A 129474-nucleotide genomic window follows, 5' to 3' on the forward strand; every position below is an offset into this window, starting at 1 on the left:
TAGATGACAAAAGGGACAATTTACAGAAGAATCCATCTTTTTTTTCTTCTTTAATTATATTCTCTCCATTCTGCATTGCATGATATGATTATGGTGTACCAGGCAGCAATTACTGTGAAACTTTGAAGCAACCAAAGAAGAATAGGATATATCATCAGCACAGCAGTGCAGAAAGAGAAGACTAACAGGCAAAGCGGTAGAAGAAAACTTCAGTAGAAGACGAGAAAACCCTAGTTAATCCCAGTCCCAGTCCCAGTCCCCATCGGACCAATGCCTGTCTACTGCCCACTGCTCGCCTTCCACTTCACTCCGTGTTGGCGTTTACTAATTTAGTTTCTGTCTTAATTAATAATCCTAATAATGTTTAAAACGATAATGAATAGTGCTTTAATTTATTTATGTATTCTGTTCCCAAAAAATCAAAAAGCGCAAAATATGAAGTAATAAAATTATTTGTTTGGTAGATAAGTGATGAATTTAATTTACAATTTCATTTATATTGATATCTCTCACTTGAGTTATCATAAAAAATTATTTGTAGAGTTCTTAAATATATTTTTTTAACAAAGTATTTAATTGAATTCAATTTAAAATTTTTAATAAAGTCTTATATTTAAAACTAATTTAAATGTAAAAAATTTAATTTAATATCTAAAAATAGTATAAAAATAAATAAGAAGTAGCTCCTCTGATTTATTAATATTAAAATTATTTTTTAAAAATATTTCATAAAAATGAGGAAATGAGGATAATATAAAAAATAAAACAAAATAAATTTTAAATAGCGTGTACAGTTACAAGACTTAGATTTTAATAAAAAAAATTATATTTTAATAAAAAAATTTATATTTCTAAAGCTCATCGCATATTAACTCAACAAATCAATTTATTAATTTTTTTTAATGAAATATTGTTTTGAAAAAGAAAAAATAAAAAGAATACTAAATCATTTGGGTTTTATAAAGTCTAACTCCTAGACGATTTAAAAGCAAACCTGGTCTATCCCACTAATCCAAACTGGTTTTGATAACTATAGCTCAACCATTCCCTTAGAACTTGTCTTCTTAGGGTTTCCAAAGCTCTCCCAACTTTTTGACAGTTCACAATGGAGACCTTCCTCGCATTCCCTAAACAATTTATTATGTATGCAGGCGCATGGTGGTGAAAGGGATAGGGTACAAGGCAGCATCCACTAAATCCGGTAATTGACTTGATCAACATTACAAATTTCTATCATGAATTGATATGTACATAATATATTAATCTCTCTCCACAAAATGATCTGTTATGTTATAAATGTAAGATTAACAGCGTTATGTTGGAGCTTCTGCTGTTTATTATTTTGATTAGAACAATTCCCTCGTGTACCTTTCCCTTAACAAATCAAAGTCTCTCTAAGACAATGAACCTGCCAGAACCAGCTGCAATTATGCTTCTTCTTTGCTGACCACCCGAGTTCCACTCTTAGAGAGCAAGAGGTCTTTCATTTCTCTGTAACTCCGGAGCTCTTCCAGCGCATCTGCTGTCTTTCTCGGCAAAAAAAACCCAGAAGCTGTGCTCATCCCTTCCTCTACATTAGTCCTCAAGGAGTGGGATGAGTAACAGCTTGGATCTTGACGCAGCGGAGGTGCTGTCCTCAGCATGTGAACAAGGATACCAACGGCTGCATCTTGAGATTTTTTCCCTATTGATGCAGTGTGGGAACTGGACTCCAAGTTTTTCTTCCCATAAAGGTTCTGACTGTATACTCAAAAGAAAATACAAAAATAAGATTATGGTGGTGATGAAAAAAACATAGAGCAGTCTAGAAGCAAAAACATTAAGCCTCGGTCTCAGGATTGAAAAGAAAAGCGTCATAAACAGATGAACTTGAGCAAATGCACAAACAAAATGATGAATCCCCCGTTGTCTTTTATCTCAACTTCATCAAGGGAAGAAATCATGGAGCAAGTTGTGCCAAACTGCCAACAAGTCATGCTAGCTTTCTTTGATCCACATATATGAGGTGGTGGGGCCATCAAGGACAAGGATCACAAAGCAACCAAGATGATAAAGGAAAGGTAACTACACTACCAAGATCCTCAAACTATTTTTTGGTTAAAAATAGGTCTTTCCATTAATTTTAACTACTGATAATAGTTTAGAAACACAACATATGCAGGGGCCAATTTTTCACCAAAAAATAGTTCATAGCACTCAAATCAAAAAAATGAAAGTTCATGGGCGCAGTTCAGGGTAATTTCGGGTAATTTAGCCTCTTCTATGAAACTTGCAATCTCGATTCATTGAAAACTATTTTTTTAATGAAATCCACACATCAGGGACCATTTGCTTGAATTTAAACAATTTGTGCTCGTGAAACCTGTAAGCCCTCTTGCGTGACATGCAATTGTGATCTAAAACCATGAGAACATATTGAGCAAGAAAGGGATGATAGATATTTTTCAAGCTTCTTATAATCAATTTAGCCTTAAATAAGAAGCAGCATTGACATTTAAGCAGATGAGAAATTCCATATACTGAGCTAATGGGTGTTTCTCCGGTAGGACAGCAAGTAAAACCGAGGAATCACAATAGTTACACACTAGAAAACTTAAGGCAAGCTTCTCCAACTAGAGGAAAATGACTCAGCACTAAATTTTTCATGTTGGAGAAGCACATAGCGCTAGATGTCAAGGAGAAACTGATATCAGATTTAGTTTAATTAATTAGTTATCAAGAATTATTCAGTAACAGAGTGAACCTTGACAAAGGTAGATGCAATTTCAAATTGAGCATTCCACATCATCATCAAATTAAACAAGGAAACAACAATATAGATGGACTTTATAACAAAACTACTCTGAGAAAACTGCAACAAACTGCAACCATGGAACTATCTTCCAGAAGAAGAATTCCATGCAATCTAGAGACCACTCGCAAGGCTTTGCAGTAGATTACAAACTAAACACGCAGCCAACATAGAAGAGATGATCATACTGAAAATATGCACATGTGCATAAAATATGGAATAGAAACCAACCCTATGGATTCGTATAGTTAAGCACTCCATATACAGTTAGGTAAACACTACTTATGCCTGCAATTTCAAAGTACCTGGCATGAGAATCTGATGTATCAACATCATCAACATCAAAAGGACACGAGAAATCATCATCATCATCTAAGTCATCTTGGAAAGATAATCTACTTGAACTTCTGGAAAAACCAACGCGTGGAGAGCCACTGGAAGATAACAACCCTGAGAACCGCCCTGAATCATCTTTGCTATCTTTTAACAACTAAAAAGAATAGAAATTAGAGACACCAGTTAAAATATAATTTGATGGCTGAAGTTTTCAAGCAGGAAAAAAAACCACTTAAAAACAGATTGGTGAGAGCAGAGACTACCTTCTGACCAGAATAATGATTTACATTGCCAGAGTTTAACTCTGCAAACCTTATAGCTTCTAATTTCTTGATTGATCGAATTCCAGAAGGAGACTCCTGTGATGATGAATCATGCCTTGTGCTTCTGGGAGATAAAGGTGGAAGAGAATGCCTACTTGAATCAGAAAAGTTAGGAGAAAGGTATCTCGAACTTCTGCCGCCTGATATAGGAAGTGGAATAGAAACGGGTGCAGTTTCTGAAGTATCACGAGCTAGGACAGGACTACCGTTGTAGAAGTGCGTTGGCGTAGAAGGGGACATAGATGATGAGAATGGAGGAGAAAGCTGGTACTCATCATGATAATTGGCCTTTTGAGGAGTTGATGGTCTGTAGTTTTGGACTCTATGACCGTAAATATCATTAGAGGGGGACGGAAAATCACATGGCATGCGAGATGTGCGATAAGCTGGCGGAGATCCACCAACTGGTTGGTTCACCATATGAGCTGCTCTATGGAAGCCGCTTGTCCAGCTATGCGGGCGTGGAAAAGGAGAAGAAACATGTGGTTGCATTCCTCTCAATAGAAAGGACGTAGCACCCACGCCCTTCTCTGAAGAGGGTAAAGACCTAAGAGGATCTGTGGTAGGGCTACCGACATAGTCCATTATAATCTTTGGTGTCATCGGTGTCACGGGCTCAAGCTTGAAATCAGATAGTGTCGAACGATAGGTCACAGATACACAAAGGCGGCCAGGAAGGGCCTCAACGGGGACAAAACTGAGCTCCTTCATTACTTCCTCATCAGCCCTGGAGAACGGTTCGCAAAATGAAGAAACTTTGTAAATGATATGGAAATTGTAAGTTTGAGTAGATGAGCTTAGCTGGCGAAAGACCCTGTATGCGGGGAGAAGCCTCATATGAGAGTAAAGAGAGCGTAAAAGTATGATGGACTTCTTATATGTCTTCTTGTAAGAGGCAGAATTTTCACCGGTCTGGGGAGGCATAACCCGCAGGGACTCATACTGAACAACCCACCTCTCTATAACTGTCTCCACAGATGTCCCAGCATACAAATTGTCCATGGATGTAGACGGAGTAGACGGTTGGCGAACAAGTAGTACATCAATTATCATGGGATCCGTGAGATTTCTGTGCCAAAAATTCAAGTTATCGAGAGCAGCAGGGCGGTCTCCGAGAACTAAATTGAACCATTTGTCGCTCTTTTTGACACGAGAAGTGGAAGAAAGTTCCCTGCTGCGATCATGGGGATGAAGAGAAGGGATTCTTGAGTCCAAGATGATGTGCAAGCTCTTCAATAGAAACTGGGAAATAATTTGTTCTAGTTTTCCAGAATCAGGGTGAGAATTACCATGCATATCCATGGTGCTAATCCAACTTTGAGATCCCGGTGGGTGGCGTATATGACCCTAAATCAAGACGATAAAACCGCAATTCCCTTCCCTACTCTTCTCTTTTTTTGGGGTTAGAGGTAAACAAGAGGATTAACTTTGATAAAAGAAGGAAAAAAACAAAGAACGGAAATGTGGGTGTGGTGGAGGAGCAAGAACAAATGATGGTAGGAATAGATTTGTAGCTCTGCTCGTCAAATTAACATACAAGAGAATCGTGTGAGAATTGAAAAAAAATTAAAAAAAAAAGAGAGGAGAGAAAAAGAAATATAAGAGAATGGGGAAGGAAGGATTAATGAGTCATCAGAAGCATAGTAAAGCTAACAGATCATAGCAAGCTGATGGTGATAGATCGATGGATAAATGAAATGTTGATCGAACGTGCCGTGTTAGTATGAAGGACAGATTCAGAACTGGGGAGGGGATCTTGATGCGATAAGGCAAGCCGAGCAAAAGAGGGCAATCTCTCCCATGTAATGATTGCCGTATATAAATAAAGAAAGAAATAAATGTTTAAAAAGAAGGAAGGAATTGAAAACTTACCCGCAACGTTAAAATAAGACGTGAAAGAGAAGAGTTTAATTTAATTTCCTTTGCCGGAGGAGAGACGTAAAACAATCCAAATAATAATAATAATAATAATAATAATAATAATAAAAGGAGAATCCCAGAATTCCTTCCGGCAGTAGTACTGTTGTTAAAGAAAGAAAGAAATGGGTATGGAAAATTAGTTCACAATTATAATCAAAACAAATCACGTAATGATGGAACGCCTCTTCCTAATCACTACTCATCCATCTCTTTTCATTTCAAAATCCCCTCCCCCTCTCTCTCTCGAATTATTGTGTCAGCGTTTATTTTCAAAGTTTCTTTATTTTAGAAATATAATAAAATAATATCTTTGTTATTTTTAATACTAATATATTAAAATAATTAAAAAAATATCAAATAATTAATTTAAAACAAAAAAAATTAAAAATCACGATCAGCCGCGCAGTCCCCTCGGCGCACTACCCCTCCGACACCATCATTATCCTTTAATCTTTATTAAAATATTATATTATATGCCTCCCCCCCTTCCAGTCATCAATTATTAAGATTATTAAAGTGAGGGCAAATCATGTTGTTGTGTCAAGTTCTTATAAATCTTAAATTAATTAAAATAAATCAATCAATAAAGAGTGGTCATGACGCTACTCTGTCCAAACAACAAATGAATTCAACAATGGGCCACGGCCCACAGGAGGGCTAAAAAGTCCAAGTTCCTTACTGGTGCTCTTCGCATTTGGGTTTAGCTTTCTAAGGAGTGGGTTGTTCGTAACTGAAACGGGCCTCCGCGACTTTGGTGCTCGCTGAAACCGCACATGTAGACTTGGGATATCTTCCGCCCAGCAAAGCAACTGAACATTTGCCTCCTTCTAAGTTGAGGTTTCTGTTAAGGAAATTCAAAGTCAAAATCTCTCATCTATTATAGATCTTCACGCACAATTTGGTGCTCCATCTTCTCCTGGATCTTCATAATAATCGTGTAGAACTATAAATTAAGTTAGCTCCTCATTTGCCTCATTCTTTTGTTACATTAGGATATACTGTAATATATAAATACAAATCAATATCCAATGTTTTTGGTCAGTGGACCAAAAACACATTACAAAGTCCAAACAATCTTCTTATTGTTTTTCTAACTTGATATCAAAGCTTTCTAACTCATGTTATTCTTCTTTCCTGAATTCGCTTTTGCCTATTATCTTCCTTTTCATCTTGAAATGATTTCAACATCAACAACTCTCTACACCTCACCACCAACATCTTTTCAACTCAATGGATCAAATTATCTAGATCAGCAGTCTCAATTCCAACCATTTCTTAATAGTAATGATCTTTTAAGGTTTGTGGAAGGCTATGATCCTATCCCTTAATAGACTAATGTTGATAATTCACACAATCCTTCTTATATAACCTAGTATAAGAAAGATCAAGCTCTACTTGGTATTATCTTATCCCCAATCTGTTCAAACATCGTTGTATCAGTATATGGTTTAAACACATCCAAACAGGTTTGGACTACTCTTAAAACTAGATTTTCCAACCAGTCATGAACTCGTATTTCACATCTAAAATTTCAATTGTAGACTATCACACAAGGTTCACGATCACGTTCCACATATTTAAAAGGCTTTAAATTTATGACAAATCAATTTGCTGCAGCAGAAAAGTTTATTGATGATCAAGATTTAATTTCATTCATCACTTAAGGTCTTAACTAAGAGTTCAACTATTTTATAACTTCTTTTAATTTTGCTTATAGAGATAAAGACTTTACATTTAAAGATTTTAGTGTCGAATCACTTAGAAGTAAAGCACTTCTAGATACTAATGTTAGGTAGTGGTGTCTAATACTACTTTTGATTTTGCTACCAATAAGAAGTCTTTATTTTCAACACATAAAAAATCATCAGTTTCTGCTGCTTGTCCAAGCAATTCTTAGTAAGTTCATTCCTCATGTCAATCCATTGTGCATCAAAATTTAATTGGTACATGCTCCATATACCAAATCTATGATATAACAAGTGATATTTTTATCATAAATTTGATCTTGTATATCAAGGGTGTCATCCTTCCTTTAAACTTGCAATAATAGTAACCAAGTCAAGTGCTCAACATGAACATCAAATATGGTATGCAGACAATGGAGCTAATACTCATATATCATTTGATGATCAGAATCTCTTTTAAAAATTATCTTTCAATGGAGGAGAAACTATTAATGTAGGGAATGCTACATACTTGTTAATTAAAAGCATTGAATCTATATTATTACAAATAGACAACATTAAGTTTTATTTATCAAAATCCTTTAATGTCCACATGCATTCATTGATCTTCTGCCATTAATAAGTTTTGTTTATAAAATATTCGTTACTTTATACTTATTAGATCTGACTTTGTTATGAAGAAGAATCATATAGGTTAAACTTTATTCCATGGATATAATGAAAATGGTTTTTATCCTATTATTGGAAACGTAAGTCTCCCTCACAAAATTCATAGACTAGCAACAATTATTGAAGAGCAAACTTTTGTTGAGTAGAAGCATTATTGACGTACAGGTCCCTTACTTGCAGTTCTTCAATCCATTTTGTATTCCAATAACATTTCTCTTTCATTAACAATAAATAAATCATCCTTTTGTTTTGTGTTATAACCCAATTTTGACCCATTTGCTTTTAATTTAAGTTTAAGGGGATTAAAATTTGAAATTAAAAGATTATAGATTGATTCTGGTTAAAGGTGTGATTTGTCAACTTGTGAAAAAACTCGGGACTATAATGTGTTTTTATCATTCTCTTCTAATCTTCGGTTTAAAAAGATCATCAAGATAATGATAGTTATCCATTTTAAAATTTCATTTTAAATTCTAATCAAATTTAAATTTAAAAAAAAGAATGAGTTTGATCGAGACTTTGTTTCTCATATGCTATCAGACTCTTGTATTATGAATACAGATCCCAGTGCATACATCAAAAGGGAAACCATTATAAAAAAACAAACCTAAATGAACCAACTATGTCGTCATCCCCCTATCTTCAGAGTCTGGCCATACATATTTTTTTGCCCTTTATTGCAAAAAAAAAAACACTATTTGTTCTTATCCTTCTAACAAAACCATAGCTGACATCCAACAAGAATACAACCAAGGTTGCTCAGTCACTCACCACAGGCGCAGCCATCACCGATAGTCACAGTTGATTAACCACTGTGAGCATGCACCAGTCATAACAACAGTGCCATCTTCAGCTTCAGTAACCGTGAGCAAGCTCAAGCCAGCAGCAACAGAGGGGTTCCTCTATTTCAGCCATAGGTCATACCTCTTCTCCTTCTCACTAAAAGCACCAACCATCTGCACTAGCTACACCCCTACATCTCCAGCAGCAACCTTCTCTTCTCAGTAGTGGTTACAGTTAGCCCCCCTCATCATTAACAACAACGGTGAGTCCCTCTCAGACCTTGACCAACAGCTTCATTTCCTTTTCCATGACAGCGATGAGCAACAGAAACTAATAGAGAGAGAGGGGGGATAAGAAGACATAGAAACAGCTAGAGAGGGAAAGGGAGAGAATAGAGAAAAAAAGAGACCAAAGATAAAGAAGAAACACAAAAGAACGAAAGAAAGGTTAAGACGATTGCCCAGTCACTAATCTCCAGCATCACTCGACCGTCTCCCTCAACTTTGCCTCCAACAATAGCCATGTTAGGCAAGTCTTTCTTTTTCTCTTGTTTGCTAATTTAATTACTTTATTACTGTTGTATGGCCAGCTTGGTCACTGGTTAAGGCTAGTGACCTGGCCGAGCCGGCTGGATCAAGCTCAGCCCGTACAATTGGGCTAGATTCAATCCATAAAAAAAAGAAAAAAACAGGAACTGTTGAGTCGGGCTGGACTTAGGCCTCAAGTTTAGCCGACCTAATTTTCTTTGGGCTAAAGATGTGTTTGGTAAAACACACTTTTATACCCTTTCCCTTTAATCTCACTTTTCTTTATTTTGATATCTAGTCAAATAAACTCTTTTAGATATTAGAAAATTCTAAAACAAATTCAAAGATCCTTTTTGTATTTATTTGTGGGTCCCTCGCATCTTTTTTTTTTTTGTTAACTATACTGTGTATTTAGGTTGTAGACTTACTGTGAAATGTGAATCTAATATGCGATACATATCTATTTTTTTTCTTGTAAAAAAAATTAATAAAAAGATATGTTTTGCTTTCAATCCAAATTTTACCGATTTATTTACTGGCACCAGAGTCAAGAATACCTTTTTTTTTATTACGTAATTTTTACTAATGTTAGAGTTTGAAGTATTCGTAGTCGAATATTCACTGATACCAGAGTTAAGAATATTATAAGCAGACCTTTAAAAACAGAATAAAACAACTTTTAGTAATTTTAGACAAAACCAGTAATGCAGTTTACCTAAGGTAGGACATTTTAGGGCTGATAGTATCTTTCTTTTTACGTAACTAGTCTCATACCACAGAATCTCTATTTACCATTTAGGGTTTCTAGTAACCATAATACTAGGTGATTACTCTTTAAACCAAACGTTTTCCCATATAAGAATAAGATGCTAGATATCTGTTCTTTTTCCCTAGAAATTTTAAAGGTCGTTGCGATGTTAGGTGTGATATTTTGTATGCCCTCTTGGAAAAAACAAGCAAATGCCTTTTTTCATGTTCCACTTTGCAACTTGTTAATCCATTGGTTCTCATATGTTATGATGTTTAAAAATCACCAATAGAATTTATTAGTGGTTGTCCTTATTATTTTTTGTTTATGGATGATTTTTTAAGGTTTTTTTAGGCTTATCCCTTGCATAATAAATCAGGAGCATTTGACGCCTTTCTCAAATTTAAATGCTATGTTGAAAATTTATTCTTTTGCACGGTTAGAAAATTTCATACTGATAGTAGAGAAAAATACTTATCTAAATAATTTACTAAGTTTTTATCAAAGTCAAGGATATATCATAGGTTAACATATTCGCATACCTCTGAGCAAAATAGAATAGCTGAGAGGAAACATAATCACATTCAAGAACCTGGTTTAACATTGTTAGCACAATCACATCTTAAGCAAAAAATTTAGGTTGGTTCTTTTTAAACATCAATATACTTAATTAATAGGTTACCTACTAAAATCCTACAACATTGCAACCCTTTTGAAGTTTAAAATGGTTGCTCATATTATCCTTTATTAAGGCCTTATCAACCTTATAAACTTGCATATTACAATAGATGTTGTGTTTATTTGGGTTATTCCAATAATTAAAAAGGTTATCGATGTCTAGATTTGGAGTCTAATAGAGTTTATATCTCTATAAGTGTACTATTTGATGAAACAACATTTCCACTAAAGGATAAAGATCAAGATTCCTTCAGTTCAAGCACAACTCTATCACCTTGTAACTTTAAAAATTTGGTAGATACAATATTTTCTAGTAATTTGTTGATTAATGTTCTTAATATAGAGACCAACACAATCTCTACTTCTTTCCAACTTCAAACCCTACAACATTTTAGATTTATTTTTTTATCTACTAAACTTCATGTATCTCTCATGCATATACCTTTCACCTTAATAGACCAATCTACTATTGACTCTCTCACGTACGAAGTTTCTTCCTTAGACATCCAATAAGACATTCAAATATACCAACCACCAAATAGTCCAAAACCTCTATCTACATCTCATATAATCACAAGGTCAAGAATTGGTCATTCCAAACCAAAACAGTTTCAAAACTATAAGGTTTTATAATCCACTCTTCATCCATTAAAAGTATTCTCTAGTGTTTTTAATGAGTAGGAACTTACTCTCTACAGTAAAGCAATTTCAAATCCAAATTGGAGAGCGATAATAAGCAAAGAATTTGATGCATTGATAGCTAATGAGATTTTGTCTCTTTGTTCTCGCCAATCTCAATATCATATTGTCAAAAATAAATGGGTTTATAAGATCAAAAGAAAATCTGTGGCAGAATTGATAGGTACAAGATAAGATTGATGGCTAAAATCTTTGATTAGTGGAATGACATACATTGCCATGAAGTTTTTTTCTCGGTTATCAAGTTTTCCACCATTCATTTGGTTTTTTTTGTTGGTTGTCACCTTTAATTATCTTATTAAATAAGTGTTGTCTCTAATGCATTTTTGCATGGTTTTTTAGGAGCAACCATAGGGATTTATTGATAACTTTAAAGAGTCTAAACCATATTTCATTTGCAGTTTGCATAAATCACTATATAAACTTAAATAGGCCACTCGAGCTTGATTTATAAGACTCTTTTAGCATCCGATTGACATTGGTTTTATATAGTATGAATTCGACTATAGCTTGTTCATTTACAAACAGATAACTTTAAATTATTTATCATAACCTACACATATAACATTATTGTCACTGTTTCTAACCATTTAGAAATTAAAAGTTTTACACTGGTTTGCAATCTTGCTTTCATGTTCAACATCTTAGCAATCTCTTTTACTTTTTAAAAATCAAAACTGCTTGTAATCAAGAAGGCTTACATCTTAGGTAATCAAAATATATTTCCAATCTGCTTGAGAAAACTCATATTGTTGATAGTCGACTTTTTGAATCGCCTACTGTTTTAGGTGCAAAACTTTATGCTCATGATGATAAACTGTTATCTGACCCTACTGAGTATAGGAAGGTTATTGGTGCACTTCAGTATTATACTCTTACTAGACCTGACATCAATTATGAAATCAATTAATTATGCCAATTTATGCATAATCCAGGAGAGTCTTATTGGGGTAGGGTGCTATAAAACTAGTTCAAAAGGTTATGTTAATTATGGCATGCATTATACACTTTTTTTCAATTGCCTTAAATGTCTTTTATGATTCTAACTGCCAGACAATTACAAATCTAATATCAATAGCTATGGTGTTTTTTTTTTTTGCCAAAATCTTATATCTTAGAGTGCAAAAAAAAAATAGAATGTTGTGTCTAAATCTAGCATGGAGGTAAAATATTGATTTATAGTCCTTGCTACAACTGAGTTATATTGGCTCAGAATGTAATTTTGTGATCTTGCTATTTCTCTACAATCACCTCCAAAATATTATGGTGTGGTAAGATTATCTAACAATTGCTCTTGTTTCTAACCCAGTATTTTATGCATGCGCCAACAATATTTGTGGTGATTTTGTACAACTATAAATTAAGTTAACTCATCATATATGTCATTCTTTTGTTTGATTCTGATATTTGTACTGTAATCTATAAACACAATCAATATATGTATGGTGATTTTGATAAAACAATCTTCTTGTTGCTTTTCTAGCTTCCTGCTACGTCCTATGTGAAATTAAAAGGCACACAAAAATCAACTCGCTACATCACAGTCCAAGGTGACATTAAAATGAATCAAACTCAAACTAATTAGCACAATTTCTTTTATCAACCACTTGAAGCTCGACCGGTTTGGGCTCAGCACTCTGAGACCAACTTCAAAAGCCTTCCCCGACGAACCAATAAAGGCTGGAGGAGCACTATACATTGACCTGAGTTTGAAGTTAGCTCACCTTTGGTTTGGCGTTAGCTCATCAATACTGATGTTACGTCAACAGTGGTGTGAATAATTAGATTTTTGTGCGTTAGGAGGGTGGGAGCCTGGGAGGTTGCCATCAAATTGATGGGAATGCGTCCTGGTTAGGATGACGTAAGTAAAAGAAAGAAAACTTGGACAAATGCATCGTTGTCTTTCTGGAGATTCTCGCCAGTCGCCACCTCCACCTCCACCTCCTATTTGCCTACCCTACAGTAGGTCAACTGTCGCAATACATGTATATATGAATTCGTTACCCATCGTCTCCGATTACTTTCTTAAAAGTCTTAAAATCGAGATCATGTCGCCATCCAGGAAAGGGTCATTGGTTCTTTCTGCATCGCTAATAACGTGGATCTCACATTAAAAGTGTTCTTCTCTTTTCTGTTTTCAAGTTTTTTATTTTTATTATTATTCTCTAGTCTCCATTTTCTAATATAAAATTAAAAAAATATATTTCTTTGTTAAAATTAAAGACAAATCTTGTCACAGAAAAAAAATAAAAAATATATCAAGATCACAATTATTTCTCATAAAAATCAAAACCATAATTTACAATAATCATTTTGATTATATTTTAATCAAAACCATAAAAGTTGCTAAGTGGATACAAAGATACCTCGAAGATCCGCATACGGCCCAACAATAACATGACCAAAGATAGCACGGGGCTATTTCTCGGATAAAAAATTAATATGGGACGAACACTTCTCTTTTTTCTTAAAAATAAAATAAAGTGGATCCGGAGCCCGCAGAAGAGAGGAAACGGCCCTTGGTTTTTTGAAACGACAGGACAAGCAATGTTTTTTTTTTTTTTCCTCGCAAAAAAGGAAACTCAATCCCTATAAAAGAATAAATCATTGTTTAGTCCTTGTATCTCTAGAAAATAATTAGTTAGTCTCTTTGATTTAAATTACTTCACATTACATCCCTATATTTAATTTATATATATATACAGCTTAAGTGATGTTTATTGTGTCTTTTCTAAATTGAATTAAATTACTTTTAAATTTTGATTCAAAACAAAGTGTTGATTTTTTTAGTTATAAATAATTTTTTGCTCCAAATTTTTTTTATTACAATTTCGAGTCAAAATCTTGCGGAAGTTAAAAAATGTTAAATTTTAATTTATAAATTCTAACAAAAATTGTTTGAAACATGCATTTAAATTAAATTATTTTATTTCAAACATATTTTTAAGTTAACTCGTTTTAAATCATAATTTAAAATTTAAAATTATTTTTTTATAAGCCATGACAAATGAACTCTCGCTCTATTAAGTGTAAGCTAATAAGATGTTGAATTGTCATTCACTTAATCATTTTTTTATTTTCAAAATATTTTGTGTATGTTAATTGAAAGAAACCTGGGATATTCTAACCATTTCTCGGGACTCCTTAATGAATGAACATTCATATTCGATAAATGGACTAAGTTATTTTATATTTAAAATTATAGGGACTAGATAATTTTATTCATGAAAAGATAAAGTAAAATCGAAGCACATAGGCAAGCAAGCACACCTTATTAATTAACAAAAACTAAAAGCTGTGCTACTTTAACATTAATTTATTAGATATTAGGTTTTGTAATTTACTGGGATTTGTGTTTTTATATGGTTATTGTGATTTTATAATTTGTGTTATGAATTTAATGGATTAACTTGTTGATTTAATTTTTTATAAAAAAATTTGTCTTCAACATGAGATTGATTAGAGATCAGGTTTTATGCTTATTTCAGTTTATTTTCTAAAAGGCTATCTCGGTCTTATTATTTGAATATCAGGTTTTGCTAGTTAACTTAAGTTGGCTTGTGTTGTTTTACTATATCTTTATTTTTTATTAAAATATTTTTTCAATTTTATTATTCAATAATGAGCTAAATGAGAATTAAACTTCATAATTTATTTCGATTTACTTTCTACTATGTTATCTTAGTCTTGTGATCTAAGTTACAAGTTTTATAAATTAATCCAGGTTAACTTGAGTTATTTTTTTATTTGCTTTCCATATGGTCATTTCAATCTCATGTTTTAAGTTATAAGTCTGACAACTTAACCCTTGTTAACTATTTTTTTTGAATCTCATCCTTTAATATTGGGTTGATTGGAAACTGAGCTGCATATTTTTTTATTTACTTTTTACGAGGTTATTTGGTCTCATGACTCAGGTTGTGGATTTAGCAAGTTAATTTGAGTTGACTCGAATTGTTTTTCTTAATTATTTTTTTAATTTCATCATTCAACACTGGTTTGATTAGAAATTAGACTTCATAATTTATTTTGATACACTTTATATGAAGTTATTATGATCTCATAATTTAAACTAACTCAAATCAATTCAATATGTTGCCATTTTAATATTTTTTAAAAATAATATTATCTTGATTTTTTTTTAATTAAATTATATTTTTACTCGTCATTTGAATTATTTTTAAACTCTTAAAATTGATCAAATCACTTTAAATCAACTTCAACACAATTTATTTATTTTTACTTAAAAAAATTATCAATGACCGATTTTTTTTTTTTTACTTAAAAAATTATTTCATACCACGGGCTAATTATAGTATTATACAGTGGAAACAAAATGGTAAACTACAAGGACTAATCTTTTGAAGATGGGAAATAAGATACAGTGAACCTGGACACAACTGATTCAGTCTATAAAAACAGAAAGAGGAGAATGCTACCCATAAATAAAGGGTGTTAAAATTTGAGTGGATGTTCTTGTAGCCAGGAAAAAGAATTCTTGCAGCTACGAAGAAAGAGAATAATCAATAGTAAATAGTGGTAATGGCCCTAATGGGGACGGTCAAGGATGGAGAGGAGATGATGCTAAAGAAGAGAAATGAGGAGCTGGAGAAAGCGCTCAAAGAAAGCAAGCAGAGGGAGGAAAAGATGAAATCAGAGCTACAAAGGGCATGGGAGAGGCTCCAAGTGGCAGAGGAGGCCGAGGAGAGGCTATGCTCCCAGCTGGGTGAGCTGGAGGCTGAGGCTGTCAGTCATGCCCGTGACTGCCATGCCCGCATTCTCTCTCTCATGAACGAACTCTCTCAAGCCCACAACCTTCTCCATCTTCATCCAGTCACCAATTAGCATCATCATCATCAACCCTTTTAATTTCCTGTCTTTTTTGGGTCTTTTTTGGCTCTCTCTGCCAGCATATGTATTTGGGAGCAGGTAGAGATGTTGCTTTCACCTTCGTGGGTGATTGATCTGTTGATAATTAGGTCTCTCTCTTTAGTTATGATGATTCTCTCCCTCTCCCTTTTTTTCTCTAGGAGAGTCAAGAATTCTGTACAATATTTCTATTTTCTTCTCTTCATTTCATTTCATTGTTCTACTGGATGTGAATTTTCTCTACCCCTATTATTATGAATTTTTTTTTGGGTGGTTAGTCAATGGATCATACATAAGCTTTTCTTTGGCATAATTAATTAATGTAATCTGAGATGTCACCTTTTTAGGAAATATGTAAAAGGATTAACTAACCTGTCTAATGTTAGCGACAAAAACTGACAGATTTCACAGAGACAGAGGACGCTGCACAAGTTAGTTTACTGTCTAAACCTAGGAAGCCAGAGTTTTAACTGTCCGCGTACATTTTACAAGAGGATTTTTATCAGTACGATCCAGAGGGTACACCTTCAGCTGCTTCTGACATTTTTATTTATTTTTTTTCTTTGTCGATAACGAGGTTTAACAAGAGCAGAGTCGTCAGATGATGAAGATTGAAATTAAATTAATTGGCCATTGTTTAACACTCCCGAGGAGATGATATAAAAGGATTAAAAAACCCCATCCGATTTTTTGTTTTTCAAACGAAAAATTGAAAAGAGTGTTAGCACTGCTTGAAACAAGGATTCGAAGAACAAGGTTAGGCAGGATGCATCATGAGATGCCGACGTGCATTTCCAAGAGTTTGAATACGACCTTGGTCATGACAACTTCCCAAAACTCAAAAAGCAAACCATGGTGCCCTTGCTACCAGACAATTGCTCCAACCATATATCACACCAGATGAGACACCACTACCGCATTCACTATACAAGCTGTGCGCGATATCATTCAATTCAAGGCTCCGCAGCAATCCAAACCAATCTACCAAAATTTAAAAAGCTTTAGCATGATATCGAAGTTCCTTACAGAATAGAATAGCAATTGACATTGAAGAATAGTTCACAACAGAGAGCTTATCTTATTAAAGACTCAAAAACTACTCCCCCTAACCTCTGCTGTATCAAAAACAAAGTGATCTCTCATGGCTAAATCTTTTTTTTTAAAAAAAAAAAAAACATTATTGATCATGGCTTGCATGTCTTCTCTCTCAGCTCCGGGTCCCTAGACACAACATATTCAGAAATCAGATAAAATTCAACGACCAAAAGTAATAGTGTGTCATGCTTAGAGTACAAACCAGAACCAGACCTTCGAAGGTGATCAAGAATGAGAAGTCTTGGTCCAGGAGGGATTCTTACATCTCTAAGAGCACTGGAAAACCAAACACATAATGATCACCAAAGATCCTCTTTAAGGAAATAATGATATATACATTGATAAATATTGATAAAACACAAACGCTAACTAATCATACATAAGGTGAATGAAAACTAGATCATCTAAAAACTTGCCTGTCGGTCAGCAAAGGCAAAGTGTTATCTGTCAACAACCCTTTCTTGAAATTCTTTTCATAATTCTGGAGACCAAGATTATTTAGCATGGATCTTGTTCTGGCATAGCACAAATCTTCAACTGGTGGTTTAGATAACTTCTCCCCCAACTAAAAAACCACATGAAAGTTCATCTCAGCATTGGCAAGAATCAGACCAAAGGAACAATATGAGAATGATCTCATACTAGAAACGAGACTGCAAAACTGGTTGCCTCTGTATATGAATGCAAGGAATGTTTTTGGTAGGACTAATATGAAATTGCCTCCAAATAGAAATGATTTATTGATCCATACTCACCGCTTGCATGGGCAAAAATATAAACCTACTGTAGCATGTGAGTCTGTAGAAAAAAAAAAGACGTATCTTGCCTTAAAACTTTACCTTGAAAAGACCACCCTGAACTAATGCAAAGAAAAGTCCAGAAGTGATTGCATTAGTAGCAAGATTTGGGCCACCCATGCCACTCACCAACGAAAACATGGCACCGGAACCAAAAGCTGCAACCATGCTGCAATGATAAATTAATAAGATTTAATATGTGCATGGAAACTATGGCTAAAGTACTCAAAATTACCCTGAACTTTGGGTCAAGCTACACTTAGCTCCTGAACTTTTTTTTTTAAGAGCAGTGAATTATTATTTGATAAAATCTCCAGCCATACACGGCATCCTTCCACAAAATTATCCCATTTCTTATGACTGATTTTGAAATTCTATGAATTTGTTTACCATTTAAACCTAATTTTCCTCAGTAAGATCTATACTGACCGTGGAATGGGAGGACGAGTTTAGTCTATGACAGATAATGATAGAGCATCAATGGAAAGGTTAAATCAGGCCTTTCTAATTCATCTATACTACTCCTACATCTTTTCTTTTGATACAATGATAGGACTCAAGCCCCAAACTCTTCCCTTTTAAAATAGATTCCATTACAAGCATATGATAAATAGATGAAAATCATTGGCAACTAATATCTATGACCACTTAGTTCATACATTTGTAGCACTTGGGATTCAATTATCTAGAGAAAGACACCATAACATGCTAAATGAAATTCCAGCAAAACAACATTTTATGAGGTCAATCATCCCATTAAGGGGAACACAAAGGAGTGAACAAAGATTATTGCTTGCAAAGGAAGAGCATATGCACAGGAAAAGGGATGTAGTAAAAGTTACCTAGATTGGACATCCTCCTTGCCGCGCAATCTCTTCATGATACAAGCTATGCCGGCATTGGTTCCAGTCATTACAGCAAAATTGCGTGCTTGTATTAAGGGTCCACCAGCTAAAGCCTGTACATGAAGCATATCGTTTGTTAAACATTAGCAAAATCTCTTAATGGATCCAGCAGCCACAATTAATTCAGGCCATTGTGTAGGGTTCAGAATCAATCTAGTTCTGTACATTGACTCCAAACACAAATCCAATGATAAACCAATTCTGAAGGATTTTTTTTCCCTCTCCACTACATTCTCCCCTGGAATACTTAACCGCGTTTCAAGAAAAAGGCGTGTGAGACATAGAACTCAATTTAAGTCTGATACAGCTAGGAGTAAAACTCTATTTTATATAACTCATAAACTTTCATAGTAATCTCCTTGTAACTAGATGATGAAACTAGCTAGTTCTATGTTATCTGAGGAAAAAAGATTATCAGTTAGGCAAATCAAAATCTCTTTACGTTATTCATTTCGGGTAATTGATCTTCTCCAATTTCAAAGCAGAGCCATTCAAATGAAAAAAAAAAAAAAGTTGAACCCTTTTTGGAGTAATACTGACAGAAAGAGATTACTTGGGCTTGCTTGAGAGAGGCCATGGCTTGAGGGTTGAGAGAGGCCTGAGGAGGGGGAGTTGGCATAGAGGAAGAGATGTCAGGGGTGAGGGTACCCATGATGGCTCCGATGGCAGCGCCCTGAACACCGCCGGTGGCAGTGACAACGGCGGCCTCGACAGGCAAAGATTGCTTGGACAACCAAGACTTGAAGCCATCCTCCAATTCCTTGAACTTAAACTGAACGAACTTAATTGGGTCTTGATTGGGAAACAGTTTGGCCACCGTCACTCCTTGTTTACCCTGCTGCTGCTCCATTTCTTTTCTTTTCCGTTTCGCTTTCCCCTGTTTGCTGCCGCCCCGCCGTTGCTGCTGCTGCTTCGAGCTACTATGTGGATAGAGAGATATGTAGGAGAGGAGAGATCCTTCTTTTTTCTTCCTTTTGTTTTTATTCCCTTCATTTGAATTCTATTTTGAGGGTTTTTTTTTCAATTATTTTTTTGTATTACCGCTTAGATATTATCGATTTCCTCTCCTTTTTCTTTTGATAGTAACTTAATAAAATAAATTAAAGAATTAATTGCTTGTAATTTTTTTTCATTTTAACATACTTTTCTGTTTTAGGTATTTCTATGAAAATAAACAAATTCTTTCTATAAAAAAGTCACAAGTTATATTTTAATGAGGCGAACCTCAACTAATTCTTTTCATATCAAAACACCCCGAAATGTCAAAATGGCTGCTTAAATTGTTTGAATATCCCAAATCACTCTTCAAAGGTAAGTTTGTTTGGAGAGACAGGATTGGAAGTAGAAATGATGTGTTCTCTTTGTTTGATGTAGAACTAAGTCCTGTTTGTAAAAGTGTTTTAAAAAATTTTATTTTTTTATTTTAAATTATTTTTTTGAGTGTTTGCATATTATTTTAATATGTTGATATTTAAAATAATTTTTTAAAATTAAATTAAAATATTATTTTAATAAATTTTTGAATAAAAAATATTTTGAAAATCAACAATTAGAACACTTTTAAATACTATATAAAAAACAAGAAGTGAAATATCTCTAAGTATCTTTTATCGTTTTTGATTCATGATCTTTCCTGATTTCATTGTTTTTTAACTAAATAATTTAATTGTTGGATTAAATTCTCCAATCATGGATGCATAATTTCAATTGAGTTGATGAATAAATATTGTAATAATCTCCTCTACTCTTACCAGTTAAAATATCTTCTAATTAACATGTCTTTAATTTAACATCTCAAATTTTAAATTTTAAGATATTCACTGGGGCTAATTAAGGATGTAAGTCTTAATTCTATGCGAAAATAGATATAATAGATTTAGATTATATATATATATAATCTTTATTACCATTAACTTAATATATTTGAAATATTATTTTAGATATTTTTTATTTAATTAATATTGTGTATTGGGATTTTATGTTAACTAATTTAAAATATTAACTTCTTAACTTGTGTGTGTGTCAATCCAATAAAATATTAACTTCTTAAATTAGTTAACATAAAATCCCAATACACAATATTAATTAAATAAAAAATATCTAAAATAATATTTCAAATATATTAAGTTAATGGTAATAAAGATTATATATATATATATATATATATATATATATATATATATATATATATATATATATATATTTGAGAAGAAGAACAGAAAATGGTGGGATAAAATGACTGTTTTTATATTTTATTGGATTGCTAGTAAATAGAATATAATAAATTACTCACCTTAATCTTTATTACCATTAACTTAATATATTTGAAATATTATTTTAGATATTTTTTATTTAATTAATATTGTGTATTGGGATTTTATGTTAACTAATTTAAAATATTAACTTCTTAACTTGTGTGTGTATATATATATATATATTTTAAAAAAATAGATAGAGACTTTTTATGATATCAATTATTCATCTCCTCCACACGGAAGACCTAATGTTTTAGCTCCTGGCCGCACAAAAGCCTCTGCTTTTGGTAGTGTTATCTTTATCAAAACAAACACGAATGGACATGCATCTTCTTTTGGAATGTAAGTAGCTCCTTGATAAACTAGCATCATAGTTTATTTTGACTTATAAGTAGGTGTTTATTGTGGTTACTTCCTATAGTTCCTCATGCTACCATGGTTGAATAATAAGAAAGCTTGATGCTCTAGGTGTCTCGTTGAAGATTGTTCAAAGCACTTTCTATTGGAGGGGTAAATGCCTTGAAGTTGTATTTTAAAGTGAGAAATTGTTTCATTTGTTTTCATTCCTTTTAATCCCATGTCACCTTTGCAAATATAATCAAGTGACAAATTTGCCACGGTACATGGAAAATAACACAAAGGTTAGTAGTAATGATGTACAAGAATATATCTTTAAAGTCACTTGCAGAATAAGAATATCTTATACTCATTTCTCTGATAAGTTTCTTGCTGAACGAGGATGTTCTATCCTTGATCAAGAGGGTAAAAATAACTATAAGAAGAGAGTTATCTTAGTATTGGAATCCTTTTTTAGCGAGCTTTAAAATGGTATTTATATGCTCCAGATCATGTAAAACGTGTTTTTAAGCTTGCATCATATAACTTTGGAAAGAGCTTTTTGATGACCAGTGGTAATAGAAGAGAGGTAGATGGGTTATCTCATGCCTACAAATCTATGAATTTGTAACTATTCTTTTGTTATGGTTGTAATATATGATTTTGTTTTTTAAAATAATGGTATAACCTAACACTAAATGAATGATTAAAATTGGGTATGGTTCACACTTTAAGTAAGGTGATTTAGTCTATCAAGGTGTCATGGACTCTGAATGAACTTTTCTTTTCAAGAGATGCACAACCTTTGTTATTTTAAAGGAAAATAGCTTTTAGGATGACCGATGGATGATGGCTTTTGAATTGATTGATTGATAGATGATCTTTTAGGCCAACTGAAAGTTTGGTCATGATCAAACTTAGGTGTTCTCCACTCTCAAGTATAGAAGAAAGGCCAAACCCCTTTGTAATCGCTCTTTTCTTGTGTTTGGCTTATGGGTTTGATTAAAGATAGATGATATCTAAGATTAATAATTAATAGCAGGCAAAATATTTTTTCCAACAAAAAAAAATTGAACATGTAGGCTTTTTTAACATGTATTTTTACATAAAAAATATTAAGTGTAAATCAAAAAATTATACATGCATCTTTTATATATATATATATATATATATATATATATATATATATAATTGAAATAAAAAGGAGAAACTAAAACCTAAAATAGGATATACCCATCATATCAGTTTGGAGCAAATTCTCCATCTCAGAAATGGACTCTTTCAAATCTAAAAACGCTTCTCTCCCTTAGTAGCTAGTTTAGCTAAGTAATTTGCATATGAGTTATCTTCTTTTAAAGTATGTTGGATACTTGTCTCTCAAAATTTTGACAAAAAGCCTTTGATCTCTGTAACGATAGCACTAAATTTATGGAAGCCTATGGAATCCTCCTGTATAAGTCTGAGAGAGTCCATAGAATCCAAATCACAAAATGACCGTAGTCAAACCCCTATCCCAAGCAAGCAACAATCCAAACTTAATAGCTAGTAGCTTAAAAAAGAGATTAGATTCACACCAGTATAACCAAATAAACTAACTAGCTAAGAACCATTATTATTTCTAATCAGGCCACCAAAATTTATACATCCTGGGTTGCCAAAAGAGCTCTTATTAATAGTAAGTTTGATGAAGCCCTCATTAGGTTGCTACCAAGATACCATCCTTGGAGCTCTATGACCCTTGTCATTACAAAAAAAACTTATTACAATCCACCTTAAGATCACAGATCTTCCTTATAAGTCAAACTTCTCCCAAGTAGTGATCATTATAAGCTACACTGTTGTAATGGCCTCATAGTCACTAGATAATAGCTAAGAATAATGAAGATCTCCTAGTTGTGGCAAAGAAAGTGTAATAGCTTGGCCCAACACGACATATATTGTCCACTTTAGGCCTTACCGTCGTCATGGTTTTGTTCTTGGTGACACGAGCCCACTTCTAAGCCTGACGCCCCAAAACACGTACGGCATGTCAATAACCAGCACTACTAATAAGGTCATGACTTTGGACACTCGCTTCCGATGTGGGATATCATAGAAAGTCAACCAATATTTTGCATCACTAACCCAAAAACCATTTACAAGATTAAAACCAGGTTTAATCCAGACCCCCTGGTAACACAACAATCATAAAGGTAATGTAGTATGTCCTTCACATCATGATTGCAGCGGCAACATTTTATAGTATTAAAAAATTTCCCGTGAAATCTAGAAAGATTAATAGGGAGAGAATCATGAAGAATGAGCCAAATATAAAATTTTACTTTCTTATGGAAAAGTAGCTTCCACACCCATTGTCAACCCTGACCATTTACGAACCCCCTGAAATGTTAAAGCAACCATAAATAGGCTAATTTAAAACTATAACATCTCATGGGACTAGTATCCCATGTTACATAGTCATCAGAAGGAGAAATAATAGAGAAGGGAACAATTATAATCATAGATTTTAAAACATCAAAAATCACATAGCCATTCTAGAAAAATTATAGTCACCATTTATCCACAAGTCTCTAACCTGTAAGTCCATATCAATAATATTAATAACATCCACGAGAGAGTATAAAGGCCCCCTCCACCAACCAAATGTCAAACTATAAAGACATGTCTCATTTCCAAAGTCTAAATATGAACCCTTTATTCAATGAAAGAACAGTTTTAACGATGGCACACCAAGTTGATGAAGCTGACACTGGAGCCCTAGTCACACTAAACATATCTTTATTAAAAGATATTTGTTCTTTAAGAGACCAACCTAAAACTTATTTGGACTGTTAAACATGTGTCATGCCTAATTACCCAAAAGATCTACATTAGAGAATCTCATCTCCTTAACCCCAAACTCTTAGGGCAAGTAATAAAGTCCCATTTTACCAGGTGAAAGCCATGATTAAGACTTTTATTCTACTAGATAAGGCCCCTTAACAATCTATCAACATTTGAGCAAATATATTTTGGAAGCCAGAAACATTGCATGGGATAAATAAGTATAACAAACATCACTGAGTTGGCTAGAGTTAATCTCCCCACCTTGTTCAAGAGCCTATCCTTCTAAGAAAAAAAACTCTTGCTAATTTTCTCCCAAACAAAATTAAAGTGGTCATTCTTAACTCTTCTTTTAATTAAAGGGAAACTTGAGTATTGACCCAAGTCACTCACAAAACAAATAATAGATAATTGACTAAATATGTTCTTCCTTGTTCTGCATAAAGATTTAGAATACATAATCCTAGACTTCTCAAAGTTCACCTTTAGTCTAAATGCTTTGCAAAAAATAGATAAGATATTAGATATGAGACTAATCTAAGAATTCTTTATCTTTATGAAAAAAAAATTATTGTCAGCAAAGAAAAGATATAAGATACCTAGGCCACCATGAAATAGTTGCACTGGCTTCTATGTTTTATCTGCAACTTTATGAAAAATTAAACTGGAGAGCTTCTTCATGTACAAAACAAAAGAGATAAAGAGAGAGAATGCCTCCTTGTCACAGGTCCCTGTTAGGTATAAAAAGGAGGAATATACATAAAACAATATGAGTTAGATAGTCTTGTCAGGGAAGCCAAAATTTTCCAAAGTAGCCTACAAGAAATCCTAACTGACTATATCATAAGCCTTCTCAAGGTCTATTTTAGTTACTAAGAACCCTTGTTTACTCTTAGACTTATGCATATGTTACATAACTTCTTAGGCCACTATAACATTGTTTGTGGTGCATCTATTTGGGACAAATTGCTTTGAAGAGGACTCATTAACTCATATAGAAAGGGGCATAATCTGTTAACCAAAGTCTTTGTAATGAATTTGTACACTACATTGTAGAGACTTGTAGGGCATCACTGTTTTTAAATATAAAGGTCTATCTTCCTTCATAATCAAAATTAAAAGAGTCTCTTCCTATCTTTGGTTAAAATAACATTTTGTGTAGGCATTACTAAAAAGGTTATAAATATCATCTTTAACAATAGCTCAATATCTTTTAAAAAAGAAAGGTTGGAAGCCATCCACACCTGGCAATTTAAAAGAATTCATAGCAATTAATGTTGTAAACACCTTATCCTTCGTGACATGTTTTAATAAGCTAGTCACACTTGTTTGAGACACCCTATAAGTGTTTTGAAGAATAAGTGATTTAGGTTCTACTTATTCTTTCGAGTAAAATAGAGACTTATAGAAAATGAAGGCCTTCTCCTAAAGCACCTTATCATCAATACACCAATTATCACTAGAGATAAATAATTCATTAATGGAGTTGCGCGTCCTTCTAATCATAGTTTGAGTGTGGAAGAAATTGGTATTGCAGTTTCTGAATTTTACCCATCTCTCCCTGATTTTCTAGAACCAGAAAAGCTCTTCTAGATAAAGAATGTCATTTTATTCCCTTTTTAAGTCTATTTTTAGAATAATTAGGGAGTGTGAAACACCCAATTCAAGTCTTTGCTAAACACCATCTAACTTAGCTTCAATACATTTTTTCTTTCTAAATTATTTACAAAATGTATTCTTGTCAAACCTAAAAGCATCGTTCTAAATATATTGTAAGCCCTCTCCACATTGTGATCACCATCTTTTTATACCTTAGATACAACCGTGCGGAAATCTAAATGCTTAACCCATATAGTTTTAAATTTTTCTAATATTTAAAGGAAGACCCTCACGCCGCAAAGGATAGGATTATGGTTTGAGTACAGCCTATGTAAATTCTCAACTACTACTTTCTTGAAAAATAAATGCCAGATAGGAGTTGCTAGCGCTTTGTTTAGTCCTTTTTCTAAGCATCCAATTTTATTTATTTAGTTATGTTAGGAGAAGAAATGTCAAACAGATCCCGAATTAAAGAGGTTATAATCAACTATCATATTAGTAAAGGTAGAGGCTCTATAAACATGGAATAAACCTCTTATGTTCTCCGAAGGAAGAGCAATCTTGTTAAAGTTCCCACTAAGAAGCCAAGCCTCTTTTAATCTTGTACTCATTGAGACCAGGTGACCCTAAAGCAAAGAATGAAAGGTAGGGATTAGGGAGGCATAAACATTAGAGAAAAACCAGGATTAATTATTGGAATGTAGTTTTAGTGTAACACATTGAGTCATGATGTCTATAATTAAAACCCTAAAATTACCACTTAAAGATAAAACCCATATCCCTCTTGAATGTCTCTAAGCTTTAAATATAGCTACAAGCGAATAACCAAGATGTGCCCAGGACTTGATCGATTTGGGAAATTGGGAATGGGTTTCTAGGAGTACAAACAAGATTTGTCAAAATTTTTGGACAAGTTATTTGCAATGGCACCTACCCATAATATTGGTAGCACCCCTCACATTCTAGAATAAAATTAGCATATCTTAGAAAAAAAATCATTAAAATAAGTGATGATTTGAAAAGTTATTAGGGTCTCATGACTTAGATTGAAGATTTGAAAGATTAACTTGAGTTGATACGAATAAATCTAAGTAGATCTAATATGTTATTATCTCAACATTTTAAAAAATATCATTTTAAATTTTTTAGTCAAATTATATTTTTATCGGTCATTCGAGTTATCTTTGAACTTATAAAGTTAACCATGTCATATCAAATTAACCTTCATATAATTTATTTATTTTTTTTACTAGAAAGCATGCTAACAATACTTGGATATTTTTTTACATTCAATAAAAATTCAATCTGACTCCTAGATAATATAATACATATTTTTTTAATATGGGGCTGGGCCTTAGTAGCAGTTGGATGTGCTGGTTAAGTAGTGTCTCAGGGCTTTTAGGCCCTCTCTTGTCATTGCATTGCAAAGTGCAGATAAACCTTGGCTCACCCGCCCACGAAGACATGCTTGTGATTTCTGAGTAGCCCACGTCTTGACTCTTGAATACTGTAGCGTGCACAGTCGCAGAGAGAGGGAGGGGAGAAAGAGGGAGAGCTCCGCTTATTGGTGCCTGAACCTGGACGCCATTGAATATTTTGCTTTTTACAGCTCTGGTAAGTATTCTCTCTCCATGTCTATATGCACTGGCCAGGCATTTTCTTTTAAGATTCACGCACCAATTTCCACTTTCCGATTTTAGGGCTTGTTCTTCTTTTATCAAATGATTTAGAAATTCGAAGGAGAGAGAATTCATCCCTTAACTGCATAATAAAAGTTTCCATTTCTGCATTTCTATCAAATCTAACTAATACTAAGCAAAGAGGAATGAATTTTGTTTTACAGATTATTAATAATATTGCATGTATGTTGAAATTTGATTGCTGCTAATTCAACCAAAATGAGCAATAGCTCTCGGGAGGATTCTCCAGACTGGCTCCGTTCTTTCCAGGTCTGTTATTTCCCTTTTTTCTTTTATTTTAATGTTTCCTACCCTGGGTACTGGCTAATTAAAGCATTGCTTGGCAGGCCCCAGCTCTGACATTGTCCTCTGACTCAGCCTCATCGCCCAAGGCCAGTCCTTATAGGGATGATACGGTTCATTCTCAATCGTCAAAGGAAGGCAACGATCTTGTTGGTCCAACTACTGCTGATGCTCCATCCAATAAGATTTCCAAACCAATAGGGGGAGCTAAGAAGAAGAAAAGAAAAGGTAAAACAAGAATTTTTTCTTTGCTATTTGTACTGGTCAAATGGTATTGGTTTGTGCTTGTATGGTAGCTACATTACCACTATTTGCAAGCCTTGTCTATGGTGGTTTTTTACCTTTTTTTTTGAAAAAAATAAGATTCATTTAGTCTTGGTTTTCAATACTTTGCTTTTCTGAAAATGATTCAGGGGATGGGGATGATGGACAAGATGTTAAGGATGGCACATTTGTGAATCACACAAAAGAACCTAATGTAAGAACATTTATACCAACACTTCTTTTGTGTTCAGATGAGTTTAGTGCCAATAGTTCATGATTGATTGGTACAGTAAGGTATGAAGTATAAACCATAGTCTGTTTTGGGAGTTGATGGAGTTTGTGGGAGAATTTTGTCCAAGGCTGAATATCAAAATAGACATGTTGCTTCTTGGTATCATAGGTGAAGGAATACTATTGTTTAATAGGTTATATGCTAATGAAGACTTTTGTGTATTGTCAAAAGTTGATGTTTGATAATGCTGTGGCTGATTTCAAAGAGCAAACCGAGGGAAGTTTATCTTTAATCCTCTGCTAAAAACTTTAAGTGTTTCTAAGAGTGACATCCTTCTTGGTATCATAGGTGAAGGAATCCGATTGTTGGCATGCCACCTCCCCTGCACTTAATTGTCCTCTTCTGTGCACATTCTGGTGTAGCGAACTTAGATGTTAATATCTAATTTCTAACCATTCATTGCTCTAACAAGATATTGTATACTGTCAACTAGTTTTAAATTTTCTTTCTTCAACTATTGGCGTGGAATGTTTCTTTACCAGGAAGGTCTAGCATGGTTACTGGTTTTGAATGTTTAGTTCTGAGATGTCTAGCTTGCTATTTATATGGTTGATGTTGATGACAATTACAATGATGCTAACAGGCATCAAACCATTCAGTTTGGGCATTATCATCGGACTCCGAGTCTTGTCCTGATAATAGCCCTGCAAGGGATCCCAGAAAAAATAAAATTGAAGAGAGCAGAAACAATGAGGATTTAATTCTTATGCACAGCAGAGAAGTGTCTCCTGTAAAGAAGGCCTCAAAAAGTAAATCTCCGAAGAAACTTTCAAAAGGAGAGGGTCACGCTCCAAAGAATGGGAAGAATGGAAATGATAACTTGCAAAGTAAAGGTACAAGGAGAAGATGGAAATTGTGGTGAATTTTATATCTTTCCAAATTTCACACAAAGAACTCTCTCTCATATTCTTAAAATGTTCTTAATTGAAGTCACAGGAAACCATGGGGATGCGGAAATTACTGAGGAAGACACATCTGAGAAGCATATAAATGCTCATGTAAGAATTATGTGCAGCAACTATTCTTTTTTCCACTTTCCCATGCTTCACCCAATTCACATAGCAAGATAAGCATGCAGGTGTCTACATCAAGGTTACCATTGGTACTCTCTGAGAAAGTCCAGCGCTCCAAGGTAGGAATCCTATTGGTCTTAAAAAAACCACTTGTTTCCTCTGCTTTAACTATAAATATCATTTAACTTTCCAACTCCATGGTGCTGTCTTGGATGCTATAAATAGACATAGTTCTCTTATATTGCTAGGTTTTTTTTCTCAATATTTTATAGAAGTTCAAATAATAATTGTACAGGGAAGAGAAAGGCCAGTTCTGGGAAGAAGCAAACTAACCACTGCTGGCTGCTTATGTTTGTATTGCTTAGTTGTTTGGTCCCTTGATGACTTCTTTAGAGATTGTTTTCTGCACCATGTACCCCCCTGCTCGATAATGGGTTTGCTTCTGATTTGATGGTTCTTTGGCTCTTGCCACATAATATGTAAATCCATGTATATAAAGAAATGATAGATAACTTTATGCATGCATCCACATGCACATCAGTTATTAACTAAAAGCTTTATGATGCAGGCGCTTGTTGAGTGTGAAGGTGAATCCATAGATCTAAGCGGCGATATGGGGGCTGTTGGGCGGGTAGTGATTCCGGATACCCCATCTGGAAATTCTGAAACGTACCTAGACTTAAAAGGTATCTTTTGTTTTGTTATGATAATTTATGTGGTTACTACGTTCTTCATTTGGTATAATTTCAAATACTCCCCATCTAATATAGCCAGAAGAAAGCTCAACCATTTCTTGTGGCAGATAAAAATTTATGCATTAATTTTTCAGTAATGAAAGGTCCTTTTTCCTTCAGAATCATCATGGATGATTTTACAGATTTTGTGCATACAACACAATTCACAGCAATCATGTTAATGTTACTTTAGCTAAACTTTATTAGAAATTAGCTCGAGCAATCTGTGGAAAGTGTCCCAACAAAAAGTTTGCTGTTTTACTTCCCCAACATTTTACTTTACCATGACCTAGTGCCTCATGTGTTTTTCTCTTCAATGGTGGCTCATTTTTGATATCCACCTCGAAAACTTTGCCCTTATCTGTTTTGTTATGCATGCCTCCATGGAGAGCTTGCTTCTGATTTACTTAACTTTGTTGTTTCAGGCACAATATACAGAACAACAATAGTTCCTTCCAGAACCTTTTGCGTTGTATGTGATGGATCTCTGCTTGAAATTTTTGATTCACATATTTAACACCCCCTGTAGTTTCCCTTTCTCACCCCAACTGTCAGTCTCATGATTTCCATGGGTTCCGCTGTACATTTTTACTTTTGAAAGGCATGATAATGTTTCTCTTTTGGTTCAGGTTAGCTTTGGTCAATCAGAGGCAAAGGTGTGCCCAATTCCCTCTTCCTTTTACTCATTCTATGCAGCTCAGATAATGTTTTATTATTTTTGATCTTGTGCTTGATCAGATAGAGGCTATTATGAATGACTTCATTCAGCTAAAAACACAGTCTAATGTTTACGAAGCTGAAACTATGGTTGAAGGTTAGGGTTTTTTTCCAATGGTTTCTTTATTGTAAATACTTTATCGAGAAATATCCCTTTGAATTAAAGAACTCACCTTTGTAGTTCGCTAAAAATGACCTGTATGAGTAGGAACGCTTGAGGGTTTTTCTTTCGATTCTGAAGATGAGAGTGACAAGATAACAAAGGCTACTGCACATCAAACTGATCAGAATGAGGGTGTTGAAGAACCAGCCAATGGAAAAACTAAGAGAAAACCTGTGAAATCATCTGTATGTTTTAAATCTTCAAGTACTTCGAAGTCTTTACTCTTTCGTGAACTGCTAGAAACCATGCTTTTGCTTAGCTTTACAATATATTCCACTTATGCTTATTTATGCAAGTTTGGATGCAGGGAGTGGCTCGAAAGAAAGGTAAAACTGCAGTAGGAAAGCCGCAGCCAGTAAAGAAAGTAAGAAAGAAGACCCAAGTATCGAAGAAAGCCAAGAATAAAAAATAAGAGACTTGCTTGCAATATTTTTATCATATATATTGCATAAACCATGAACAATGACCATATATAACCTAGCTGATTAAGGTTGGTATAGAAATCACGATTAGATTAGGTTGTTTTTACTTGCTGGAATTTAATCGATGTAGCTTATGAATCTTATTTTGGAAGAAGGTTATTTTACATTTGTTTATGTTTTTCATACCAAGACAGGGTCCGATTTGCTGTTTCTACAATAGAAACACTAATAAACTAATTCAACTTCATTCTGGCAAAAGGATTCATTTCCAGGATAATTGATATAGCAGTTGGTGCTCTTCTACAATAGTCCAACTTGTCGTGCAGGATTTGTGAGGTTCTTCACCATTCCGAACGATGCAAGGTGTTCTGTGGAATTGCTTTATTCTAGCAAGGCAGATAAGATTCCATCTATGTTCATTAGGTTAAATAGAGGATGAAGAGAAGGAACAGCAATGGAAGAGGTCGGAGAAAGTTTGAGGAGGAAACCAGCTTCATTGTCTCCCCATTACCAGGCTTGGGAATCACAGAAGCTGTGTCTGCCCCATCAGGCGTCTCGATCCTGTGCCAGAGATTCATTCTTTATTTTAATACTACTAACGGTTATCTGAAGCGAAATAGAAAAAACAGGCTTTTTTTTGTTTTTTTTTTTTAACCCAAGCAGAAAAAATCAATAACGAGGGAAAGGAAGCATACCGGTTGGCAGTGGGGCAGAAAATGATGGCGTAATCGGAAGCCTTGCATGTGAAAGTGCTGGTGCCATCATCAAAAGCGTAGCTATAAGCCCTTGGACATGCTCGTTTGAAAATGGTTGAATAAAAGGATGGTCGGCATGTGGTTGGGTTGGCAAACTCCCCGCCGCAACAGTACTGGTCCAGTCCAAAGGCCTCACAAGCACTTTTACAAGCAACCACACCTCCTCCTCCACCATCATCGCCTACCACCTGAAGTTCCTTTGGGCAACCTATTTGAAATTATAGATACGAAAAGTTGAAGCGATTAGGTCATTGTCTCACCGAAGAGCCCAAAATGTTAAAGGAAAATTAGTTGGAAGGTGGAAAGCCTTACCCATGTTGACATCTGAAACGCAGCCAGTGACATTACATGCACCGTGGATTCCAACGGGTGCGGCAACAAGAGGCAAATTGTAGCCGTCTACGAGGCTGACGTCATAGTAATCTTTGACATTGCCTGTGCCAAGGGTTATCTCAAAGAGCGACGCTGGTGGAGTAGCACCATTGCCTACGCATTCCAGCCTTCCCCCGCAATCGCCAGTTTGACAGGAGCCATTTCCAGAGCCGTCAAATGTGCATCCTGTCCTTGCCCATATCCGACCCGACCACCCTGGGACACTTGAAATGCTCACACTTTGACCAGAATCCAAGCGGAATCCAGTACTTGCAAGTTGTGGGTTGCCTGCACCTGCTAGAGTACCGGGCCATATGGTGTAGGGGCAGTCGTTTGTTATTGTAAAAGTGCATGAGTAGGAAAGAGGGATTAGGAAAGAAGTGAGAATTAGACGGAAAAGTTGTATCGTAAAGGGCATCATGAGAAGTCTGGTGGATGCTTCTTGTAGCTTTGTAAATTTAGCCTCAGGAGAGACGGATAGCAGTGGTAGGGTGGCATTTTGCTTGCTAGGGCCAACTCCTAGATAATGTAGGGGAAGAATCTAGGTTGGAGATGACTGCGCGCTATGGAAAACCCAAACCTGAAAGGTTACGTTGCTTTGCTGAACACTGAGCCGCAATATCACTTTTCTGGGTTTAGTATTTCTTTCATCCTAATGGCCACATGTTGAAGCGATTCCTTCCTTCCTTTTGCATTTGCACAGCATTTATTACAGACAGATGATGAAAGAAAAGGTTCCGAGCTGCTTCTCTCTTCAAATGAAAGAAACATTAAAAAATTAACAGGTTGAAATGACATCAATATCATAAAAGTGAGGGATTTGCCTTCAAATCATCGCAATCACAGTCTATATTGACAGATATATCTATAGGATCTGATATGATCCTTCTTCCTTTTCTATCATGATTGATATGATCCTTCTTCCTTTTTCTGTCATGATTCTTCTTCCATGTATGAGTTGATTCCAGCATTATTCTTAGGAGAAATATCAGGGATGTAGCTATAATCATTCCTGTAATCAATGCACTTCGTGTATATATATGTGATGGAATGTAATACAGATACACAATAAAAATATAATACAATCTTTCTCTGTTATTCTTTCTAAGTCTTCGTTTCTTCATGGTATCAGAGCTGGTTCTTACTTACCAGTCTCATATAGTAATTGTTTAGATGGCCTCACGTGGAATGGAGAATATGGAAAGTTCTATTGCTCCTTCTTCATTCAACCAACGTTTGTATTCTGATTTGAATCCTCTTGATATGAATTCAAATCAACGTCTGTGTTCTGTTCAATTGAATGAGTTCAATTATCTTCCTTGGTCAAGGGCTGTGTCATTAGCGCTTGGTGGAAGATCAAGAATCGAATTTATTGACAAAAGTAATGCTGCTCCTGATGTCAACTCTCCCCAGTATAAACCATGGTTTGCTAACGATCAAATGGTTCAGTCATGGCTACTCAACATTATGGAACCACACATCGCTGAAATCTTCAGCTATTCTGAATCTGCTGCAGATTTATGGGATGCAGTCAAAGAGATGTATGGAAATCAGAATAATGCTGCCCGTGTGTTTCAGCTCAAGAAAGATATTTCATGCTTGCACCAGGAAGGAAAAACATGTGGAATGAATTGGCAATCTATCGACCTCACACCATAGATGCTGCAACCTTACTGAAACGAGCTGAAGAAGATAAAATCTTTCAACTTTTGGCTAATTTATCTCATGACTATGAAGATCTTCGTAGCCGTATACTCATGAACTCTGAATTACCATCTTTTGCAAATGTGTGCGCGACTATTCAACGAGAGGAAACTAGAAGAAAGGTTATGAACTTGAGCAGCAAATCAGATTTCTCTGAAGCCCGAGCTTTTGTATCCCATCAGAGACGTTATGAAGAGAAAGGGTACAAGAGTAGAAGATCTGATTTGAAATGTAACCATTGCAACAATCTTGGACACTCAGTTGAACGATGTTGGGATCTTCATCCTGAACTAAAACCAAAGTTTTCAAGAGACAGCAAGGGAGGACATAAGCCTTTTCAACCATCAAGGTATAAAGCCAACTCTGTGAACTCTGTGACCAACCAGTCTGCAAATGGATTATCAACATTTACTTCTAGTCCAGTTGACCTCATCAACGAATTTGCATCCTATCTTCATACAAAGCAGAGTGAAAAACAGAGTGGAGGTGATTTAGAGGAGAACAAAGATTCATCAGCACTGATTGGTCAGTTTGCAGGATTTCTAGCTGGAAATAAAAACGTCTCAGCTTCGGATATTCCAGGTATTTTGAATGCCTTTTCTTCTGCCCTTATTGTAAGTAATGTGCATGATTTTTGGATCATAGATTCAGGTGCCACTGATCATATAACCAACAAATGTAATCAATTGCTTGACTTTAACAATTTTTCTCCACCATCTCAAATATCTGTTGCCAATGGTAAATATGCACCAGTTTTTGGGGAAGGGAAGATTAAATTACTTTCTCAAACAATTGCATCTCCAGTCTTGTATGTTCCCTCCTTCCCGTTTAAACTACTATCTGTTGGAAAAATTACAACATCACTTAATTGTCGTGTTGTCTTCTCTCCTTACAATGTTGTCTTTCAGGATCTAGTCACCAGGAAGACGATTGGTGAAGGATTCCTCTTTCAAGGTCTCTATTACTTTTCTAAAGATTTTTGCATACCCAAGAGTTTTCAAGTCACTGGTTGTTTAGCTTCAGAGCCACAGTTATGGCATCAGCGTTTGGCACATCCTTCAGAGCCTATTTTGGCAAAACTGTTTCCAAATTTGAACAACAAATCAATAAACTGTGATGTTTGCCCTTTGTCAAAATCTACTCGCTTACCATTTCCTTCTTCCACATCTTATTCAGTTAAACCATTTGATTTAGTTCATTCCGATGTTTGGGGACCTGTCATTGAGTCTTTTGATGGTTATAAATACTTCGTTACATTTGTTGATGATTTCTCTCGTTTTACTTGGCTATATTTGTTAAAAGCAAAAAGTGAAGTTGCCACTGTATTTCAAGATTTTCATCATTTGGTTCATACTCAATTCTCATCCAAGATCAAAATTCTACGATCAGATAATGGCTCTGAATATATGTCTAATATCATGATACAATACTTGAGCATGCATGGCATTATTCACCAAACTAGTTGTGTCCATACTCCACAACAAAACGGGATAGCAGAGCGAAAGAACCGAGACTTACTAGAGAAAACGAGATCATTGATGTTTCAAATGCATGTTCCCAAAATATTTTGGTCTCAAGGGGTACTCACAGCTGCCTACCTTGTAAACAGATTGCCTAGTAAAAATCTAACGTTTAATTCTCCAGCTGAGTTATTGACAGGGAAGAAGCCATCTCTATCGCATCTTAAAGTCTTTGGTTGTTCTTGTTATGTGCATATTCCATCCTCTCAGCGTGACAAATTGGATCACAGAGCAGTCAAATGTATGTTCTTGGGCTATTCTCCAACACAGAAGGGATATAAGTGTTACAATCACACCACTCATAAGCTTGTTGTTACCAGGGATGTTCGGTTTGATGAACACACATCTTATTATTCCTTTTCCAGTGAGATCATCAATCAGGGGAAGTCTTCATCATCTTTATTTCCATTGCCAACTCCAGTAGTCGAGGCATATTGCCCAGAACAATCTTACTGTAATGCAGGAATGGACATCCATACTGATTCTGTTCCAGCCACAACAGAGGGGGCTGATCTGCAGATTGCACATCAGGAGCACCTTCGTTCCTCCTCCAGGCGTAATCCTATTCGTAACCGTAGACCATCATCCAGGCTTCATGATTATGTAACGTATACAGTGAAGCATCCTGTAACTAATGCTCTAGCATATCATAGATTGTCTTCATCTTATGGAGCTTATCTCAGCACTATCGCCAAAGCAACAGAACCATGCAGTTTTCATGAAGCCTGTCATCAAACAGTTTGGCAGAAGGCTATGCACGAGGAGCTTCAAGCTTTGGATGCCAATCACACTTGGAGTATTGTATCACTTCCAAAGAATAAAAAGGCTGTTGGAAGTCGTTGGGTATACAAGATCAAATTCAAGACAGATGGTTCCATTGAAAGACATAAAGCAAGATTAGTCGCTCAAGGCTTCACTCAAACATATGGCATAGACTACAAGGAAACTTTCGCACCAGTTGCAAAAATGAACACCATTCGCACTTTGCTCTCAGTTGCTATAAATCATGGCTGGTTTTTATCTCAAATGGACGTCAAGAATGCCTTTTTACACGGCGACCTCCAAGAAGAAGTGTATATGAAGTTACCACCCGGCCATCCTCAGAGTAACAATCCACAGCTGGTCTGCAAATTACATAAATCTATCTATGGCTTGAAACAATCCCCCCGTGCTTGGTATGCTAAGTTGAGCACTGTACTTACTGAACTTGGGTTCACTAGAAGCAATGCTGACCACTCACTATTTGTTCGTACTAAGCCTGATGAAAGGTTGGTGGTTTTGATTTATGTTGATGATCTTATTGTTACCGGTAATAACCATGCAGCTATTACCACTCTTAAGAGTATTCTTCATCAGCGATTTGCTATTAAAGACCTTGGCGTTCTTAAATATTTTCTTGGCATAGAGATGGCTACTTCTCACAAAGGATTGTTTTTGAATCAACGCAAATATGTGCTGGACTTGTTACGTGAAGCTGATATGCTTGATTGCAAACCTGCAAAAACACCTCTGGATAGCAAACTTCAGCTGACTTTGGATGGGGACTCTTTTGATCAACCTCAGCTTTATCAAAAATTGGTGGGCAAGCTTATCTATCTTACCATCACACGGCCTGATCTAAGTCATTCGGTTAGTATTGTCAGTCAATTCATGCACTCACCTACTGCAGCCCATATGATGATCGTCAAACGGATTCTTCGATATCTCAAGGGCACTATTGGACGTGGAATTCTTATGCAAAACCATGGTCACACACAGATACTCGGTTACACTGACGCAGATTGGGCAGGAAATACTCTTGATCGCAAATCTACTACGGGGTATTGTATATTTGTTGGAGGAAATCTAGTTTCATGGAAAAGTAAAAAACAATTAGTCGTTGCTCGTTCCAGCGCTGAAGCTGAATATCGCGCCATGGCTTCCACTGCTTCTGAACTTGTATGGCTGAAAGCATTGTTAACTGATTTAGGTGTCTTTCACCCTCAACCTATGTCCCTTTGCTGCGATAATCAAGCCGCAATGCATATTGCTTCCAATCCAGTATTTCATGAGCGAACCAAACTGTGATGTTTTGAATAAATAAGTAGGAAAATACAATAAAGCCCTTGAAGTCTTAAGATGTAGGAATAATTAAATGAAGGGTATTGTAGTAATTGTATAAATACATAATATATATAAATAGAAAAAAAAAAACAAGAGATCTGAAAATTTAGAGTAAAAAAACTGACGGGAGAGAGAAGGGAGAAAGAGGAAGAAGAAGAAGAAGAGAAAAGAGGGGAAAATAAGGGAAAAAGGAAAGGAGTTGGAGGAAATAAATAAAAAGGGGTAAGATTATGCTTTAATGTATATAATATGTTTTCTTTAGCTTTAATTTCGGTTTTGATAAATGTTAGGGTTATGAAATTTGTGTTTTGAGTTTAATTGATGAATTAAATTGAATGTTAGGGGTTGATTGTTGTGGTTAATTGATGATTTAGTTGATTATGGAAGATTGTGATAATTTTGAGTTATAGTTTTGTTTGAATGGTGAATGTTGAGTTAAAAATCAGTGGAGAACAGTAGGTTTCTGTGAAAATTCTGGGTTGGAGGTTGAAGATGACGAAAATTCAATTTGGTCCCTCAATTTTGGAAAATTACAGTTTAGTCCCCAAACTTTGGAAAATTTGCAGAATGGTCCCTGGAGCCTATTCCAAGATTCTGAACAGAATAACATATGAATTATGTACAGAATTACTGTATAGATAAGAGAATTTAACACTTTCAATTTGGTCCTCCAATTTGACAAAAATTACAATTTGATCCTAAAAATTTGGTAAAATTCCAGAATGGTCCCTGGAGTATAATGAGATGATCTGGACAGAAATGAGGATGAATTATGGACATAATTTCAGTATATTCATGGATTTATGATAAATTTTAGTTTGGTCCTCCAATTTGACAAAAGTTGCAATTTGACCCTTAAAAATATGATAAATTCCAGATTAGTCCCTAGCTGTACTATTATCTTTTTCAGATTGGTTTGATGAATAATTGAGGATTATTTAGTGAATTATTACTAATTTTATTAATTGCTTTATTATGGATTAGATTTCGGGAAAACCGTTAAATGTTAGGTTTTTAGGAAAGATAACTAGTTAGTTCAAAAATATATAGGGTTATGGAATACACCCTTAGATAAGTGTATTAAATAGGTTATATATATTCTTTTGAGTCATTCTTAAATATGTCTCCTTTATATTCAGATAATCCTGATATTCTACCGGCGGGACGTCAGTAGGATTTTCTTCGATATCAGCTTTGAGTTTTGTTGCTTTTGAGTCAGGTGAGTGGATAATTTTCCATATGCATGAGAAATATTATAAATATTTGATTTGCTAATATGAATTGGATCATGCTTCTTGATAATATATATGTTAATTATTATCCTTGTTTTGATAAAGCATGATCAATTATTGAATCTGAATTCTTGATATGAACCAACATATATTTTGAATTGACTTCTGAATTGATAGCTCCTCATTTGATTGATGTCATGAGTTGAGTTTTGAGATATGAATATGTTTGTTAGATTATGATTATGAACCTATGGTATGTCAGTCAGAATACCCATGCTAACAGGGTAGTGTTAGTCTTTGTGCACATCGTATCTGAACCCTAGTTGGTCGGGGGAGTCACCAACCTGTGTGGACTGATCATCCCACAGTACGGAGCCTCATGCTCATTGCATTTTGATTTTCTGACGAGTTTTACCATATGATTTTCTTGTTATGGCCAATTTGAGAACACTTCCATAAGAACCTAAATCCATACTTGTATATATATTTCTCATTGCTGTATTACTTCGTGTGTGTATATTGAACGTTATCTACTCACTGAGTTGTTGAACTCACCATCTCATTATTTATCCTTTTCAGGCTTATAGCTTGATAGCAGGTCATTTTGTTGGACCTTCAGAACCTGCTCTTTTGGTAGTAATTTGTACCTTTCCTTTATGTCTAGTTAGTGCTCCAAAACTCTGAACTTTTATAAACTTTTGTATTAAGACAATTCAATTATATTATGAAGTTGATTTTGTTGTTAATGCTGCGTTGAACTCTGATTGAGTTAGGATAAGTTTGTGTGTAAGTTTGGGTTCGCATAGGTATGGAACCTTGGAGGGGAACCTTGCCTATGTGCCGGTCATGGATCCGGGGATCGGGTCGTGACAAACGTGGTATCAGAGCTTTAGGTTAAAGAAACAATAATATAATTAAATTCATAATGAGTGGAGCATTAGGATCCGTATTGTCTTGTTTGTTGCCTTTGAAATTTTAAACTCTTATCAAGCATGTCTTCTTCTTTGTGATAGATATGCTTTCCTATAATTTTGTGATAATTATCATGCTATTGTTCTAGCATGACTGGAGTACTCTTTTTTTTTTTATTTTAGGAAATGCCGAGGAATAGACGAATAGCTGATACTGTTAGAGTAGAGGATGATCAGGATGATGTCCCTATTGTGCGGTTGAGAACTGCAAGGCAAAGAAGGAGGCGCGGTGCACCCGTGCCTCAACATGTTGAGGAGGTACCTCCACCAGTGGAGGAAGAGCCTCAGGAGATAGAAGAGGAAGATATGGTTGATGAAACAGGTGTGGGGGTAGCTGACCCTGAACCTGTTACAGAGCTTCAGCAACTTAGTCAGGTTGTGCGGACCTGGATAGAGTTTTCTATGGAGAGAGATAGAAGGAGGGATAGAGCTGTACCCTCGACATCCCACACTGTTCAGGGAGTTAATGTGCCGTTGAATGACTTCATGAAGTTGGCACCTCCTATTTTTACTGGGATGGACAGTTCAGAGGATCCTCAGAGGTTCCTAGATGATATTTGGCGACGGTGTGAAGCTTTGGGATGTACAGACCACCGAGCTGTGAGTTTGGCATCGTTCAGGTTGGAAGGAGATGTGGCAATCTCTTGGTTTGAGTCTAGAAAAAAAGCAAGACCAGTAGAGGCTCAGTGGACATGGAAGGAGTTTAGCTCCATGTTCTTAGACAGGTTTCTCCCTCAGAGCGTCAGGGATGCTCGACTTTATGAGTTTGAGAGGCTATCTCAGGGGAGCATGATAGTGGATGAGTATGATCTGAAGTTTACTCAACTGTCTAGGTATGCAGAGCATCTTCTACCCACTGAGGAGTGGAGGGTGAAGAGGTTTATTAGAGGACTCAAATCCTCTATGTATTTGGTGATGGTGTCACAGGTGTTTCCATCATACTCCTCAGCTGTTGACAGCGCCAGATTGATAGAGGCGCGAGAATTAGAGGACATGATTGCAGGCCAGTCTAAGAGCCCTAGAGAAGAGGGTCAGTCTTTTAGGCAACAGGGATTAAGTGCAGGTCCGTCTAGGGGACGAAGTGGCCGTCAGGGCTCATGGGTTCAGAGGAGGTTTAGACAGAGACCGTCAGTTAGTGGCTCAGGCGGTCAGAGTGGCAGTAGTGGTACTCAGAGTTTAGTTCAGACTGCACCTCGTAGTCCATTTGTTTCACCTAGTGATAGTTCTTCATGTCAGCATTGTGGAGGAAGTCATACTAGTGCAGAGTGCTACAGAAGGACTGGGGCTTGTTTTAGTTGTGGCCAGATAGGTCATAAGATCAGAGAGTGCCCGAGGAGACAGTTGTCAGCTTCGGGGTTATCTGCTTCAGTCCAGCATTCTATTCAGGCACCATCGACGAGCCAGTCTGTGGCTCATGGGGGTAGAGGTTTTGGTGGCCGTGGTCAGAGAGGTCGGGGTGCAGGTGATAGAGGTCAGATACAGCAGGGTCAGGGGCATGCCAGAGTTTTTGCCTTGACTCAGCAGGATGCTCAGGCATCCAACACAGTTGTTTCAGGTATTCTTCCTGTTTGCTCTTTTGAAGCAAAAGTTTTGTTTGATACGGGTGCAACCCATTCATTTGTGTCTCCATATTTTGCCATGAGGTTAGATAAACAACCAACCTTGTTAAAATCCCCGATTACAGTCTCCACTCCCTTAGATGAATTAATATTAGTGAAGTATGTGTATCTGGATTGTGAAATAGAGATTGGAGATAAGATCTTTATGGGAGACTTAAATGTCTTAGATATGGTTGATTTTGATGTGATTTTGGGAATGGATTGGTTGGCAAAGCATAGGGCTTCAGTAAATTGTTGGGGTAAGAAAATAATATTTGATCTAGATGAAGAAGTTGGGTTGGTATTTCAAGGAGATAAGATTGGGTCTCCATCAATTATGTTGTCAGCTATCTCGAGGAAAATGGCTAGAAAAGGGATACAGTGCTACCTAGCATATATAGTGGATGTAGAGAAAGAAGTTCCCCAATTAGACCAAGTCCCTATAGTTAGGGAGTTTATTGATGTCTTTCCCGATGACTTACCTGGATTGCCTCCGTATAGGGAAATTGAGTTTTGTATTGAATTGGTTCCGGGTACTGAACCAATATCAATGGCACCATATAGGATGGCACCAGCAGAATTGAGGGAGCTAAAGGAGCAACTGCAGGATTTGTTGGATAAAAAGTTTATTCGACCAAGTGTGTCCCCTTGGGGAGCCCCAGTGTTGTTTGTGAAGAAGAAAGATGGGTCATTGAGGTTGTGTATAGATTATAGGCAACTGAATCGGGTGACAGTTCGAAATAGATACCCACTCCCTCGCATAGATGATTTGTTTGACCAATTGCAGGGAGCTCAATTCTTTTCTAAGATCGATCTTCGATCTGGGTATCATCAGTTGAGGATAAGAGATGAGGACATTTCAAAAACAGCTTTCAGAACTCGGTATGGTCATTATGAGTTCTTAGTGATGTCTTTTGGGTTGACGAATGCACCAGCAGCTTTTATGGATTTGATGAATAGAGTGTTTGGCCAGTTTATTGATCGATTTGTAATAGTTTTTATTGATGATATTTTGGTGTATTCGAGGTCTAGGGAGGAGCATGAGCAGCACTTGAGAATGGTGCTTCAAACTTTGCGAGATCATCAGTTGTATGGCAAGTTCTCAAAGAGTGAGTTTTGGTTGGAGAGTGTAGCATTTCTTGGGCATGTAGTGTCAAGGAATGGGATTGAGGTTGATCCTCAAAAGATTGAGGCAGTTAAGCAGTGGCTTAGGCCTACTTCGGCGACAGAGATAAGAAGTTTCTTAGGGTTGGCCGGCTATTATCGGAGGTTTGTGGAGAACTTTTCTCGGATTTCTGCACCATTGACTAAGTTAACGCAGAAAAATGTTAAGTTTCAGTGGTCTGAAGCTTGTGAGAAAAGTTTCTTAGAGTTGAAAGAGAGATTGACTACAGCGCCTATTCTGGCAGTACCATCAGGTTCTGGTGGTTACACAGTGTATTGTGATGCTTCGAGAGTGGGGTTAGGATGTGTTCTAATGCAGCATGGCAAGGTTATTGCCTATGCTTCACGGCAGCTGAAGAAGCATGAACAAAACTATCCTACACATGATTTAGAGATGGCGGCTGTAATTTTTGCCTTGAAGATTTGGAGGCACTACTTGTATGGTGAAACTTGTGAGATCTTCACAGATCACAAGAGTTTGAAATATATCTTTCAGCAGAAAGATCTAAACCTGAGGCAGAGGAGATGGATGGAACTGCTGAAGGATTATGATTGTACCATACATTACCACCCAGGTAAGGCAAATGTAGTTGCCGATGCTTTGAGTAGAAAATCATCAGGGAGCTTAGCTCATATTCAGGAGGTACGAAGACCTCTGATTAGGGAGCTGCATGAGTTGGTGGATGAAGGAGTCAGATTTGATCTTAGTGAAGCTGGAGCAATGATTGGTCATTTTCAGGTTAAGTCAGATTTGTTTGATAAGATAAAAGCAGCTCAGAAGAAAGATGATTCACTACTCAGGATTAGAAATGAAGTTGAGCAGGGTAAAGCTGCAGGTTTTGTGATAGGTGATGATGATGTGCTGAGATATAGGGATAGACTTTGTGTACCTGATGTAGATGATCTGAGGAGAGAATTGATGGTAGAGGCACATCAGACAGTTTACACAATGCATCCAGGTTCCACCAAGATGTATAAAGACCTTAAGGTGTGTTATTGGTGGAATAGGATGAAGGCTGATGTAGCAGATTTTGTTTCTAGGTGTTTGACCTGTCAGAGGGTAAAGGGTGAACACCAGAAACCTCCTGGATTGTTGCAACCATTGTTGATTCCAGAATGGAAGTGGGAAAGGATCACAATGGACTTTGTGACAGGATTGCCTAGGAGTCAGGAGGGTTATGATTCAGTATGGGTGATTGTTGACAGGTTGACAAAATCAGCCCATTTTCTGCCAGTTAAGATTACTTATGGATATGCAAAGTTGGCGGAATTGTTTATTAGTGAGATTGTACGGTTACATGGAGTGCCAATCTCAATAGTGTCTGATAGAGGTCCACAGTTTACATCGCGGTTTTGGGTGAAATTCCAAGAAGCTATGGGTACTAAAGTGCAGTTGAGTACAGCTTTTCACCCTCAGACAGATGGTCAATCTGAGAGGACTATTCAGATCTTGGAGGATATGCTGAGGGCTTGTATCATGGATTTTGGAGTTGGTTGGAGTAAGTTCCTACCATTAGTGGAATTTGCTTACAACAACAGTTATCAGGCTAGCATAGAGATGGCACCTTATGAGGCTTTGTATGGTCGGAAGTGTAGATCACCGGTTTGTTGGTTTGAGGTTGGTGAGAAGAGGCTAATGGGACCGGAGTTGATTCAGATTACCTCAGAGAAGATAGAGGTAATTAGAAAGAAGCTTCAAACAGCTCAGAGTAGACAGAAAAGTTACGCGGATAGAAGAAGGCGTGACTTAGAGTTTTCAGTGGGTGATTGTGTGTTCTTAAAAGTATCACCGACAAAAGGAGTATTCAGGTTTGGGAAGAAAGGCAAGTTGAGTCCTCGATTCATTGGACCGTATGAGATTCTGGAGAGAGTTGGGGCGGTTGCTTATAGGTTAGCATTACCACCAAACTTGTCTGCTATTCATCCGGTATTTCATGTTTCCATGCTAAGGAAGTATATGTCAGATCCATCGCATGTATTAGAGGTTTATCCCATTGAATTGAGGGATGATATGGTTTATGAGGTGCAACCAGAAGCTATAGTCGACCGACAAGTGAGGAAGCTTAGGTCGAAGGATATAGCTTCAGTGAAAGTGAAATGGAAAGGTCATTCACGTGAGGAAGCGACCTGGGAGCTCGAGGATAAGATGCGTGAGGAGTATCCTCATCTTTTCGATAATCTCGGTAAGTATTCAATCTTTTTTTCTATTAAGTTTCGAGGACGAAACTTTTATAAGGTGGGGAGATTGTGATGTTTTGAATAAATAAGTAGGAAAATACAATAAAGCCCTTGAAGTCTTAAGATGTAGGAATAATTAAATGAAGGGTATTGTAGTAATTGTATAAATACATAATATATATAAATAGAAAAAAAAAAACAAGAGATCTGAAAATTTAGAGTAAAAAAACTGACGGGAGAGAGAAGGGAGAAAGAGGAAGAAGAAGAAGAAGAGAAAAGAGGGGAAAATAAGGGAAAAAGGAAAGGAGTTGGAGGAAATAAATAAAAAGGGGTAAGATTATGCTTTAATGTATATAATATGTTTTCTTTAGCTTTAATTTCGGTTTTGATAAATGTTAGGGTTATGAAATTTGTGTTTTGAGTTTAATTGATGAATTAAATTGAATGTTAGGGGTTGATTGTTGTGGTTAATTGATGATTTAGTTGATTATGGAAGATTGTGATAATTTTGAGTTATAGTTTTGTTTGAATGGTGAATGTTGAGTTAAAAATCAGTGGAGAACAGTAGGTTTCTGTGAAAATTCTGGGTTGGAGGTTGAAGATGACGAAAATTCAATTTGGTCCCTCAATTTTGGAAAATTACAGTTTAGTCCCCAAACTTTGGAAAATTTGCAGAATGGTCCCTGGAGCCTATTCCAAGATTCTGAACAGAATAACATATGAATTATGTACAGAATTACTGTATAGATAAGAGAATTTAACACTTTCAATTTGGTCCTCCAATTTGACAAAAATTACAATTTGATCCTAAAAATTTGGTAAAATTCCAGAATGGTCCCTGGAGTATAATGAGATGATCTGGACAGAAATGAGGATGAATTATGGACATAATTTCAGTATATTCATGGATTTATGATAAATTTTAGTTTGGTCCTCCAATTTGACAAAAGTTGCAATTTGACCCTTAAAAATATGATAAATTCCAGATTAGTCCCTAGCTGTACTATTATCTTTTTCAGATTGGTTTGATGAATAATTGAGGATTATTTAGTGAATTATTACTAATTTTATTAATTGCTTTATTATGGATTAGATTTCGGGAAAACCGTTAAATGTTAGGTTTTTAGGAAAGATAACTAGTTAGTTCAAAAATATATAGGGTTATGGAATACACCCTTAGATAAGTGTATTAAATAGGTTATATATATTCTTTTGAGTCATTCTTAAATATGTCTCCTTTATATTCAGATAATCCTGATATTCTACCGGCGGGACGTCAGTAGGATTTTCTTCGATATCAGCTTTGAGTTTTGTTGCTTTTGAGTCAGGTGAGTGGATAATTTTCCATATGCATGAGAAATATTATAAATATTTGATTTGCTAATATGAATTGGATCATGCTTCTTGATAATATATATGTTAATTATTATCCTTGTTTTGATAAAGCATGATCAATTATTGAATCTGAATTCTTGATATGAACCAACATATATTTTGAATTGACTTCTGAATTGATAGCTCCTCATTTGATTGATGTCATGAGTTGAGTTTTGAGATATGAATATGTTTGTTAGATTATGATTATGAACCTATGGTATGTCAGTCAGAATACCCATGCTAACAGGGTAGTGTTAGTCTTTGTGCACATCGTATCTGAACCCTAGTTGGTCGGGGGAGTCACCAACCTGTGTGGACTGATCATCCCACAGTACGGAGCCTCATGCTCATTGCATTTTGATTTTCTGACGAGTTTTACCATATGATTTTCTTGTTATGGCCAATTTGAGAACACTTCCATAAGAACCTAAATCCATACTTGTATATATATTTCTCATTGCTGTATTACTTCGTGTGTGTATATTGAACGTTATCTACTCACTGAGTTGTTGAACTCACCATCTCATTATTTATCCTTTTCAGGCTTATAGCTTGATAGCAGGTCATTTTGTTGGACCTTCAGAACCTGCTCTTTTGGTAGTAATTTGTACCTTTCCTTTATGTCTAGTTAGTGCTCCAAAACTCTGAACTTTTATAAACTTTTGTATTAAGACAATTCAATTATATTATGAAGTTGATTTTGTTGTTAATGCTGCGTTGAACTCTGATTGAGTTAGGATAAGTTTGTGTGTAAGTTTGGGTTCGCATAGGTATGGAACCTTGGAGGGGAACCTTGCCTATGTGCCGGTCATGGATCCGGGGATCGGGTCGTGACACAAACACATCGAAGTTGATTGTCATTATGTTAGGGAGCAAGTTCAGTCGAAGATGATTGTTACTCAATATACTAGGAGCGAGGATCAACTTGCAGACTTATTCACCAAAGCCTTGCCCTCTGCTCGATTTCAATTGCTGCTTTCCAAGCTGGGATCAATCAATCTTCTTGATCCAGCTTGAGGGGGAGTATTGACAGATATATCTATAGGATCTGATATGATCCTTCTTCCTTTTCTATCATGATTGATATGATCCTTCTTCCTTTTTCTGTCATGATTCTTCTTCCATGTATGAGTTGATTCCAGCATTATTCTTAGGAGAAATATCAGGGATGTAGCTATAATCATTCCTGTAATCAATGCACTTCGTGTATATATATGTGATGGAATGTAATACAGATACACAATAAAAATATAATACAATCTTTCTCTGTTATTCTTTCTAAGTCTTCGTTTCTTCAGTCTACGCCCGCAGGTTTTGGGGGCATGTGATTTCGTTAAGCCCATTTCATTGTGCAATCAATGCGGATTACCCTTCTCTTTTCTCCTACTCTTTCCTGTTTTATTGGATTAATCCTTTTGAAGTTTAATACTAAAACCATCTTGTTCATCACTGAAAAAGATTTTCATCCTGTGAAACATAGCACACCAGATGGTGATAAGAAAACAAGCATCATCATCTTGTTTATACTTGATCAAGGGACGAATGTACACCAAAGATTACAACCAAGATGCCGAGAAACGTTTAAATTGTAAACGAAGAGGGAGAAGCATTATTTCTTCTTTTTTATTAGAATATTACGAGGATACAAGTGCTAATGCATATATCCAAAATAAACCCCAACAAACTAAATCTACTCCCACATTAAATCCACAGGGATCAAATTTTCGCTGATTGGAGAAATGCTGGAGAACAGGGAAGTTTTAGACCAGAAAGGGGAGGCTATCAGCCAGAATTTATATCAGCGTACTTATTCAGGAGCTTCAGAACAGGTCAGATACAAAACTTAACTCCCTCTTACACCAATAGCAGCCAAGATAGGCGTAGCGCTGTGTGGACTCAATTGATTCCAAAGGCTGAAGACGAGCTTTGCTTGGCCTTGACAGATTCCAGAGGTTGAAGCCAGCAATTCTAACAACTTATATGTAGCTGCTCTGCTCTTCAAGGCTTCAAGCTCACCATAAAAATAAGGAACTTCCTTCTGCCTCTGCAATTCACAATCCAATAGTAACTCTACCAAATCAGGTTCCATCTGCCACATTCATACACAAAGCAGGTATGTAAGGTAGGTAATCAACTGAAACAGACAATAATTAAGGTAGGCTCTAAAAAAAACACCAATACGACAGCCCAACATCATTTGATAAGCAGGAAATTAGATCTTGAAATACCTGTATCATAAAGCAGAGACAATGATAAGTTAAAAAATAAACCAGCAGTCAAGATTAGTCTGGAATTCAGACCTTCAACAGGTAAATGCACTATCTTCTCAATCCATCAGCAGCAATTCCATGCCACATCAATCACCACAGCAAGAAAGGAAAAACTCCTGTAAAAGATAACATAAACTCTTTGAGCTTTTCATTATCAACAAAATTCTCAAAAACAATAATTCATTAATGATAACAGAGAAGTATATTTAACGTCTCCTGGATTGTATACACTCCAATCCCTGCAAAATTAAAAGTTACTTCAGGAAACCATACATCAAATCTAATTAGGAAAGCAAGATTGAGTAAACAACAACAAATAAAAGCAAGGAATCAACGCAATATTGGTCTTCAACCTGCAATAAACCAGACAAAATAAAGCATAGCAGCAGGTAAGTTTGAGCACAGAACAATGCAGAAAAGCCCTGATAAAAACTATGCTGCATAACCAGCAGCACCCAAATACAACCTCCACCCAAAATCATGAAGTGCAAAAAATACCAGATAAACCTGTTTCATAAACTTACACAAACACAGATTTATGAAGGTTAGTACACTCAACACAAACGTAATGAAGTCAGCTAGTATTAAACGTATCTCAACGAATTTGTGTTTCTAAAACTTAAAATGCCCAAAATAAGCACATCCGCAAAAAGCAGATCAAAACACGGTAGACACAAAATAATTGAATAAAGAAGTAAATCAAATCGCTAAAAGTTGATACTACCCTATAGATATAAAAGTCTTGCAAAAGACCTGAAAGCACCAGAAGTTAGTTTGAATTCAAAAGGAATAGGAGAGCTTGAATGAAAATGAATTAAACTCTAGCTTCATAAGTGAGTAAATGGAGCAAGTTCAAGATCTCCTATCGAAAATCAAGCTATGCTATTGGAACCGCTACATTGCATTACATATGAAAAATAAATATTAAGTTCCTCCATATATAGAGGAGGACACGTATGGTCCACCATTGTAGTACCCACATTAAGTTCAAAGACATCCGTATCCGTTCCGTGAAACATTAAAAGGAGAAACTTCAAATAAACATCACGAATAAAAAGAGAAAGGGTTATTTCAGCTATACGATAGATTATATCTAGCTCATATCCATGCCATCTCCGACTTGGCTGCAGATTGGACTGGCAGCAGAGAAAGATCTCTCGAAAGGAGAAGGGTGAAACTGTGCATTGCGCCTGCGCTTGAAAGAACAGCTATCCGTGGGAGCATTACTATTGTCAGCATCGAGCTTCCTGCGAACTCCTCTGACAGCCTGGTCCTCAGCTGGGGAAAGGGGGAAAATCCGGCCGCTTGCGCGACAAAGGGAGGAATGGTTGTCATACAAAATTCTCTGGTTACAGTTCTTGTCACAGATGTGAGTGAGACCAGTGAGGCTGCAGCGGTACATGTTAGCAAAGACATGTTCATTCTGACACTTGCAGTCACATTTGTGGACAGGAATTGGGCCATCGAGGCCAAGAATAGTGGAGAGATAAACAACATTGGCAGGAGCAGACAGGATGGATTTACCAAAGACATCCATTGGCAGCTTCAAAGAAATCTGCAAAGCCACCAGAAGAATGGGGTCAAGCTCATCCGAGACGGAACTCAAGTATTGCTCGAAAGAAGAGGTTCTCCCTTTTGTTTTCTTGTCCAAATTCCCACCTTTTTATTCAGTAATGTAAAGGAAAGGAAATCTACTGTGTCTTTGATGAGACGAAAAGAAGAGAAAAGGAAAGACGACTCCGACAAGAATTCAAATTCCAACAATCATATACATAGTTATAACAGACACTGAATATGGTGTCTGTCATGAGTCCAAGGCTATTATAATATTATATAATGAGTGATTCATGTTCCAAAGATTCTAAAAAGAAATTCTTCTAAGAAAAGAGAAAAAGAACAGATCTGAGCTCCAAAACTAAGATTAAAAAAAAGAATATTGAAAAATGACGTAATAAAAAGGGGCAGTGATTGAGAATCAATATTCAGTAGAAAGAAAGGAAAGGGCAAATGACCTGACCTGATCTGAACTGATCTGGTGATGTGAAGAAGAGGAGGAGGAGGAGGAGCCAAAGGTGATGAGAAATGATAATGATCGACCGACCAACCGACGATGCCACTACACCTCACCTGCCAAACAAATCTAACCTGTACCCAACACACACTCTCTCTCTCACCACACAGACAGACTTAAGGAATTCTTCTCGTCTCTCCCTGTTAATAAGAAAAAATAATGAGGGCGGAGAGCACAGAAGTGGGAGACGAGGATTACTTATAGAATTTTATGCATAACAAGAGATGCTCCCCCCCTCTCTATAATTTCATTCCTGTTGAGTGTTGACTTGACCCTCCATCTCCTCTCCACATACATGCATGAATGCATGCATGCAAACAGATATAAATTTATCATTACTTTACATAACATCTAACGGAGAATTATTAGTTCATTAATTTAAACTTGACTTTTAAGATCCGGAGTTGGATTTCCTAATCCTATGCTTACAATTAATAATATACCATAAAAGCGCCGTACCAATAATTATAAATAGTTTTAAATCAGTTAATATGTTAATTAAAATTGGATTTCCTCATAATATAATGGTAAATATGTATCCTCATTTAATATATTAAGAAATCTCAGATATGGTGATTAAAATAATAATAGAGGGTGTAATTTAGTCAGTATAATTTTGTCTCTTAATTAATTAACTTGTCACGTGTCTTTCTGCTTTACCTGTCTCTATTCCCTCACTTTATGTCTTCCTCCTGCTTCTCTTTGAAGTCTCAACATGTCACGTAGCATCTCAATTTTCCCACCTCATGTGATGTGTTTTGAAAAAAGAAAAAAGAAAAAAGAAAAAGACTATTGAAACGGGGTATAATATTGACTTTCATTTAATTTATCCGCCCTGAACACGTATTTTTATATCCATATATACTCGTGTCCATGTACAATAAGGAAGCCCAAGCCCAGCCCATTTACCTCGTCTCTTATATCGGTAACCAGTTGGACTCAGCCCTCTTGTTTTATTTTTCACGTGTTTTTATTTTTTATTTTCTACTCATTTGAGCACAAGCTTAACTTTTCGCGGTGATGTAATTTGATCTGAAGCTCTGATCTTGACGTGATTAATAGTTAATCTGGTTGCTGCCGATGATTAATGCTTGTCATATGCAGATCAGCTTTCATTTAAAATGAACGACTTGCCCTTATATTACCTTATTTTGATGAGATTGATAGCTTCTTTAACTAATTGATAATGTATCATTACATGATCTATTGACAAGTCTATGGAGGTTTATTCCCATGCATTTCAGGCTGTTAATTTAGTGGTTTCATGTCTCAAAAAATCCAATTTATATATTAGATAATCGGTTAGTCTTTTTATTATAGTAATTCAATTCTTTTTTCTTATTAAGATAATTATATATGTAAAAGATTTTTTTTTATGAATTTGAGGGCTCTCCGATGTTTAAGTACATATTTTTTTAAAAAAAATATAATAATATTTTACAGAGACTCTAAAAATAAATATGAGATGAATAATGAATATTAAAAACCTTTTCTTTTAATATCTTATTGGTCTTTATAACCCATTCTCCTTACCCTTTAATCCATGTGAGGACTAAAAAGTCTCTTTTTTTATGATAAAATTCAAATATCTTATGTGTAAAATATATATATATATCTTTAACTCATTAGAGGAGAAATATAGATGACTTATCAGAGAAAAAATATCTTTGTATGCACGTGAGTTTAGAACTAACTTAAACTTAAGGATGTTGGGTACAGTTCACTAGACCCATATATATTTAGACTTAGTGCTTAATTAATCCAAAAAATACTAGGTCTAATAATTTACCAAACTCATATTACTTGAGCTCAGTATTAGAAACCGTTTGGGCACCACGTTTTCAAAAAATTCAAATTTTGTTTTTGCTAAAATTTAATATGGTCTGTATGTTTTGGATCGTTTTGATGTGCTGATGTCAAAAATAATTTTTTAAAAAAAAACATCATTGACATGTATTTCAGCATGAAAAATTATTTGAAAAGAAACCGCAACTATACTGTCAAAGATATTCTTAATCTATTACCCGTCATCTTGTTGTTTTAAATAAGAATCTAAATAAAAAAACAAAAACAAAAACAAAAACAAAAGATAGTGATACCATACGGGCTTATAAGTCTTGACATTGCATATATGATAGCAGTAGTTATCTTGAAAGTGTTCAGACTTTAAAGTGGCAATTGGTTTTTGGAGTGGATCTTTGGTACATGACTTATTTAGAAAATCAAATATCTGATTGAATGTCTCTGTTTAGCCTCAAAAGGATAAGAATTGACTTCTCCTCTCATAACCTTAGATTTTATTCTTCTTAAAACGGCCCATTCTTTCTTTTTATATTAAAAATGAGCTTGCTTTATGAGCGATTTTATATACTTAGTTTATTTATTTATTTATAGTTCTTTTCTTGTAATGTGTTTTTATCCCAATCCTTCTGTTTAGATGAGCAACATTGGTATTTTTCATTTAATTTTTGAAATAATTACAGAAAAAAACCTCTTTTCACTTTCCAGCTATAATTTAAAAATTACATTTCATATCTTCAACTTCATATAAACATTAACACTTACCATTCTAAGAAACAATTCAATAAAAATATATAATTATTTATAAATTTATTATTATATTCATTTTAACAACTAAAAAGCTCTTAAAATCTTAAAATAACAAAATTATCATCATAATTTAAGATAAAAGCTGTTCAACAAGCATAAAATAAAAAACAAATTAAGATCATGATCCCAATGCACCAATAACAACCCTCAATATCACCGGTACAAATCATGATCCCTAGGATTATATTTTTGAAACTCGACTCGGTCTAATGATCGGGTCACGGGTCAGATGGGTTGATCTGGGTTAACCAAAAAAAAAATTTAAAATCAAATAACCCATCAAATAACTCTCCTAGACTCTCCATGTTCCCCCTCTTCATATAAGTAGAAATCAACTCCATCCAAGAAATCACATTTTTACTGGGCATTTCATCAAACACTTTTCGACCACACTCCAAAAACCCATATTTATATACATATCAATCATAGAATTCCCAACATGCAAATCCTCACCAAACCCCCCAACCAAAATTGTTTGCCTATGAATTTGCCGTCCCAAACCCACATTCATTTTAGCACCACAAGCCTTAAAAAGAGTAGTAAATGTAAATGAAACAGACACACCACCTTTTCTCATCAAACTATAAAACTCAGTTGATTCATTTAACCTTTCCTCAATTAAATAACCTCTAATACGCTGTGTCGAGGCAGGGGTTGTCTAGGCTCGATGAATTGGAGGGAACGAGTAGGGATCACTACGAGAGGCCACCAATAAGGGTAGAGCCCATTAACGGAGGGGACGCCGTGTTTAGGGTGGAGACGTATTACGGGCACAGGAGCTACAGATTGAAATTGCTTTTATTTAATTAGGTTCTCCCTGTCTTCAATTCTGCAATGTTCATGACTATGTATATATATATATAAAAAAAGAGGTCGGGTCTCAGCTGGGTTTGTTCAGGTCGCCCGGGTCCCGGGTCGGCTATGGTCCCGGGTCTACCGGGTTTCACCGGGCCAACTTCCAGGCGGGTCCTAGGTCCAGGTCGACCCGCCGGGCCGGTCCGGATTTCAAAACTGTGCCTAGAACTAGCGAAAACAAATTTAAATACTTGAGATTTTAATATACGTTTAATTAAGAATTAAAATTTAATATATTTTTAAATTTATTTTATATAAAATTATAATTGATATTAGTCTAAATAAAGCTGATTGATCTAATATATTATTATTTTAATATTTTAAAAAATAAATATCATCTTGAATTATTTTTAATTAAACTATTTTTTTTCCTGGATGTCCAGGTTGTTTATGAAGTTATGCACATATTGTTTTTAGTAAGACTGAATATTTTTTTTTAATGTTTTTTTAAAATTAACCAGCGAATGCTTCCCACATTTATTGTAAGCTATTATCATACTTCAAAGAAGCATATTCTCTGTTTCTGGCAAACTCCATGCCTTAGCGTTTCTAGTAGAAGCCCAGATGCATCGAATTTTGTAAAAATAAGAAAAACCGCATATCATAAGAGAGCACACAAAGTGTTACTATTTGTATTGCCATTAGTAATATTCACATGGTTTGTCATTTAACGTAACTGTTACCGACCAAACAGGGAAACGATACAACATTTACTCTCCTTTGTTTCAGTGTCTTCAACTATTAGAGGACAACATTTAATGGATTGAGTTTTCCTCAGCATGCAGGTGGGCCGTTCCAAGAATATTGATTACAGTCGGTGACGTCAAGGCTCTTCATTTCTTGAAATTTTGAATCTCTGTTTCCAGTTAATCCCCGTCCCTTTATTCTCTACTAGTATTCCCCCCCTGACTGTGCCTGAAGATGATGTTGGGATCTTGTTCGATAAAATCCCTCCTTCCAAAGGGCAGAACAAGCATGTTTTCCATGATAGGAACATGAACTGCTGGTCATTTATATGATGCCTCTGTACCTCTGGATATAAAGATAAAATGCATTAATTCATAGTATTTGACAAGGTAGAAATATTGAATTGCATATATGCGCGCGCGCGAGGGTGCATAACTGCGTCTCTGCATATGCATTTAACCAATGGCATATAATAAGATAATCCACTTTTTCTGAAAAATGACATAATGGTAATTTTGACCACAAAGAGGGAACAATTGGTGAATTAAGCAGAAATGTTCTCTCACCCATTTTGCACATGCAAGTGTGCCTTTTCTTACTATTTAACTCCTATTTCAGCAAGTTTCAACTTCAGCTTCATGTTGCCAGCTTGAACTAGTATTTCTTCCTTAGATCGATCCACTCGCAAAACTGTTGCTTTCCTTCCTAGCGAAGAAACTTGCACCATATCACCAACCTCAGGAAGCTCAGTCATTGCTGCTGTGAACATACTAAATTTTAGACTTTTTGCTTAACATAAACCAAGTAAGAACAAGCTAGCACCAACAAGTAACAACTTCTGCATAAAGAAACTGTCTTCCAAACAAGTTTCAACAGAAACTTGTACTTTCATTCGAAAAATACCTGATGGTTGTTTATTGATTTCAACTACTGAAGTACTCATACTCTCTGTAGGCCGTCCATTCTTAGCCTCTGCAGTAAACCGGCTATCACTTGTCAACAGTTGTTTTTGATCTGCTGTAGGCTGAAAAGTTTGTGTTGCATGCGCACGAAGCTGCTGCACTTTCTTGTGAAGGATAGAACGAGCCATTGATGCAGCCTCAGATATTTGCCACATCTTACGGTATCTCTGTTCAGTACCATGCTCCTTTATCTTCCTTCTGGCAAGCTTTAGTTTTTCATGAAGATTTTTTGAGAGCCTAAAAATGAAAAAAGATAGTAGATAGAGCACCCACAAGTTTACAATCGCTGCTCTTTATTGACAGTGAGAACCGAACCAAGTGTTGAGCAACATAAGAAAAGGTAAACAAAATCCATCTTTCTATTGAAGAAATAAAAGTGATGTAGGAGAGTAAATGGTCAGGACATAATGATCTTTACTGTAAAACTGTATTCCTTTTAGCTAAAAGATATGCAAGGAAAAAAGAGAAATAAAAGGAATAAAACAGGTCAAAAGAAACTTGAAAAGAACAATCTGCCTGTGGAAAAATAGCCCCTGAGCCTTTCTGAATTGGAAGGCATGCATGGTTCTTGCGTTACATCCAATAACAAGGATAGGGCATTGAGTCATTGCTCTAACTGCAAAATATATTTAGCAGGTGCAGATATGGACTAGGGATAACTTTGTTCATTTACTGTCCAAAAGATACCGATAACATATGAGGATAAATAATTATTAGTGAATCACACACACAAATGGGGCAACAACTTCCTCCATTTATGATAGAAGAATTTATCTGACATAAATTGGTCATAGAGATACCCCAGTTTAAAACAAACAAACTGTATTAGCATGTTGATGGCCAGAGTTTCAGATCTTGCCTGTTATTATTTGGATGGTTTATATTCCAGATGTTACATAATGCACATCCCAATTGAAATCATGAAGAACAATTTTCTATGTAGTCTTTAAGCTACAGATTCTCACATTAGATGATGCCGTGCCTCATGCAACAGCTCTTGACTATCTTGCTTGAACCTTTCCATATCAATTATGACCTGCAAGATATTCTAAAGATTACAGTACTTGACAGCTTGAAAATTACAATGAAGAAACAAATTTTAATCTTCCAGTAATTTGCTTGTATGTTGGAGAATGGAGAGGACAGAAAGTCTCAATCGAGATATTCAGAAATACATAGTTATAACAGTAAACTTTCCATTAAATTCGTTACTTTTTTGTTTCAAGTATGAAGCAGATAATGCATAAGTTTTTCTTTGGATTTTATCGCAGTCGAGTGAAAAAACAACGGTAATTGTTACCAAGAGCAGTTGAAAATCATACAGATGACAAGATGTTCATGATTTCAAAGTATAACCAAGAATAAACCTTGCATGGGATAAGTCCACGCTACCTCATTAATCTCTGCACTAGCAGCACCATGAAGTTCTCGGGCATTAGAAACAACTACACTGGGGAGTCCCAATTTTTCAGATATATTAATTGCATTTGAACGACCTATAGGAAAAACCGCAGCTGTTATGTTATGAAGTATAGTCACTGATACAAAGAACAATCATGACAAGCAGAAAAGAGCATCCTAACCCACTTTTAAGCACAAGGGAAGTGCATGTTCAAACCAAAAAGCTTTGGAAACCAAGCAAATTTTTAAAAGCCCCTACTTCTCAAATGTATAAATTTCTTATCAAAGCCCATAGGTTTAAAATTCACAACCACACCTCATATCAAATGAAAGCTCCATGGTCTAGCACTGAATGAAGAGAGATGTTTTTGAAATGGAGAAAGGGCGTTACCCTGTGCTATTCTCCTAGTTTGAGATGAAAAGTCACTTCCCTATTTGTTAAAAACCATTGCTTAGGAAAGTGGCAAAAAAGTTTCAAAATTTTGATTTCCCTATCCGATACTTTTTTTTAATACCATGTCCTTGATATCCAAAAGCGACAGAATAAATAACAAAGGGAGAGATAAAGTTTTCAAACACTATAAATCAAATTACAAGCAATCCTCACATCCAATAAAAATTTAATTAGTTATGCACCCAAGAGGAAAACCTGGTACTCCCCAGAGAATCTTGTAAGTCGGCTTTAAGTTCACTTCATCAAACTCCATACAAGCATTTTCAAAGGCATCATTACTGGCAAAGAAGAAGCATTAACACATGAAACTGAGAACATGGAGCTGGCAACAGAGTGCTTGTGACAGTACACCAATGCAAGAGCCAGTTAACAATGCAAGATGTGGGTTCAACTAAACATGAACCAGAATGGATATTGATTAATTATGATGAATTTCTCATTGATAAGGAAACATGATCTGCAGATATGCAGCATTCTTCATGCAATCATCGCATCTTTACTTGATTTGCTAAATACCTGTACTTCAGGGACTTAAGTTCACCATGATGTGTTGTAGCTATTGTCAGTAAGGCACCACTATCAGCAAAAGATTCCAGCAATGACATCCCCAATGCAGCCCCTTCAAGAGGATTTGTACCTGCACCAACCTATATATGCAATAGATATGCATTATATGTTACCTGGTATAGATTTATTTGACAAGTCTCAGTAACTACTAGTTAAATACCAATGAAGTAAAAACAATCATAGACTCACTTCATCTAGTAGCACCAGTGACTGACTCGTGGATTGAGATCGAATGTCCTGCATGGTGAATCTGTTAAATTCCATGGAAATTCTCTTATCTGGAAGATGGAAAATGATTTGAAAAGAAGATATTGGGCATGGTCTAAAAATATATAGCAGAGATCTCTTTAACAACTCATAATCCTTGAATTGGAAGAGCTGCTACTTTCATTGGTAAAGAGAAGATATCAAATTGAAGAGTGTCTGTTAGTAGAAACTCCAAGGTTTATCATTCAACGCACAATCTCATTAACAATATGCAATCAATTTGAAAAGCCTCTGGATGACTGATAATATGCAAGATACTGGAAATTGAATTAAGAAAGAGGTGTCTATTCAAAGTTAGAAACATTGTAAGCAATTTATAGTGCTCTAGCCTGCATATCCATGATTAAAAAAATAAATCAACAGTAACATACAAAAAAGAAATCTGGAAAGCATATCATCCTTACACTTATCTGTTTCAAGTGGCCAGAGAAGGTAGATAGAGATTGAGACAAGGACTGTTCATCACCAATATCAGCAAAAACAGAATCAAACCAAGGAATTTCTACAGATTCAGATGACAAAACATGAAGACCTGCAGTTTCAAACAAGAAGGTTATGTAAGAGAAATAAATGGTCATGAATAAAACATCTGATGCAATGTCAAATTCTTCCAAGACTAAGCTTTTTATTTTTTTATATTTTATATTTTTTATATTTCAGCATGAGCCATGTGACATAGAATGCATGAAATTTCCACTCTGATTATTAGCATAAATCCAGAAACTGGTACGTGGCTAAAATTTTCATCGAGTGACTCTTCTACTTCCCATATATTATGCCCGGAGGGATTACTTATGCTCTTCATCCTTATGCACGATACATTTTGAATTGTATAAAGCGAGATCTTTAAGAACCTAAATCGAATAGTGAAATAAATAAGTAGTTTGCAGTATACAAATCACATTGGAGGAAAGGATTCAATGTCAGATGAACAGTCACATGAAAAAAAAAGAGATGATGTACAGTCAACCTGATTTTGCCATCATAGCAGCCAATCCAACTGTCTTTAGGCAAATGGTTTTGCCCCCGGTATTAGGACCAGTTATAGTCAGGACTCTTGTTTTATGGGAGATAAAAAAATCAACTGGAACTGGGTGAGCTTGTTCCAATGCAGAAACCTGACAATCAAAAGTAAATTTTCCTTAAAAACAGAAACTGTAATTGTTCATTAAGAAATGCATTTAAACACTTTTGAGTTTCATTAGAAAATGAAAGTACAGCCAACTGATGATTTTAACAATCAATCAATGAAATTATGCGGTTACATCCATTCTAAAGATTGAAGATCTAAATATGGCTCTACTTTCCACACCCATGCATTATCTCCTTCCAGTTTTCTCTTGAAACAGAAAAAATGCAAGCCTTTAGAATGATTCAAATATTAACCCTATATATATTCATGTACTTATGTGGCAGATGTCCATTCCGGGGGGGAAAAGAGAGATAGAACATTCTCAACTAAAAGAAAATGAATGTTGCTCATTAGCCCATTATAACTTACATCAGGAGCATTACTGCCTTCCTTTTTTGCTTTCTGCACATTTTGTCTATGTTGCTGGAGCATCAAAGGATGATAGGCTTTACGCATGTACAATAGCCACTCTCTCTCTTTGGGAAATGATGCCATCAAGGTTTCATTTTCTGGTAAATAAGTTTCAGTGGAAAAAGACCCATCCAGTTCTTCTGAAAGATACAAACTGGGAGATGCTCCTCTGAAAAAAAGACTATAAGTTGCCCGGGCATTGATCTACATGTTAAGAACCACATCAGATATAAATGTATAATAATTTACCAACAATAAGTGTTTAATTTAAAATGTAAAAGGAAATTGAAATTTGAAAACCACAAATAAAATTGCAGTATCAATATATTTAAAGGCTGGGACAGCTTTCAGACTTGCATGCGCAACTATGTTCTTCCAGCACTTGTTCTCCAAAGGTAACAGAAGTTAGAATTCTTGCTTATAATCCTCATTTTATACTATTTGCAACCATAATTGTGACCATAATACAATTCATAGAGAATATTCCTGCTCAATTCCTTTAGCACCTCCAAGCTCTAAGTGATATTAAAGCAATCAAATCATAGAAACTATACAACGTTGCAACTACACAAACTCAGCTTTCTGATTATTATCACCAACTCTATCTCTTACTACTAAGGTTCCATAATGAATGCATCATTTGGAAGAGAGGGACAAGTAACTACGCAGGAGTGAATCTACTAAAAAACATTAATGGACTGTGTGTGTGTGTGTGTGTGTGTGTGTCTGAGAGAGAGAGAGAGAGAGAGACATATTGGTTGGGCACCCACCATGTCCAGTTGAATTACAGCGTCTGATACTTTTTCAATGTCATCAAGATCCTTTTTCATCTGCATAGGTTGGAAATTAAAACACGATGATTGAAGGAATGATATGGATAATGGATAAAAACATCACCAGATAAAACACCTTTTCTGTTAACATCAAAAGCACATCTGCCTCTGCCTTTGCAACTGATGCTCTTGCTTGTTGCAGCTCATCATTTAAAGGAACTGCTGAGAGTGGCTCTATAATTCTTCCAGTTCCTGAATCACTACAGCAGTAAATTACCCTTCAGGAATAACATATAAAGAGCTAAGCTTTGTAAATGAAAATCTGATTGATACAAAGGAATAGTTTGGGAACAATATTTCAGCAACAGGGTTTTGAAGCTAGCATTTGCCAAATTTATTTTGTTATGTATATTTTATTGAGCAGAAGTTGTTCTATAGATTCTCTAAGAACTTAACAGATATATCACTGTAGATTAGTCATCTAAATTTTTTATGCCACCAAATAACTGATCCAGAATCAACATGCAAAGTTTCCACAACCAATGGGCTCAGACTTGCATGATACAATTTTTTCAATGTAAAAAGTGAGAAATGGAGTTCCTGATGAGTGTTTTCTGCATGATTGATGGCTTATATTAGCATTGAGAGCAGAAAGGTTAGCTCTTCATAGTTGTGTTAGGTTTTATTAGACAGGATTTTGATCCACCGTGTTGTGACTAGATAACAATGCAACTTCAATCATGGTACTATCATGGTGATAAATGAGTTAAATTTTCTGTGGGGAGTAAGAATTGTTTTCCTTTGTGTGTGGAGAGTGCATGTGTGTGTGAGAAAGAGAGACAGAGAGAATACATGAATTTGTTCAGCATTAAGCAACATGTACTTTGTATGTAAATTGAAAGCCAAATGCCAAGAAACTAATCACACTCACCTGGACAGCAACAGGCCATTAAAACTTGTCAGCTGACCAGTCCCTGAGTTTATACACCATCTGCCATCAATGTTACTCACTTCCTAAACAAAGAACAGTTACCACAACTAGGATAGAAAAAAAAAAGACAGTCAACACAAAATTATCACTCATCTTACCAGAAAAGATGTCTCTTTCATTTCATTCCTAATCAGGCTGTCCATTAACTGAGACAGCTGAAAAAGAAAGCGATAGAAGGGTTCAAAATGAAGCGACAAGGATGAAAATCATTAAAATGAGTTTTGAATAGGAGTGTATACGAGGAAATTATATATAGCTACTACTATGACACCCCAAGATCCATCAAGAAGACCTCGAGATCCATCGAGAGGGGATACTTAACTACCCAAGTTATTTAGTAGTGCACATTTATCAGATTAAATGTAATCAACCGTTATTCAAATAATAATAATAAGAAAAAGCTTCGGTAGCATGCAGAAGAGAGTATGCACCATCATATAGTGAATGGCATCCAGCAATCAACACCCTAACCAAAGGTCACCCAACCCTGTACTAGATTTTTTTTCCCCAGGACAAGGTTGATATGCTCAATAAAAGGAGAACATCCCTATCCTCCAGTAAATTTCACAGGCGAAACCCGTTTGAAGGCCTGACTTTTAACTTAATAGGGAGGGTACTGTTAGTAACTAAACATAGCTTCATCCACTATTTCATGTTACATAACATAACTACACCCCATCTTCGCTTCTTACAAGAAATCCAAAAGAAATGTAACAGTAGCAGCAAAAAGTATTTAGCAAGCAAGATGGGCTTCGCTAGTTATTCTTAAATCACAGATAGGAGGCGTAACTAGAAATTTCTACTAAATGAATTCAATTATGAGAAAAGAAAAGGCATAGGCATAGTGTTTTTTTTTTTTTCACCTTTTTCTCAAGCAGCTGAACCTGATCACGCGCTCGTTTTAAAGCAGAACTCTGAGACAAAACGGAAAGCCAAAATTAAAATCAGATATAAAACAAGAAGAGAAAGTGAAAGTAAACCATATAAGTAAATGAAGGAATAAACATACAGCAGAGTCTTTGACAGAGCCATCTTCATCTATAACTTGTTTTATCACCCTGACTAATGATACATTGATAACCATTTCCATTATCTACGAGAGAATAAAAAGAAAACAGAAATAATATCTCCATGCAATTAGACAAAGAAAATTTAGAGCTTTTTTCGAATGAATTAATGTGTATACTAAGTACCAACCAGTTGTGAAAGAGGCATAAAGCGATTGTACCAATCAGCATCTTCCTTGATTGCAGCTTTGAGATTGAGCTGCAAGAAATAGGCAGACTCCAGGATAGCAGCAACAGCCATTGCTTCATTAGCATTGATGGGTAACCCCCCCCGTCTAGCATTTCGAAGACCAGATTTTACCTGTATATTTTCCAGACAAAGAAACAAAAACAATCAAACACTTGGTGAGCAATTCAAGCTTCAAAAACACGAAAAGAAGTAGAAGAGGAGAGTAACTAAGAGAAGATTAATGGAGGAGAAGTCTAAGCGGCAAGCGCCATGGTTGTGCATTTGGACAGCGGCGTTGGTTTCTTTCAAGAGGATCAAGCTGTGTTGGTAGGTGTGATTGAGGGACCATAATTGCTCCTTGCAGGCTTCACGGCCCAAGGAAGTAGTGGCGAAGGACGAAACCAAGTCGCAGAGCTTATCCCATTCCAATATTCTTAGACTTGAATATCGAGCGTCATTAACAGATTTCTTCTGATTTCCGTCGTCTGGTTCTGTTAAAATTGACGGGAACGGGGAGGAGGTGGAATAGAAGGAGCAAGAATTTTTGCGCAATCTATGACGAGGTCTACGATTGATATTGATAGTTAATGGGAAATCAGCAGCAGCGCTATGACAAAAATATAATAATCTAGTAGGAGTGGCAAGTAATGTTATCCAATTGCTTCCAAATACCACACCAGCGGTGGCAGTGGCAGTGGCGGAGAGCATTCTCTTGACGAACGCGCTACTCTGTGAGTGTCACGAGTAAGAATTCAAGATACAATTTCTTCACTCTCTGCATTGCTGCGATATTCTCCACCACTGGTCCTTCTGTGATTGAAACTTAGATGGTAGTAGTGATAGCTAGCGAACCAGAGAGAATAAAAAAAAATATATATTTTTACTTATAAACATATTAAAATAACTTTTTTTATTTTTAAAATTTATTTTTAATCTCAATACATCACATCAGAATAATAAATAATAAAAAATTTAACTTTTTATAAAATACACCCAACAGTATCTTAAAAAAAAGACCACAGTTTATTTTATAAATGAGAGCGGAGGGATGGAGCAGCCAATAATTCTTCAAGGACGACATTGGGGGCTTATCTAAATCATATGGTTCAAAAATCAGCAGACTAATCAAAGATGACGTTGCTAATCGATCTTTCCTATTCATACGAGATCTAGAGTTTTCAATTTAAATGTAATAAAATAATATTTTTTATTTCTTTTATTTTTGATATCATTGTATTAAAATTATTATAAAAAACATAAAAAAATATTAATTTAAAATTTTTAAAATGAAAAACAAATTAAAAAGAAGAAGGTATCAAACTTCAAAAGGTTTTTCAATTATTATATATTGTTAAAAGGCACTAAACCTTCTATTCTCTCTCTCTTTTTTTATCAGTCTCAATTTAAGTATCCATTTAAATATAATTATTATATATTTTCACTCACTTTTCTTCCGTAACCTTTATTTTTCTTAAAATTTATTGGAAAGCATGGTAGGCACAAAGAAATGGTTTTAGCATTTTCGAACATTGATTATATAATAACTCTTTTTTATCCCAATTTTAAAACATTTCTCAAAAAAAAAAAAATACAAGAATTCTCAAAGATATAAATTTTTTCTGTAAGATTTATCCTTTTTTAAAAAGAATTTAGCCATTTACGAAGCTTATTATATTTTTAAAATCTTTACATATTTTATTTTGATTTCGAGCTTGTAGTTAAGAATCAAGAAGAGAAAAAAAGAAAGGAGGAGTGCAAGTAAAAGAAAAGGTAGATCGAGTGCAAGAGTAGAGATGGAAATAAAGAAGAAACAAATGAAAGGCGGAAAATAGAAAGAAAGAAAATGAGAGAAGATGAGTAAGGTAGAAAACTCTTGTCCCATGTTGTCATAATCGATCTGTCTGAAATTTAGGAAGATGTCGAAGCTCAAACCAAACAGTACTCCAGGCCGGATGTTTTCTTAAAATCTCTTATGTGCAAACCAACGGCACAGTACGCTGGAAAGCAGCAGCTTGCAATAGGTGTGTTTCCACTCCTCTTTTCATGCATTTACCATGCATGCATTTGTTGTTGATTGGTTGTGTTTGGATACACTACTTCATGATGAAGTGTATTTAATTATTATGCCCGGTTCAATTAAGACGACGTCGTCGACGGCTTTGTAATGAAATAATTAAACAGGTGATATTTGGGATGCTTTTACTTGACTCGAACTTATCAACATGCATGCTTGTAAACAAGATTCACTAATTGGTCTTACTGTGATTTCAAACTGCATGTGTTGTGGTCTTTTGCTCTCCTTCTGTGTTGTTTCTCATTTTGATCTCGAGTTAAAACTGGGTTAATTTTTTCATAAAACTAACTCAACAGTTGAGAGATTTATAAAGATTTAGAGTTTATTTTATGATCACTAAGTTAATTTTAATGAAATACCAACAAAAAAAGAAGAAGCAGAGAATGACGATGCCATCTGGCGTGAACCTTGCAAAAATGCTAGCTCCAACTCTTCCTCTTGGCATCAAATGGGGTAGCGAATAGTTCCGAAGGAGTCGCCGGCCCCGCCGGCTGACTTTTGTAGACTGCGATTTTCACGTCAGAGTAGATGACATCAGTCTCGGCTCCCTCTTGGTTGCCAGTTGTTCAAAATCAAGCTTTACGAAAGGGCATTCCCCTCGTGTCGCTTTAATTCTACGGCACCATTTTTCTCTCAGGTGTACAGGCTTTTTAATCAAAGCCAAGATATATAGTTTATATTACAAGTTAAGATAGGATATCAGCAATAACAACAACAATAATAATTAAAAAAAAAAAGGGTATCGCATATTCATTTGCATATGAGGGAGTTGACTGTGGCTGCAGATTCCAAATACTAAAGAACAAAATTATCCAGTAAGATCTTGTGTCTGGATTCTTTTGGATCCTCGACAACAATTTACAGTGTGTTAGACAGCTGATTCTGGTATATCCACCTTCTCTGTGTCTCCTGTACTCTCAGCCACCCACCCTACTTCTAGGTAAGAAAGAACACATCGAAGCAATCTACCATCTTAAAGTCATACTATGTTGCCTAACTATGTGGAAGTGGTGCTTCAAATCTATTTCCCTTTTATTTTTATTTTCTTATTTCAATTACACACATTAAATGTAGATATTGAATTCCTGTCAATTTCCAGGTAATTTTAATATTTTTTTTTTCATTTGAATTATATGTTTTCCAAGTGATGAGTTACACTCAAATAAATTATATGTCCCAATCGATATCACCCCACGCTCCCTGGGATTAATGTAAAGAGAACCGACCTTTCGATTTTCGGATTAGATATTCTTATTAAGTCTATTCCACCAATCTGTGACATTTGTGGCCAAAATGCTAAATTCAAATGATAATATTATAATATTCAATGATGTTTTTAGAAACACCCTTGAAATTATATTTTTAAAAATTTTAAATTTTTTTATTTAAAATTAATTTATTTTCAGTTTTTAGATTGCTTTAATATGATAATGTTAAAAATAATTTTTTTAAAATAAAATAATTATTATTTTAATATATTTTTAAATAAAAAATATTTTAAACCATAATGATTGCAACAGTCTTACTCTCATGCACTCCTTAAATATTATTCAGTGACATGAAGTAAGTACTGCACCATAAATCTAAATACATAAATAAATTCATTTTTGTAAAATAAATATATAGGATGGATGGTTGAGAATGCCAATCCTAATAGGAGGCCTGCAGATTCTGTGACGAATCTGATATCGTCATTCTCCTTGTCTCGCTAGCCGAAGAACTGGACGGCTAAAAGCCCAAGTGTCCATAAATTCAACCCAATCCATCTTTCTTCATCCTCATCTCCACTCCAGATCAACAACTCCAAAACCCCTCTCTCTTTCCAAAACCAGGAAACAAACAATCAACACAATCCTGACCCGACATGGGTTTCGAAGGAGATGAGGAATCAGCCGCCAACCAAGTGTCAACCAAATCAAGATTCAGGTACAACTCACCATTGGTCCAGATCACCCTCATAGGACTCGTCTGCTTCTGTTGTCCTGGTATGTTCAATGCTCTCTCTGGTATGGGAGGTGGTGGCCAGGTGAATCCCACTGCCGCCAACAATGCTAACACCGCCCTTTACACCACCTTCGCCATCTTTGGCGTTCTTGGTGGTGGTATTTACAACATTCTTGGTCCTCGCTTGACCTTAGCTGCTGGCTGCAGCACTTACGTGTTGTATGCGGGCTCTTTTCTTTATTACAATCACAAACAGCATCAATCTTTTGCTATTGTTGCTGGTGCCATTCTTGGCATCGGTGCTGGTTTCTTATGGGCTGGAGAAGGGGCGATCATGACCTCTTATCCTCCCCCGCATCGTAAGGGGACTTATATTTCTCTGTTTTGGAGCGTATTCAACATGGGAGGTGTTATTGGTGGGCTGATTCCTTTCATTCTTAACTACAATCGGAGTGAGGCTGCTTCTGTTAATGATGGGACTTATATTGGATTCATGTGTTTTATGACGGCGGGGACTCTGCTTTCCTTGGCCATTTTGCCGCCGAGCAAAGTGGTTCGCGATGATGGCACACGGTGCACAAACATCAAGTACTCTAAGGTTTCTACTGAGGCTGTGGAGATTGGTAAGTTGTTCTTCAATTGGAAGATGCTTTTAATTGCTCCTGCTGCTTGGGCCAGCAACTTTTTTTACAGTTACCAGTTCAATAATGTGAATGGGGCACTCTTTAATTTGAGGACAAGGGGATTGAACAATGTGTTCTATTGGGGGGCCCAGATGGTGGGTTCTGTTGGGATTGGATACATATTGGATTTCAGCTTCCAGAGTAGGAGGAAGAGGGGATTTGTTGGGATTGGAATTGTTGCTGCGCTCGGGACTGCTATCTGGGCAGGTGGACTTGCGAAGCAGGTAGGATATAAACACAATGATCTACCACCCAAGTTGGATTTCAAGGACTCCGGTTCCGATTTCGCAGGGCCTTTCGTTTTGTATTTCAGTTACGGGCTGCTAGATGCCATGTTCCAAAGCATGGTCTACTGGGTGATTGGGGCCTTGGCTGATGACTCTGAGATTCTTAGCAGGTAATTCGTGTTATGTGGGAAATAGAAATAGGTGAAAAGTAATTGAAGGGTCTGTGTGTCTTATCGATCATATGCTAAACTATGTTATTTGCATGTAATTGCAGATATGTCGGATTTTACAAGGGGGTGCAAAGTGCAGGAGCCGCAGTTGCCTGGCAAGTGGATGCACACAAAGTTCCATTACTTAGCCAGTTGATTGTGAATTGGTCACTCACCACAGTGAGTTACCCATTGCTTGCAATCCTAGTCATGCTTGCCGTCAAGGACGATCAGAAGGGTGAAGAGCCATCAATTAACCCTGCATCTATGGATAACAATAGCAAACCAGTTTAATCCAAAATATTATGTCTTGTGCAGTGTGTCTTCGTTGCCTTTTTCGCCGATTATTAAAGTTAATTTACTGATATTTTGTTGTACTTAATAAGCGGAACAGAATTGTCTGCTGGAATTGTCTAATCAAGAATGGAAAATAATTTGCTTTCTTTGTCAGACTGAAATCTCCCCGCGCATATTTCTGACAAAAGAGAATCATGACGTCTTCAAACTTTCGTGACTTTGGCACTCACTTCTTGCTCTCACATTAATGTTTGAACATGAATAAAGTAAAGTTGTTTTCACTACATTATGGCAGAAACCTTCTTATGAATACCACGACTCCATTTTCCCTGGATGGATTTTAGTACTTGGATTTAGTGTAGAGCAAGTAGTATGTATAGCTGTTTCCTAAGTTATCCATAGTACTTGTAACCTTCTGCATTGTCAAGGAGATGACAATGATCAGATAGATTGAGATGTAATTCTTAGTTTCCACATGTCCTATGGCATAATGTCATTGTCCCAGAATTGGAAGATATTGTTTGTCCCGCAGCAAGTTCAACATGGTGCCACCTTGAGAAGGCCACCAGATCAGGATTTAGCTTGATAGACTGCTCTTATCACTTGGCCGGTAAAATACACATTATCGGCCAAAAAATATAGCTGGTGCTTCATAGATGGATTCTGATGCAGTTAGGTATGGAGCTGCCACAACTAGATTAAAATTTACCACAAATATATTATGTGGATAGTCTAATAAATATATTTATAGACTAGTGAGATAGATCCACGCTCTAGAGAAGATCTGATCACGCCGAACTAGAATAATAACTCAAAAGAGCTATAATTTTTTATCTGATTGTTAGACCAGACTAAAATTTTTACAAGGGATTTCAAATGTTGTTTTCTCTATAGATATCTAAAATCTCGTCAAGACCCTCAGTTTTGATAATTTTGTTGTTTTTCATGTGTTTTTTGGAATTTTTTCTTTGTTCTAGACTTTATGCTTCTTTCCTTTTTATTTTTGTTTTTTTATTTTCTAGTTGAGATAGGGTTCGGTTTATTTAAAGTTTTGTAAACTTTCTAAATAGATAAATTATATTGTTATTATTTTAGAGAGAATAAACCTACAAATTTAAAATTTATTTCTATATCAAAATTTATATGATATTTGTTTGTTGCTGTCTTTAGCCTTGACATCAATTTGATTATAAAAATGGAATGAATACTCAAAAGAAAAGAAGCTTCTATTTTCATCTTTTGCTCTATTTATTCAAAGGCGGCAAAAAAAAAAAAAAGGGTGGACGAACGAGGAAGGCTAAAATTTGTCAAATTCAGCTGTCAAAAGAAAAGAAAAGAAAGTGTTCCACCTTAATGTTCAAGACTAGTTGCAATATCCTGTAAGTTTATCTCAAGAAATCAAGTCAGTTTGTTCTAAATTGTCTGTTAAATATCTGCTGTTGATTGTTATATCTTTGTTGCTGTAGCCATGGGATGGTTTCTTCAATTTTCCTGTATCTTCATGATTCATATTTCAGAGATCTAGATTATTAGCTTAGCTAACACCATAGAAGCTGGAAGAAGAAGAAAAAAAGAGAGAAATACGAGGCCTCATAACTTCATAAGCATGAAAAATATCAGTGTCCTTTAAAATAAGAAAATCTAAGATGCTATTGTATAGGGCTTCTTGGCGAGACCCATCAGATTTGTAGCAACTTGCCGAAGAACGCTTACGAAAGGAACTGGTTATAATTAACCATGAGGATTGAAGACAAGGGAGGTTGCATGCAGCTAGTGATTGAGTGTCGCGACTACTAAATCTCAGCCAAAAGCATTCTGATTCAGGAAATTATATTGGACTGGGAAGGCAATCCTTGAAGTTTTTTTTTAAAAAAAAACAGTGATTACCCTCTGACTTTCGTAACAGGACCTTACAATTTCCTATTAGATATTTTTTTTCAATTCTAAAGTTAGTTTATTACTTCAATTTATGACATCTGTGCCAAAAATGCTAAATTGATATAAAAAAATCAAATGATAAGATTATATCATAAGGTAAGTATTATTTAGTGACATGAAATACCATACCATAAATCTCAATAAATAATTTGATTAAAATAGGATGGAAGGGAATGCCTATTGTAGGCCTGCAGATTCTGTGACGATTCTGATATCATCATTCTCTGTCTTGCTTGTACAGGAACCGGAAAGCTAAAACCCAACCCCCTTTTCAAGTGTCCATAAATTCACCACCTGTATCTTCATCCTCATCCTCATCTCAAATCTCTCTCTTTCAAATACCAGGAAACGAACAATCAACACAATCCTGACCTGACATGGGTTTCGAAGGAGATGACACCCAAGTGTCAACCAAAGCAAGATTCAGGTACAACTCGCCATTGGTCCAAGTCACACTCATAGGACTTGTCTGTTTCTGTTGTCCTGGTATGTTCAATGCCCTCGCTGGTTTGGGAGGTGGTGGCCAGGAGAATCCCACTGCTGCCAACAATGCCAACACCGCCCTTTACACCACCTTTGCCATCTTTGGCATCCTCGGTGGTGGAATTTACAGCATTCTTGGTCCTCGCTTGACCTTAGCTTCTGGCTGCAGCACTTACGTGTTGTATGCAGGTTCTTTTCTTTATTATAATCACCAACAGCACCAAGCTTTTGCTATTATTTCCGATGCCGTTCTTGGCATTGGTGCTGGCTTCTTATGGGCTGGAGAAGGGGCGATCGTGATCTCTTATCCTCCCCAACATCGGAAGGGGACTTATATTTCTCTGTTTTGGAGCGTATTCAACATGGGAGGTGTTATTGGTGGGCTGATTCCTTTCATTCCTAACTACCATCGGAGTGAGGCTGCTTCTGTTAATGATGGGACTAATATTGGAATCATGTGTTTTATGACGGCGGGGACTCTGCTTTCTTTGTCCCTCTTGCCGCCGAGCAAAGTAGTTCGCGATGATGGCACACGGTGCACAAACATTAAGTACTCTAAAGTTTCTACTGAGGCTGTGGAGATTGGTAAGTTGTTCTTCAATTGGAAGATGCTTTTTATTGCTCCTGCTGCTTGGGCTAGCAGCTTTGTACACAGTTACCAGTTCAATATGTGGATGGGGCACTCTTTAATTTGAGGACAAGGGGATTGGACAATGTGTTCTATTGGGGGGGCCAGATGGTGGGTTCTGTTGTGATTGGATACATATTGGATTTCGGCTTCCAGAGTAGGAGGAAGAGGGGCTTTGTTGGTAATGGAATTGTCGCTGCGCTTGGGACTGCTATCTGGGCAGGTGGACTTGCGAAGCAGGTAGGATATAGCCGCAATGATCTACCACCCAAGTTGGATTTCAAGGACTCAGGTTCCGGTTTCGCAGGACCTTTCATTTTGTATTTCAGTTATGGGCTGCTGGATGCCATGTTCCAAAGCACGGTCTACTGGGTGATTGGGGCCTTGGCTGATGACTCTGAGGTTCTTAGCAGGTAATTCATGTTCTGTGGGAAGTAGAAATAGAAAAGTAATTGAAGGGTCTGTGTGTCATATCGATCATATGCTGAACTATGTTATTTGCCTGTGACTGAAGATATGGAGGATTTTACAAGGGAGTGCAGAGTGCAGGAGCCGCAGTTGCTTGGCATGTGGATGCACGCAAAGTTCCATTACTTACCCAGTTGATTGTGAATTGGTCCTTCACAACAGTGAGTTATCCATTGCTTGCAATCCTAGCCATGCTTGTGATCAAGGACGACCACAAGGGTGAGGAGCCATCAATCAACCCTGCATCTATGGATAACAATAGCAAGCCAGTATAATCTAAGTCCATATCTGCTATTTAGATGATTCAAGGGTAATCCAAAATGTTGTCTTTTGCAGTATGTCTTAGTTGCCCTTTTCTCCGATCATTAAAGTTAATCCACTTGTAATTGGTTGTTCTTAATACACGGAACAGAACTGTTAGCTGGAATTGCCTAATCAAGAAAGAAAGAAAGAAAGAAAGAAAAGTTTTCTTCGTCAGACATGAAATGTCCTCTTGCTTATTTCTAACAAATGAGAATCTTGACGTCCTCAAACTTGGTGATTTGTCATATACTTGTAGCTCTGTCTGAACATGAATAAAGTAAAGCTGTTTTTCACCACATCACGGCAGAAACCTCCTCATGAATACCACAAGGTCAATCTTCCCTTGATGGATTTTAGTACTTGTATATTTAGTATAGAGCAAGTAGTATGTCTTGGTAATTCCTAAGTTAATTAATTGTAATAGCTGTCACTTCCTGCATTGTCAAGAAGTTGACAATGATTAGTTAAGTCGACATACCAACATCTGCAATCGAAAACAATAAATGAAATACAACAAGTAAACGTAACAAAGAATTGTGCCAAATAGTGTGGTGACACAAAAATTCGAATTTAAGATTTTTTTTTCAAGTTTCTAATTTCCTAAATAAATCTAAGAACTAAACCTGAATAAATAAAAAAACTCGAAAATAAAGAAAAAGCTATAAAAAATCATAAACAAACTAAGAAATCCAAAAATATAAAAAACAACAAAACTAGTTTAAAAGCATCTTCTAAGCCTAATTTGGAGGTATTACAGACCTTAACGAGTTAAAATACTATCGAACAAAATTTGTAGATCCTTCTAGTACGAGTCAATAATTAAATTAAAAATCATGAATTTTTTATAGGCTAATTATTCAGCATGACCTAAACCTCTTCTTGAGAAATTATATTGAGATGGGAAGGCAATCCTTGAAGTTTTTTTTTTTTATAAAAAAAACAGTGATTTCTCTCTGACTTCCGTAACAGGACCTAGGGGTAAATCTAATACTGCTGTGGAGCAGCAGTCTATTCCCTTTAGGAGAAGACTCAAGCCAGGATGGAACGGGATAGCATTGGTATGGAAACACAACAATATTTTGCAAGAGCTGGTACCAAAGAAACCTTCTCTCCAATTTTGAGCAGATGAAAATTCAGGCTTCCCAGTGTAAGAACGATTATTGTGTCAGCTTGTAACATCGTCGTTGGAAGTTATCTTAGAAAATTAACGCAAGCACTTGACCGTTGTTGCCTTTTCACTTATCAGGTGCGATTTTCCACCATAAGTTGTCAAAAATATATCCTAGCAGCAAAACGAAAAACAGAATGTATCTACGAACGCAGAATAAAAGAGAGAGAGAGAGAGAGAAAGAGACTGCCACACAAGTTTGGCAGTACCAGATGTAAAAAACCAATAATCTCATATTAACATTTGGAATTTCTTGCACATATGATTATCTGTTTTATAAATGTCTATCAATACAATTTATGCTCGATCAGATTAGACGGTAACTAGTGGAGCATCTTTATTTGCTTCTTTGGCAGGAGCAACATCTGATTCCTTCTTCTCAGTTTCCTTGGCCGGCTCCTCGGTGATGACAGAAGTGGCCTCAACCTTGTCCTCTGATTTAGCTACAGGGGTTTCATCTTTCTTCTCAGGCTCAGCAGCAGCAGCAGCTTCTGGCTCAGCGGGTTTCTCACCCTCCGGTTTTTTCTCATAGACATCTACCAAAGGTGCTTCTGTCTTGTTCTGATCACCTACCTCCTTCTCCTACATTAATTCACACAAATTGGATTGTAAGACTCATACGTGATTAAGAGATCATTAACACACACACACACACACAAAGAAAGAAGGAAAGAAAGAAAGGTAATTAACATACCTGAGCAACGGTCTCTCCCTCAGCCTGGTCAGGGTTGACAGGAGCTTCACTTGGGAGGGGCTCTGGAGGCAAATAATCAGAGCCCTTGAATTTACCCGCACAGCCTCCCATTATGTTTCTCACCTGTCGGATGAATGCGGGAGTCTGAGGAGGCAGAGAGATCAAAATGACAAATACGAACAGCTACCAATTCCCAAGAAGGCGAGTTAAGGTCGAGGTATCAACTTTGATAATCATGGGGAGCATAATATAGCTGCAGAAGCTTTCTATATTTGGGACAAATTTGTTTTTGGAAATCCTGTCCATGACCTTTTCCTATGGACAGCATGTTTGTATTTGGCGACTTTTATGTTGGAGCCAGACAGCCAGTTGCACTTAGAAACTGGTTGTTTCGTTGGCTCCTAATGTCTTTCGCTGGCTTAACTCCTGCATGTCCTGATAATGCATGACCTCTTAACTCTGATTTTTTTTTTTAATCATAATAAACGCCCGCCCTTGATTACATAGATCACTGGATAGGTGACCTACAATATGTTATTAATCGATCTAATTATTTTGCAATGTAAACAAAAAAAAGTCAGGGTGGTGTATATGTTTTTAAAAAGGAAAATAAAATAAAATAAAATAAAATAAAATAAAATTTGAGACTCGAGATATTTAATAATATGAATAAAAAAAATAAAACAACGATAAATAAAGTAAAAAAACACTGACAACAAAAAATAAAAATAAAAACTCGACCTGAGTCATACGAGTTAGCACGCCAAATATGTGATTTGATTGTGACACCATGTTAACCCCGTCAAAAATAAATTAAATAAAACCATTAAATTCAATTACCAAACAACTTAATGTTGAAGAGCGAAACTGAAAAAAAAAAACAACAGAAAAAAACTTGAGTCAAACCAGGTTAACCTGCTAACCCCGTAGAAAAAAAAACAAAAAAAATAGCACGAAGACTGATTCTTAATCAATTAAATGATGAAGGATGAAATTGAAATAAAAAAATATTTTTTAAAAAATCACATGTTGAAAGATCTTATCTGGTAACAAAGAAAAAAATTAAATGAGAATGCGGTTACCTCATTGAAAGTAAAATGAAAAAAAAATTGAAGTTCAATTCCTTATAAACAAATATTGAAAAGTAAAATTAAAGAAAAGAATATAATATAAAAAATATTTAAAAAACCCAATCCAAGTTTAGCCAGTCAACATACAAAATTTGCGTTTTAATTGTGATACTGGGATAATTTTGTTAAAAATAAATTAAATAAAAATATGAAGCTTGCTCATTAAACAAGTCAATGTTGAAAGGTGAGATAAAACAAATTATTTTAAATTAAAAAAAATAACATGTCTCAATCTCTAATTAAAAATAAATATTGAAGAATGAAACTAAAAAAACACAAGTTTAAAAAAAGAGGAAAAAAAAACAAGTAAACTTGAACAAATATTCTAAACTTGAGCCAATATTTTAAATCCACAATTCGTGAAATCACATGCATGGGCTCAATAAAAAAACTTAATTCTCAACCAATTTATTATTAAAAGATGAAAAAAAATCAATTTTAAAAATTTATCAAAGGTAAAAAAATAGCAATTAAAAGAATGAAGATTAAATCTGATAGGAAAAAAAACTAAAAGATGATGAAATAGAAAAAAAAAATAATTTTAAAAATTATCTCAAATAAAATAAATAGCAATAAAAAGCATGGAGACCAAATCTAACATGAAAAAAATAAAAAAAAATTGAAATTGAAAATACCATCCAATTTGATAAATTGCTTCATATAAAACAATGAGTAATAAAAAAAAAATTGAAGGAGAAAACAATTAAAAAGTTTTCTTGAAATCTTAAAGGGTAGCATGAAAATCGAGAAGAATAAAGGGAAAAAATAAAAGATGGCGTCAAACCAGTGACTCATTGACCATACATATTGCTGCATCATGTAGAGGTTGTTAAGATGATTCAAATTCTGTCGCAGAAGAAAATGTTTGATTATTGAACTGTAACACAAGCACATATACATGCAACAAACATGTCTATTATTATTATTTTAATTTTTTTTATTAAATTTTATATATATCAATTTTGCATTTTAAACTTGAGACTTGCGAATTATGTATGCTCTAAATTATATTATTTTTTTAAATATTTTTTTTTCACTATGTTTTTTTTTTCTATGATAGAGTACCAAAAATTACACGCAGAATCAGAATCAAACCCCTTTCTTTTTCTTTTTGTTTTAATTTTTCATCTTGGGAACGAAAATGCAACCGGATTTCCCATGATTTATCTATCAGCAGCTTCCGTTCCCAAAGACGACGACGACGACGCAATCCACATTGTTAATGCACATCCTCCTCATCACCACCATTTCCCTCTGCTCTATCCCCACTGTCCTATCACATTCTAATCCAATTCGATTATCCACCCAACACAACATCAACAACAACAACAACAATGATGATGCGTGTGGAGAATGGAGCAGAACACCCCTTGTCTCCTCCTGTCCTGTTAAGTGCTTCAGGCCAGACCCGTTTTGTGGCATGGACGGTGTGACTTACTGGTGTGAATGTGATGATGACGATGCGCAGGGACCAAGGTGGCCAAGAAGGGTTTCTGTGAGGTTGGAAATAATGGGGCTGCTGCTGCTCAGGCTCTGCTCCTTGTTCATCTAGTTTGACTCATTGTTCTTGGTTTCTCCATCTTCTTTGGCTTCTTTTGTGGTGGATTTTCCCGGCTATATATATATATATATATATATATATATATATATATATATATATATTCCTGTGTATGCCTATAACAGTTAATACAAACATTATTGCTTAACTCAAACTGTGTTGATTAATCAATCATGCATCTGTTTTGTAAGTGTGAATATATTTTCCATACAAGCTTGTCTTTGCATGGAAGCTCAACGCCTGCTTTTGCCCACCTCCAGTACCCATAAAGATCATTTTGTTGGGGCCACTTTGTTGCGCTTGTTCGGAAAATAACACTATTTGCGGTCCAGAATCGTTCTGCATATCAAATAGTTGTTAAGGCAGTCATCCTGCACCTTTATTGAAACAAATTCGCGAAGAAAAATGATCCAGCTAGGCGGACACAGCTACGGGAATATGTGCAAACGGTCGCCTCACCCCTGCAAAATAACCTCAATGGTTCTTCCCATATAAATTTGTTAGCAAAAGTCTCCAGTCCCCGTTGATTTGAAGTTGGAGATCCAGGACAATAGAGCAGGCAAAAGAACAAACTGAATGGTTTCGGAACCCCCCACCCTATGGTCTAGTCTTCGAATTCTCTCTTTGAAAGGCTGAACTTAGAATCTGGCTTTTGTAATTAGTCATACAACTGGAAAATAGAAAAAAAAAATAAAAATCAAAGAAGGAAGTGGTGCGTGCATTTGGTGAATACTTTTGGCAAAATCAACTCATCATTCCTTCATATTCCACAAACTCTACTCAGCTTTCCCTTTTTTGCTGCTCTGAAGTGAAAATCCTGTTTCACCATTATCTCTGGCACTCTCATCCTTGGCTTTAGTTTCAAGGGAGGTAGCATTATCCTCTATAATTGTGGCTGGATCCACAGGTTCAACAGATGCACCTTCCACTAATGAAGAAGATTCATTAGGACCACCACTGGAAACACTACCGAGCAGGTTCTTATACATAGTGAAAGCTTGAGCCATAATATTGGCAGGATTGCCAGTAGCACTGGGAAGCAGAATTGTTGTCCCCTGAAAAAAGAAAAAAAGAAGGGACAGAAGGAAAAGAAGAACAAACATCAGAAATTGTAAACTAATTGCTTATCAAACCAGACAATCACAAGCACATTTGAATAAATCTCCTCACCTCTTTGGCAATGTTACCAAAAGCTCCCACATATTGCTCAGCAATTTTCAAACTAGCCGCCTGCAAATCATGCCACAAACATGAGCCTTGATGCACATAAGATATGCATGTCACAGTTGATTGTCTTGTGAACGCTAAAATGCAAGAATCACAAATCACATGTGGTATAAAACACTTGCAAAATCACTAATCTAAGGGATATATCTTGTTTATGCAACCACATCAAAATCTACATGGAGAACCTCACCTCAATTCCCCCACTCTTTTTAATATTCTCTGACACAATGGCAATTCCTTTGGCTGTTGCTTGTGCTTTAGCAATGATGGCTTCAGCCTCACCTAAAATATTATTGATAAGGATTTAAAAGGATATGAGATTGGCAGCCGATCATATGAGAACTATATAAAGATAAGCCATGATATTGCCCGATCAAGTCTGGTTGGTTATCAAATATTGTAGAGTAGCTAATGGGTCTAGAAAATGAAAAACTAGATCATCCAATGCTAAACAATCCAGGAGACTAGAAGAGCAAATTAAGAGCCAAACCTATTTTAAGTGCAACTACGTATCAGCACTACCATGTAAAAGCTTCAACAGATATGAAAAGTCATAAAATAACAAATATGTTCTCACATCATGTGGTTTGTTTAAAAAGTAATACTTGAGATGATACAGCCATCTCCAATGAAACCCAATCATAATCAGTGGATCATTGCACATATACACAAGGATATACGAAAGACAAGGATTGAAAGAAAAATGAGATTAGCTGCCTACAAAACAACTGTAACAAGATAAGCCATCATATCACCTCATGAATTTTGTTTGGTTATCTACTAATTTAGAAAGGCTCATGGGTATAGAAAATGAAATAGAGGAGCACCAATTGCTTACTGCACAGCAGAGAGACATGAGAAAGCTAACCTTGTGCTTTGTTGATGAGAGCTTGTTTCTCTCCTGTTGATGAAGAGAGTTTCCATGAAGAAATGATGGCAATTGGATGATAAACATTAAAGAAGTAAAACAAGTTCTATTTCAAAACAATACTCGAGAAGTTACAACCATCTCCAATGAAACTTGTAATCAACAGAATTCTTACGACACACAAGAAAACTAACCTTGTGATGCCAAGATCTGAGCACTCTTATGACCATCAGCAATATTAATATTGGCCTGTCTCTCTCCTGTTAAAAATAATCAATACAAAAGATTAGCAATGAATTGACAAATGAAGAAATATTGCAATGCCTCGCGACATTGAACAAATGGTTCTAAAAAAGGTTGCCTACAATTATTAAGCCATGCATAACAAAGATTTATAGATATGATAGGTGAATAAAAGTGTCTGCATTATGTAGCAGCAAAGATATGAGAGGCAGAAAAAATGCAATGAAAAGAAGCGGTGGAAAACGACCAAGCATGACAAGATGGCATGGCAATTCTGTACAAAAGGATAAAAATGATGCATGAAGTAAATTGCAACAAAGTTCGATTAAAGTGGAGTTAATTAAGCTGAGGTAAAACTGAGAAATTAAACTACATTTACTACCTTCAGACTCAAGAATTTGAGCTCTCTTTCTACGTTCTGCTTCTGCCTGCATCTCCATAGCTTGCTTCACCCCACGTGGAGGAGATATATCCCCTAAAGAAGAGAGGACAGTGAAGCATTAAAAGAAAATTCAACAGGAACCTAATCAACATAGAATATCAAATAAGATAAGGGCGGCTGGCTCACTTATTTCATAACGAAGACATCGGAGACCCCAGTCTGTTGCAGCCACATTGATGGCCTCCTGCAGAAATGGTGATAGTCTTGCATATTCAACAACATCCTTGTTTTCTTAAAATGCCTGATTTTCAACTAAAACTCCAAAACAACCTTAGAGTTTTAACTATGTTGATAAGACAAGAAACGGACAAGTGTCATTACAATTTTGAAGAACCAACCAAGTCACAATTTCCTGAAGCAGCAACCGATTTTGCTCACATTTATGATTTATGTCTGGCATTTCAATATATTATTAATGAATCGAAATGTTAAAGCAACCAATCTCTTCACGGCGAAATGTACTTCACATAAAAAGCACACTCCTAAATAAATAAATAATGTGAATACACTAAGAAAGGGTGATTGAAGTAAAGAGGTATCATACCACAATCTTTTCGTTGAGAGTGTCTCTTTCTTCAAAGGTCTTGTCAAGAGTAATCTTACCAAGCTCACTACGCATAGTTGTCTGGGCAAGTTGAACGACAGCATAGATGGGATTCTCAACACCATAAGAGGCAAGCTTAGGATCCACAATCTGTTGCACAACAATTTCAGTATCAATAATAGTAAATGATTGATTAACCCAAAGGGGAAAGAGAAAAGAGAAGGGGGAAACCTTGACATAGAGGACGCCGCCGATAAGAATGCTGACATTGTCTTTGGTAATAGCAGATTGATCAGGAATCTGAATAGCCTCTTCCTTCAAAGAGTGAACATAAGCGATTCGATCGACAAGAGGAATCAAGAAATGGATTCCAGATGGCAGCGTCTTCAAGTACTTTCCAAATCTCTCTACCACAAACGCTTTCTTCTCCGGCACAATCCGTATCCCCCAATTCACAGGTGGCGTAATCTCAAAACTAATGAATTATAATAAATTAATAATAAAAAATGGAAGAAAGACAGGGAGGGAATGGAGAATGAATGTACCTGGTGAAGGGGTCGCGGCCGGTGCGGAGGAGGCGGACGGAGATGGTGGAGGAGAGAGGAGAGGAAAGGCGGTTGTTTTGGGCTAAGTGAGAAGAAGGGGGTTCGAATAAGGGAGAATTGGAGGAGGGAGTGAGGAGGGTTCTTCCTCTGGAAGCGGTGGAAGCCGATAAGGAGGAGAGGTGGAGGGAGGTTCTTACGGCGTTGTTGAGTAATAAATGGCTCCTCCTCCTCCACATTTTTCTGTCTCTCTTTGTTGTTGCTGTTGAAAAACCCTTGGCCTACTTAATTATCGAACCCTCCCTCACTCTCACACTCTTCACTCTGATCTGCTCTGCTGACCCTTTCCCCAAGTCACTCTCTCTCTCTTTTTCCCCTCTGCACAGTCAAATAATTTATTTTCCGAAATTGTATTGACAGTGTGTGGTGGGTGGGTTTTGTTTTAGGCCCGACGTTTTATAATGGGCCTGTCTTTTTTTTTTCTTTTTTCTTTTAGAGTTTTTGTTAATGAATTGAGAAAATTGAGAGAACTTAGATTTATATAAAAGTGAGGTTTCACAATTAATAAATAATAAGACAATTTAATCATTTTTAATCAGAAAAAAAATAGGATTAGAGGATAAAAAAGAAGGGCCCCTGTAGTTAATCTTTTTTTTTTCTTTTTAAGCCCAAGAGTTTATCATATTAATTCTTAAATTGTTTTGGAATTAGATAGTTGGATATTAGGTAGTAAAATACCATTTAGTAGCTAGGTTTGTATCTCTTATTGTTTCTTTAGATAGTTATCTTTTGATGATTCTTGGGAAATTGTTTTTGGATAATATTTACAAGAAAAGGTGTTTTTTTCTTTGACTTTTGTGTAAAAAAAAGAAAGAAAGAGAAAGTGAAAATTAATGTCAAAGAATTCAAACGAAGAATATGATATTCATTAATTCGAGCATGTACCTAGTTTACAAAATTGAAATCAGCTGGTTTCAACGAACTGACACAAAATGATAGAAGAAGGTTTCTTGAACTATGGTGTAAAATTAATTAATTTTAGAGCTTGTAAAATTAATTGAGGTATATATAAGTTGGTTCGAATATTTATGTTAGTTAAAAAATAAAAAAGTTAAAAAACATGCAAAAAAACTAAATCTCACCTTCTAAAAATAAATTAAGAACCGATGCAACCATTTATAATCAAGGTGAATAGATATGAGCATTATTAAAAAATAATCCAAATTACTTTGATTGTTCAAACCAATTCGGGTAGTAAATTTCTTAAAGTTTCGAAAAAGATTTATTTGAGATAATTCATCTAAAATAAAAAAATTTAAGTCATCCAAGTTATAGTTCTAATTTATTTATAAGGTTTTAGAAATACTGAGATTCTAATTTTTATTAGTAAAAATTTTTCTTGAGCCTAGTTTTATTAATCCATATTTTTAATGAATTTCTTATAAAAAAATTAATGGGGCAATGGAAAAAATAGTATTAATTTTGGATTACCTGATTTTTTCAAAATTAATGGGGCACGTTCTAAATTACTGTACTGTAGCAATCTGGAAGCAGAAAAATTCTTAATATGAATTATTCATAAACATGCATGTTCTAAATAAGGCTTTTGAATCCTTCGCTGTTATCTCATTGCAATCCAAGTCCATGGTTATGAGTGAAATGCTCTGTTTCTGGCACCGGCCTCGTCTTCGCTTCATCGTTGCTACCCGTTTAATACTGTAAGTGCTGTAATATGCCTCACCCTTTCTTGTAGGTGCTTGATGTTTGACAGCTGCATCATTACGAGGAATGAGTCGGTCTCGTTTGCAAGATTTAAAGAAAACAAGAAAGCTGACAGAGGGGGTTTGAAGAACAGCAAGGCAGTCTTATTATTCTGTGTGATTTCTACGGTGCATATACATAGTTTATATAAAAAAAATCTTGTCTAAATAAGTTAACTGATAAACTAGCAACTAATCTTTAGGGTTTAATTACGAAAACTACAATCAAACTAAATCTCTAAGATAGATTTACAAATCAAGCTTTAATTGTTTTGATTCCGAATCCTAACAAGACTAGCCACCAAATTACATATTTGTTTTTTTTTTTCCAGTTGCAATTTGCGGCGGCATCCCATTTCCAGGAGCTAAGCTTTAACAAGGTTGCTTATTCACATTACTATTTTGCATGCATAAATCTATGCTAGAAATATTTGGAACTACTTACTTTGCCAACGCTTCTGTTTGCATGATAACACTGCCCAAAAGTAGGCAAGGAACAGAGCACTAGAATTGGTTGTGAAACGAGGACAGCGCCTGGTTGATCCGAGTGATGGAGAAAAAGTGGATGATTGGAGTTCTCCCATGGTTCTGAGGTCTTGAAAGAGTTCGACAGCGCCTGTTATACTCAAGAAGCTTTTGGTCTTCGTCACCAGGCGTGAGGTATTTTAGTTGTATGGATTCCTAGCTAGGTTCTCAGAACTAGAGCTCTGATACCATAAAGAAAATGATAATGCGAATGTTTTCTGTATTTTCTTTTTTCAATATTGCAAAGCTGTCCGACATATATATGCAGTTTACATACAATCTGATCCACCATTCTAGGAGCTATTCTAGGATTAACTTTGATAAATTGTTAATGAATCGAAATGTTAAAGCAACCAATCTCTTCACGGCGAAATGTACTTCACATAAAAAGCGCACTCCTAAATAAATAAATAGTGTGAATACACTAACCAATGCACTGCTGCATGCATTGGTTCTTTTTTTATAGATGTAAGACCCAAATATTCCATGCATCAAAACTAACCAAAAAAAAAAAAACACGCAAATTAAGTGACTCGAAAATATTCCATGTATCGAATAAAACTAATAAAAAAAATAAAATTAAAACACAACCATGAAGGAAAACAGAAGCAGTACGAAAGAGGAATCCAATTCTCTGAATCTGCCACTCTAGCGTTCTTCTCATGTCAACCTCCACTTGGTATCTCATAAGGTAGCGAGAATGTTTATTCCAAACTTCACTGCAATAGAAAAACATACAAATAATTTTTTTTATTTAATGAATCCGAAAGCGAAAGAAAAGACTAATCAAAGGAAATAGCACAGAAAAAATAGCATAAACTCTTGCACGTAAAACCTTAAGACGTCAAATAATGCTTGCAGAACTTACCTCATCTTACTAGCTCCGTTGTTTAGTTTCTTCTTGCACCATTCCTACGAGCATTCTTCTTCGTTCTTCTTGCCTTCAGATTCCATTGATCTTCAACCACTTTCAGAAACCATGCTGGTTTTCTTGTTCTGAACACAACGTATCCCATTGTGACTCCAAACACAAACCCACTTCCATACCCTATTGCCACAGCTTTCCATCCAAATCCTTCTCCAAAGAATTTTGAATCATCTCCATCGTGAAAGTTTGATGGCTGCAATGGTGGTGCCTCGTCATTATTGCATTCTTTTGGCATGGGGAATCCACATAAGTCCAAGTTTCCTTCAAATGAGCTTGCATTGAACGTGTTGAACTGCTTTCCCCCGGGTACGGGCCCCTCAAGCTTGTTATGTGAAAGGTCTAAGACTGCAAGAAATGTTAGATCTGCCAACTGTACTGGAATCCTTCCGGTAAGCAAATTCGAAGACAAATCTAATGATTCCAGATAGGTCAACATTCCAAATGATGATTGAATATGGCCTGTAAGGGAATTATGAGAGAGGTTGAGTTGTTGAACTGCTTTAAACTTTCCGATCATCTTTGGAATTTCTCCAATGAAACTGTTGTTTGACAAATCAAGCATTCTGAGAGTGCTTTGGATTTTCTCGAACTCAATCTCAACCCCTTTCCATGTCACTTTTATGGAATAGGCCATCATGTAAAATGGATTTTGATCATAGGCCATCATTGCTTCAAAACTATTGAAATACCCTATTGGTAAAGGTCCACTCAAATTATTGTTGGAGATGTCAAAGACCCGCAATTTGGAGAATTAATTTTTAGTAGTCGGACTGGTCACAAAACCATGGAGTTTATTGGACTTTAGGACAAGGATATACAGCTCTGGAAGCGTTTCTAGAAAATAGGGAAATGTGTCCTCAATTTTATTGTCACCAAGATCAAGAACTTGTAGCATTATGCAGTTGATGATAGACGATGGTATTTTCCCTTCCAATTCATTGTCATTTAGGTTGAGATATCCCAAGTTATTCTCTTTTGAAAATGGTGAAAAGATAGTGCCTTGAAGATTATTCATGCCAAGATTCAAAACTGAGAGAGAGTTGCTAAAGTTCCCTAAACATTGTGGTATAAAACCACTCAAGCTGTTGTTGGACAAATCAAGGAGTCGAAGAAATTTAAGCTTGCAAATAGAGGAAGAAATTTCACCTGTTAATTTACTGTTGGATGCAAGAGAAAGGGCTTCCAGGTTCTCTTGTTTGAAAATTGAACTTGGGATTGGACCATGCAAGTTGTTTTTGCTCATATCAAACAATCTCAATGAAAGAGTACTTATTTGAGAAGGGATAGGTCCTGAGAGTTGATTATTGGATAAACCTAAATTTTCAAGGAGGGTAAGGTTACCTAAAAACTCTGGAATCCTACCTGAAAAATTATTGTTACCGAGATATAAGGATTGAAGTTGCACAAGGTTTTTAAATGATGATGGAATCTGACCACTTAAATTGTTACCTATAAGGTCTAAACGAGTGAGCTCTGTGAGATGACCGATCAGGGTCAGATTTGACCTTATGATATTACATTCTCTGAGAGTCAGAACTTCCAACAACTTTAGATTTGTGAAGAAGTCATTTTCTAAATAAACTGAAATTGTAGCATGAGAAAGACCCAATAACCAGAGGCTATTACTCACATTGGATGAAGGAAAAGAGCCAGTGAGGTCGTCGTTGTTATTCAAATCAAGTACTTGAAGGTTTGGTAGGAGAAAGATGTTATCTGGGAACTTCCCTTTCAATCCACAATCCCAAAGGCCAAGAGCTGACAAGGATGAGGACAGATTCGCCAAGGAATTAGGTGTGACCAAAGGCATATTTACACTACCCAAACGGAGATTTCTTAGCATGGTTAGGTTTTGAATAATCTTGTCAAAAGAACTTGGTTCTACACTCAAATAGTCATTGAAAGAGAGATCAATTGAAACCAACTCAGTGAGTTGCCCAAGATCATCTGGAATTGAACCTGTAAGATTGCTAAATCTAAGATCTAACAGCTGGAGGTGCTTAAATTTTCTCACTGAGGATGGGAATTTTCCTTGCAATCCACATGAATAGAGTGTGAGTGATGACAAAGAAGAAGACAGATTCATCAAGGAATTGGGTACAACCAATGACATATCCACCCACCTCAGATAGAGTTCTCTAAGCTGGGTTAGATTTTGAACAAGCTTGTCAAAAGAAATTGGTTCTAGACTTAGATAGTCGTTTTCGTTTCCAGAGAGAGCAAGTGAAACCAACTCAGTGAGTTGCTCAAAATCATCTGGAATTGAACCTGCAAAATTGTTGTATCTAAGATCCAACTGCTGGAGGTGCTTAAATTTTCTCATTGAGGATGGGAATTCTCCTTGCAATCCACAGGAACGGAGTTTGAGTGATGACAAAGAAGAAGACAGATTCAACAAGGAATTGGGTACAACCAATGACATGTTTACCCGACTCAGATCGAGTTCTCTAAGCTGGGTTAGATTTCGAACAAGCTTGTCAAAAGAAATTGGTTCTAGACTCAGATAGCCGTTTAAGTCTCCAGAGAGATCAAGTGAAACCAATTTGGAGAGCTGAGAGATTTCCGACGGAACTTGACCTGCAAAGACTGAGTAGTTTAGGTTAAGATGTGTCAGGTTGGAGAACTGGCCAAATCGAGAAGAAATATGGGAGCTTTGGAAATCATTGTCAGAGAGGTCGAGCTTTTGAAGATGATGGAGGGAGAAGAGGGTGCTATTGGGATGGAGGGTGCCATAAAGCATGCTGCAAGCAAGGTCCAGTGCAGTGACTTGCCCGGTTTTCATGTCACAAGTCACCCCATCCCACAAGCAGCAGTCGGTACCCTCTTTCCACGACTCTGTCTTGGGATGCTGGCAATGCCCTGAAGCAGAGCTAGTAATGGAAAAGGACTCTTTGAATTGGAGCAAAGAAAGGCTTTGGTCAGGAGCACAGAAATGAGATGAAGAGGAGTAATTTGATGAAGAAATTGTTGTGTGAAAATGGAAGAGAAACAGAATGGAAGCGAGAAATTGAGAGAGGGACAGCGGTGAAAACCCCATGTTGGCTGGCCTTGCAGGATTCGAAAGTATACTTGGAGTGTTGAGCGAAAGATGAGAAGTAAAGATTCGCATTGGTACTATTTATACACAAACAAATCAACAGTTTATTAACTGACGACGTGGTCTGTCCCCTGGGAAACAAAGTGGCCGTAAACAAAGAAAGGAAAGTTCAGCGTAGTCACGAACTAAAGTCTTTTTTATGGGGAATCACTTACGACTTGGTCTGTCCTTTTTCTTGACCCCAAAGTCTTTGTTTCTAGTAAATAATTTCCCCGCAAAGTAATGGTGCTAATAATTAATTTTATAGATATCGGAGGTGGAATTTTACATGAAAATATTTTTAGGGAAAACAAATTACGAGTGCTTTACATACTGACTTTAATTTCCAAAAATTAAGAAATCGAGGCACAACATTTTCAATAGAAAGAATTGTTTTTTAATAATTTACAAACGTAGTTAATTCACATCTTAATTAGGTATGTGGCCATGCATGATTTAAGCACCAAAACGTAGATAAAGTATAAAAGAAATTACTGTGTCTATTATATATTGAATACCCTTTTAATGTTTTGATCACTTAAACTGTGAGATTATTGAATAGATCTCCATTTCTCTTTAGAGTAATATTAATGACTAAAATAATTAGATTGTGATAGATCATCCATTTCTCTTTAGATCATCCTTTCATTGACCTTCAAGTCTCCGCAACTAATATATAGTGTCAAACAAGTGGCGCAAAACATGGGACTGAAGGTTTAATGATTGAAAGTTTAAATATTTCCATACAAGTGTGGGAAACACGGCAATATTAGTTTCCAGGATATTTTTTCTAATATTCGGCTTTTGTTACGTAGAAATGAAATCTTTGAGATTTTGATAGGTTTAAAGTGTTTTTCACTTGAAAATGTATTAAAATAATATTTTTTTATTTTTAAAAAAATTATTTTTGATATTAGCGCATCAAAATGATCTAAAAACATAAAAAAAATTAATTTAAAAAAATAAAAAATTTTAATTTTTTCGCTTTTAAAGTCATTATTGATCTTTCTGGAGAAACATCCTTCGCAAATGTGTTGGAAACACGAGAATATTAAATTTTCATAAATGACATTTTTTGTGCAAATTTCTGAATAGTTCATTTACAATTTTAGGTAAAGATTGTTAATCAGAGCAGTGGGTATAGTGAAGAAGGCTTTGAGACGTGGAGATTAATAAAGCAATATTTGTCATTTGAATTTCTGGGCAATCCCCTTCCCCTCAGCAACAATGTTTTGTGAGTCTTCCTTTGTACAGTGTTGAATATTGCATTGCAAATATTTAAAGACGAGGGATCAAAGTCATTAGCTGGGTGTTTTTAAATATATATAAGAAGACTAAACAAGAGCAGTGAGTGTTGGAAACACGGTAATTATATTATTAATGAACTCTTACTTGTTGCTTTTGCATGAGTTGCCTTTAGAGCAATCCTTTTCATATTACATTCCCGTACAAGAGTGTTGGACACTCCGCAATATTATTCTCCACAATTGACTGCACAAGAGTGTTGGACACACCACAATATTATTCTAGCTATTCTTCTAGCTATTCATAGTTCAGTTACAATTTTACCCTAGTTGATGAAGATAAAAGTTGTAAATTCCTTTCCATGTTGTTTGAAGAATTAATCTAGTTGATTTGAGTTTTTTTTATTTATTTTTAATTGATTTTTATTTAGTTTTACCATTCAATATTTTTAATATTTGATTGATTATAAATTAAACTTTGTTATTTGTTTCAGTTTGTTTTCTATGAAATTATCATAATCTCATGATCTGGGTCATGGGTTTTGCAAGTTAACCCGAGTAGATTTAGATCATTCTATTGTGATCTTTTTTAAAATTGAATTTTTTCTAATTTCATCATTCAAAAATGAGTTTATTGAAAATTAAGCTTTATGATTTGTTTTATTTGAAGTTATCTTGGTCTTATGATTTATGTCGCGAATTTGAAAGGTTAACTTAGGTTGACCTAGGTCGATCCAATATATTGTCATCTCAATATTTTTTCAAAAACAAAATGTCTTCTTGATTTTTTTTTAAATATATTTTTATTAGTTGTCTAGATTGTTTACAGACTCGTCGAGAGTTGATTAAGTCATTTTCAGTTTAATATTTTAAATTTAGTATTCTAAGTTTAGTAGGATTCATTGTACTATATAAAAAACACTTATTAAAAAAAAATATAAGAGCTTAGTTTTTTATTGTATACCAAGATATATGTTACTGTGGATTATTTTAGTGAAATGATAATTTTGTTATTCTATATAAAAATCATTAAGCCTTTCATAAGGATAGAATTGTCTTTTTGTGATTAAAAAGTCAGTGTCAAATTAGATGGCGCCAAAAAGGTCTTTTCATATGTTTCAGCGCAATAAAATTACTTCATCTCTCTTAAAAAAAAATATTTTTAAACCTAGGTCTAAAGGCTTAATCGTATTTTTCTTAAAAAAAAAAACTGTAAAATAACTCATTTAACCTTGAAAGCAAAGATTTTATAACTTTTGACCATAAGCCTTTGCATCATTTTACATTGGAGTTTTTTTTTTGTAATATTCAAGTTTGTCGAGGGCTCTTTGGTAATTGATTTAATATAAATGTTATTAAAAAAAAAAGTTGCTAGTATAAGCAATGCATATGTTACCATGTAGGTTGTCTTTGCATCCTTTGGAAGATGCTTGAGAAGCCATATGATGGTCAAACTACAACATCCGTTTTGTTCGCGGAATGTGTTTCAAATGGCTCTTTGGTTTGGCACGACCAACTTTTTCTTTTTCCCCCTTTTTCCCTCTCTCTTCCTTGGTTTATGTGCTGACCCTCTAAAATTTAAAAGCAGCCCTTCATTTATTCTTTCTTTAGAATTAATTTTTATTCTTTTGATTAATATTTGTTTCATTTGAGATAATTTATGAAAATTAATTTTTTTTACAATATCATCTCCCTTCAATTTTTTATCTCTTATATTTGGTCCTTATTCTTTTAATTGATATTTGTTTTATTTGAGATGATTTTTAGAAGTTTTTTTATGAGTTCATCATCCTTTAGTTTTTTTTCCCACCAATTTGATCCTTATTCTTTTAATTATTATTTTTTTTCCTTGATAATTTTTTTTCCTTGATATTTTTTTTTATTTTATACTTCAACATGGAATTTATGAAAAAAAAAACAGGCTTTTTAATTAAGTCTGGATCTAGGATTTCACTTATTGTGAATTTGAGAGATTAGCTAAGTTTAGGAAATTCACTCAGGTTTGCTTCTTCTTCTTTTTTTTCCTTAAGTCTTTCTATTTGTTGATCTCTGTTAAATTTAGCTTTTTTATATATAGAAATCTTGTTTTTGAACTAAATTAAATATAAACATGAAATGTTCATCTCATGATCTTTTGTCTAGTTTTCCTTTTGGGTCATTGCTCTGATAGTGTGTACAGTCTGTTTTGGTGTTGTCATGGAGCATTTCATAATGACATTAGAATCATCTTGATAAGATCTTTCTGGTGGTTGAGCGGTGTCCATGATGGAATTTCTGTAGGTCTCTAATGGGATTTTCTTTCTTCTACTCTTGAATATCATAGTGACAACTTATTTTTTTATGGTTAATTACTGTTTTTTTTCACATTATTTACAATGTCTTTTTAAATCATATTATTAAATTTATTGGGCTTATTAAACTCAATTGAGTCAATAATTTGGATTTTATATTTTTCTTGCTTCTTAAAAACATCAGCATCGCCTTAACATTTTGTTTTTTACATTGAGAAAAAATTAACCCAGCTCATGGCATAACATGAATCACCTATCTAGTATATAACAACAATTGAGGCAAATCATAATACCATTTCAACACTATCAACCCTCGAGGCTTCTATTATTATTCTTTCTTTTTTTGAATCTCTTCCTTTTTTTATAGTGTGAATCTTGGAAGCATGTATTCTCCCCACCTTTGGACTTTGAGAAAAAGCTCTTAAAAAATTAGAAATGGTATTTGACCTGTGCTTGATCCCTTGGGAAACATCGATGGCCATAAACAAAGAAAGGAAAGTTCAATAGAGTCAGGAACTTGTTGGATTCCTGAATGTCATACACGCAACAAAAATAATAAAACTAAATTATTTAAGAATCCCTAGAATCATATTAGATAGATCTGGAATTGTTTAAAGATTTTATCACCTGAAGGTCTGATATTTTTTTGCTTTAAATAATTCTTTAAAAGCTGGGTTATCATAAATTATAAGTCATCCAATTGTCCGACCTTCAACGGTAATCCACACGAATTACTAGCGAGAAATCTCTTAAATCTCTATTTAGGAGAGAGAGATTACTATGCTTAAAATACCAGCTCTATGTTTTGTGACTTACATAGTTTTTTTTATCCAACAGACAGAACGATCTGAAAACATAAAAAAAGAATTTTAAATAAAAAAAGAATTTTTTTTAAATATTTAAGAGACACAATTTCAACCGCATTCCCAAACATTATCTTAGTTGTATAAATGACGTTAAGAGAATGACAAAATATATTTGAATTTTTATTTGAGACCCTAAATGAATATTTGGAAGTTCATTCATAAAAATATATACAACTTATGGTTTTGATTCAAAAGAGAAAGTTGCATTGTAATACATGGAAGGTAGAACTTGCTTCAAAATACTTATCACCATGATTTATGTAATTTGAACTCTTTTGTTTTTGGTATAAGTGATATTGTATCGATGAGAAAAATTTTTTAAGGATATATCAATATTGAATTGGTATATATATTAAGTGATTGTTTTTTTCCGTCATTGTGTTTGCTGATGAAGCAAACCATGAAAAATCAGTGTTCGGTAATAAATGAAACTTGATTTATTATTCATGGACCCCACTATTAATTGCGTTTAAAACGCAGGGTTGTTAGAAGCAGCTTAATGCTGCTTTCCTCTTCGTCATGTGGAATGGAACAGTGGAGTCACTCTCCACTGTTCTGGCCGGACCAAGTTGGGTCTGGTCTGGTTCAAAACTAAATGCATTGAACCAGTTTCAACCCAGTAAAAAAAAAAAAATTTTATTTTTTATTTTTATAATTGTGTTTTATTCAAAAAACTAGTGTTTATCGGTCTGGTCCAGAGCTAAATGCATTGAACCGGGTCCAACCCAGTAAAATAAAAAAATAAATTTTATTTTTTATTTTTATTTGTGTTTTATTCAAAAACTTAGTGTTTAAAAAAATTAAATTTTATTTTTTATTTTTAATTGTGTTTTATTTGAAAAACTAGTGTTTAACATTATAAAGTATCACTACATAAATTAGACGGAGATCGCTTGATAACGTAGTATTTGCAGAATTTGATTGCAATCCCAATTTTGTTCCTGATTATATTTTACCTGATATTGTTGCGCACCTAAGAAACTAAAAAAACTGTAGTTATTGTCGGATGTATTTCATACGTGATGGAATTGTAGATAGTTTAATGAAACAACAAAAAATATTTTATATAAAGTATTATTTATTTCATGATGTAATAGCAGTAGTTACATCTACAATATTTAAATTAAAAACTATTAATATTAATATGTATTTTTTAAAATTATTTTATAACCTCAATTTGAAAAGAATTCTTAAACAAACACATTAAACTACTTTTTGTTCAACCTTAATTTCAACTACAGTTTTAACCAAACATATATAAATACCAAATCAATCTCAACTAAAAATACTTTTTATAAAATAATTTTTTTCAAACTACAACCACAAAAGCTACCACAATACCAAACTTTCCACCGGGTTACACTCACACACCTTTAGATGGGAAAGAAGTATTCAGAAAAAATACGTTTCACAAAGTAAAAATATATGAAGTCTCTAGTACAACAAGAAAACCTCTGATTTCTTCATGTGCACAGATCAAGGACTTCGATAGACTAGACAAAGAGTTAACAATTTCTTTTCTATGGTATGGTATTTGTATTTTCTGACAATTGAAATCTAATTGCTATGGCTATAAATATATATATGTTCGTAAACTTCACGATAGTATTGCTAACAGGGAGCTGTTTTATCCACATATGAACTCTTTACTGAACCTCCACTTGACATTTCCATAACCGGGGGATAATGGACATCTCTTTCACCAAGAAGTTTTCCACCGCTCTGGAAGGCAAATGCAAGTCACGACCTAAACTGGGTCAGATGGGGCACATGTTGTCAGAAATCCAATTTTTACTTGTTTGAACATATGCAGAAGTTTCACAGAAGTAGGCTCGTGCAAAACTTCGCTAGAGAGAATTCCCAACCAAGGAAGTTAACATGGCAGCAAGCAAAGAACCAAACATAGCATGACGAGAAAATACAACAGGAAACAGGACTTCATCGAATTGATTTCCATTACATAACAAAGAAGTGAAAATCCACAGGAAAGAGAAAATAGTCAAGACTCGTCCGCATGGAAAGAAGACTTTATCGAATTGATTTCCATCTTATAAATTGCAAGATTTGTCTTCTCATTCCAGTAAAAGTTGGGACATAGCACACTGAACCTAATCTTCCAAAATCTAATAACCAGTACAATCATGTCATGACATCTTGTTAGTGTGCGTTCACCAGGTCTCGAACCCTATATCATGCTCTCTTAGATGCCTTAGCATTGTATATACAGCATTACCAAAAACGTGGGTTTTGTAATCTATTTTTTAGGAAGATCTTATTTTCTAGGCCTGGTTACTCTGCCAATGATGATTCTCTAGCTGGTTCTACCACCAAAGGCTCTAATCTCTCAGCTTCGTCATTTCCTTTAGGTATGATGAGACCATATCCACCAGCTTTTCTTTTGTAAACAATATTTATCTCACCTGGAATCAAGCACACAGCAACTCAGTACCTATATAAGTTAACAGATTGCAGAGGATAAGTGAAAAACAAATTGAAACAAGCTGCATAAGTTCATACCAGTTTCTTCATTCCTGAAACCATAGAAATCATGATCGACATTTTCCAGCTGCTCAATAGCTTCCGAGACAGTCAAAGGTGGCATGTCAAAAAACTTTGTGCGAACAACCTGGAAATCGGTTTAGAATTTAGAGAGAGAATCTATGGCAGACAAGAATGATATATGCAGGTTCGCAGTGAAATGAACTAACAAAGTTACAAATTGAAGGAATGTTATTTATATAGTTTCAACTGTTGGTATCAGTGCATTGTGTAACAGTCTGTTACCAACAATATCGAAAACAATTGAGGGAAGATAACTGTGAAACTTCAAAGTTTAAGGAAGAGTCTTATCCTGGTTGGAAGACTAACTCTAAGAGCAGAACATATAAGGGACAAACTCCACTCAACAAGATCTCTAGATAAGGAGATAAAAAACTTTTATAGATAATTTCCCCGCAAAGTAATGGTGCTAATAATTAATTTTATAGATATCGGAGGTGAATTTTACATGAAAATATTTTTAGGGAAAAAGAAATACGAGTGCTTTATGTAGGGAATTCCGACCGGTGATGTTCTAATATTTGCCCATTGGAGGCTAAGCACACTGACACAATATTTAACGTGGTTCGGCAAACCGCCTACATCCATGAGAGAAGTCATTGCATTATATAGGGAGAGTACAAGACTTACAATAATAGAGGAGGAGGAATCATCCCCTCTTTGGCAACTCTCAACCTCACTCTATTTCTCTCTTCTTAGTGCTACAATGGCAGCTACTGCTGGCTGCCTTGGCAGCCCACTCTCTCCTACATTTCTCACATCTTTGGCTCTACTTTCCCTCTCTCAACTCTCTCATTTTGCTCTCAACCGTATGCCTCTATTTATAGGCATCCATGGTGCTGCTCCACTTCTTTGGTCAATAATGGTGGCTGCCAACTCCAGCTCTTCTTCAACAAAGGTGGCTGCCAACTCCAGCTCTTCTTCAATAAAGGTGGCTGCCAACTCCAGCTCTTCTTCAACAATGGTGGCTGCACCTAGCAGCCCTCTTGGACAATGGCAATGGCAGCCATCCTCTTCTAGAAGATAGGCTGTAAATGCTCTATGATTGCTGCACATAATGGCAATAATCCTAACAATCACCCCCTTTGCTATTCATGTGGGCAATTGTTCTCTTGCTTCTTCAGCACATGCTTACATTCTGCAGCTCTTCCAAGCTTACCATTCCGAGAGCGTCTTTGGCCAAGTTTCCAGGTACTTGCCAAACCTTTTAATCACCAGAGTCATCCAAGCACCCCTTTGCTCACTCCAAAGGATCACTTCAACCAGATGATCTACCACATCACATCTGAAGAGTGTTAACGCTTGTCTCTGGAACAACACCCCCCTTCAAGCATATCAACCATGCTTGGCCCGGAATGATTTATCAAGCCTTACAAGACCCCCTCAAACGGATATTCCCAAGTGCGACAGTCATTGAGTATTTTAATGTGATCACGAGCTCACCACTCTTCCAAGAGTCTACTCATCCCGGAGTTGCGTCTGTCCTCTGTTCCACCCTAGAAACCACGCCTTACTTCTCCGTGAGTCTCTCGCTCTTAGTCGTAAGAGTCCAGGTAGCTCTCCACCTTTAACCATGAGGGCAGCCCATTAAAGGTTGATCCATCTCTGTCTTCATACTCTGAGTATTACAATGCCATTACCGAGCTCACCACCTTGACAAGAGTTAACTTGTTCCCAGAAACCTGCACATGCCCTCTGCTCCTACATAGCAGTCGCGTCTTAATGCTCCACAAGTCATCCACTTATTGTCCAAGGCAAATGTCTTCTAGCTGATTGATCTTTAGTATGGGGGCAATATCCATGAAAGTCAATCTTGCATTTGTCTTCATACTCATCATAGCCTCTTTATTGGCTATACACTTGTCCACTTATATCCAGCCATCACATTGGCTCTGGGGCGTTCTGAAATTGGGCTCCTATCATGGCCCTCAAACCTTCTCTTAAGGTGTCTTCGCCTGTTGTCATGAGACGGTCTGAATTTGGACTCATATCATGGTCCTCATACCTTCTGTTTGAGGTGTCTCCACCTGTCATCATAAGACGGTCTGATCTTGGACTCATATCATGGTCCTCACACCTTCTCCTTAGGTGTGTCCGCTTGTCATCATAAGACATCTGATCTTGGACTTATATCATGGTCCTCACACCTTCTCTTCAGGTGTCTCTGCCTATCATCATGAGACGTCTGATCTTGGACTCATATCATGGTCCTCACACCTTCTGTCTGAGGTGTCTCTGCCTATCATCATGAGACGTCTGATCTTGGACTCATATCATGGTCCTCACACCTTCTGTCTGAGGTGTCTCTACCTATCATCATGAGACGGTCTGAACTTGGACTCATATTATGGTCCGCACACCTTCTCTCTGAGGTGTCTCCGCTCGTCGTCATGCGGCGGTTTGTACTTGGGCTCATATCATGGCCCACACACCTTTTGTCTGAGGTGTCTCCGCTCGTTGTCATGCGGCGGTTTTGTACTTGGGCTCCTTTCATGGCCCACACACCTTCTGTCTGAGGTGTCTCCTCTCGTTGTCATGCGGCGGTCTGTACTTGGGCTCCTTTCATGGCCCACACACCTTCTTGCCTGAGGTGTCTCCGTCCGTCATGAAGCGATCACATCCTCCTTCATCGGGGATGTCTCCAGTGACTCTAAGATTCTCTACCACCATGTGGACTTGGAAGAGATCACTGCCACTAATCTCATAGAAAGAGAGAGCTGCGGTGCACTCTTCGCAATCTTCCATCTCATTTTCTATGTTTGGAGCTTGTATGTCTTTCTGCTTGATAGCTCCACCTACACCAACTCTCTTTGGTGTCTTCGCCTTTCATCGGCGGTTGCACCCCCTTAATTTGGTGCTTTTGCAACAACTCATCTTTCCATCCTTGCATGCATTGGAAAGGTCTTCGCTTGTTGTCTTCATCAAGAGCACAAGAGACTTCTTGTTGTACAACTTTTTTCACACAGTCTCTGCTCTGAGCTTCATCTGGGAACTCTTGTTCTCCTTGCATCTGTTGTCTCATTACAGTACCTCGTTGGATCCTTCGGGTACTCCTGCACAATCTCCGTGTGCTCTCGTGCAATTTTGATTCTCCAGATTTCTCCCTATTCTTTGCTTTTTATGTTTCACAGCAGCTCATCCTGTCACAACATTTATCCAAGTCAAAATAGGGTGCCAATCTTTATCCTCTTGTTGTATTTCTCTTCCATTATCAGGGTCTTCATCAATTCTCCCTTCGAGAAATTACAGTCACTGAATCTAACTTCTTTGGAGAAATCATCACTCCATCAGATCCTTGAACATACAGAATCCAACTATTCCTTTATGCCGTCATCTTGCTAGTTTTCAACAGTTTCATCACAAACTGTTACATATACAAAAATAGTACTGTGTGGATGATCCTTCAACTAAGTAAGTTCCCAGGAAAGATTTGGAGGGGTCACACTGGTCCCGCTTAAAACTCAATCTCCTAGACAGAACTTCTTAGAACGTATCTATCCACCATACTGTCTTTTTGTATATACAACCATTTGCTAGCTTTGTTGCGGCTTTCCTTTAAAAGTGATATGGGTTATCCCAGTTTTATACCTGATTTCTCAACATCTGGCGAGACTATCAGTTCTTAGATTCGTAAAGATTGGTCTTCATCAATTTCCACTCTCCACCTCAAATCGTCCACATGATCGGGTGTCCAGAGTATCCCAATTTTGCCTTCCTTCAAGGCAATTAAAATTTCTCCCCACTTAGCAGTTCAACACATGTAATTGGGCAAACATGTGCACATTCTCCTTCTTCATCTCCATCAACCACCATGATGACCTTCAGATGCCTCTTCATTGGGCAATCTCTTTCAATAATTCACCACCACCATTTTCAGTCTCAATCACAATGATCGGATCATACCATTGCATCCGGAACGATCAAATTAGCTGGAAACAAGTCTGAAATCATCCAAATCGCATTTCAGACGGCTAAGATTTGATCAAAACAATTCTGGCCTGATTAACGGCCCAGATTCAATCTCAGATCCGGTTGCATGTAGACTCTGCTGCACAGAATCTTCTCCCTTGGCTTGCGGCTCGACTCAAAAATAGCTTGGCTCAGCTTGGCTCGGCTCACGACTGATGACGTGGCAGGTGGGTCCCATTGTGCTGACGTGGCAGCTGACTAGGCGCTGGCATGACATACCTACTGTGCATGATGATGTCACAAACTACGTCATGCTGACGTCATCTATATCCGGGTCAGTCACATGGGTCGGGTCATCTGGTATTCAGGTCAGGTCAACCCATCCGAGCGAAGAAGACGCGTGGCGCGCGTTTTCGACGTTCGATTTTGACGCCGTTTTCACCACTGGCTTTGTCTCTTCCTCCTCTACACAATGGTATGGTCAAAATACAATTTTGACAACTTTTATTTTTGAGCAAAAATCAAACACCACTTCAAACCATAAGCTCTAATACCATTTGTAGGGAATTCCGACCGGTGATGTTCTAATATTTGCCCATTGGAGGCTAAGCACACTGACACAATATTTAACGTAGTTCGGCAAACCACCTACATCCACGGGAGAAGCCATTGCATTATATAGGGAGAGTACAAGACTTACAACAATAGAGGAGGATGAATCATCCCCTCTTTGACAACTCTCAACCTCACTCTATTTCTCTCTTCTTAGTGCTGCAATGACAGCTACTGCTGGCTGCCTTGGCAGCCCACTCTCTCCTATATTTCTCACATCTTTGGCTCTACTTTCCCTCTCTCAACTCTCTCATTTTGCTCTTAACCGTATGCCTCTATTTATAGGCATCCATAATGCTGCTCCACTTGTTCTTTGGTCAATAATGGTGGCTGCCAACTCCAGCTCTTCTTCAACAAAGGTGGCTGCCAACTCCAGCTCTTCTTCAACAATGGTGGCTGCACCTAGCAGCCCTCTTGGACAATGGCAATGGCAGCCATCCTCTTCTAGAAGATAGGCTGTAAATGCTCTATGATTGCTGCACATAATGACAATAATCCTAACACTTTACATACTGACTTTAATTTCCAAAAATTAAGAAATCGAGGCACAACATTTTCAATAGAAAGAATTGTTTCTTAATAATTTACAAACGTAGTTAATTCACATCTTAATTAGGTATGTGGCCATGCATGATTTAAGCACCAAAACGTAGATAAAGTACTTGTGTAGCCTCAAAATCAAGAAAACTTTGATTATTATATATATATATATATATATATATATATATATATATATATATATATATATATATATATATATATATCATTATCGTTCATAAGTACTTGTGTAGCCATCGAGCAAATCGGATGTGTCCAGTTGGAGAGAAAAAATTATGGAAGGAAAAATCTTGAAACCAAATATAGAAGATAAAAAACTGATCCATTACTCATAATAAATTAAATACGTTCTAGCAAATTATTCCTCAAGGGATTTTAAATCTAAGAGCAAACTATTTAATTAGAATTCATTTATATTTTTTAGTAGAGATTCCTAATAGCATTTTTTCTTGAACAAGTGATTTCTCCGCGTGCACTCCTCAAATAATTTCTAGCTTGACAGACAGACAAACAAACAAATAAATCATATAAAATTCTCAAACAATTATATGTCACAGTTAATACTTTTTGACATTTTTTATAACATTTTATTTGTTTATTTATTTTATAAGTTGGTGATTATTTTCTATAGAATGTTTACGCACATATTGAATAGATATGAACTGCAGTTACCTCACAAAGGGTGCAAGCAAAGGGAAACAAAAAAGAGGAAAAGTAAATACTTGAGATATATAAAATATGACTAAAATGAGAAACCCTATGTCAAACTATCGCTTTATATTATTTTAAATGACTAAAATGCCATTAAAATAATTAGCATGTTACCACTCCATTTTAAATGAGTTTATGATTTGAATTGGCAGTCCAAAAAGTTCTTTCTTTTTTCAAGTCTGTCCCTTTCATTGACCTTCAAGTCTCCGCAACTAATATATAGTGTCAACCAAGTGGCGCAAAACATGGGACTGAAGGTTTAATTATTGAAAATTTAAATATTTCCATACAAGGAGGTCTTGACTAAACAAAAGTGTTGGAAATACGGCAATATTAGTTTCCACGATAATTTTTGTAATATTGGGCTTTTGTTAGAGAGTAATTGACTGTCTGAGATTGCTGATAGTAGTTATGATTTAAAATATTTTTTGTTTAAAAATATATTAAAATAATATTTTTTTTATTTTTTTAATAATTATTTTTAAAATCAGTATATGAAAACGGTTTAAAAACATAAAAAAAATAATTTTTAACAAATTTATTTTTTTTTAATTTTAGAAAGAATATGCAATGAGTTTTTTTTCTTAATGAAATACGAGAGATTTATTCAATCACTATTATAGCCATTAAAAACATAGCTTAATAGATCGAAAGAAGAGTATAGAAAAACTCAGAAGAGTTAGAAAATTTACTACCACAACTATATCCACAACTAATTAAGTCATCTTCTCTAAGAACTCCTTGCTTGACTAAATGATCTGTAACAATATTATTTCTTGTATATAATTTTCCAACAAATTAATAGTGCTCATAAATTCTGTAGATATTATTGAAAGTGGGATTTCTGCGAAGCTTTCTTTGTCCACTGAAATTATTATTTTTTTTAAAAAAATCAACATACAAGATTCTTTTCTTTAGTAATTTACACGTATAGTTAATTCACAGCTTAGGCATATGGCAAGATTCTTCGATTAAATAATATTTTTATTCAGTCCCAATTTAAATTTAGGGTTTAAACAATGTCTCAATTAAATAATATTTTATTTCATTAATAAATTTTCATCATACCAACGGAATTAATTTATAGATGTTTAATTGTATTGTAATTTTTCGACTTCAAAGATTTTGAGAATACTCCAATTGCATAACTTGGAAATTCTAGGGTTCTATCGTGGAAATGGAGGATTACAAAAAAGCTTTTAGGGATGAGCTTTTTGCACCGAAGGTTGCATCTTCCAGCTATAAAGATGGATTTCCCAGGTTTGATAACAGCCATTTAAATAGCTTTTAGACCGACAATTAGAAGAATGGAAAAATTAGAATTCCAAAACTGGTGGGTTAAGTAATATAAAATCTAAAATTAAGCTCAAAATTCAAAATTCTACACCTGATTTGAAGACCTTACCGAAGTAGCCAGCTGATTCCGTTGTAGAGGACATTTAGAATCTCCTAAATAAATTTGAGTGAGTTCTAATTATCAGATAAAAAATTATAATCTATTACAATTTTGAAGTGTCATTACAATTTTGAAGAACCAACCAAGTCACAATTTCCTGAAGCAGCAACCGATTTTGCTCACATTTATGATTTATGTCTGGCATTTCAATATATTATTAATGAATCGAAATGTTAAAGCAACCAATCTCTTCACGGCGAAATGTACTTCACATAAAAAGCACACTCCTAAATAAATAAATAAATAATGTGAATACACTAAGAAAGGGTGATTGAAGTAAAGAGGTATCATACCACAATCTTTTCATAGAGGACGCCGTCGATAAGAATGCTGACATTGTCTTTGGTAATAGCACATTGATCAGGAATCTGACTAGCCACTTCCTTCAAAGAGTGAACATAAGCGATTCGATCGACCAGAGGAATCAAGAAATGGATTCCAGATGGCAGCGTCTTCAAGTACTTTCCAAATCTCTCTACCACAAACGCTTTCTTCTCCGGCACAATCCGTACCCCCCCATTCACAGGTGGCGTAATCTCATAACTAATGAATTATAATAAATTAATAATTAAAAATGGAAGAAAGACAGAGGGAGGGAATGGAGAATGAATGTACCTGGTGAAGGGGTCGCGGCCGGTGCGGAGGAGGCGGACGGAGATGGTGGAGGAGAGAGGAGAGGAAAGGCGGTTGTTTGGGGCTAAGTGAAGAGAAGGGGGTTTAAATAAGGGAGAATTGGAGGAGGGAGTGAGGAGGGTTCTGCCTCTGGAAGCGGTGGAAGCCGATAAAGAGGAGAGGTGGTGGGAGGTTCTTACGGCGTTGCTGAGTAATAAATGACTCCTCCTCCTCCACATTTTTCTGTCTCTCTTTGTTGTTGCTGTTGAAAAACCCTTGGCCTCCTTAATTATCGAACCCTCTATCACTCTCACACTCTTGACTCTGACCTGCTCTGCTGACCCTTTCCCCAAGTCACTATCTCTCTCTCTTTTTCCCCTCTGCACGGTCAAATAATTTATTCTCCGAAATTGTATTGACAGTGTGTGGTGGGTGGGTTTTGTTTTAGGCCCGACGTTTTATAATGGGCCTGTCTTTCTTTTCTTTTCTTTTTCTTTTAGAGTTTTTGTTAAAGAATTGAGAAAATTGAGAGAACGGTATGATTTTTATAATTTATAATTTTAATTTCTTAAGTTAGAGAGCTTAGATTTATATAAAAGTGAGGTTTCACAATTAATAAATAATAAGACAATTTAATCATTTCTAATCAGAAAAACAATAGGATTAGAGGATAAAAAGAAAGGCCCCTGTAGTTAAACTCTTTTTTTCTTTTTAAGCCCAAGAGTTCATCTTATTAATGCTTAAATTGTTTTGGAATTAGATGGTTGGATATTAGCTAGTAAAATACCATTTAGTAGCTAGGTTTGTATCTCTTATATATTGTTTCTTTAGATAGTTATCTTATGATGATTTTTGGGAAATATTTGTTTCTGGATAATTACTACAAGAAAAGGTGTTTTTTTCTTCGACTTTTGTGTAAAAAAATAAAAAGAAAGAAAGAGAAAGGGAAAATTAATGTCAAAGAATTCAAACGAAGAATATGATATTCATTAATTATTCGAGCATAATTAATGAATATTAATTATTAATTATACAAGAAGGTTTCTTAAACTACATCTCACCTTCCAAAAACAAAGAATCGATGCAACCATGCCACTACATATGATCAGTGTGAATAGAGATGAGCATTATAAAAACAAAATCCAAATTACTTTGGTTGTTAGAACCAATTTGGGTAGTAAATTTTCTTAAAGTTTCGGAGAAGAGGTAATTACCTCACATTTATTTGAGATAATTCATGTAAAATGAAAAAACTTAAGTCATCCAAATCATAGTTCTAATTTATTTATAAGGTTTTAGAAATAATGAGATTGCAGTTTTTTTAAAATCTATTTTTTCTTAGTAAAAAATTTCTTGAGCCTAGTATTAATCCATATTTTTAATGGGGCAATGGAAAAAAATTCCAGTATTTTGGATTACCCGATGTTTTCAAAATAGGGTTTACATGTACTGTTATAAATTGATAATAATATTTGCATCTCAAAAACAGGGATCGTAAATCCTCTATTACTTTCTCATCCCAGTCCGAGTTCATAGCAATTATTTTATTTGTGTTGCATTACTGCTTGAACGTGAGCTAGTAACTCAATTTCATTGCTTAATCTCGATTACCGTATTCATGCTTATCCAATAACAATCGAAACCAGTAAACGTCCATGCATGTTCTAAATTACTGTAGCAATCTGGAAGCAGAAAAATTCTTAATATGAATTATTCATAAACATGCATGTTCTAAATAAGGTTTTTGAATCCTACGCTGTTATCTCATTGCAATCCAAGTCCATGGTTATGAGTGAAATGCTCTGTTTCTGGCACCGGCCTTGTCTTCGCTTCATCGTTGCTACCCGTTTAATACTGTAAGTGCTGTAATATGCCTCACCCTTTCTTGTAGGTGCGAGCTTGATGTTTGACAGCTGCATCATTACGGGGAATGAGTCGGTCTCGTTTGCAAGACTGGCCACCAAATTGCATACAAGCTTTAACAAGGTTGCTTATTCACATTACTATTTTGCATGCATAAATCTATCGATTACTATAAAAAAAAAAAGAAATATTTTTAACTAATTACTTTGCCAACGCTTCTGTTTGCATGATAACACTGCCCAAAAGTAGGCAAGGAACAGAGCATTAGAATTAGTTGTGTACGCATGTTGAGTTTTTACGTTTTCTGTTTCTATTATGAACTTGTGTCTTGTAAGAACACAAACTAGACTTTAGTTATCGTTTTCCGAGATTTCTATTTTATTGCTCTTTATAGGTAATTCCTAGGCTTATATTTATCGATAATTAAGTTACTGTGGCTAAAAGCTGTCGGGATGTATTTGTTTGGTACCTTTTAAATTCTTTAATTTACTTCTCTGGTGGTTCAACTTCATCTGTCTTTATAGTAAGATATAGATCTGATTTAATAAGTGTATTTATGGATTAATAAGATAAATTTAGATAAAAAAAAAATCTAGTAGTGCCAGACTAGAATGATAATTCAAAAAGATTATAATTTTTTATCCGACTGTCGGATTAAGCTGAAATTTTTACATAAATTTTTGAAGGCCGTTTCAGATCTTTGGTATCAAAAATATTGCCCAAACCCCCCTCAGGTTTTGTTAGTTTTGTTATTTTCCATGTGTTTTTTTTTTTTAATTTCTTGATTTATTTCGGATTTCATGCTTCATTTCTTTATTTTTTTGTTTTTCTTTCTAGTTTGGGTAGGGTTTTTAACCTATTTAAGATTTTATAAACCTTTATTGTTATTATTTTAAAAAGAATAAACTTGTAAATTTAATATTCACAAGATGCCCCTTTCATTCATCAAAATTCCATATTATTTATTTAATGTTATCTTTAGCTTCCGCGTCTATCAAATATTCTAAACCTAATACTTTAATGTTGCTCCAATGTTGACTCCACTTGGTATCTCGTGAGGCACACTCTCGATTGAATTTGTACTGCAATGCAATTATTGTGATGAGTACTTACAGTTCTATACTCACAGAAATAGAAAGGTAAAACTGATTAAATGAGATAGCAAAAAGATAGCGTAAGCATAAACTCTTCTATATGAAACCTGAAAACTGTCAATTGCTTGCAAAACTTACTTTAATTTACTGAATGTAATTTTTTTTAGTTTCTTCTTGCACCTTGTCTGCGATAATTCTTTTCTGTTCTTCTTCCCTTCAAATTCCATTGACCTTCAACCATCCTCATAAACCATGCAAGTTGTGATCTCGTTGTAAACACAATATAACCCATTGTGACTCCAAATACAAACCCACATCCATAACCCATTGCCACAACTTTCCATCCAAATCCATCTCCAGACAATGTTGGCGATCTCCTTCATTAAAGTTTGATGGCAACAATGATGGTGCCTCGCCGCTATTGCATTCTTTTGGCAGCGGAAATCCACATAAACCCAAGATTCCTTCAAATGTGCTTTGATCAAATGTGTTGAGTTACTTTCACTAGGTATGTGTCCCTCTCGAGCTGGTTATGTAAAAGACTTAGGATCTAAAGAAATGATTAGCCATCGGGCTTTGATTAGCCAACTGCATAGGAATCCTTCTAGTAAACAAATTTGAAGATAGAACTAATGATTCTAGTTTGGTCAAAACTGATGATTGGATGACCTATAAGGGAATTGTGAGAGAGGTTAAGTTATTGAAATGTTTAGGGTTTCGATCAATTTTGGAATCTCTCGATGAAATTGTTATTTGACAAGACAAGTACTCCAAGAGTACTTTGGATTTTCATAAACTCAACTTTTTTTTTTTTGATAGTAAACGAGTGAATTATATATTAAACAGCCCCATCAAGTAGGTGGAATTGAATGGAACATAAATACAATGGGAATATAAAAAAGAAGAAAAGACCAAAGCGACGAGGGACCTAATTAATTAGTCCAGTTCATAATACATTCTGGATTTCTAAAAAGATCTGAGCCTGTAGACTATGAACAAGAAGCCATATGAACACATCTACTTTTGGAGGGGCATAACTATTCCATAACAGAACAGGGGAGAGATTATTTTCAGTTGCCGATAGACTATCAAAAAGAGCGCAACCTGATTTAGCTGAGTACATGCCAGAGCTGTGAAATTTCCATAACTTGCGGTCTGCACCATCTGAGAAAATGAGACCACGCTGCACCTCTGCAATCAAGCTCTCCCTCATGCAGTTTTCACGAGGCCGGAGTGGTCTTCTCCAGGATAGGTTGAAAGATGTATCCGTCAAATCACATATATCTGCAAGGCTGGATTTTTGCTGTAGGGAGAGGTTATACAGTCTGGGGAATAAGACTTGGAGAGTGGTTATAGAGCCAAGCCAAGAGTCAGTCCAAAACCGGATGTTCCTCCCATCACCCACCTGGAACCCGACATTTGCATGTAAAAGATTGGTTCTGTTTTGTGTTGAGAAGATCGCCGAAACAATGCCATGCCAAGTTGGAGATAAAGAACCTGTAAACTCAGGGATACCGTTAATAAATTGAGGTCGGTATTTTAGAAGAATGTGTTCTTGCCAGCCTCCTACCACTCCATCATCCAGATTCCAAAGCCATTTAAATAGCAGAGCCAAATTTTTGTTGTGGATGGATCCTAGCCCGAGACCACCAGAAGATTTACTCTTTATTACCTTGTGCCAGGCCACCTTAAAAATGCCATGAGATGATGAGGTTCCTTTCCAGAGAAAAGACCGGGTTAGAGAAGAGATGACTTTAATAATACCCTTTGGCATAGCAAAAACTGACATGTAGAACAAAGGAAGAGAGCTTAAGACTGATTTAATTAGACATAACCTTCCCGCCATGCTCAAAAAATTCCCTTTCCATGTGCTTAGCTTTGCTCTGATAGTGGACAACACTGGTTTCCAAGTAGAGAGTCTGCTGGGATTGGCTCCAAGAGGTAGTCCAAGGTACCTGACCGGGAAAGTATCACTATGACAGAAAACTGACTTCGCCAAGCTAGAGGTGTAGTCGTTGTCCAAGTTGATTCCTATTAGAGAGCTTTTATAGAAATTAACTTTCAATCCGGAAATGATCTCAAACCAACGAAGTATCCTCTTAGCATGTAGAAGAGAGGGAAAATCATTTGGCAAGAAAATCAAAGAGTCATCGGCATATTGCAAAAGAGTTATGTAATGTCCTGAAGTAGTCTCTAAGCCTCTGAAATAACCTGAAGCTGATGCCCTATTGAATAAAACTGTCAATCCCTGAACTACGATGTCAAATAGGAAAGGAGAGAGAGGGTCCCCTTGCCTAAGACCCCTCTCCAGACTAAATTCTCTGCTGGGTGAACCGTTTATCAAGATGGCTAATTTCGAAGTGGATAAGCATTCAAAGATCAACTTCCTCCAGTGTGGGCCAAAACCCATGTATCCCATGCTTGTGTCAATATGTTCCCATAAAATTGAGTCAAAGGCTTTATGGAAATCTACCTTCAGTAAGAGGCCATGCTCCTTCTTGCTGCGCACACCATGGACAACCTCATTTGCTATCATGAAACCATCTAAAATCTGACGCCCAGCAATGAATGCAGACTGGTTAACACTGATTACATCTGTCAAGACACTTCTAAGCCTAGTGGACAATAGTTTTGCCACTATTTTATATAACCCGTGAATCAAGCTTATCGGACGAAAGTGTGAGAATCTGCTCGGCCCCTTTGATTTTGGAATCAGAGTTACAAAAGAAGAGCTGATACCTTTTGGAAGTTTACCGGTTCTGAAAAAACTTTTAACCAACATAAAAACTTCTGAGCTGATGATATTCCATACCTTTTTATAGAAGGAGAAGGTGAAACCATCGGGGCCAGAGGCTTTAGAACCATCACAGTCCCACACAGCTTGCTTACCTTCTTCCATTGAAGGTGGTCTTTCTAGCCAAATAGACTTTGCTTCTGAAATTTTGGAGAACCCCGAGCCTCCCATTTCAATTCTTTTACACGTTGGTTTCCGAAACAAGGATGAGAAGAAGTTGACAGCTCCTTCTTTTATATCATTTGGGGAGATTAGGTGACTACCATTATGATCAATCTTACTAATGTAGTTGCGGCCTTTCCTTAGACTTGCTGATATGTGAAAAAAACGTGTGCTTATCCCCTATTTTACACCAGTTTTGACAAGATTTTTGTCTCTAAATATCTTCAACCCTTCTGTTAACCTCCCATAAATCAGAGTTCAACCCCTGGAGCTTTGTTTTTTCGGTCTTAGACAAGGGACACACTTCGTTTTTGTTTTCAAGTGTTGTAATGGAGTTCTGGATGTCTGCAAGTTTTAGATTCTGATCCCCGAAAGTGGATTTATTCCATTGTCTCAGCTTTTTTCCCATGATCCCCAGCTTCTTAATCAGACTATACTCACCTGGAAACTCCTTACAGCTATCAGACCAGAGGGCCTCGAAATCTGTTAAGAAAGAAGGGTGCGACAACCAGCAGTTTATGAAACAAAACGGCTTCCACCCCCAGTCTACCTCAGGACTTTGGAGGAGCAACTGACAATGATCTGACATCCCTCTAGGGTAGCGGCAAAGAGATAGAGACGGGAACTGCAACTGAAATTCCAGGGAAGCAAAAGCTCTGTCAATACGACTCATAGACCCGCCCCTAAACCAAGTGAACCGGTGCCCCTGCATATTGTATTCAACCAGTTCACAGTCGGATATGAATCTGCGGAATGAAGTTGAACCTGATAGATTGAGGTTACCACTACTTCTCTCATTAGGGAGTAGAGTTTCGTTGAAATCACCTATCACCACCAGTGGTAGTTCAAAAGCAAACTTAAGAGTGGTGATTTCTTCCCATAGATCAGCACGTTCTTTCACTGAAGATGCAGCGTAGACACCAACTATCATACAATTAAAAGAAGAGGGAATATGCGTCCCACATAGGCTGATCCACTGCCCCCCAAATTCTATAGAGTTAACTTCAAAAACAGAGTTATCCCACATTGCTATAATCCCTCCTGATTTCCCTACAGATTCTAGAGAAGTCCATTTGACAGTTGTAATATTCCACAAATTTCTAATGAAGGAGTCACAACAATTATTTTTCTTGGTTTCTAAAAGGAAGCAGATACCAACATTATTTTTTATAAGCCTATTCCGGATGGAATTTCGTTTGTGTGCCATACCTAAACCACAGCTGTTCCAAGCAAAGATATTCATAACGAGAACAAAAACCAAGGCAGACTAGACTTAGCGGGGTAGAAAACTTACAACTGATTAACTGATGTCCACTCCTCTACTTCTCTGTCAATATTTCTCATTATTCCTTCTTCGTACCCTTTTAGTTCTTGCGGGTTTCCCAAACCTAGAGCCTCGGCATCTTGTATCATTTGTTGAGTCTCCTTTTCACTGTCAAACCCATTGTCTGGATGCTTCATACAGGTGATTTGAAACTGAAATATTTCCTTGTTGGATTCCTGAGTTTAAGGAGTCTGAAGAATCACAATCCTCTATAGTGTTAGCAACACTACCATTGGCTTGCAGCAACTTCAGTTTTCTTATTTTATGGCTATTCCTGCTTGCGTTTTCATTGGTCGCGTCTGCAGAGGTTTGTGGGCTGCTTTGAGGGTTCAATAGGGGTGGTAGATGGAGATGCTTGCCAATGGTTTCATCATCTATGGAGGCGTAGTTATGGTTCTTTCCAACGCCGGATGACTCGATAACAGGGGATGATATGGTGTCTTGTAGAGGTGTGTTATTTTGGGTGCTGGTTACCTTCATTGCAAGAAGGTTGGGTGCTCCATCAGAAATATGAGTTGCAAACGATCTAACTTTCATCATAAACTCAACTTCCTACTCTTTCCATGTTTTTAAGGTATAGGCGTATCTTGAGAAAACTCTTGCCATCATATAGATAATATTTTGAAGAGACCATCGCTTCAAGACTGTTAAAATTAACACCTTATTAGCAAAGGTCCACTACAATTATTGTTAAAGATGTCAAAAATCTATAATTTAGAGAACGAGTTATAAGTGATTGGACCCTTCACAAAGCCCTAGAGTCTATTCAATTTTAGAACAAGAACCTGCAACCAAGGTTGTTAAAATCATGATTTTGACACGGCACGGAAAATACAAAATAAACTCAGATCATAAAAACAGATCGTAAAATCATAAGGAATTTTAAAATACATTAAAAAAATACATGCTTCAAATAAAAATTCATACATAGTTCAAATACCTTAAAATATATGCTTCAAATAAAATTTTATGATTATAATTAAATTTTCATTAAAAAAAAAGTAACATATATTTTTGCTAAATTCAATAATGCCATGAGATTACTTAAGATAAATCAGCGTCCCAAATAAAACCAGGATATTTCTCAGACATAGCACATTCCACATTCATATGATGAAAAAACAATTAATATTAACTTTAACAAAAAAAAAAACTAACTAAAAGGGGCTCAGGATTATACTATAGACTGAGAGCTTTTAGTATAGATTCAAAAAGTGATTTCATTTTAGATCTCTTAATTTCTTGTTTTGCTTTTTATTATGGATTCATCTTCTCTTCTGCAACATCTCTTTTTTCTCTTTAGAAAAAGGTGAACCAATGGTCTGCAGGTTAGATCATTTAGAAAATACATCTAGAATTGTGTCTAGGTTGAATCCATGTAGAAGGATCTAGCACTCCAAAGAAACAAGGAGCTAGAAGCTGGAACCAGTGAAAAATAGACACGGAATAATGTTAAGCTACAACAGAATAAGCTTTTAAGTCCTAAGCTATCTAAAATCTTTACACACGTGATATCTATTCAAACACAAGATAGAGCATGCTCCGGTCGCTCCGCTGTTGGTGCTCCGATCACGCCGGTCGCTTCCCTAGTGCTCCGCAAGAGGTGATAAACGGTGGCTGGTTTTCTAGATGGATGGAAAAATAAAAAAGAAAAGGGTTGTTGGTGCTGGTGGTGGTTGATTGTTGGAACTTGGAAGACTGAGAGAAAGAGAATAAGGATTTAGAAATTTAGGGATTTCAATTTTGTTTTGTGTGTGTGGGAGTGGGATCGTGGGAATGAAAGTGAAAGAAGTAAAGAACGACATAATGTGCTTTTGCTTTTGTTTAGTAATAGCAATAAGCTAATACTCGCTGGACACCTGGAGTAATAGGCCAACAGTAATGACATTTTATGTTCTATGATAAAATCATTCAATCGGTGGTAAAATCGTGATTTTACGTGATTTTACCTGATTTTAACGTTTTACCTGATTTCAGTCTGATTTCACTAATTTTCAAGTTTTTAGAATGATTTCGCACATTAAGCATATATTAATTTGTAAAATCATATGATTTTACGAGTCAAATCGTGATTTTAACAACTCTGCCTACAACTTTGAAAGCGTTTCTAGGAAATAAGGGAATGTATCTTCAATCTTATTGTTGCCAAGATCAAGAACTTCCACTATTATGTAGTTGATGATTGACAATGGTATTTCTCCTTCCAATTAATTGCCGTTGAGGTTGGAATATCCCAAGCCATTCCTCTCTAAAAATGTCAAAGAGATAGATCCTTGAAGATTGTTCATGCCTAGATGTAATACTAATAGTGTTTGTTGAAGTTCTCCAAACATTACGGAATAGAACCACTCAAGCTATTGTTGGACAAGTCAAGGACTCGAAGGAATTTAATCTTGCAAATAGAAAAAGAAATCTCACCTATCAATTTATTGTTGGATGTAAAATGATGATTAACAAGCTCTCTTGATAAAGTTTTAGAAAATGATGTAAAATGATGTAAATGAAAAAACTTAAGTCATCCAAATCATAGTTCTAATTTATTGATAAGGTTTTAGAAATAATGAGATTGAAGTTTTTTCTAAATCTATTTTTTCTTAGTAAAAAATTTCTTGAGCCTAGTATTAATTCATATTTTTAATGAATTTCAATTGAGAAATAATTAGGAGGCTTAACCTAATAGTTAGCCAACCCTTTCTATATATATGAGTAGGGCAATATACAATAGTAAAGGTGGAGATTACCACATAAGAATATGATTACAATATTTCCTATATAGTTACATTCTATAATACGCCCCCTCAAGCTGAGGGTGGAGGATCAACCCGAAGCTTGAATCTAAAAGTAGTAAACGAAGAAGCAGGAAGTGGCTTAGTGAAGACATCAGCAAGTTAATCCCGAGAGGAAATAAAACGAATCTGAATCTCCTTCTTCGCAACTCTATCTCGGACAAAATGATAATCAATCTCAATATGTTTTGTGCGAGCATGAAATACAGGGTTTGCAGACAAATACGTGGCACCAAGGTTGTCACACCAGATAATAGGAGCAGAAGCAGTCGGAATCTGAAGATCTGTTAACAAGTACTGAAGCTAGATAACTTCAGCCGTGCCATCGGCTAAGGCTTTGTACTCAGCTTCCGTCGAAGAACGAGCAACAGTGTGTTGCTTACTCGCTTTCCACGAAATCGGCGTCTGACCAAAGAACACAAGGTAACCACTTGTAGACTTTCTATCCTCAATACTACCAGTCCAATCTGCATCTATAAAACCATGTAAAGCAAAGGAAGAGCTGCGAGTAATATGTAAACCATGTGATGCCGTACCACGAAGATAACGCAAAATGCGTTTCACGGCGGCCCAATGAGATTCTGTAGGAGCATGTATAAACTGACAGACCCGGTTAACAGCAAAGCAAATATCCGGGCGTGTGAAAGTGAGATATTGGAGAGCACCAACAAGTTGCCGAAAACGAGTAGCATCAGAAAACAATGGATCCGGCATAATGGTGGCTTTGGATGCCGAAATAGGAGTATCAACTGGTTTACAGGATAACATACCAGCTCGTGTGAGGATGTCAAGTGTATACTTATGTTGGCAAAGCATAAGTCCCAGACCAGTACACTGTACTTCAATACCCAAAAAATAATGAACATCACCCAAATCCTGAAGTTTAAATTCTGAGCTCAGTAGCTGAATGAGGCGTTGTAGCAGAACAACATTATTACCCGTAAGCAGAATATCATCAACATAAACCAAAAGATAACAAATATCGCTACCAACCGAGAAGATAAACAATGAGGTATCCACTTTAGAAGCATGAAAACCAATGGATAATAGGAAGTCATTTAGACGAGTGTACCAAGCCCGCGGAGCCTGTTTTAACCCATATAGAGATTTATGCAATCGACATACATGACCTGGGAAAGCAGAATCAACAAAACCTGGAGGTTGTTTCATGTAAACCTCTTCATCAAGGACTCCATTTAGAAATGCATTATGAATGTCAAGCTGATGAATTTTCCAACCACACGAAACTGCAATGGAGAACACTAAGCGTACCGTTGCCTGTTTGATAACAGGACTAAAAGTTTCTGAGTAATCAATACCTTTTTGCTGAGTGAAGCCCCTAGCAACCAGGCGCGCCTTATACCTCTCAATGCTACCATCAGATCGGCGTTTAATTTTGTAGACCCATCGGCTACCAATAACATTCATGGACGGATGAAACGACACTAAAGTCCATGTTCTGTTTGCGCGTAAGGCCTGAATTTCCTCACGCATAGCATTATGCCACGCCTCATATCTATTAGCATCAGGAAAAATAAGAGGCTCATGTGAGGGAGGAGAAGCTACCCGACTGAAGGAGGCAGCAGATGTGGCTGCCGTGGTGGTGGTCAGCGCTGTCTTGGGTTGTCTCGGACGAAGAACCATGGGGTGTTTAGGAGCAGCCGGACATGGAGTAGCAGGACCTGTACCTGGAATGTGCTGAAGAGGATAAGAGGAGAGATCAACACAAAATTGCAGACCAGGAGGTGAAGCCGGGGAGGTGCTGGGTTGTGCCGCTACTGAATCCTGCAATTCAGAACCTGTTCCTGCACAATAATCATTGGAAAGACAAGCACGTGGTGACAGTATGGCTGTGTGGGGTGGTGAGGCAGGGTCAGCTGAATCAATGGGCAAGGGGGCAAGCTGGGGAGGTGCGGCAAGGGGCAAAGGTGAGTTTTGTGTTCTGCCGATTTGGGAAAGAATAGGCTGAAAACAGGAAAGGGGATGCAAGGATGGAAGATAGGTAGGTGGAGTGGGGGGAACCGGGGGTGGTGTTACCTGTTCAGACTTTTTAAAAGGAAAGACACATTCATGAAAACGGACATGACGGGAGACATAGACACGACCAGACTCTAAATCAAGACACCGATAACCAAGATGAGACGAGCTATAGCCTAAAAACACACAAGGAGAAGACCGAAAATCTAATTTATGAGCATGATATGGACGTAAAAATGGAAAACAAAGACACCCAAATGTACGTAGGAAGTTATAATCAGGAGTGCGATGAAACAGACACGTAAAAGGAGATTTATTTTGAAGAACATGAGTAGGCATGCGATTAATAAGATATACCGATGATTACATAGCATAGTTCCAAAAACGCAATGGGGCATTACACTGGCCTAAAAGGGTTAGGCCAATTTCGACAATATGTCTATGACGACGTTCAACTGTGCCATTTTGTTCATGCGTATGAGGACAAATTAATCGATGATGAATACCAATGGTTTGAAAAAATTTATTTAATTTTCGATATTCACCACCCCAATCAGTTTGAACAGATTTAATTTTAAGAGAAAACTGACGCTCAACAAGTGTCTGAAAACGTTGAAACGTGGAAAATACATCAGATTTCGCAACAAGCGGATAATACCAAATATATTTAGTGTGCGCATCAACAAAGATAACAAAATAACGAAAACCATCAGAAGAAAACATTGGAGCAGGACCCCAAACATCACTAAAAATTAATTCAAGTGGGGCAGAAGTTTTGTGACTCGTCGGTCGTAATGACAAACGAGATGACTTGCCTAAAGGACACGCTTGACATTGAGTAAAAGATTGTCTAGACGTACAAATAATTTTATTATCGGAAACTAACAAATTTAGAATGCGAGGAGTTGGATGACCTAAACGACGATGCCACAGGTCGGCAGTCGCGGACATGCAAGGAGACCAAAAAGCTTGAGGAACTGACGTAGCTGAAGACTCGGAGAGAACATAAAGGCCATCATGACTCCGACCGGAAAGAAGAACTTCCTTGGTGACAAGATCCTTCACATAAAACACAGAATCGTGAAATTCAAAATAAACATGATTATCACGACAGAATTTCTGAACAGATAACAACGGTTTGGTAATGTGAGGCACACGAAGAACATTAGTTAACGTAAACAAGCGTTTTGGGGAATATAAAGTAGTATGTCCAACATGGGATATGTCAAGGGCCTTACCATCACCAACATGCAAGAAATCATTACCAAGATAAGGAGCAGAATCAGTTAGAGTTGCAAGGTCAGGCGTCACATGTTGATTCGCGCCGGTGTCGGGAAACCAAGTTGTTGCAGCAGAATCATTCGCAACAGCAAGGTGAGCAGAGGGTTGCTGTGTGCTGCTGCGAAACTGAGAGCATTGAAGAGCTTAATGGCCAAGATTGGAACATATTTGGCAGCGTACCTGTCCAGACCACTGCCCCTGATTCGGCCTGAAATCTGCAGCAGAGGTGCGCATGTTCTGCCACTGATTCTGCCTCCAGTCTACAGCAGAGTGGCCTCTGTTTTGGGCCTGAAATCGGTTGTTGTTGTGACGCCAATTACCCCTATAACGTCCCCTGTTTTGGCTGTGATTAGTCATGGCAAGATGAGCAGAAATCTGAGGTGTTGGCAGCAATGGTGGCTGCTGCGGCAGAGAAGAAGAAGACAGCAGAGGCGAAGAGGATGAACCGACAGCCATGGAGTGAAAAGAATTCTTGTGCAGAAACTCATGGGTAAGGAGATGGCTATGAAGATCAGCATACGATAGCGGTTCGGCCTTGGTTATGAGGCTAGTTACCAAGTCTTTGAACTCACCACGAAGACCACGAAACACATAGAGATTGAAATCTTCAAGAGACATTGGGCGACCAGCAGCAGCCAATTCGTCAAATAACGATTTGGCTTGCTGCATATACATACTAACGGATGCATCACCTTGCCGAAGGTCTTGAAAGGAGCCATGTAGTTGCATGATCCGGGAATTAGATAGAGAGGCAAATGCCTTCTCAAGTGTGCGCCAAACACAATATGAAGTAGAACAATCTACTACAAGATGCAACACATCCACAGAGAGAGAGGAGAGTAGAGCACTCAAAATAAGTTGATCTTGTTGCTTCCAACGAAGAAAAGAAGGGCTGATGACAGAGGAAGAACCAGCCGAAGCATCAATCATATGAGATGGAGGACACGGCAAGGAGCCGTCAACAAAGTGAAAAACACCTTGACCAAGGAGATATGGCTTCATCTGCATTCTCCAATAGAGATAGTTTGTGTTCGTAAGTTTCAACGACACAATTTGGTGGGTGTTGGATAGAGGAACCATTGTTGAAGTATGTGTTCCCATAAGAGGCAAAGGAACGGCAGAATTATGAGAAGAAGAATCAGACACATGAGGAAGTTGTTCTCGGCCAGCAGCAGGAGGATGACTGGCCGGTGATGTTGCAGCACCGGTGGAAGGAGGAGAATCCATGGGAAAGAGAAAAAAAAAGAAGTTAGGGCCGACTGCAAAGTTGCAAAGGAAGGAAGAGTTTTGACGGCCGAAGGCTCTGATACCAAATTGAGAAATAATTAGGAGGCTTAACCTAATAGTTAGCCAACCCTTTCTATATATATGAGTAGGGCAATATACAATAGTAAAGGTGGAGATTACCACATAAGAATATGATTACAATATTTCCTATATAGTTACATTCTATAATAATTTCTTATCAAAAAATTAATGGGGCAATGGAAACAAATTCCAGTATTTTGGATTACCCGATGTTTTCAAAATAGGGTTTACATGTACTGTTATAAATTGATAATAATATTTGCATCTCAAAAACAGAGATCGTAAATCCTCTATTACCTTTTCATTTAATCCAAGTTCATAGCAATTATTTTATTTGCGTTGCATTACTGCTTGAACGTGAAGGTATAGAGCTCAGCAAGTGAGCTAGTAACTCAATTGACAATAATCAATTACTAAGGAGTCAATTGCAAGAAGAGAACATCTCTAGTTTGAATCTTACCGCTTGCATTTTTCAATATACATGTAAGTGTTCGATTGATTGGAAACCTTGAGTTAACGAGCTCTTTTATGTGGTTTGACTCTTGAAAGTAATCACTTACCCATAAATTACGTCCAGTCCAGGAGTGCGTACTTACTATGTGTGTGTATATACACAAAACGAAGGTACAGGGCTCTACCTATCCTTATTATTGGTAAAGGTTTATATTCACTGGGAAAAGTGGTTATCTCTTACATGAACTTTGGTGCTCCCTTCAAAAGACTGAAGAGTTTGAAAGTAGAATGCAAATGTGATTCATATGTGCTACCGGCGAATATCTCAACCTTCTTACGTGATGCTGAATACATAAAAATGGGAGAACGAATCGAACAAGGAATCGTAGGTAATTAGATTTTCATATTTTTATTTCTATTTGTAGTCTCAATCTTAATTGATTTTCGTTGATTGTTAATATTCTCAATCAATTTCAATGCCTAATCTCGATTACTGTATTCATGCTTATCCAATAACAATCGAAGCCAGTAAACGTCCATGCATGTTCTAAATTACTGTAGCAATCTGGAAGCAGAAAAATACTTAATATGAATTATTCATAAACATGCATGTTCTAAATAAGGTTTTTGAATCCTACGCTGTTATCTCATTGCAATCCAAGTCCATGGTTATGAGTGAAATGCTCTGTTTCTGGCACCGGCCTTGTCTTCGCTTCATCGTTGCTACCCGTTTAATACTGTAAGTGCTGTAATATGCCTCACCCTTTCTTGTAGGTGCGAGCTTGATGTTTGACAGCTGCATCATTACGAGGAATGAGTCGGTCTCGTTTGCAAGACTAGCCACCAAATTACATATCTGATTTTTTTTTTCCAGTTGCAATTTGCGGCATCCCATTTCCAGGAGCTAAGCTTTAACAAGGTTGCTTATTCACATTACGATTTTGCATGCATAAATCTATGCTAGAAATACCTTTTCATTAACTTTGATAAATTATTTAATCCCGTTAATTAAAGTATATCACCTAATTATTTGGGATTTTTTCCTTCAATACCTTTTTATTCATCAAAATTCCGTGTTATTTATTTGTTCTTATCTTTAGCTTCCACCCGCATCAAATATTCTAAACCTGACACTTTAGTGTTGCTCCAATGTTAACTCCACTTGGTATCTCGTGAGGTACAACCTCTATTGAATTTGTACTGCAATAAGAAAACATACAATAATAGTCATGAGTACTTTGATTTACTGAATGTAATTTTTTTTGAGTTTCTTCTTGCACCTTGTCTGCGAGAATTGTTTTCTGTTCTTCTTCCCTTCACATTCCATTGACCTTCAACCATCCTCATAAACCATGCAAGTACTTGTCTCGTTGTGACTCCAAATAGAAACCCACGTCCATAGCCCATTGCCACAACTTTCCATTCAAATCCATCTCCAAACAATGTTGAGCGATCTCCTTCATTAAAGTTTGATGGCAACAATATTGATGGTGCCTCGCCACTATTGCATCCTTTTGGCAGTGGAAATCCACATAAACCCAAGTTTCCTTCAAATGTGGTTTGATCAAATGTGTTGAGTTACTTTCAGCAGGTATGTGTCCCTCGAGCTGGTTATGTAAAAGATTTAGTACTGATCAAGAAATGATTAGCCATCAAGTTTTAGCCAACTGCATAGGAATCCTTCTGGTAAGCAAATTGAAAGATAAATCTAATGATTCCTCATGAAAACTCCTAATGATGATTGGATACGACCTGTAAGGGAATTGTAAGAGAGGTTAAGTTGTTGAAATGTTTTAAGCTTTCCGATTAATTTTGGAATCTCTCCGATAAAATTATTATTTGACAAACCAAGTACTATTCCAAGAATACTTTGGATTTTCATAAACTCAACTTCCAACTCTTTCCATGTTGTTTTTAAGGTATAGGCATATCTTGAGAAAACTCTTGCCATCATATAAATAATATTTTAAAGAGACCAACGTTGCTTCAAGACTATCAAACACCTTATTGGCAATGGTCCACTAAAATTATTGTTGAAGATGTCAAAAATCTATAATTTGAAGGAGTTGTAAGTGATTGGACCTTCAAAAAACCCTAGGGTTTTCAATTTTAGAACAAAACCTGCAATTTTGAAAGTGTTTCTAGGAAATAGGGGAATGTATACTCAATCTTATTGTTGCCAAGATCAAGAACTTCCACTATTATGCAGTTGATGATTGACGATGGAATATCCCAAGCCATTCCTCTTTAAAAACGTTAAAGAGATAGTTCATTGAAGATTGTTCATGCCTAAATGTAAAACTAATAGTGTTATTGAAGTTCTCCAAACATTGGAGAATAGAACTACTCAAGCTATTGTTGGATAAGTCAAGGACTTGAAGGAATTTCAGCTTGCAAATAGAAAAAGAAATTTCTTGACTGTTGGATGTAAAATGATTATTAACAAGCTCTCTTATTTGAAAATTGAACTTGGGATTGGACCATTCAAGTGGTTATTGCTCAAATATCAAATATTTTGGTTGTTTTTGTCTTTTTACTTCTTCTAGGCTCAACTTCATCATTTTTCGATTGATAATGACTATTTGAGCTAGCTTCTATCATTCTTTTAAGTGAATAATTTTCTTGTAGCTCTTCAAATGAAAACACATCTTCAAAGAATGTAGTGCTCTTTGATTCCATAATAGTATTATAATGTATGTTTTCAATTCTTAACTTGTGTATAAAAAACTCATATGCACTATTATTGTAAGCATATCCGATAAATACACAATTCACAATTCTATGTCCTATCTTGAATTTCTTAGGATCAAGTATTGCTGCCTTTTCAAGACACTCCCATATTTTGAGGTATTTTTAAAAAGATCGTTTACCTTTCCGTAATACATATAGTGTATTTTCTAGCTTTTTTATGGGTGTATTTTATTAAATATACAATTGGCAGCTAGAATTGCCTCCTTTCATAAGTTTTGAGATACTCTTGAACTTATCAACATGATATTCATCATTTTTTTAAGTGTTCGCTTTTTACGTTTTTTAATATTATTTTATTGAGGTAAATAAGGAGTAATAATTTGGTGGATTATCCCATTTTGAAAACAAAATTCACCAAAATGTGTTCCATACTCTCCATATCTATAACTTCATATATATATATTACATTTTTTTCTTATTAAGTTGATTTTGAACTTAATTTTTGTAATTTTTAAACATTTCAAGAGTCTGATCTTTGTTTCTAAGCAAATAAGTATAAGAATATCTTGTGCAATTCTCTATAAAGGTGATATAGTACTTCTTTCCTCCTTTAGTTTACACTGTTTTTAAATCATTAATGTCTGAGTGAATTAGATCTAAAAATTCACTACTTCTTTTAATTATTTGAAAAGAAAGTTTTGTGAATTTTAATTTTACACAAACTTCACATGTATGATTTATCTAAAAAAACCATGGTAGGTATTAATTGAAGATGAACTAATTTTGTATAAAATTATAATTTACATGCCCTAACCTCTCATGCCATACATCATAAGAGTACTAAACAAGTAAGAAGAAGATGCATTATTAATATTATTCATCTCAACCTTGGTTACAATGATCATTAAATTTATTTTGAAAATGCCATCACTAAGACACATTTAATTTTTTAAGAGTATACTCTCAAATACAATCTTTTTTATATATATAATAATCAAGATTTTATATAAAAATTAGTGCCAAAAAGACTTGTTATGTTTGTTTATATATATAATAATCAAGATTTGAAAAAAAAGTTATGTTTGTTTACAATGACAGAGAAAAAGAAAATAAAGAAATGAAAGCTCTGCAGCAAACTGAAAACTGATTCTTAAAAATCTAGTTGTCCATTGTATGATGCCTCCAGCGCCCTCTATGATGTCTTTATAGGACCTGCTTTCTATATGGAATTCTCCCAGCTTTAATGTGCAAGTAGGTTATGTACTGGTTAAACAAAAAAAACCCTTAAAATCAAGCTGGATTTTCTATTCGACATTAACTGCTGCATGCATTGGTTCTTTTTTTATAGATGTAACACCCAAACCTTGCATCAAAACTAACCATAAAAATAAATAAATAAAAACACGCATATTAAGTGACTCGAAAATATTCCATGTATCGAATAAAACTAATGAAAATAAAATAAAGTAAAACACAACCATGAAGGAAAACAGAAGAAGTACGAAAGAAGAATCCAGTTCTCTGAATCTGCCACTCTAGCGTTCTTCTCATGTCAACTCTGCTTGGTATCTCATAAGGTAGCGAGGATGTTTATTCGAAACTTCACTGCAATTTAGAAACATGCAAATAATTTTTTTATTTAATGAAACAGAAAGAAAAGACTAATCAAAGGAAATAGCACAGAAAAAAGCATAAACTCTCGCGCATAAAACTTTAAGATGTCAAATGCTTGCAGAACTTACTTCATGTTACTAGCTGCGTTGTTTAGTTTCTTCTTGCACCATTTCTACGAGCATTCTTCTTCGTTCTTCTTGCCTTCAGATTCCATTGATCTTCAACCACTTTCAGAAACCATGCTGGTTTTCTTGTTCTAAACACAACGTATCCCATTGTGACTCCAAACACAAACCCACATCCATACCCTATTGCCACAGCTTTCCATCCAAATCCTTCTCCAAAGAATTTTGAATCATCTCCGTCGTGAAAGTTTGACGGCTGCGATGGTGGTGCCTCGTCACTATTGCATTCTTTTGGCATTGGAAATCCACATAAACCCAAGTTTCCTTCAAATGAGCTTGCATTAAACGTGTTGAACTGCTTTCCAATGGGCATGGGCCCCTCAAGATGGTTATGTGAAAGGTTTAAGACTCCAAGAAATGTTAGATCTGCCAACTGTACCGGAATCCTTCCAGTAAGCAAATTCGAAGACAGATCTAATGATTCCAGATAGGTCAACATTCCTAATGATGATTGAATATGGCCTGTAAGGGAATTATGAGAGAGGTTGAGTTGTTGAAGTGCTTTAAGCTTTCCGATCACCTTTGAAATCTCTCCGATGAAATTGTTGTTTGAAAAATCAAGTATTCTAAGAGCGCTTTGGATTCTCGCGAACTCAATATCAAACCCTTTCCATGTCACTTTTATGGAATAGGCATAGTCAGAGTAATTTCTTGCCATCATGTAAAATGAATTTTGATCAGAGATCATCATTGCTTCAAGACTATTGAAATACCCTGTTGGCAATGATCCACTCAAATTATTGCTGGAGATATCGAAAATCCGTAATTTGGAGAAGGAATTATTAGCAATCGGACCATTCACAAAACCCTGGAGCTTATTGGACTTTAGGACAAGAACATGCAGCTCTGGAAGCATTTCAAGGAAATAGGGGAATGTATCCTCAATCTTATTGTTGCCAAGATCAAGAATTTCCAGCATTGTACAGTTGATGATAGACAATGGTATTTTCCCTTCCAATTCATTGCCATTTAGGTTGAGATATCCCAAGTTATTCCCTTTTGAAAATGGTGAAAAGATAGTGCCTTGAAGATTATTCATGCCAAGATTCAAAATTGAGAGAGAGTTGCTAAAGTTCCCTAAACATTGTGGTATAAAACCACTCAAATTGTTGTTGGATAAATCAAGGAGTCGAAGGAATTTAAGCTTGCAAATAGAAGAAGAAATTTCACCTGTTAATTTATTATTGGATGCAAGAGCAAGGGCTTCCAGGTTCTCTTGTTTGAAAATTGAACTTGGGATTGGACCGTGCAAGTGGTTGTTTCCCAAATTAAACAATTTCAATGAACGAGTACTTATTTGAGAAGGGATAGGTCCTACAAGTTGATTGCTAGATAAACCTAAATTTTCAAGGAGGGTCAGGTTACCTAAAAAATCTGGAATCCTACCTGAAAAATTACAGTTATCGAGATATAAGGAATGAAGGTCCACAAGGTTTCTAAGTGATGATGGAATCTGACCGCTGAAATGGTTACCTGCAAGGTCTAAACGAGTGAGCTGCGTGAGATGACCAATCAGGGTTAGATTTGACTTTATGATATTACATTCTCTGAGTACCAGAACTTCCAACAACTTTAGATTTATGAAGAAGTCATTTTCTAAAGAAACTGAAATTCTCGTATGAGTAAGACCCAATAACCGGAGGACATTACTCACATTGGATGAAGGAAAAGAGCCAGTGAGTTCGTCGTTGTATGTCAAGTCAAGTGATTGAAGGTTTGGTAGGAGAAAGATGTTACCTGGGAACTTCCCTTTCAATCCACAACCCCAAAGGGCAAGAACTGACAAGGATGAGGACAGATTCGCCAAGGAATTAGGTGTGACCAAAGGCATATTTACATAACCCAAATGGAGTTCTCTTAGCTTGGTTAGGTTTTGAATAATCTTGCCAAAAGAACTTGGTTCTACACTCAAATAGTCATTGTAAGAGAGATCAATTGAAACCAACTCAGTGAGTTGCCCAAGATCATATGGAATTGAACCTGTAAAATTGTTGTATCTAAGATCCAACTGCTGGAGGTGCTTAAATTTTCTCATTGAGGATGGGAATTTTCCTTGCAATCCACAGGAATAGAATACGAGTGATGACCAAGAAGAAGACATATTCATCAAGGAATTGGGTTCAACCAATGACATGTTCACCCAACTCAGATAGAGTTTTCTAAGCTGGGTTAGATTTTGAACAAGCTTGTCAAAAGAAATTGGTTCTAGACTTAGATAGTCGTTTTCATTTCCAGAGAGAGCAAGTGAAACCAACTCAGTGAGTTGCTCAAAATCATATGGAATTGGACCTTTAAGATTGTTATCTGCAAGATCCAACTGCTGGAGGTGCTTAAACTTTCTCATTGAGGATGGGAATTCTCCTTGCAATCCACAGGAACGGAGTATGAGTGATGACAAAGAAGAAGACAGATTCATCAAGGCATTGGGTGTAACCAATGACATGTCTACTGAACTCAGATCGAGTTCTCTAAGCTGGGTTAGATTTCGAACAAGCTTGTCAAAAGAAATTGGTTCTAGACTCAGATAGCCGTTTAAGTCTCCAGAGAGATCAAGTGAAACCAATTTGGAGAGCTGAGAGATTTCCGACGGAACTTGACCTGCAAAGACTGAGTAATTTAGGTTAAGATCTGTCAGATTGGAGAACTGGCCAAATGAAGAAGAAATATGGGAGCTTTGGAAATCATTGTCAGAGAGGTCGAGCTTTTGAAGATGATGCAGGGAGAAGAGGGTGCTATTGGGATGGAGGGTGCCATAAAGCATGCTGCAAGAGAGGTCCAGTGCAGTGACTTGCCCGGTTTTCATGTCACAAGTGACCCCATCCCACAAGCAGCAGTCGGTACCCTCTTTCCACGACTCTGTCTTGGGATGCTGGCAACGCCCTGAAGCAGAGCTAGTAATGGAAAAGGACTCTTTGAATTGGAGCAAAGAAAGACTTTGGTCAGGAGCACAGAAATGAGATGAAGAGGAGTAATTTGATGAAGAAATTGTTGTGTGAAAATGGAAGAGAAACAGAATGGAAAAGAGAAATTGAGAGAGGGACAGTGGTGAAAACCCCATGTTGGCTGGCCTTACAGGATTCGAAAGTATATTTGGAGTGTTGAACGAAAGATGAGAAATAAAGATTTGCATTGGTACTATTTATACACAAACCAATCAAGATTCTGATATTCAAATTCCGAAGCAAAGAAAAAAAATCAATCTTGAGCACTAACGATTTGGTCTGTTTCCTTTTTGTTTTTTTCCCCCAAAGTCTTTATTTCTTGTATATAATTTTCCAACAAAGTAATAGTGCTCATAAATTCTGTAGATTTCTGCGAAGCAAGTTCTTATAATAACATTACTCAATAATTCCTAAAAAAACAAAACAGCATACTAAAACTAATAAATAATGAAGATTACACAAGGGACATAATTTTTAATTAAATTCATGGGCACACGAGTCAGGACTACTCTTATTATATTTTCCTTACTTACCATGGAGAAATAAAACAAATGAAGTAATTATAAATGTACATGTATTACGTGTGTTTGATAACATCATGCATCGTATTTTTAAAAATACATCAAAAATATATTTTTTATATATTTTTTAATTTTTAACATTAACATATAATTAATGTCATAACCCAATTTTTGACCATTTTTATTTTAATTATTATTATTATTTTATTTACTGAAAATGATAAAAAATGATGATAAAAAAATAATAATAATGATGAAAAACAAGTGAAAATAAAATAAATGAAGAATGAATTAAAATTTGGGTTAAGGGCAACATGATTGGAATTTTTGGGGTTTAATTAAACTTTGAAATTAATCTAATTAATCCAATTAAGGGTTTAATTGAAAAATTGATAAGTTTTTGGACTTAATTGGCTTGGGATTAATTTAATTAATGAAATCATGGACTTAATTGAAGAAATTTCAAAGTTTAGGGTTTAATTGGGGTCCAAATTGCAAAAATTAAAATCCAAGGACTAGCTTGAAAATAGCACGGAAATGCAAGGATCCAATTACATTTTAACTAGGGGCTTGATTGCAAAATTACAAGAATTACAAGGACCAAATTGAAAGCAGCCTTTAGAACTAGAAAACGGAGTCGTATTGCAGCGACTGTTCACCGTCTTCTTGCTCTGCAACGGCTCCGCCATTAAGGCAGAGACGTTTCATCCGTTGGCAGCAACGCTTACGTTTGATCATGGAAGGCGGCCAGTTACATGGCATTTAGGAGGCGACCGTTACAGCGCCAATCGATCTCTGGCCTTATAAAAGCTGGGCAAAGGCAAACTCGCAGGGGGGCAAGACTGAGAGGAGAAAAAGAAAAAAAACTGGGGAAGGGAACTGAACAAAAAGAGAGAAGAAAAACCCAGTAGACAGGGGAGTGGGGAAGCTAAAACCCAGACTCGAAAAACCACAAAGACTGGAGGAAAAAAGGAAAAGAAAAAAAGAAAAAAAGGAAGAAGGCAAAACAGAGAGACGGAGAGACAGGGAACAAAAGAAAAACTGGGAGAGACAGAGGACAGAAACCCATAAAACAGAGACCAATACAAGCAGTAAACCCAGAAAACCAACACTAATATCATTGTCTTCAATCGCCCCCTCCTGCAAACCAAAAAAGCGAAGGACCCAAGCAGCAAGCCGTGACCTTCATCATCACCGAAACAAAAGGAAAACAGAAAGGGGAAGGTCATACACAGACGATAGCAAAATCATTGTGCCGCAAGCCTCCTCGCAATCTCCAGAAGCAGGTAGGCCGTTCTCATCTTCTTTTCATTCTTGTTTGAAATTGTGCAATTGTGAAAATAAGTAGGTGTATAACTTACTGCCTTGAAATGCACAAACGATAAACAACTGTTAAGGCAGCACCTCTAATTGCACGCGTGAATTTGTTTCACGCGTGCACCTTAATTAACCCAGCTGGGTCACTGGCTTGGGCCAGTGACCGGGCCGGGCTGGCTGGGTCCAGCCCAGCCCATGTGGGTTGAGCTGGGCCCAACCCCCAAAATAATAAAAAATAGAAAAAAATAAAAAAAAATAAAAAATAAAAAATAGGAGAAATAGAAAAATATATGTATGCATGAATAAAAATAATATAAATTTACCGGTTTATTCACCAATGCCAGAGTCGGGAGTAAAATACTGGTTAAAGTTTATATTATTTTTATTCGCTATATTTTATTTTATTTAGCAAGAAAAAAATATATGTGCATGTATGAAAAATAAATTTATTTATTTATTCACTGACGCCAGAGTCAGGAATAAAAACATTGATTTAATTTTATTTTTTTAACTACATAAGAAAAATAGAAAAATATGTGAATGCGTAATAAAATGAATTTAGTTTATTTGTTTATTCACTAGCGTTAGAGTTAGGAATAAAAAAATATTAATCTAAATTTATTTTATAGCTACGCAATAATTACCAACGCCAGAGTTGGAATTATCCGTAGTCAAATATTCACTGACGCCAGAGTCAGGAATATCGTAAATAAATCATCAGAATGTAAACCAATAAATGTTTAGCAATTTAAGACAAAACCAACAATGCAGTCTGCCTCAGGCAGAACGTTTAAGGGGTGATAATATCTTCCCTTTTACGTAACCAGTCCCGTATCATAGAATCTCTGTTGACCAGTTAGGGTTCCTAGTAACCATAATACTAGGTGGCGACTCCTCAAACAAGATCTTTTCCCCTTAAAGAACCAGATGCCAGAAATCTGTTCTTTTTCCATAATCAAGATTATTTTTAGGGCCACCGCGATGTCGGGTGCGACAGAATGGCGACTCCGCTGGGGACCTAGGACTAAGCTTTGTTTTTTTTGTTTTCTTATTGCTAAATATTTTTTTTTGTGTTGTTGGTGTTTATCAAGTTTTTTGTTTTATTTATTTATTTATTATTTATTATTATTTATTATGTATTTTTGTGTATTTTATTTTATTTTATTTTATTATTTTTGTTCTTTTTACTGTTTTAGCATGCATAATTATTCATATTTATCATGCATATATGTTAATATGAACATCATTCAAGCTCGTTTCTTATATACACATGTGGTGCCAACTTTAAGATAAGTGGAGGAGTAACGGCACCCCAATGGCTTTAGCCTAGGTAAGGCTCGCGAAACTATCCAACTCTCGCATGATTTGTTTGCTCGATAGTGGTTGATATGCCAAACTGATTTTACTCAGGGCCTCTATCTTCACGTTGCTTGTAAACCTTATATCAACCTTTCGAGGGCGATCACTGAGCATGCGAAAGACCTTTGAGACTAGATAGCCAAACTACCTAGATACATTTAATGACTAGAACATATTCTTTAGGTTGGTCCCTGTATAATTTCACTAAGATAAGCATAACATTTAAGCATTTTCATTACAGGACTTTCGAGTGACATAATGACCGTTATTCGAGAGGTAACCACTGTTGATTATGGACTCGAATCTGAATCCTTGCAAATGACCGAGGGAGACTGCCCTAGACCAAATACCAGTGGGACACCGCTACTCAAAGATGTCAGGTGCATAATAAATGACACTAGCAGATTGTTTTCACTCACTAAGTATCAGATAGATGAAGCAGAATTTGCTATGAAGTATGGAAGGATTTTGCACCTTTTGAAGGTGCCAGTTTTGCCATCAGCTATAAAAGCCATGATACATTTTTGGGATCCTGATTACCGTTGTTTTACTTTTCGAAATGTCGACATGACACCTACCATTGAAGAGTATAGTGTGTTGACTGAATTCCTTGAAGATGCCTACAAAGTGTACTTCCGCCAGAGAATTGACGACACCATGGATGAGCTTGCCAAACTGCTAGGGATTCCTCAGCTAATACCATATAGAGAGAAAGATAACTCTGGGGGTCTTAGATGGAAACGACTAGAGGAGTTGCTGATTGCTAAAAAAGCTAACCCGGGTGCTAAATTAGAAAAACATAGAATATTGGCTTTGGGAATATTTGGTTTAGTTCTATGTCCCTCTACTACGGGAATTATCAGTTTAGAAGCTGCCAATTTGTTTGTGGAATATGAAAAGACAAAGATCAACCCGTGTGCTGCGATTTTGGCTGAAACCTTCCTATCTCTTAGTCATTGCAAGAAAACGGGTAAAGGTTCCATGAGGTGTTGTGTCTCTTTACTATTCATCTGGTTGGTAAGCCATATAGAAACGGAGACGCCAATATTTAATAATTTCTGGTGGTTTCACCAAAAGCCACTCGAATTGTTTGTATCAAAAGAATGGGAGAGCTTTTCGGAGGATGATTGGAGAGTAAAATTGCAAAGGCTTCCATTAAGCATTTTTAATTGGAAAGCTCCTTGGATGAGGAATATGACAAGCTTGATGAGTTGTGGAGAAAAGCCTTGGGTACCATTAATTGGAGTAACGGGATACGTCAGTTACGCACCTGCTTTAGTGGCAAGGCAGCTTGGGGGCATACAAAGTGTTCCTAAGACAATTGACATAGCTCAATTTACCGGGGTCTATAAAGGGGCCGCCATGGAAATGTTAGAAAGCATTAAACAGGATTGGAACTCTTTGTTGCTGATAAAGAAAGAGAAAGGGTCAAGGAATCCCACAGTTAGTGAAAAATACCCCGAATGTCGTGACAGAAGAGTTTCCGACAGGGTAGAAATTTCAGAATCTGTGGGCACCCGAAGGAAGAGGGTGAGTTGTGAAGAAGAATTGAGAGAGCAAGTAAAACAATTGCAAGCCGAGCTTAAAACAAAGGAAGATGTGAGACTATCATTGGAGCATCAATTAGCCGAAGAAAAAGCTATGAGGAAATTGGCTGAGGAAGAAAGGGACTCGTTGGGCCGAGATCGGATGAAAGCAATGAACGACTTAGCATCCCTAAAAGTCATCAATGAGGAGAAGACGCTTCAGGTGGAGAAGGCCCATTATTGGGAGGAATTGGCCGTCAAAACTCAAGCTGTGTCAAGCAAACGTTTAACAGATATAAAAGAACTCAAGAGCCAGTTAAAAGATGTTGAATTAGAGTTGGTTAAAACCAAGAAGGTAGTCAAAGCCACCCAGAATGTGAGAACTGAACTCAATAGTGTTAAAATTGAAGCAAAAGC

General features: G+C 36.0%; 12 protein-coding genes, 1 long non-coding RNA gene and 2 pseudogenes across 26 annotated transcripts in view; 4 read left to right on the forward strand and 11 right to left on the reverse strand.

Moving 5' to 3' along the window:
* LOC133678492 (uncharacterized) overlaps positions 1 to 571 on the reverse strand; it is a 2903-nt gene extending 2332 nt beyond the window's left edge. Inside the window, exon 1 of the mRNA XM_062100796.1 lies at positions 1 to 571. This exon is cut by the window's left edge and continues 26 nt beyond it. Within this exon, the coding sequence (XP_061956780.1) occupies positions 1 to 36 (36 nt within the window). The 5' untranslated portion in view covers positions 37 to 571.
* Positions 572 to 1188: 617 nt separating this feature from the next.
* LOC133678491 (autophagy-related protein 13a-like) lies at positions 1189 to 5432 on the reverse strand. The gene is made up of 3 exons (XM_062100794.1): positions 3391 to 5432; positions 3097 to 3281; positions 1189 to 1740 (listed from the first exon to the last, which is right to left on the reverse strand). Exons 1-3 carry the CDS (start codon positions 4750 to 4752, stop codon positions 1428 to 1430), a joined length of 1860 nt encoding a protein of 619 aa, XP_061956778.1. The 5' UTR covers positions 4753 to 5432; the 3' UTR covers positions 1189 to 1427.
* A 10154-nt stretch (positions 5433 to 15586) lies between these two features.
* LOC133678331 (protein RESPONSE TO LOW SULFUR 2-like) lies at positions 15587 to 16305 on the forward strand. Its single transcript, XM_062100624.1, has one exon. It carries the CDS (start codon positions 15702 to 15704, stop codon positions 16002 to 16004), a length of 303 nt encoding a protein of 100 aa, XP_061956608.1. The 5' UTR covers positions 15587 to 15701; the 3' UTR covers positions 16005 to 16305.
* A 325-nt stretch (positions 16306 to 16630) lies between these two features.
* Positions 16631 to 19836, reverse strand: LOC133678156 (chloroplastic import inner membrane translocase subunit HP30-2-like). 3 transcript variants are annotated; one of them, XM_062100379.1, is made up of 6 exons: positions 19379 to 19836; positions 18763 to 18878; positions 17963 to 18089; positions 17540 to 17688; positions 17326 to 17399; positions 16631 to 17009 (listed from the first exon to the last, which is right to left on the reverse strand). In XM_062100379.1, the coding sequence occupies exons 1-6, from the start codon at positions 19673 to 19675 to the stop codon at positions 16867 to 16869; spliced, it is 906 nt and encodes a 301-aa protein (XP_061956363.1). In that variant the 5' UTR covers positions 19676 to 19836; the 3' UTR covers positions 16631 to 16866. The 3 variants fall into 3 exon arrangements, with proteins under 3 accessions (XP_061956363.1, XP_061956365.1, XP_061956364.1); XM_062100381.1 differs by lacking the exon at positions 16631 to 17009 and adding an exon at positions 17011 to 17249 and having other exon boundaries at positions 19379 to 19834; XM_062100380.1 differs by lacking the exon at positions 16631 to 17009 and adding an exon at positions 17011 to 17249 and having other exon boundaries at positions 17337 to 17399; positions 19379 to 19832.
* A 7419-nt stretch (positions 19837 to 27255) lies between these two features.
* On the forward strand, positions 27256 to 31608 carry LOC133678550 (DNA-binding protein BIN4). Of its 2 annotated transcripts, none has more exons than XM_062100899.1 (13): positions 27256 to 27452; positions 27682 to 27787; positions 27865 to 28048; positions 28234 to 28298; positions 28960 to 29209; positions 29313 to 29374; positions 29455 to 29508; positions 29958 to 30075; positions 30549 to 30595; positions 30753 to 30779; positions 30862 to 30937; positions 31049 to 31188; positions 31311 to 31608. In XM_062100899.1, the coding sequence occupies exons 2-13, from the start codon at positions 27737 to 27739 to the stop codon at positions 31413 to 31415; spliced, it is 1179 nt and encodes a 392-aa protein (XP_061956883.1). In that variant the 5' UTR covers positions 27256 to 27452; positions 27682 to 27736; the 3' UTR covers positions 31416 to 31608. The 2 variants fall into 2 exon arrangements, with proteins under 2 accessions (XP_061956883.1, XP_061956882.1); XM_062100898.1 differs by having other exon boundaries at positions 27257 to 27452; positions 29307 to 29374.
* Positions 31609 to 31649: 41 nt separating this feature from the next.
* Positions 31650 to 33063, reverse strand: LOC133678551 (pathogenesis-related thaumatin-like protein 3.5). Its single transcript, XM_062100900.1, has 3 exons — positions 32493 to 33063; positions 32121 to 32388; positions 31650 to 31986 (listed from the first exon to the last, which is right to left on the reverse strand). Exons 1-3 carry the CDS (start codon positions 32971 to 32973, stop codon positions 31845 to 31847), a joined length of 891 nt encoding a protein of 296 aa, XP_061956884.1. The 5' UTR covers positions 32974 to 33063; the 3' UTR covers positions 31650 to 31844.
* A 14916-nt stretch (positions 33064 to 47979) lies between these two features.
* On the reverse strand, positions 47980 to 51041 carry LOC133678197 (uncharacterized). Of its 6 annotated transcripts, none has more exons than XR_009835909.1 (3): positions 50687 to 51040; positions 48700 to 50224; positions 47980 to 48443 (listed from the first exon to the last, which is right to left on the reverse strand). XR_009835909.1 is itself a non-coding variant. In XM_062100435.1 (2 exons), the coding sequence occupies exon 2, from the start codon at positions 50204 to 50206 to the stop codon at positions 49763 to 49765; it is 444 nt and encodes a 147-aa protein (XP_061956419.1). In that variant the 5' UTR covers positions 50207 to 50224; positions 50682 to 51041; the 3' UTR covers positions 47980 to 49762. The 6 variants fall into 6 exon arrangements, 2 of the variants coding, with proteins under 2 accessions (XP_061956419.1, XP_061956418.1); XR_009835906.1 differs by having other exon boundaries at positions 47980 to 48488; XR_009835908.1 differs by having other exon boundaries at positions 48628 to 50224.
* Positions 51042 to 54806: 3765 nt separating this feature from the next.
* On the reverse strand, positions 54807 to 63958 carry LOC133678628 (uncharacterized). Of its 4 annotated transcripts, none has more exons than XM_062101016.1 (19): positions 63315 to 63958; positions 63048 to 63218; positions 62860 to 62943; positions 62714 to 62764; positions 61949 to 62005; positions 61791 to 61873; positions 60996 to 61119; positions 60857 to 60916; positions 60045 to 60290; positions 59514 to 59661; positions 58948 to 59075; positions 58466 to 58513; positions 58226 to 58356; positions 57905 to 57987; positions 57247 to 57350; positions 56820 to 56902; positions 55796 to 56091; positions 55459 to 55648; positions 54807 to 55237 (listed from the first exon to the last, which is right to left on the reverse strand). In XM_062101016.1, exons 1-18 carry the CDS (start codon positions 63792 to 63794, stop codon positions 55491 to 55493), a joined length of 2535 nt encoding a protein of 844 aa, XP_061957000.1. In that variant the 5' UTR covers positions 63795 to 63958; the 3' UTR covers positions 54807 to 55237; positions 55459 to 55490. The 4 variants fall into 4 exon arrangements, with proteins under 4 accessions (XP_061957000.1, XP_061956999.1, XP_061956998.1 ...); XM_062101015.1 differs by having other exon boundaries at positions 55492 to 55651; positions 63315 to 63957; XM_062101014.1 differs by having other exon boundaries at positions 55459 to 55651; positions 63315 to 63957.
* A 2845-nt stretch (positions 63959 to 66803) lies between these two features.
* On the forward strand, positions 66804 to 68673 carry LOC133677771 (UNC93-like protein 1). The gene is made up of 2 exons (XM_062099876.1): positions 66804 to 68184; positions 68289 to 68673. Exons 1-2 carry the CDS (start codon positions 67025 to 67027, stop codon positions 68515 to 68517), a joined length of 1389 nt encoding a protein of 462 aa, XP_061955860.1. The 5' UTR covers positions 66804 to 67024; the 3' UTR covers positions 68518 to 68673.
* Positions 68674 to 70835: 2162 nt separating this feature from the next.
* LOC133678799 (UNC93-like protein 1) lies at positions 70836 to 72312 on the forward strand (annotated as a pseudogene).
* Positions 72313 to 77234: 4922 nt separating this feature from the next.
* On the reverse strand, positions 77235 to 81156 carry LOC133678762 (uncharacterized). Its single transcript, XM_062101252.1, has 10 exons — positions 80760 to 81156; positions 80446 to 80689; positions 80215 to 80364; positions 79797 to 79854; positions 79611 to 79703; positions 79180 to 79245; positions 78986 to 79018; positions 78308 to 78399; positions 78061 to 78120; positions 77235 to 77945 (listed from the first exon to the last, which is right to left on the reverse strand). The coding sequence occupies exons 1-10, from the start codon at positions 80993 to 80995 to the stop codon at positions 77667 to 77669; spliced, it is 1311 nt and encodes a 436-aa protein (XP_061957236.1). The 5' UTR covers positions 80996 to 81156; the 3' UTR covers positions 77235 to 77666.
* A 2328-nt stretch (positions 81157 to 83484) lies between these two features.
* Positions 83485 to 87035, reverse strand: LOC133678450 (receptor-like protein 6; annotated as a pseudogene).
* Positions 87036 to 93470: 6435 nt separating this feature from the next.
* Positions 93471 to 94357, reverse strand: LOC133678943 (uncharacterized). Its single transcript, XR_009836065.1, has 2 exons — positions 93961 to 94357; positions 93471 to 93863 (listed from the first exon to the last, which is right to left on the reverse strand). It is a non-coding gene; the product is annotated as an uncharacterized LOC133678943 (long non-coding RNA).
* A 2207-nt stretch (positions 94358 to 96564) lies between these two features.
* LOC133678800 (uncharacterized) lies at positions 96565 to 102167 on the reverse strand. Its single transcript, XM_062101309.1, has 3 exons — positions 101864 to 102167; positions 101542 to 101791; positions 96565 to 96825 (listed from the first exon to the last, which is right to left on the reverse strand). The coding sequence occupies exons 1-3, from the start codon at positions 102097 to 102099 to the stop codon at positions 96565 to 96567; spliced, it is 747 nt and encodes a 248-aa protein (XP_061957293.1). The 5' UTR covers positions 102100 to 102167.
* An 18710-nt stretch (positions 102168 to 120877) lies between these two features.
* Positions 120878 to 124547, reverse strand: LOC133678167 (receptor-like protein 9DC3). 3 transcript variants are annotated; one of them, XR_009835904.1, is made up of 3 exons: positions 121336 to 124547; positions 121072 to 121198; positions 120878 to 120968 (listed from the first exon to the last, which is right to left on the reverse strand). XR_009835904.1 is itself a non-coding variant. In XM_062100397.1 (3 exons), the coding sequence occupies exons 1-2, from the start codon at positions 124520 to 124522 to the stop codon at positions 121358 to 121360; spliced, it is 2910 nt and encodes a 969-aa protein (XP_061956381.1). In that variant the 5' UTR covers positions 124523 to 124547; the 3' UTR covers positions 120878 to 121198; positions 121336 to 121357. The 3 variants fall into 3 exon arrangements, 2 of the variants coding, with proteins under 2 accessions (XP_061956381.1, XP_061956379.1); XM_062100397.1 differs by having other exon boundaries at positions 120878 to 121198; positions 121336 to 122874; positions 123130 to 124547; XM_062100395.1 differs by having other exon boundaries at positions 120878 to 121198.
* Positions 124548 to 129474: the final 4927 nt, after the last annotated feature.

Source organism: Populus nigra, chromosome 18 (genome assembly GCF_951802175.1).
Source record: "Populus nigra chromosome 18, ddPopNigr1.1, whole genome shotgun sequence".
Classification (NCBI taxonomy): Eukaryota; Viridiplantae; Streptophyta; class Magnoliopsida; order Malpighiales; family Salicaceae; genus Populus; species Populus nigra.

Bases quoted from the DNA above. Each gene is read 5' to 3' on its own strand.
- LOC133678491 (XM_062100794.1), bottom strand. From the start codon at position 4,752: ATGGATATGCATGGTAATTCTCACCCTGATTCTGGAAAACTAGAACAA. The intron at 3,282-3,390 runs GTAGTCTCTGCT...TATTCTTTTTAG, and splicing joins ATCATTATTCTGGTCAGAAG to TTGTTAAAAGATAGCAAAGA. The intron at 1,741-3,096 runs GTACTTTGAAAT...TTGAGTATACAG, and splicing joins ACATCAGATTCTCATGCCAG to TCAGAACCTTTATGGGAAGA.
- LOC133678331 (XM_062100624.1), top strand. From the start codon at position 15,702: ATGGCCCTAATGGGGACGGTCAAGGATGGAGAGGAGATGATGCTAAAG.
- LOC133678156 (XM_062100379.1), bottom strand. From the start codon at position 19,675: ATGGAGCAGCAGCAGGGTAAACAAGGAGTGACGGTGGCCAAACTGTTT. The intron at 17,689-17,962 runs GTAAAGTTTTAA...GTGGTTTTTTAG, and splicing joins TTCAGGGTGGTCTTTTCAAG to TTGGGGGAGAAGTTATCTAA. The intron at 17,400-17,539 runs GCAAGTTTTTAG...TTGGTTTTCCAG, and splicing joins TTGCCTTTGCTGACCGACAG to TGCTCTTAGAGATGTAAGAA.
- LOC133678550 (XM_062100898.1), top strand. From the start codon at position 27,737: ATGAGCAATAGCTCTCGGGAGGATTCTCCAGACTGGCTCCGTTCTTTC. The intron at 28,049-28,233 runs GTAAAACAAGAA...AAAATGATTCAG, and splicing joins TAAGAAGAAGAAAAGAAAAG to GGGATGGGGATGATGGACAA. The intron at 30,780-30,861 runs GTGTGCCCAATT...GTGCTTGATCAG, and splicing joins TTGGTCAATCAGAGGCAAAG to ATAGAGGCTATTATGAATGA.
- LOC133678551 (XM_062100900.1), bottom strand. From the start codon at position 32,973: ATGATGCCCTTTACGATACAACTTTTCCGTCTAATTCTCACTTCTTTC. The intron at 32,389-32,492 runs GTAAGGCTTTCC...AATTTCAAATAG, and splicing joins CGTTTCAGATGTCAACATGG to GTTGCCCAAAGGAACTTCAG. The intron at 31,987-32,120 runs GTATGCTTCCTT...TCTCTGGCACAG, and splicing joins TTCTGCCCCACTGCCAACCG to GATCGAGACGCCTGATGGGG.
- LOC133678197 (XM_062100435.1), bottom strand. From the start codon at position 50,206: ATGGATGTCTTTGGTAAATCCATCCTGTCTGCTCCTGCCAATGTTGTT.
- LOC133678628 (XM_062101015.1), bottom strand. From the start codon at position 63,794: ATGCTCTCCGCCACTGCCACTGCCACCGCTGGTGTGGTATTTGGAAGC. The intron at 57,988-58,225 runs GTATTTAGCAAA...CTTCTTTGCCAG, and splicing joins CTTAAGTCCCTGAAGTACAG to TAATGATGCCTTTGAAAATG. The intron at 57,351-57,904 runs GTTTTCCTCTTG...TTTTTCCTATAG, and splicing joins GATTCTCTGGGGAGTACCAG to GTCGTTCAAATGCAATTAAT.
- LOC133677771 (XM_062099876.1), top strand. From the start codon at position 67,025: ATGGGTTTCGAAGGAGATGAGGAATCAGCCGCCAACCAAGTGTCAACC. The intron at 68,185-68,288 runs GTAATTCGTGTT...ATGTAATTGCAG, and splicing joins GACTCTGAGATTCTTAGCAG to ATATGTCGGATTTTACAAGG.
- LOC133678762 (XM_062101252.1), bottom strand. From the start codon at position 80,995: ATGTGGAGGAGGAGGAGCCATTTATTACTCAACAACGCCGTAAGAACC. The intron at 79,704-79,796 runs GTGAGCCAGCCG...TCTCTTCTTTAG, and splicing joins ATGTCTTCGTTATGAAATAA to GGGATATATCTCCTCCACGT. The intron at 79,019-79,179 runs GTTAGTTTTCTT...CTTCATCAACAG, and splicing joins TCAGATCTTGGCATCACAAG to GAGAGAAACAAGCTCTCATC.
- LOC133678800 (XM_062101309.1), bottom strand. From the start codon at position 102,099: ATGTGGAGGAGGAGGAGTCATTTATTACTCAGCAACGCCGTAAGAACC. The intron at 101,792-101,863 runs GTACATTCATTC...ATAATTCATTAG, and splicing joins GGCCGCGACCCCTTCACCAG to TTATGAGATTACGCCACCTG. The intron at 96,826-101,541 runs GTATGATACCTC...CGCCGATGAAAG, and splicing joins TCCTCTATGAAAAGATTGTG to GCGAAGACACCAAAGAGAGT.
- LOC133678167 (XM_062100395.1), bottom strand. From the start codon at position 124,522: ATGCAAATCTTTATTTCTCATCTTTCGTTCAACACTCCAAATATACTT.